This window comes from Mobula hypostoma, chromosome 28 (assembly GCF_963921235.1).
Source record: "Mobula hypostoma chromosome 28, sMobHyp1.1, whole genome shotgun sequence".
Lineage (NCBI taxonomy): Eukaryota > Metazoa > Chordata > Chondrichthyes > Myliobatiformes > Myliobatidae > Mobula > Mobula hypostoma.
Window position 1 is genome coordinate 7,874,227 of NC_086124.1, and position 144,179 is coordinate 8,018,405.

Here is a 144,179-nt window from a genome sequence, read left to right on the forward strand (position 1 = left end):
AAGTGCTGCACTGAAACAGGCCCTTTGGCCCATCTAGTCTGTGCTGAACCATTTAAACTGCCTACTCCCATTGACCTGCACTGGGACTATAGCCCTCCATCCATGGACCTAACCAAACTTTTCTTAAATGTTGTAATTAAGTTCTCGTACACTACATTTTCTGGCAGCTCATTCCATACTCTCACTACCCTCTGAGTGAAGAAGTTTTCCCTCATGTCCCCCTTAAACTTTTCACCTTTCACCCTTAACCCATGACCTCTGGTTGCAGCTTCCCCCCACCCCCCCGACCTGAGAGGGTGGGATTCTGTAACAACAATTATAACCTGTACACAATTACACTTAGTGGCCACTTGTTAGATATAGGAGACACCTAATAAAATGGCCACTGAGTGTAGCGGTGCATCTCTGATTTTTGGGTGTACCGTAGTCTAGAGGAACGTTGTTTCACTTAGTTACTCCTTCTCACTGCTGCCATCAGGTAGAAGATACAAGAGCCTCAGGACTTGCACCACCAGGTTCAAAAACAGTTACTATCCCTCAACCATCAGGCTCTTGAATAAAAGGGGATAGCTTCTCTCAATTTCACTTGCCCCATCCTTGAAATGTTAACATAGAAATCTACAGCACATTACAGGCCCTTCGGCCCACAATGTTGGGCCAATCATGTAACCTACTCGAGAAACTGCCTAGATTTTCCCTACCGCATGGCTCTCTATTTTTCTAAGCTCCATGCACCTATCTAAGAGTCTCTTAAAAGACCCTATTGTATCCGCCTCTATTCTAAAAATAGAAGTTACACGTTCTAACTATGTATTCAAATCCATAATTCTATTGGACTTTCATATTTTACTCCCACAACCAGAGATCTTACTGTAAGGACTCTTTATCTCACTATCTCATGTTCTCGTTATTTATTGCTATTTATTTATACTTGCATTTGCACAGTTTGTTGTCTTCTGCACTCTGGCTGATCTTTCATTGATCCTGTTATAGTTACTATTCTATAGATTTGCTGAGTCTGCCCACAGGAAAATGAATCTCGGGGTTGGATGTGGCGACGTGAATGTACTTTGGTAATAACGTTTTACTTTGAACTTTGAACTTTGTGTGTATGTACTGTCAGATGACAATAACCTTGAACTTGAACTCAGTCAGTGGTGTCAAGTGGGCTCATTATTCTGTGTCTCCTGCCGATAATAGCTGATTGAACATCCCTCGGCCCTCCTCTCTGACATTTCACAGAGGGCCGACAGTAAGTGAATCAAATGATTTTAGTTCTCGGCGACTACACTTCAATAGTCAAACTGTAAAAGGAAGACGCAGACTGCAAAATGAGGTGCATGGACGCTCTGTTAGATATCTCGTAAATCCCAGATCTCCTTCAGTGTTCAGTCACAGAGTAAAACAGCCATTCCCCGGGGGACCATTTGTGTTTTGTCGGCAATCCTTCCTTACTTTAGAGCAGAATCCGTCGCACCACTAACACTGTAAACGCTCGGTACCTGCGTGAGGACTTAAGACCGATGCAATCCAACGAAGAGTGACAGTTCGCAAATTTGAATCAAGAAGCAAGCGCAGTAACACTTAGAGTGAGTTTATTACACTCAGCTTGTTTGACATGCCTGTTAGATCATAATTAAGGTATTTGGAAGTGTAGCCAACATTTTGTACTTGACAGATAAAGGTTGATAGCTGATGCCTGTTGACTGCTGCACTTAGTGAAGCTGTCTGCGGAATCAGAATCAGGTTTATGACACACAGTGCTGTTCGAACGTCTCAGGCACATATATATAGCTAGGGTGCCTGAGACGAACAAACTGCAAATGCAAATATAAATAAATAGCAATAATTAACGAGAACGGGAGATGAGGAGTCATTGAAAGTGAGTCTACTTTCAGGAAGGATGCCGTGCACAATCCTGATTTGATGGAGACGGACGTGAGAAGCATGAAGGAACACCTGGAGAAACTACTGAAATGCCCGCTTCGCTGCCGCTGCTACTGTGCGATCGAGAATCTCCAGAGGGGAAGGCCCCAAATCCTCGGCTTTGCCTGTTGCCGTGGCCGGGGTCAAAGCGCTCAGCAGAGATGGTGCTCGGTGCTCGGTGTCGGATGCTCGAAGTTTTCGGACGGACTCGGAGTCGGACTGTGGTCGGGTGCTTCCAGGAAGCTGCATCGGCAAGTTTGTGGCGCTGGAAGCTCATGGCAGGAAGAGTTTTCTTCCTTCAACCGTCTGCATGAGATGATGGGACTTCTGAGAGACTTTGAGACATTTTTAACGTGTCCATAATCTGTTCTTCTATCAAATTACGGTATTGCTTTGCACTGTTGTAACTATATGTTATAATTATGTGGTCTTTGTCAGTTTTTTTAGTCTCGGTTTGTCTTGTGTTTCTGTGATATCATTCTGGAGGAACAAGTTGTATCATTTCTTAATGCATGCATTACTAAATGACAATAAAGGAGGACTGCGTGTCCTCATAATCTAATCTAATCCAATCTAAATCTAATCTAGTTGTGGGATCAGTTCAATGATGGGGCAACCGTAGTAGAGTGACATTATCCTCTTTGGTTCAGGATCCTGATGGTTGAGGGGTAGTAACAGCTCCTGAACCTTGTGAGTTCTGAGGCTCCTGTACCATTTTCCCAATGGCAGCAGCGAGAAGAGTGCATGGCCTGGGTGATGATGGGAGTCCCTGATGATGGATGCTGCTTTACTGCAACAGCGTTCTTGTGTAAATGTGCTCAATACTGGAGAGGGCTTTTCTCAGGGTGGACTGGGCTGTATCCGCTACCTTTTGTGATTTTCCATTCAAAGGCTTTGCTGTTTCCATACCAGGCTGTGATGCAACCAGTCAATATACACATCTGTAGTAGTGTGCCATAGTTTTAGATGTCATGCCAAATCTTTGCAAATTCCTACGAAAGGTCTACATCGTTCTGCTATTGTGTACTGAAATACGGAACAAGTCGAATGGAAGCAGATTCCTCTCGGAGTTCAACTACTTCAACGACTTCAACTACTGCACAGAGTCTTGTCATCTTCAGAAGTTTTCTGATGACTCTGCCATAGTTGGATGTATCAGCAAGGGAGATGAGGCTGAGTACAGGGCAATGGTGGGAAACTTTCTCACGTGGTGTGAGCAGAATTTTCTGCAGCTTAATGTGAAAAAGACTTAGGACTGGTGGTGGACCCGAGGAGAGCTAAGGTACTGGCAACCTCTGTTTCCATCCAGGGGGTCAGTGTGGACATAGTGGAGGTTTACAAATATCTGGGGATACGAATTGACAATAAACTGGACTGGTCAAAGAACACTGAGGCTGTCTACAAGAAGGGTCAGAGCCGTCTCTATTTCCTGAAGAGACTGAGGTCCTTTAACATCTACCGGACGATGCTGAGGATGTTCTACGAGTCTGTGGTGGCCAGTGAAATCATGTTTGCTGTTGTGTGCTGGGGCAGCAGGCTGAGGGTAGCAGACACCAACAGAATCAACAAACTCATTCGTAAGGCCAGTGATGTTGTGGGGATGGAACTGGACTCTCTCACGGTGATGTCTGAAAAGAGGATGCTGTCCAAGTTGCATGCCATCTTGGACAATGTCTCCCATCCACTACATAATGTACTGGTTGGGCACAGGAGTACATTCAGCCAGAGACTCATTCCGCCGAGATGCAACACAGAGCGTCATAGGAAGTCATTCCTGCCTGTGGCCATCAAACTTTACAACTCCTCCCTTGGAGGGTCAGACACCCTGAGCCAATAGGCTGGTCCTGGACTTATTTCCTGGCATAATTTACATATTACTATTTAACTGTTTATGGTTCTATTACTATTTATTATTTATGGTGCAACTGTAACGAAAACCAATTTCCCTCGGGATCAATAAAGTATGACTATGACTATGACTATGAGTTATGCAGCACTCTGTTTCAGAGAACTGTTTGTAACCCGAACAGTTCACAAGTGAAAAACGCAGCAACTAGCCGAGTTTACACAGGTCAGAGCTAGGTGCAGCACAGGGGCGTGATGGTATTACAGTGCCAGTGACCCGGGTTCAATTCGGGCCACCATCTGTAAGGAATTTGTATAACCTCCCTGTGACCGTGAGCGTTTCCTCTGGATGCTCCGGATTCCTCTCACAAAGATATACGAGTGCCACACTGGTGTAATGGGGCAGCATGGACTCGTTGGGCTGAAGGGCTTGATACCATACTGTATCTCTGAAAGAAAAAGAAGATGCCTACAGAGGTGCATTGTCCCATGGGAAGAGATGGTCTGGCAAGGCACGTTAAATCTTAATTTCCATTCTTAATAACAAAAATTTTTTTACAAAGTCCTAATAATGCCTGCATTTGACTGGTCTTTCTTCTCCCTTTTACACCTGCTGCCGGAAGGTACCTGCGTTTGACTGGTCTCTCTCAAAACTTAATTGACTCAGTTTGTAGATTGGACTCTGCAGTTCATGTGATGATGCGTTCCTGGTTTCTATATGCTCTTTCTATTGCAATTTTGTGTGACTTTAATCAGAGCAGACTGGTTCTGCAGTCTGCAATTAACGAACGACACAGTGCTAAATTGAACTAAACTGAGCATTCCTAGACTGTTTCAAGCACTCTGTAGTTTGAACTTTCATATTCTGTGTGTTTTCAGCTCATTTTTCGCCACTTGTGCAATTTAATCTTGTTTTTTTGCTCTTTGGGTGTTCGATGTTTTCTTTGAACGGGTTCCATGGTGTTTCTATGTTTCATGGCTGTTCGTGGGAAGACGAATCTCAGGGTTGTATACTGCACACGTACTTTGAATCTCTGAATATTTGATATACTATTAGAATATTTTGTTGTAGATGTGGTTTTGGGTTTGTAAAGATCACTGCCGCTGGCTGGCAAGGCATGAAGCTGGATAGGATTCACAAAATGGCCAATGACATCTTAACTAGAGTGAATTCTTTGTGGCTTCTGTGTTGCAAGTTTCTAGCTGGTGTCAAGATCAATCCCCTGCAGTGCCTCAGCAGCAGACAATATCCAACCAGCCGCTCTCCCGAGGACCTCGGTCAGATGCGTGGCCTGTACATAAGTCAGGTGTTGATAGAGCTGTTATATAAAATGGATTACCAGACAATGTCATTGCGTAATCCTTCAAAAAACATCTAATCTTTGTCCACTTTTACCAGGACCTCCAGCATTTGGACTGCATTTATATTCTTCCGGCTGCAGGGTAAATTCTGACATATTCTTTTTCCCTTGCTGTGGATGAAAGATAAGGGAATGCAATTAAAAACACAGGCTTATCTCAAAATCCTAACTCAAAGTAAAAATGTTCCATGATGTAATTTATAGTTTTAATAAGAGAATCTGTATTAAGGTAGAAGGAGTTAGCTTGTATATCCGAGTCTCTCATTCTGTCAGGATCATAATAAGCTGCAGAGAGTTGTAAACTTAGACAGCTCCAACATGGACACTAGCCTTCCCGGCATCCGGGACATCTTCAAGAAGCAGTGCTTCAAAAAGGCGGCGTCCATCATTAAGGACTCGCATCACCCAGGACTTCTCATCGCTGCCGTCGGGGAGGAGATACAGAAGCCTGAAGGCACACACTCTGCGATTCAGGAACAGCTTCTTCCCCTCTGCCATCCGATTTCCGAACGGACACCGAACCCATAATCACCACCTCATTACTTTTTGTTTCTTTCTTTTTGCATTATTTATTTAATTGAACTTTTAAAAATATGTATATACTTCTAAATATAATTTACAGATTTTATTATTATATATTGCATTGTACTGCTGCTACATAACAACAAATTTCATGACATATGCCGGTGACATTAACCCTGATTCTGATTCTGATTATGTTACAGTGCACAGAAAAAAATCTGAAGGCAAATGGAAAAAGGATGAAGCAGAAAATGTCAGGATGAGAGGGTGGGTGACGGAAAGGGGCTTGTTTCGCAGTCGCAATGTCAGATTTGGAATGTGTGACACTTGCAGACTACCCCCGGCACAAACTTTAGCACTGCTGGTTGTTAACAAAAGCGGGCGGCTGTGGAGGCCAAGTCTTTGGGTATATTTAAGGCAGAGGTTGATTAGTCAGGGCATGAAGGGATATGGGGAGAAGGCGGGAGATTGGGGCTGAGAGGGAAAATGGATCAGCCATGATGAAATGGCAGAACAAACTCAATGGGCCAAATGGCCTAATTCTGCTCCTACATCTTATGTTATTATGGTCAAAACATTCCATTCTATGTTTTGATGTACACATGATAACCAAATGAGATGAAAATAAGGAGGAGAAGACAGTTGTGAACCCTTGGAGTGGTGAGGAAGAGGAGTGGTGAGGAAGAGGAGTGGTGTGGCCTAGTCTTCTTGTGAAGCATGCTATATGGTGGTTATATTCCTGAACTAGAGATAATACATTGAAATCACTGAGCCATAGAGTCAAACAGCATGGAGATTGACCCTTCTGCTCATCAGATCCATACCAGCCGAGCTAGTCCCATTGCCCACATTTGGCTCATGTTCTTCTAACCTTTCCTATCCATCCCTATCCTATTGTTTTTTTAAAGTTGTTAATGCACTTGTCTTAATGACTTCCTCTGCCAGCTCATTCCACATAGGAACCACCCTCTGTGTACAAAAAGTTGTCCCTCAAGTTCTTATTAAATCTGCCTCTTCTCTCCCTCAATGCTGTCGGAGGATAGTACTGGAGTTCTGAGTCAGTGGTTTGTGGATTGGACTGTACTTCGATAGGATTCTTTTGATTTTGTGTTTTGTATTTTTTTTTAATCCCTTGCTCTTTCTTGTTGCCATTTGCATGATTTGGTTTTTTTTGCACATGGGGGAAGGGTTGATGTTTTCCTTTGAAGGGGGGATCAATGGTTTTCTTTGTTTCGTGGCTGTCTGGAGAAGGTGAATCTCAGGGTTGTATGCTGCTTACATACTTTGATATTAATTGTACATTGAGTTTTGAAATTTTGATCTGAGGTCCTCTAGTTCCTAGTGCCCCAACTCTGGGAAAAACGTCGCCGTGAAGCAGTCACTGGGACACTTCACAGTAATGACTTGGTTGACCTCCCCCAGCGCCGATAATTCGTTACAAGAGAAAATCTGCAGATGCTGGAACTCTGAGCAACACATACACAGTGCTGGAGGAACTCAGCAGGCCAGGCAGTATCTAGGAAAAGAGTACAGTCGAAGTTTCAGGCCAAAACCCTCCGGCGGGACTGGAGGAAAAAAGCTGAGGAGTAGATTTAAAAGGTGGGTAAGGGGAGAGAGAAGCATCGGGCGATAGGTGGAACCTGAAGGGGGAGGGGATGAAGTAACGAGCTGGGAAGTAAATTGGTAAACCAGGCAGACGGCCATGGAAGAAAGAAAAGAGGGAAGGAGCACCAGAGGGAGGTGATGGGTGGGCAATTTTGAGTTCACCTTATCCATTCTGGCTAACCTGTGACTCCAGGCCTAAGTCAATGTGGTTGTCTTTTAAATATGTTCTGAACCATTCCCCTGAACCACTCAATTCAGCAGCAAATGGCTGTGGACAATTGCAGCCTGTCTAAACAGCAGTGCCTACACCCTGTAACTACAAGACATCCACAGATCTTCAAACATTAACCCTCAATTCTCCTCTCAACCATTCTCACTGTTCTGTTCCTATTCCAATAATGAAAATTATTGTTCTGACACTGTTGCATTAGGTTACTGAATGCAATCAGACAGCAAGCATCATTACATAGGAAACATTTCACAATAAGTAATAGTCCTGGAAAATTTGATAGCAACCAGGTCATTAGATCGCAGTTTATTTTGCACTAAATGTGTGTTAAAGGGATTGAAGTATTTAGTGGACAACAGCAGACAAAGGTTGGTCAGACACTGCAAAGTGTTTTGGGTTAATCTAGTTGCAGGAAGCTGTGCTGAAGGCCATTAGAGGGAGTGTCCCTCCTGTTGATGAAAGGCGTGCACCGAAGTTAATATTCATATAATGTCGGCCAATTATATTGAGATCAGAATTAAATTAACCTTTCTGTTCCTCTTGGCTGCACTGGAAAGATATAACAAAAATAAGAATGAGATTCTTATGCCAATGTCTGCAAGGCACATGTCCTGAATACAGTCGGATAACAGAATTCCAACGATGCTCCAGGATAAAGCCGACTATTTGGTTAACTCTCCACCCACTGCACAAAAATAATGACTCCCTGCACCAGAAGAAAAGGTGAGTCGGTTACGAAATGCATCGCAGCAGCTCCCCTGGGTTCCGTCACCAGCTGCTTCCAGTCTATTCTGCCTGTAAGGACTAGGGATGAAGATTATGGGGAGTGCACAGTAAGCTTATTGGTTACGGCATCTTTTTACAGCACCCGCGATCAGGGTTCGATTCCCACCGCTGTCCGTTGGGTCTGTATGTTCTCGCCGTGGTCACATGGGTTTCCTCCAGCTGCTCCTGTTTCCGCCCACGTCCCAGTGGCGCTGGCCTAGTGGGTTCTGGACGTGCTACGTTGGTGCCGGACGCACACCAACACTTACGAGCCCCAGCGCAGTCCTTGAACCATGTTGGACGTCGACACAAACAATGTACGCTTTGATACACAAGTAATAAATAAAGCCAACCTTTTAATAAAGGTTTGCGAGACTCCGAGAGGGAAGGCAAATTAATATAGACAACCTTCAATCAGAAAGTATCACAACAATTAAAAGGAGATGAGAAAGGAAGTTCTTTTTACGCAATCAATAAAATGTTGACAAATGATTGGACAGGCCCAGCACTCCACTTAACTCAGCCTTACACGTGAAAACCATGATGTTACAAAGCTGGCTTGGAAGGATCAAAGAGCTGACGATACAATCTCCCGAGGCTATTTGTCAGATTGTATGTTTCATGTACGTACTGATATTGCCATTAATATTGACAAGCAGAGATTCCCGAGGTAGAAAAGAAACAAAATACATCATGGTTTGTTTATTGTAATCTTGCAACTATTTTTTGTACGTGGAACCTTTTTCAGATTGAGTTTTCCACGTTGCAGAACAAATCTACTTTATGAAAATAATTTGATCATATAGTTTTTGCCCCATGGTATAGATCGATGAGTCCAGGTGTATTGACCTATATTTATACATGCTGGGAGAAGAATAACTGATCCAGCTAGCTTCTGTTTAGTCTCTGGACATGTATCTTCTCCCAGCTACTGTTGGGCAGGAGGATGGATGCTCAAAGTCCCACACTGCCAAGTTCAACATCATCTACTCTGAAGGAGAGCAGCCAGAACTTCAACCTCCAACTTCCCTTCAACCAGTTGGCCCTTGAGCCAACCATCAAAAACCCTAATCACTTCGGTTCAGCAATGCTATGACCACTTTGTACTAAAATGAACTACTTTCCTTTTCATCAGAGTGCTGATGAAGGCCCTCAGAGTGAAACATCATCTGTTTATTCCCCTCCATAGATGCTGCCTGACCTGCACCGTTCCCTCTAAGCCAGGACGCTCTCAATGGCACTGCTGTAAAATGCAGCTAGGATGGGCAGGAAGTGAGCCTTGTTTGCCTCATTCTCCTTAGGAAGTGGAGGCTTCGTTGGACCTTGTGATAATAAACTTGACTTTGATATTGACGTTGTGTGGAGCTGGTGATGAACTCCCATGGCTCATGACGATTGAGTTCACACGCTTTCTCTTAAGCTACTTGAGATCCAGGGTTGGCATGTGCTTCCATTCGCTTGGTGTTTCTCTCTCTGGTTACCAGACACCACTCCCTCTGCGTGGGAGCTCAGCCTAGTAATGTGGAAAGCGCTATGTCATTTGGAAATACTGGGCATTTCCAAGTGCCCCTGGCCATTCTCTCTTCTTGCAGCTGCCATCAGGAAGGAAGCACACCACCAGATTTAGGAACAATTATTGCCCTACACCTTCAGGCGCCTGAACCAGCATGGATAACTTCACTCACCTCAGCTCCAAACTGATTCCACAACGTATGGACTCACTTTCTCAGCATTATTTTTTACTTGTCTATCTATTTGTTTTTACACCGATTGTCTTCTTTTGCTCATTGGTTGTTTGTTAGTCTTTGTTAGACCCCAGGAACCGAAATTGTCTACAGAACAGATGGCAGACTTTTCAATCTTGCCCGTCTCAAGTCCAAAACGAAGACATCCATGAGTTCCCTCATCGGGTTCCAATACGCAGATGACAACAGTGTTGCAGCTCTTTCAGAAAACCACCTACAACAGATTCTGACTGCCTTCAACTGTGTATACACGAAACTTGGACTTACCATCAATTCCAAGAAGACTCAGATCATCTATCAACCATCACCAACTGAGGCAAATTGGATAGAACCATCAATTCAACTTGGCAAAACAACCCTGGAAAACGTGGACTACTTTCCGTATCTTGGAAGTCATCTGTCCTCCAATGTTGACCTTAATGACGAGATCCAACATCATCTTAAATGCGCTGGAACAGCTTTTGGACATCTCCGAACAAGAGTCTTTCATGATCGTGACATCCGAACAGACACCAAAATGTTAGTGTACAAAGCAGTGGTAATCCTAACGCTCCTGTATGCATCAAAAACCTGGACAACATACCGATGACATCTGAAGGCACTTGAAAAGTTCCATCAATGCTGTCTTTGAAACATCTTAAATATCAGCTGGGAAGATAAAAGAACCAACGACAGTGTGATAAATGAAGCAAAAACAACGAGCATTGAAGCCTACGTCATCAAGAACCAACTAAGATGGAGCGGTCATGTTGCTCCTATGAAAGATGAATGTCTGCCGAAACAAATCTTCTACTCCCAGCTTAAAGAAGGCAAACGTAAAAGAGGCGGACAACAGCAGAGATTCAAAGACGTCTTAACAGCCAACACGAAGAAATGTAACATCGACATCAACAATTGGGAAACCAGGAAACTCTGGCAAGCCATCATCCGAGAAGGAAGAGCGACTTTTGAAGCCAACAGATGTGCAGAATTAGAAGAAAAGAGAAGAAAATGGAAAGAGAGGCAGCAACAGCCAAAGCCTGATCTGCCATCTGGAACTACCTGTCCTGAATGCGGAAGAGCTTTCAAAGCCAAGATTGGACTCATAAGTCACTTGAGAGCCCATAAGTAGATCAACAGAACAAAGACCATCATCCTCGACCTCGAGGGATAGCCACCACAACGACGAGTCTTTGTGTGAAGGTTTTCATTGATTATATTGTATTTGTTTCACTGCAAATGCCCGCAAGAAAAAGAATCGCGAGGTAGTACACAGTGACTTCTATATACTTTGATAAGAAAATTCCTTTGAACTTTAAAGTCAAAAGAAAAATGTCATTTGGAGGAGGACTTGGAGCCAGTGGGGATCATTGATCTTCTGTCTGATGCTTCTAGACATCCAAATTTGCAGGTTTTAGGCATGTAACCATGACACTAAGCAACCAGTTGCTGTGCATTTAGTAAGTGCATCCATTACTAACAGAAATGGATGTTTGGAGTAGTGAGTGGGGCACCATTGACCTCTTTTTCCTGGGTGGTGTTGAGATCCTTGAGTGGTGTCGGAGTTGAGATAGATCCATCACATTCTTGACTTCTCCGTTGACGTAGGAAAGACTTTTAGATGTCGGGAGACGAGTCAATTCTGGAAGGATACCCTGCTTCTCGTCTCCTCTTGCAGCCAAAATAACAGAGCAACATACACACAAAAAGCTGGAGGAACTCAGTAGGCCAGCCAGTATCTAGGAAAATGATGATGTTTCAAGCACTGTATCTCAGTATATATGACAATGATAACACAATACCAATTGTTTAGTGCCATGTTTCAGATGGTAAACATCATTAATTTGTTAGATATATTTATATATGCTTCTTTATTATTTGTTTATTGAGATATGGTGCACAATCGGCCCTTCTGACCCTTTGATCCACACCACCCTGCAATGCCCCAATTTAATTTTAACCTGATCACAGGACAATTTACAATGATCAATTAACCTACCAACAGGTATGTCTTTGGACTGTGGGAGGAAACCGGAACACCTAGAGAAAACCCATGCAGTCACAGGGAGAATGTACAAACTCCTTATGGGCAGTGGTGGGAATTGAACCCACTTCACAGGTACTGTAAAGCATTGTGCTAAACAATGCCCTATATGTTGTCAGGTAATCTATATACTACTAAAACTCTCATGCTCTGTCTGTCTGTTTGTCTGTTTGTGACCTTCAATTAGTGCAAACGGTGCATTACAGCAGCACTTATTTTGCCTAAATCAAATTAAAATGCGCTAACTTACAGAATGCAGGCAAAGTTCAGGGTTATACCAGCGCCTTTATTTCCTGAGAAAACTAAAGAAATTTGGCCTGTCCCCTAAAACCCTCACTAATTTTTATAGGTGCACCGTAGAAAGCATTCTACTAGGGTGCATCACAACCTGGTATGGAATTTGTCCTGTCCAAGACCGGAAGAAGCTGCAGAAGATCACATCACACAAACCAATCTTCCATCCGTGGACTCACTTTACACCGCACGCTGTCGGAGTAGTGCTGCCAGGATAATCAAGGACACGACCCACCCAGGCAACACACTTTTCATCCCTCTTCCCTCTGGGAGAAGACTCAGGAGCTTGAAGACTCGTACGGCCAGATTTGGGAACAGCTTCTTTCCAACTGTGATAAGACTGCTGAACGGATCCTGACCTGGATCTGGGCCGTACCCTCCAAATATCCGGACCTGCCTCTCGGTTTTTTTGCACTACCTTACTTTCCATTTTTCTATTTTCTATTTATGATTTATAACTTAAATTTTTAATGTTTACTAATTTTTACTATTTTTAATATTTAATATTTGTAATCAAGGGAGTGGGAAGCGCAGAATCAAATATCGCTGTGATGATTGTACATTCTAGTACCAATTGTTTGGTGACAATAAAGTATAAAGTAAAGTATATATTCGTATAAAATTGCTCATTCGCCAAAAATCAACAGGCCGAGACCCGATCGGCCATCATGGAAACTGGGACGCCACAGCCCGACGCATGCGCACGGCCAGCCTCAGCGACGCCTTACGATGCTCACAGAGCCGCTTCCACCTTCCATGGAGACCGCGATGCCACAGCCTGACGCATGCTCATGGCCAGCCTCAGCGACGCCTCACGATACTCACAGCAGCCACACCAACCGCAGCAAAAGGGCGGGGCTATCACGTCCATTTAGGAGAGCGCCAACCACGTAATCGAGAAACAAGAGCATCTTGGAGGCTTTGGTGTTACTGCTTCCTATCTTCTATCAAGCATTAGGGTAAAAATATATGTATACCTTAATTATGCCACATGGAAAGAGAAGGGGTACATTATTGTCAAGAGATGACGTCAAACGTCATCGGGAAGTGGCAAGGAGAAGGAGAGAACAACAATCGGATGAGGCCAGGGCCGCACGACTCCAGGATCAGAGAGAAAGAACAAATGGTAGAAGAGACGAAGAGACGAGGGACGAAAGGACTGCACATCTCCAGAATGACAAAAACAGGCAGAGGAGGAGGAGAAAGGGAGAGAAAAAGGAGAAAAGGAAAGATCAACTTGAGAATAATGCGGCACAGAGTAATTATTGCGAGAGTTGCTGAAGATGACAATGGCTGCTTTCGACCACAATACCTCGACAGAGAAAGACCAAGGCAAAACGCACGACTTGTATGCCATCACATTTCTGCTGATGTTGGTTCGATGACCAGAGTATGCCCTCACTGTTGTGCCATCCTATTTACTGGAGAAACCGCACATTTCTGCTGTATGAAGGGAAAGGTCAGGAGAGGCAATTTGCAGCCTCTACCTAATGAACTCCTCAATTTGTACAGCAATGATGAACCTATTGCAAACGAGTTCAGTCATTCCAACTAGGAATTGATGGAATCCTTCTGTGAATATTCATGGCCAAATCCATCATTATATCAGACGTTTAATTCCAGACCCCAACCAGCAAGCCCGATTCCTTCAAATTTACTTCATGGATCCTCAAGACAGTGTAGAATTGAGAACGGGGATACTTCAGAATGATGGAATTCAACGTGAGATTGTTGAATTATTGGAAAACCTACAACAACAACGAAACCCGTACACTGCTTCCCTTCAACTTGCAAAAGAACCAATTCGAGGCGTGCCAGAGGCGTCCATTGTCATTGATCCTGACCGGAGACCGGCATTTGAACATGAGAGAAGATTTAATGCACGAATTGCCAACGAAGTCGCTGTCATTATACCGAACAGCACCGAACCTGAAGTAAGATCACAGCACATTGTGTTGAAAGAACGAGGAGCTGATTTGCAAATAATTTCAGAGTCCCATCGCTCATATGACAGATTTCAATTCGTACATTTCTTTCCACTTGGAGATGATGTCTGGCATCATCAACTCCGAATGACGAACGAGAAGAAACTGACGGCAATGCATTATTATGCGTATTGAATAATGAACCATGAGAATGAATTTAATAACCTCCTCAGAGGAGGACGTCTATTCCAACAATACTTGGTCAATACAGCTGCTAAGATTGAAGACGAGAGGCTGAGCGACATCCAAATGAATTAAGCAACCTTGAGATGAACAACATACAGAGACCTGACTGATGCATCGAATGGTAACAATGATTTCAGAAACATCGGAAGACGCATCATCCTCTCCTCAACATTTGTCGGTGGACCGAGATACATGATGGAATGATGTCAGGACGCCATGATGTATATACGGAAGTATGGTAATGCTTCATTGTTCATTACAATGACATGCAATCCAAACCGGCTCGAAATCCGACAGCATCTATTTTGGTATCAGCCACCAAACGATTGGCCAGATTTAATCTCGAGAGTGTTTGACTTGAAGAGAAAGATGTTTATGAAGTACCTCACTGGAACAGATGGTCTCTTTGGTAGGTTTACACTTACGTTGTAAGTGTCGGATACCAAAAGCGGGGTCTGCCTCATTTGCACTGTCTGCTGTGGCTCGATGAGGCATCCAAGCTGAGACCACAAGATTATGATAAATTTGTTCCAGCAGAAATACCAGACCCAAATGAAGATCCAGAGCTGCATGAATTGGTATTGAAGCACATGATACATGGTCCGTATTGCACCACTAAATCACCGTGTTGGCAAAATGGTACATGCAGTAAGAGGTACCTGAAGCCATTTATTGAGCATACTAGGTTTGGGGATGATTCATATCCTGTGTATAGAAGATGGTCTGTGCAAATGGGAGGATTCGAGTGTCGTCAAGTAGGACGACAGAGTCGAACTATAACTTCTGAATGGGTGGTCCTCTATAAAGCTCAACTATTAAAGCTGTTCAATTGTTATCTAAATGTAGAAATATGCTCATCTGTCAAGTCCATCAAGCACACCATGAAGGAGAGTGATCGAGCAATTTTTGGAGTGAATAAAGAAGACGAAATCACACAGTATTTGACAGGCAGATATATCAGGCCCTCTGAAGCTCTCGGATTGATACTTGGATTTCCAATTCACGAGAGGGAACCAGCTGTTGCTCGCCTTCGAGTGCACGCTCCCCAACAGCATCAAGTATTCTTTCGAGATAATGCTGCTGTACAACTGAATAATGCTATGTCAAGGACCACTTTAATGGAATTCATGGATCTTCACACTCGCGAGCTATTTGCACGAACCCGGTACTATGCAGATATTCCCAGATGCTACACGTGGACTAGTAAGAGATGGGAAAGAAGGAGAATGGGGAAAAGAGTGGAGGAGTACTCCGGGATTTTTGAAGCAAATGTTCTGGGTTGAGTGTATACCATTTCTCCATGAAGTGGTGACCTCTACTATTTGAGACTTCTTCTTCATCACATAAAGGGGCCAGTATCATTCAAATCATTGAAAACACATGATGGAGATAACCTTCCATCATTCAAAGACGTTTGCAGAGAGAGAGGATTGTCACAAGCTGACGATCATTGGCAGCAAACTACGGAAGAAGCAGCGAGAACAAGAATGCCCAGAGCAATGAGAGATTTGTTTGTCGTCTTGCTAACAAACACTGAAATCAACAATCCACAGCAATTATGGAACCGGTTCAAGAATGCAATGTCTGAACATTTCTTACAAATGGAGAGGAGAACTATCAATGATCCTAACATCATGATCGATAAGAGGCATCATGGACAAGCTCTTCTGTATTTCCAAGAGGAACTTGAGAACTTGGGCAAAACACTTAAAGAATATAACTTGCCAACACCAAAACATTGCGCAATTCCTCAAAGTGCTGGCAATCTGGAATTATTGAGTGAACTGCAATAGAACAGAGATGACCAGCAGGAATTTGTTTCACAGAAGGAGCACCTATTGAATAATGAGCAAAGAGAAGTATGTGAATATGTGTGCGACTGCTTGGAAAGGGATCTCTCTTCAATGATTTTCATTGATGCACCAGGAGGAACAGGCAAGACATTTATCATCAACTTGATCCTCGCTAAAGTTAGGGGAGGTGGAGGTGTTGCTATTGCTGTAGCATCATCAGGTATTGCAGCAACATTGATACCTGGTGGTAGGACAGTGCATTCACAATTCAAAATACTCCTCAAAGTCAATGAGGATGCCCTTTGTAACATCGATAAAAACACCAATACTGCAAATTTACTCCGAAATGCGAAGCTTATTGTCTGGGATGAGTGCCCCATGATTAGGAGGGAGAGCTTTGAAGCTGTGGACCACACTCTTCATGATGTATGCAGCAAGAATGAGGCCTTCGGGGGTACTTTAACCATTTGCTGTGGCAATTTCCATCTGCTTCTAGCAGTTGTGAAACACAGAAATGATGCTGATGTGGAGAATTCATGCATTAAAAAATCATACTTATGGAGAAGCTTCATCAAGTTTCAATTGAAGAGAAACATGCAATTGAGTGAGGGAGAAGGACAATATTCTCAGTTCTTATTGGATGTTGGAGAAGACAAGATTGAGAAAAATGAAAACAATGAAATCAAATTACCTGAAGATATGATTCTGCCAGCAACAACTATGGAAGAATGCATTGATTTCATCTACCCGACATTCGACAATTCTGCAGAACTCTTCTCGAGGAATTCTATCTTGGTTCCTCTTAATGGAATGATGCGAAAAATAAACTTCACATGCATTAGACACTTCCCTGGAATCATGAAAGAATACTGCTCCTTCAATGCTGTAAGTGAAGGAGCTCACGCCACTCATTTTCCTACAGAATTCCTTGATTCCGTCGAACTCTCTGGATTGCCACCACATAAACTGGAATTGAAGTGGGGATCTCCCATCATTTCAATGAGGAACTTGGATCCACCAAGGCTTTGCAATGGAACGCGAATGATGGTGGAAGAACTGCACCACAATCTCATCGTAGCAAAGGTAAACATTGGTGCATTCAAAAATGACATTGTCATGATCCCAAGAATTACTCTCAGTTTATCAGAAGGGGAAGATGTCCCTCTTCAGCGGAGCCAGTTCCTGATGCAGTCATGCTTTGCTATGACTATACATAAGGCACAAGGCCAAACGATGGAGAATATGTTGATTTATCTGGAGAAACCGGTATTCCAGCATGGTCAGCTGTATGTGGCTTTAAGCCAGGGTGAAAGAAATGCAAACGTTAGAGTATTCCTGAAGGGTGGCAGATCAACAGGAAATGTGGTCATAAAAAGTGTCCTTCGTTAAACGAGGAGGAGCAATATTTGTCTTGCTATGCATCTTTCTTCTTCAATACACTGAGTTCTTCTTTAATTTCCAAAGCACATCACATCACACTGCACTGCCTTTCACTCAAAAGGTGCCCCAACGGGTCACCCGGTTGTCTAGTTCATAATAAAGTAAAGGCATCCGTTAGTCTTGCGAGACCATGGATCTGCACCTGGAAAGTCTTCACTCTCCAGGGCGCAGGCCTGGGCAAGGTTGTATGGAAGACCAGCAGTTTCCCATGCTGCGAGTCTCCCCTCTCCACGACACCAATGTTGTCCAAGAGAAGGGCATTAGGACCCATACAGCTTGGCACCGGTGTCGTCGCAGAGCAACGTGTGGTTAAGTGCCTTGCTCAAGGACACAACACGTTGCCTCGGCTGGGGCTCGAACTCAAGATCTTCAGGTCGCTAGTCCAATGCCTTAACCACTTGGCCACGTGCTCACAGTTCATAAAAAAAGGCATCACAAAGAAACATGTTTCCATGCTTACCCAATCCTCTTTATATCTACTTTCTTATTTTTCCTTTTTAGTTCCCGAGATGTGGAAACTGCTAAATAATTATGACACATACTTTATTCCCTTGAACTGTGGGGGCTGTTAGAGTCAACCATTTTGCCCATCAGCAGTCAAATGTAATATTGTTTGGCAAAATGCTGGGTATGGGCATGATGCAGGGCATTTGCTCGTGAACAAAAGAGGGTAACTTGCCCATCTGTTGAGATGTTCCCACAACTAATGATCTCACTTTCAGGACTCTTTATCTTGTTATTTCATATTCTTGCTATTTATTTATATTTTCATTTGCACAGTTTGTTATCTTCTGCACTCTGGTTGATCTTTCATTGATCCTGTTTACAGTTACTATTTGCTGAATATGCCCACAGAAAAATTAATCTCAAGGTTGTATATGGTGACATATATGTACTTTGATAATAAAATTTACTTTGACAGAAAAGCAAGAGAATCTACAGATGCTGGAAATGTTGGTGAAGGGTCTCAGCCCAAAACATCGACTGTTTATTCCTCTTCATAGGTGCTGCCTGACTTGCTGAGTTCCTCCAGCATTTAGTACATGTTCTTGTAGCAGGTTATTTTTAATGACACAAATTTTATGAAGAAATATTTTTATTCTTCTTGCTTCCAACAGCAAAAAGTTAAAATCTGGATTCCTTGTGGAATAATCTGGGAATTAAGTTATTGAGTAATTGGTTTGCTAAGAATATTTTCTGATTTATAATCTAATTCTTTGCCTTCTGCTCGTGAACTTACAAAATTGGGGGGGGGGAGGGGCAAGACAATGAGATAATTGAATTTGGGAGACCGCTTCATCAAGCACCTCTGCACAATTCACTATAAGCAGGACTTCTGGTGGTCAAACATTTTAATTTCCATTCACGTCCCCGTTCCAACTTGTTGATCCATGGCCTCCTTTTGTGCCAAGATGAGGGCACCTCAGGGTGGAGGAGCAACACCTTCTATTTCGTCTAAGTAACCTCCAACCTGTTGGCATGAACATTGATTTCTCCTTCTGGTAAACAATTCCCCCCCCCCCACCTCCTCTATTACCCTCTCTGACCCTTTGCTTCTTCTCCCCTGCCATTGATGCCCCTGGGCTCCCTCCTCCTTCCCTTTCTCCTATGATCCACTCTCCTCTCCAATCAGATTCCTTCTTCTCCCGCCCATGACCTTTCCCACCTACCTGGCTTCACCTTTTAAATTCCAGCTAGCCTCCTTCCCCTGCCCCCCACTTTTCATTTTGGCATCTTCCCCCTTCCTTCTCAGTTCTGAAGAAAGGTCTTGGCCTGAAACATTGACTGTTTATTCACTTCCATAGATGCTGCCTGACCTGCTGAGTTCCTCCAGCACTTTGTGTGTGTTGCTCTGCACTTTCTCTTGCTTGTAATGAGGACACACTGCAGTTTCCAAACGTTTTTTTCCAAACTCTTATAATGATATTTAACTGACTGCGTTCTCTGGTAATCACACCGAGAACAGTCAGGACTCTGTGCAAGTACAATTTCCTCAAAGCAGCTCACTGGAAAAACATTTTAAAAAGAATTACATATGGTTATTAACGAAACATAGGGCAGGCTAATTCAGCTCAAGATGATTTCACACCATTTCTTGAACTGCTGCCAAAATGCATATGGCAGGTTCTTTTACAAGCAAACATTGCCAGAAGTAGCAGAGGTCAATTGGATAATTTATATGCATGTTATGTCACTGACCCAAATATCAAATCTATTGGTGCAAGCAACCAAGTTGCACAATAAAGTGTTAAACTTCGCTACATAGTATGTGTCGATCTAGTTCTTGGGAATTAACAAGTCGCCTGCATTGGAAAGCCTCAAAATATCTTTGATTAAAAAAAACACCCTTGACAACAGAACGATAAATGCTATGATATTGGAAGGAATCTCCCTAAACTCTGAAAACCCAAGTGCTTGAAATAGCAGTACCTGCAAAGGTCTGAAGGTTCAAAGGTTCATTTATTATCAAAGTACGTATACAGCATACAACTCTGAGATTTGTCTTCTCCAGGTAGCCACGAAACAATAAAAACCATGGAAGTCAGCAAATATGTTCACCCCCACACAAAATAAACAATGGCAAAGTGAGCATCAACTCCACAAACCCTCCTCCCCATACCAAATGCAACACGAACTTCAGCCCCAAAATCCCCCTCCCCCACACGAAACGCGACAAGAATACCAGCCACCAAATCCTCCCCCCCACTCCCCCCATACAAAAACCTAACAGAAATGCAACAAGAGCATTGGCCCCCAAATCTCCCTTCCCACACCCCCCACCCCTACACATAAAACACAACAAGAAAGAATAGGTGAAAACACAGAATATAAAAACTATAAAGACTGGAAAAAGTCCATAGACAAGATTGAAAAGTTTGTAGAAATTAAAGACGTGCTATTTATATTTTCGGTAAAATTCAATGATAATAATTAAATGGTAATTGCTAGACGGTGCTCTGACCACCCTGTGAAATGATTGCAATTAAATTTGGCATCGACATGGCATTTTACTCAACATTCATTGTCTGCATGCATATATTAAGCTAAGATTAAGGGGATAATATGAGAAAAAGATATTTGATAGGAGAGGTAAATTCACCAAGAAATGAGAATGGATTATATAAATATGCCAAAGAATTGATATGATATTCTTGTACCCTGTATTTTGTTATAAATTCAAAATAATTACTCCAAAAGAAGACACAAAACTCGCGCTGGTTGTCCCTTCTAGTACTAGTTACGTACTGGTCGCTTCCGTAGGAGAGGCTGCTGGGTCCTAATGCTCTCAGAGGGACTACTGAGTCCCAGTGCTCTTGGAGATGGTATTGAAATTCTGAGATTAATGGATTGGATTGTAGTTCATATTGGCCTCTATGGTTTTTTCATGTTCTCACCCATTCTTTCTTGTTGCTGATTGACGGGCTGCAGTTTCGATGATCTGTTTTGTGCCAGGGAGGGGGTGGGGGAATTTAGGGGTTTGTTAGTTTTTGTTTCTTTTTCTTATCATGCACGGGGAAATTGATGTCTTTCTTTCCACTACTTCTATGGTTCTCTGTACTTTATGGCTACCTGGAGAAGACAGATCTCAGGGTTGTATTCTGCATGTATACTTTGATAATAAAATGAACTTTTAAACCTTTTGTTGGATGACAAGGGGAGCCGCAACAACAAATTAGTCTCTTGCTTCATAGAACATAGGGCCCTGGTCCTAATGAGAGGAATGATCTACTGTTTGGACAATTTAAACATCAGCCCAGATAGATTGGAAAAGCAGGGTGTTGGGACCAGAATGGGGGGGGGGGTGGGAGGGAGTGGTCCAATTTTGCGCTGAGGCTGTAAGACTGCCCTGGCTGCTGTGCTTCGTGTCCGCGAGCTTCGTGGTGATTTGACCCATTAATATGATGAACTGAGACCGAGGCTTTGGACCTACCCCAGGGATTTGGATCTCAGGACTTAATTTGGTTTAGAATGCTGCCGCTGGCCTCTATTGTTTGCATGATTTGTTTTTTTTTCTTTCCCTGCACATTGGGTGTTAGTCTTTTTCTTAATGGGATTCTTTCAGGTTTCTTGCTTTGGGGCTGTCCAAACGCAGACGGATCTCAAGGCTGGATAATTTATACACACTTTGATAATAAATGCACTTTGAATCTTTAAATACTCCAGATGTGGCCTAGCCAGAATTTTATAAAGTTGCAACATAACCTCCTAACTTTTGAACTCAGTGCCACAACTAATAAAAGCAAGCATTCCATAAACCTTCTTAAGCATCTTATTGACCTGTGTAGCCACTTTAAAGGAGCTATGGACTTGGATCCCAACATCTCTCTGTTCAGCAACACTGTTATGGATTTTGCCCTTAACAGTGTACTGTCTCCTTGCATTTGCCCTACCAAGGTGCAACATCTTACATTTATCTGGGTTAAACTCCATCTGCCATTTCTCTGTCCAAATCTGCAACAGATCTATATTGTGCTGTAATCTTCCACTGTCTTTTCCACTGTCCACAACTCCACCAATCTTGGTATCGTCCGCAAACTTACTAATCCACTCATCTACATTTTCATTCCGGGAATTTTCTCTGTAGTTGCAGTGATATTGTGGTTATGTTATTGGGTCAATAACTCAGTGGCATGTGTCCATGAAGATACACACACACACAAGATGCTGGAGGAAATCTGCAAGTCAGGCATCGTCCGTGGAAATGAATAAATATTTGATGCTTCGGACCGAGACTCTTCCTCAGGACTGGAAAGGAAGGGGAAAGACACCAGAATGAAAAGGTCGGGGAAGGGGAAGGAGGATGGCTAGAAGGTAGTAGGTGATGCCAGGTGGGTGGGAAAGGTCAGGGGCTGGAGAGGAAGGAATCCGGAGAGGAGAGTGCACCCAAAAGAAGGAGGGGAGGAGGAGGGGATCCAGGAGTAAGTAGTCGGCAGGTGAGAAGAGGTGAGAGGCTAGAGTGGGGAATGGAAGAAGAGGGGTGGGAGAGAGAATTAATTTTTTACCAGGAAGAGAAATTGATCTTCATGCCCTCAGGTTGGAATATAAGTTGTTGCTCCTCCACCTGAAGGTGGCGTCATCTTCAAAGTTCATAGTAAAATTTATTATCAGAGTACATACATGTCACCACCTACAACCCTGAGATTCTTTTTTCTGTGGGCATACTTAACAAATCTATAGAACAGTAACTGTAAACTGTAAACTCTGCAAATGCAGACATAAATACAAGGGGTGATTGATAAGTTCGTGGCCTAAGGTAGAAGGAGATGAGCTATTAACTTCAAATTTTCTGCATTATCACTCAAAGAGTTGAACTACACGTGCATGCAACGAGAGCGTCTTGTTACGGGCACGTGCAGTTCAACTCTTTGAGTGAAAATACAGAAAGTTTGAAGTTATTAACTCAACTCCTTCCACCTTAGGGCACAAACTTATCAATCACCCCTGCTGTGGACCACTACTGGAGATCCAAGACGCCCACCTCTACAAAGAAGGGATCCGTATGCTCCACGACTGCTGGACTAAGTGTGTAAATGTAGGAAAAATAAATGTACTAGGTTTTCTAAAATTGACTCCTTCTACCTTAGGCCACGAACTTATCAATCACCCCTTGTAAATAGCAATAAATAATGAGCATGAAATAACAATCTTTAAATGAGTTTAGCTATCCCCTTTTGCACAAGAGCCTGATAGCTGAGGGGTAGTAACTGTTCTTGAACCTGGTGGCGTGAGTCCTGAGGCTCTTGTACCTTTGACCTGATGGCAGCCGCAAGAGGAGAGCGTGGGCTGGATGGTGAACACACACAAGATGCTGGAGGCAGCTGAGTTCCTCCTGCATTTTGTGTACGTTACTTGGATTTCCAGCATCTGAGTATTTTTCTTTGGTTTGTGGCCTGAGTGTAGAGGATCTTTGATGACGGATGTTACTCTTCTACAGCGATGTTTCATGTAGATGTGCTCTATAGTTGGGAGGGTTCTACTATGATGTACTGGGCTAAATTCATTACCTTTTGTAGGATTTTCTACTCAAAGGCATTAATGTTCCCATAACAGGTCATAATGCACCCAATCAGCACACTTTCCACTTCACATCTATAGAACTCTGCCGAGGTTTTTGATGACGTGGCGAATTTCCGAATTTCCGCAGACTCCTGAGGAAGTAGAGGTGCTGTCGTGCTTTCTTCATAATATTATTTATATGATGGTTCCAGGACAGGTCCTCTGAGATATTGACACCCAGGAGTTTAAAGTTACTGACTCTTGGCACAAGAGGAGGCCATGTCGGAACAGGAATGGGAATTGGAATTGAAATGTCCAGCCACTGGGAAGTTCTGCTTTTGGCAGATGGAGCGGAAGTGCTCAAGGAAGCGGTCCCCCCAATTTACGATGGGTCTCACTAGTGTAGTGGGGGCTGCATCGGGAGCACCAGACTTAAGAAATAACCCCCAGAAGATTCACAGGTGAAATGTTGCCTCACCTGGAAGGACTGTTTGGTCCCCTGAGAGGAGGTGAGGGAGGAGGTGTAACACTTTGGCCACTTGCAGGGTTTATTGCCAGGAGGGAGTTAAGGATATTTCCATAGATGCTGTCTGAGTTCCTCCAGCAGTTTGTGTGTGTTACGTCATGCACCCAACTGTGCAAGCCACCAGGGTTTATTAAATTGAATTGACTTTATTACTTTCATCCTTCATGTACATGTGTAAAAATCTTTACCTTACATCTCCATCTAAATGTGCAATTTATAGTAATTTATAATAAATAGTATGTACAACAAGACAGTCAATATAACATAGAAATACAATTGTATCAGCATGAATTAATCAGTCTGATGGCCTGGTGGAAGAAGCTGTCCCGGAGCCTGTTGGTCCTGGCTTATATGCTGCGGTACCGTTTCCCGGATGGTAGCAGATGGAATAGATTGTGGATGGGGTGACTCAGGTCCCCAATAATCTTTCGGGCCCTTTTTACACACCTGTCTTTGTAAATGCACTGAACAGTGGGAAGATCACATCTACAGATGTGCCGGGCTGTCCGCGCCACTCTCTGCAGGGTCCTATGACTGATGAAAGTACAATTCCCATACCAGGCAGTGATGCAGCCAGTCAGGATGCTCTCAATTGTGCCCTGTAAAAAGTTTTTAGGATCTGGGGGCCCATACCAAACTTTTTTCAACCACTTGAGGTAAAAGAGGTGCTGTTCTGCTTTTTTTTCACCACGCAGCCAGTATGTACAGACCACGTGAGATCCAATTAACTTAAAGCTGTTCAACCTCTCAACCCCAGGTCCATTGATGTCAATAGGGGTCAGCCTCTCTCCATTCCTCCTGTGATCCACAACCAGCTCCTTTGTTTTTGTGACATTGATGGAGAGGTTGCTTTCTTGACAACATTATACCAGATGCTCTAACTCTCCGGAAAATAGCTAGCTGGTGGGGCTCCTTTAAAGACCCTTCAAAGGACAGCCCCACTAACTGGCAGCCACGTTTAGGCACCAGAGCTATAATATTTAAAGAGCACCTGAAGTGAGGTTCGTTGCTCAGTCATCAGCTCAACTTTGGATTCTTACTTAGCGTTTAGTTTAGAACCCGGTCTTCGTTTCAGTCTCGTATCGTGTCTCCATTCTAGTCTCAAATACTCCAGCACTTAGGCCCTCATCATCCTCGTCTAGATCTCTCATCACAGTGTGTGCTGGCATCTGCAAAGTTCCTCATGTTTATGTCTATAAGGTTGCTGGATGGAGCTGGTTCACATCATCATGATACTTGCCCTTGGTTAAATGATTCCGGCCTCACATGCATGAGGTTGATGAGTAACAGCTTTCCATAATGTCTAGAAGGCCAGAGGATGGACAATTGGAGATGAGGTTGCCAGAATGAATCCTGGGAAAGGGATGTGTCATCCCAAGACTCTTCCCTGATGAGGGAACTCATTTTATTTAGAGTATTTTTTGTTAAAGTCACAATCCACAGATAACATTCAATAACCCAAAATCATTAACATTCTCACGAAATCCAGAGAGTGGAGCGTCGGTTGATGGCGCCTAACGGTGACTCCTCTGCTTGCATCTTTGGAAACAGCTCTATTTTTATCTTTGATATATCTTTTTTCCCCTTTCAGGGTTCTTTTGAAAACCCTGACCTGGAGTTACATGCTGACTTCGGTTCTTCGCGGAAATGGGGACCCACTCTCAGGGTCTCACGACTGGCCGTTTTTTGAGATGACAAGGATGCGGCCTAGAAGTCTAGCGTGCCTTCAGGGTGCCAGATTTTTGTGGCTCTGGAAGTGGGCAGATTCGAGGTTTGGTGCCGCTGCAGAAAGCTGGCATGTTGTGGGAGACAGAAGATGGAAAACAGCAAGCTGGCTGCATGCCCAGAGAACATAGAATAGTACAGCATATTACAGGCCCTTCAGCCCACGATGTTGTGCCAACCCTGAAACCCTGCCTCCCATATAACCCCCCCATCTTAAATTCCTCCATCTACTTGTCTAGTAGTCTCTTAAACTTCACTAGTGTATCTGACTCCACCACTGACTCAGGCAGTGCATTCCACGCACCAACCACTGAGTAAAAAACCTTCCTCTAATATCCCCCTTGAACTTCCCACCCCTTACCTTAAAGCTATGTCCTCTTGTATTGAGCAGTGGTGCCCTGGGGAAGAGGTGCTGGCTATCCACTCTATCTATTCCTCATTATCTTGTACACCTCTATCATATCTCCTCTCATCCTCCTTCTCTCCAAAGAGTAAAGCCCCAGCTTCCTTAATCTCTGATCATAATGCATACTCTCTAAACCAGGCAGCATCCTGCTAATTCTCCTCTGTACCCTTTGTAATGCTTCCACATCCTTCCTATAGTGAGGTGACCAGAACTGGACACAGTACTCCAAGTGTGGCCTAACCAGAGTTTTATAGAGCTGCATCATTACATCACGACTCCTAACTCTATCCCTCGACTAAAAAAGCTAACACCCCATAAGCTTTCTTAACTACCCTATGCACCTGTGAGGTGTTTGGGCACAGAGCTCAGAAAAAAGTGACACAGCAGACTTTTAACACCATAAATCAGTGAGTTGTTTTGTTATGTCTCCCCTCTCGCTAGGAAACAGAGACACCATTTTTTTCCCCTGAGAGAGGGCCTGTGGCATGTCGAATTACCGGGTGAACGAGTAGTCTTTGTGGTACTGCAAGTATATCTTTATTGATGCTTTGCTGCATGCTTGGTGGAAGGAGCAGATGCTTTTTTGCTGTTGGGGGTGGGATCATCGCTTTGCTGCTGCTTGTGTGTGGGAGGAGAGTTGGGGGAGGCTTCAGGGTTTTAACATTTAACTGTCATTCACTTTTTGGGGCACTGTTTTTGTGGATGCTTGCAAAGAAAAAGAATTTCAGGATGTGTATCGTATACATTTCTGACATTAAATTGAACCTATTGAAATCCAATCCATTTGCAGGACTTCCAAGTGTTGGAACTCTTCACGGTTCCAGATCCAACCTCGTTTTAGGCACTTCAAGAAACCAGCCATGGCTTCACTAATTACTGTCTGGATTAACCATTTTTCCTTACTTCAGCTAGAGTCCCCTGCAACTCAATTGTGTCTCTGTTTGCACTGTTTCCATTAACACAGCAATTTTGACTGCTCTGTGAAACATAAGTTGTGATTCACTTACAAGCTATTTTTGAATGTTTTCTTACAATATTCCACAACTAAATGATCACTGAGCACATCAATAAGCTCATTACTGAACTGGCAATGCACAGAAAATTTTGTTCAATTGAAAAAAGACTCCCCTGCCTATTGATTCCACTTATGAAACCCAAAGCATTCTGCAATCAACAATGGCTTGTGTTCTGAATATTCCTGCATTATGTTCACGATATCAGCAAAGCTCATTTCTGCTGGTTTTGTTGGAGCAGTCAAACTTCTAAGCAAACTGTATACTCTTCCAACAATTACACTCAGCAAAACTGGAACTCATTTCTAATTGACTATTCCATTTGCCTTAAAATATGGCTCAATTTGTTTAGTGTACATAACTCAGTTGTCTGCTGTGCAATTGCACATGTCAATCCTTCTGATATAGCCAGCCATTTCTGCATTATGATAATCATCTGGTACTCACTGTTTATGAACCTGTGAACTTTTTTTTTTAATATATATATATATATATATATATATATATATATAAACTCAACCAGTTCTTTCTCATTACAAAGAAAAAACATGCTGCAAATTTTTTTTCAACTCAAATATCTTTCTCTCCCCTTTCTGAAGAGAATGGGCTGTGTGTTTTTTTATATATAAAAAGAAAACTAACGTCCCTCTATGCTTTGACAAGTAGGTAGCTGTCTCAGGTTTGTTCTGTTTTGTAACTCTGAAAACTAATCTAAAGAAAAACCACGGTAACCCAGAAGAATGTGTATGCTTAGCTTTACGTTACTGAAATGACCACGTAAGATACAGTGGTGTGGTGACATATGCCATTCATATACTTTTACATACAACCTATTATGAATTATGTGAACAAAGGATACTTAAGCAATATACTTACAATATTACTCAAATCTTACTGAAAAATTAAATGCACTACAAAAAGCACACATTTAAAGAGGTGCCCACTACACACATTTTCTTCCAATTAAATTCCTTTAGCATTAATTAGATCATCTCCAATTCACCATGAACAAGGCATGAACGATACGTTGACCTGAAACTATTTATTGACATAGGTCTACAAATGTTTCCCACTTATGTGAAAATGTTTAGTTAAAGCTCCTTAACCATGTGGACATGCTGACCTCCCAAACAAGAGCACAGGACTGAGTTTTCCAGTGGTTGTGTTTGGGGGAAATTTGCTCCTGAACTTTGTAAAGCCAGGTAAAGATTCCGTGACTTCATTCTTTTGAAAAGAGAAGTGGAGTGGGAGAGAGAAATTTTAGATAGTTTCTTTCATTCAGGGGCAGTATGGAACAGTAGTTATTAGTGTAACACTTCAGTGCAGCTGTAAGATTGTGATTAATTCCTAATGCTGTCTACAAGGAGATTGTAGGTTCTCACTGTAACCATGTGAGTTCCATCTGGGTGCCCTGATTTTCTTGCACATTATAAATATGTACTATGGACTAGTAATTTGAGGGTATACTATGTTGGTGCCAAAAATGTAGTTACACTTGCAGGTTGCCCCATCACATCCTCAGACTGTTTTAGTCATTGATGCAAATACCTCTTTACACTATGCATTTCAATATTTCAATGTACACAAGTAAAGCTAATCATTGAATTTTTTTGATCTTTTTTTCACGATTTGAATTTTGTGAAGTTTTCATTTTGTACATTCGAGTAATTTAAAAAATATTTTAACTTTGAGTGTTTGAGAATTTCCTCCTTTTGGAAACCTTGGCAGCCATTTGAGGCTGCAGATTGTGGTTATTAGAGCATCCTGGTGCTTATAAATTAAATGGAGTATTTGTGCCCAGTGTGGGCACCACATTTTGGAAGACACATGAAGGAATTGGCGAGGATAGAGAAGAGATCTAGCCAAAACAATTCCAGGAATAAGGGACTTGTAGTCAGAATCTGAATCAGGTTTATTATCACCAACATACGTTGTGAAATCTGCTCTATTTCAGTAGCAGTACATTGGAATACATTTAAAATTACAAGTTACAATAATAAATATAAAAATAAATTTTAAAAAATTGTGAAAAGAACAAAGTTCTCACCAACTCAAATGTTCAAAACTGGCTTTAACTCTGAAATGATTCTACAGCCTATGGACTCACCTTCAAGAACTCTGAGCCTCATGTTCATATTAATTTACTCATTTGTATTTGTACAGGTTGTCTTCTTTTGCACATTGATTATTTCCTCGGTCTTTGTGTAGTTTTTCATTAGTTCTATTGTATTTCTTTGTTCTACCACAGATGTTTGAAGAAAATGGACTGCAGGGTAATGTGTTTGTGTCATGGTGTGCTCTTGGAGGACTGGAGCCAGGTGCAGAGGTATGGCAGGCTCTCAGTCGCGGAGAGCACTGACAATGACTCCAGCTCAGGAGCTGAGGACAGCAGGCTCCTGACTCGACCCAGGAGCAGAGGGCAGCAGCCTCCCCATGAAGTGACAGAAACAAGAGATTAGACAGAGGAATACCAACAGAGCCTTGGGGATGTGACTGAGCGACATCGTGAGACAAATCATTCTCCACAACACAATGATCCCGGTAAGGCACTGAACAAGAGTCCTCTAACTAATCAGAATATGGGAAACCCATGCCAGTCACAATGAATTTAAGATTAAACCAGTGACCCACTCTAAATACTTTGTGACAAATGCAGCCATTTATTGGGTGTGGGACAGTACTTAGTTTCCTGCAGCAGGTGCCAGGCAACTTGAAGCTGGAGACTTAATAGATTAATTGTAATCACTGGAATTGGTGGATATCTCCACTTGGAGTACGAGACAAATGAATACCTTTTCTTTTGTCTTTTCTTTGTTTTCACAGCCCCCTTGTTCATTGTCCGCTCTTTTAACGCTTGAGAAAACAATCCAAAGCAACAAATTCAATGTCTCATTCTGGACTTCTGAAGAACCTTTTGATCTTTTGATTGCAAAAGCATTAGAATCCAACAGGGGCATAGATTATGAGAATCTGCTCAGTCTTCTTCCCCAGTGTTGGGGAAATCCACAAAAGCACAAATGTCTTACACACACACATACATGCATGTATATATATTATATATATTATAGCATGTCTGCATTCTTTTATGCATTAAATTGCTGCCATGCGATTGGCTGATTAGATATTGATAGCTAGTCACTAGAATACTACAGCACAGTACAGGCCCTTCAGCCCTCAATGTTGTGCCAACCCATATATTCCTTAAAATAAAAGTACTAAACCCACACTACCCCATAACCCTCTATTTTTCTTTCATCCATATGCCTGTCCAAGAGGATCTTAAATACCCATAATGTTTTAGCTCCACCACCATCCCTGGCAAGTCATTCTAGGCACCCACAACCCTCTGTAAAAAAAATTTACCCCTGATGTCTCCCCCAAACTTCCCTTCCTTAACTTTGTACATATGCCCTCTAGTCCTCTATTCATGCCCTGGGAAACAGGTACTGGCTATCCACCCTATCTATGCCTCAATCTTGTAGACCTCTATCAAGTCCCCTCTCATCCTCCTATGCTCCAAAGAGGAAAGTCCCAGCTCTGCTAACCTTGCTTCAAGATTTGTTTTCCAATCCCAGCAACATCCTGGTGAATCTCCTCTGCACCCTCCCCATAGCTTCCACATCCTTCCTATGATGAGGTGACCAGAACTGAACGCGATACTCTAAGTGTGGTCTCACCAGAGATTTGTAGAGTTACAACATGACCTCTCTACTCTTGAACTCAATCCCCCTATTAATGAAGCCTAGCATCCCATGGGCCTTAACTATCCTATCAACCTGTACAGCGACCTTGAGGGATGTATGGATTTGAACCCCAAGGTCCCTCTGTTCATCCACACTCTTAAGTAACCCACCATTAACCCTGTACTCAGCCTTCTGGTTTGTCCTTCTAAAATGCATCACTGGCTCGAACTCCATCTGCCACTTTTCTGTCCAACTCTGCATCCTGTCTATATACTCTTATAACCTTTGACAACCTACAGTTCCATCCACAACTCCTCCAATCTTTGTGTTGTCCACAAACTTACTCACCCACCCTTCTGCCTCTTCATCCAGGTCATTTATAAATAAATAAATCAAAGAACAGGGGTCCCAGGACAGATCCTTGCGGCACTCCACTAGTCACCACCCTCCAGGCAGAATACTTTCATTCCACTACTTTCTTCCTTTAAGCCAATTTTTTATCCAAACAGCCAAGGTTCCACTGATCCCATGCCTCATGACTTTCTGGATGAGTCTCTCATGGGGGACCTTGTCAAATGCCTTGCTAAAATCCATGTAGACCACATCCACTGCACTACCCTCATCTACATATGCCTAGTCATCTCCTTAAAGAACTATCAGGCTTGTTAGACATGATTTGCCCTTCACAAAGCCATGCTGACTGTCCCTGATCAGACCATGATTCTCTAAATGCCCATAGATCCTATCTAAAAATCTTTTCCAACAGCTTTCCCAACACAAACGCAAGGCTCACTGGTCTATAGTTACCCAGACTATCCCCATTACCTTTTTTGAACAAAGGGACAACATTCACCTCCCTCCAGTCCCCCAGTACCATTTCCATGGACAACAAGGACATAAAGATCCTAGACAAAGGCTCAGCATTCTCGTCCCTCGCCTTGTGGAGCAGCCTGGGGAATATTCTGTCAGGCCCTAGGGACTTATCCGTCCTAATGTATTTTAACAACTCCAACACCTCCTTTCCCCTAATATCAACATGCTCCAGAACATCAACCTCATTCATTGTCCTCACCATCATCAAGTTCCCTCTCATTGGTGAATACCAAAGAGAAGTATTCATTGAGGACCTCGCTCATTTCCACAGCCTCCAGGCACATCTTCCCACCTTTATCTCTAATCAGTCCTACCTTCACTCCTGTCATCTTTTTTTCTTCACATAATTGAAGAATGCCTTGGGGTTTTCCTTTACCCTACTCACCAAGGCCTTCTCATGCCCCCTTCTTGCTCTTCTCAGCCCCTTGAGCTCCTTTCTTGCTACCCTATATTCCTCAATAGACCCATCTGATCCTTGCTTCGTAAACCTCCTGTATGCTGCCTTCTTCCACCTGACTAGATTTTCCACCTCACTTGTCACCCATGGTTCCTTCACCCTACCATTCTTTATCTTCCTCACTGGGACAAATTTATCCCTAACATCCTGCAAGAGATCCCTAAACATTGACCACATGTCCATAGTACACTTCCCTGCAAAAACACCATCCCAATTCACATCTGCAAATTCTAGCCTTAGCCTCAATTTGCCCTTCCCCAATTAAAAATTTTCCTGTCCTCTGATTCTATCCTTTTCCATGATAATGCTAAAGGCCAGAGAGCAGTGGTCACTGCCCCCAGATGCTCACCCATTGAGAGATCTGTGAACTGATCCGGTTTGTTACCAAATACTAGATCTAGTATGCTTCCTTTTCCCTCTTGACGAGAGGCCTGATGTGTTTTGTCATCCATGGTTCCCCTTTCCTACCAATTTTTTTCCTTGTCTCAGTGGGAGAAACCTATCCTGAGCCCAGCACAAGTGGTTCCTGAACTTTCTCCACATCACTTCTGTGCTTTCACCTTTGAAAATCTGTTTCCAATTTACTCTATTTCCTGCCTCATCCCTTCATAGTGAGCCCTTACCCAGTTAAGCACTTTCCCATTTTGTCTGTTTTCATCCTTTTCCATAGCTATGCTGAAGCCAAGGGAGTTGTGGTCACTCTCACCAAAATGCTCCCCCACCAAGAGGTCTGCCACCTGATCAGGTTCATTACCCAGAACTAGATCCAGTATGGCCTCTCCTCTCATCGGCCAGTCCACATACTGTCAGGAATCCTTCCTGAACACACCTGACAAATTCAGCCCCATCTGTCCCCCTTGCAGTCAGGAAGTGCCAGGCAATGAGGGAAGTGAAAAAATCACCCATAACTACAATCCTGTATTTCCTGCACCATTCTAAAATCTGCCTGCTTATCTGCTCCTCAGTGTCCCACGGGCTATTTGGGGGCCTATAGACTACTCCCAGCAGTGACTGATCCCTTCCCATTTCTGACTTTCACCCACATCAACTCAGTGGACACTCCCTCTGCAGCCTCCTCCCTTTCTATAGCCGTGATACTATCCTTGACCAGTAAAGCTACTCCCCCCCACCTTTTCTACCTCCCATGCTATTCCTTTTAAAACACCTAAACCCCAGTACCTGCATCAGCCAATCCCACCCTTCCACCAGCCAAGTTTCAGTAATAGCGACAACATCATAGTTCCACGTACTGATCCATGCTCCAAGTTCACTCCCTTTATTCCTAATACTCCTAGCATTGAAATAGACACATTTCAACCCCTCTAACTAGCTGCATTTATGTTTTGTCCCCTGCCTGTCCTTCACCAACTCAGAACCCATAGCATCATGGCCTTGTCCTCCTACTCTAACCTCTGCACTCACATTCAGATTCCCACCCCCCCCTGCCAAACTAGTTTAAGCCCTCCCCAACAGCTCTAGCAAACCTGCCCGCCAAGATATTGTTCCCTTTCTAGTTCAGGTGCAGCCCATCCTTTTTGTACAGGTCAGACCTTCCTAAGAAGAGATCCCAATGATCCAGAAATCTGAACTCCTGCCCCCCTGCACCAACTCTTGGTAATCCCAAGATTACCACCCTCATGGTCCTGCTTTTAACTTCTTTCCTAACTCCCTATATTCCTTCTTCAGGACCTCATCCCTACTCCTATCTATGTCATTGGTCCCCACATGGACCACAACATCTGGCCACTCACTCTCTCTCCTGAAAATACCAAGAACTCAATCCAAGATATCACAGACCCTAGAACCAAAGAGGCATCAGACCATCCAGGATTCTCAATCTCTCCCACAGAACCTCTTATCTATCCCCCCCAACTATCAAATCCCCTATCACTACTGCTCTCCTCTTTTCCCTCCTTCCTCTGAGCTGAGGGTCCAGTCTAAGTGCCAGAGATGCAAACACTACAACTTGTCCCTGGTAGGTCATCCCCACCAACAATATCCAAAATAGTATACTTATTGTTGATGGGAACAGCCACAGGGGTGCTCTGCTCTTTCTGTCTATTCCCCTTCCCTCTCCTGGCAGTCACCTAGTTACCCATCTCCTGACTTTTGTGGGTGACTGTTTCCCTGAAACTCTGATCTATTACTGCCACCCAAGTGATCCAAAGTTCATCCAGCTCCAGTTCCCTAACTCAGTCTGACAGGAGCTGCAGCTGGATGCACCTTTTGCAGGGGTAGTCATCAGAGACAACTGTGCTGTCCCTGACTCCAGAGCACTGGACTGCCCTATCTACTGCCTCCATGACAAACTCCTAAGTTAATTAAATTAATTAAAGAAATTTACCCAGCCTTACCTCTCTGGGAGCAAGCTCATCCTTAATCTTAATCTCAATCCTCAAATCTCAAAGCTCCACTCCTACAACAGCCCCTCTACTTGAGCTAGCCCTCTTTTTATTTGTTTGAGATTTTCAATTTTCGATTGCCCAATCAAACTGCTTGGTCACCTGACCTCGATTGCCCAATCAGCTGCTTTCTGCTGAGTCTGAGCTATTCAAATCTTGATTGCCCAATTCCACTTTTATCAGGTGTACTTAATAAAGTAGGCACTGAGTGCACTTCTGTAGTTGTTCAGTGGATTTTCCAGTAATTACAGGGCAATTGCTTTGGTATTTTTTTAGAAACCTCAACTTTCAGTAGCAGGTGTCATGCCTCTTGAATCTGGCTCCGCGTCTTTTACTCTGCTCTGAGCTTGAGGCTGTGGGCCTGTGCCGGCTGTTCCAGACTTCGTGTCTGAGGACTCACCTTCGTTCTGAATGCTGCTTGCTTGCTTTTATTGTTTCCAAAATTTGTTTTTTTCTCTCTCTCACTGCAGATTGTTTTTTTTTAAATGGGATCTTTCGGGTTTCTTGTTTTGTGGCTGCCTCTAAGGAGATAAATCTCAAGGTTGATAACAAATGCACTTTGAACTTTGAACTATATTATAGGTTAAATGTTATCAGTGGAATTTTGTTAGCTCTAATCTGACTGGACCCAGCTGGTGGCGTAGTTGCATCAGCGTGGGACTTTGAGACGAAAGGTCCCGAGTTCAAATCCAGCCAGCTCCCCTGCACGCTTTCCATCCGTGCTGGGTTACAAGCTGGTGATCTCATTGGAAACTCGCCCGGCAGAGGGAAATGGCAAACCACTGCTATAACTTGACTTGTACGTGATTCCCTTGCCTCGTACATGATTCCCCACTACGTCAGAGAGGCGTGGAGGGAAATCGTCCACTAACCAGAAAAACTCCGGATGTGATGTACCTTTCCTTCCTAATCTGACTATAATGCAATATGGCTGTTTATTCGAGAAGTACAGAACAGAAACAGGCTTTTCAGCCCATCTAGTTTATTCTTTCGTCTTTTTCTTTCTACTGTCGATTTCTGTTTTTTGTTCTTGTGACACTTAGTAGAATGACCATAAGCAACAAGTTTTATGCCTCATTCTTGACTTCCGAAGAACATTTGGATCACAAAAGCATCAGGATCCAACAGGATTGAAATAAGCTGCAGAGAGTTGTAGACGAGGTGAGCTCCATCATGGGCACTAGCCTTCATAGTACCCAGGGCACCTTCAAGGAACGATACCTCAAGAAGGCAGTGCTCGTCACTAAGGACCCACCCCGCCCCCCCCCCCATCATCCAGGACATAAAAAAAGGAAGAGAAAATTGCCTTTTAAACTCACGAGAGAGCACAGGCCATCAACTTTTTGCTGTTGATGTATCTGTAGCAGGTAATTTCTTTTTTACGAGGTCGAGTTGCTAGCTCGACGCTCAACCCAGCACGATTGGAAAGCGTGCAAGGGAGCCAGCTGGATTCGAACTCAGGAGCCTTTGCTCCAAAGTCTGGCGCTGATGCCACTACGCCACCAGCCGGCTTATCATCCACGACATGCTCCCTTCTAATTGCTACCATCGGGGCAGAGGTACAGGAGCCTGAAGGGACACACTTGATGATTCAGGAACAGCTTCTTCCCCTCTGATTTCTGATTGGACATTGAACCCATGAATACTACCTCACTATTTTTTATTTCCTGTTTTTGCACTACTTATTTAATTTTACTATTTAATATATATACTTATTGTAATTCAGTTTCCTTTTTCTCTCTATTTGAGTCCGGTCCAGCATTGCATCATGGCTGATTTATTACCCATCTCAACCATATTCTCCTGCCTTCTCCCCATAACCTTTGACACCTTCACTTGGCCTCCCCAGCCGAATGTGGAAATAAAATGCACTAATGCACCACCCTCTGTCTGAAACCCTTGTCATCTCTATTCTAAAGGGTCGTCTTTACTTGGAGTACTGTGTTCAGTTCTGGTCACCTCACTACAGGACAGATATGGATACTATAGAAAGAGTGCAAAGGAGATATACAAGGACGTTGCCTGGATTGGAGAGCGTGCCTTATGAGAATAGTCGGAGTGAACTTGGCCTTTTCTCCTTGGAGCGACGGAGGACGAGAGGTGACCTGATGAAGATATTGAGGATGATAGGAGGCATTGATCGTGTGGATAGCCAGAGGTTTTTTCCCAGGGCGGAACTGGCTAACACGAGAGGGCATAATTTAAAGATGTTTGGAAGTAGGTACCGAGGGGATGTCAGGGGTAAGTTTTCACACAGAGAGTGTTAGGTGTGTGGAATGCACTACTGGCAACAGTAGTTGTAGGAGGATACCATAGGATCTTTTAAGAGACTCTTAGATAAGTACATGGAGCTTAGAAAAATTGAGGGCTATGCGGCAGGGTATCTCTGGGCAGTTTCTAGAATAAGTTACGTGGTTGGCACAACATTGTGGGCCGAAGGGCCTGTAATGTGCTGTAGATTTCTATGTTCTGTTCTATGTTTATTTTCTGAGCACGAAAAAGTCTGCAGATGCTGGAATTCCAAAGCAACATGCACAAAATGCTGGAGAAACTCAGCAGGTCTATGGAAAGGAACAAACAGTCGACATCTCAGAACTGGAGAAGCATCTTGAGTTGAAACGTTATTGTATATTCATTTCCGAAGATGCTGCCTGACCTGCTGAGTTCCTCCAGCATTTTCTATTCTGAGGCTGTGCCTTATGGTCCTTAGACTCTTCGCTATGGGAAGCATCCTCTCTACGCTCACTCCCTCTAGGCCTCGGGGGAAATGAGGGATGGGGCGCAGGGAAACATCAGCCAAGGCTGTTCTCTCCAGTCCGGAGTTGCCAATTGAAAAGTCTGTGGCCATTATGAGCTTCAGAGAAAGGCAGGTTCATAATTCAATCACCTAAAGCTGCAGGGATGATATCACTGTCTTTGATGTCCAATGAGGAGAAGACCTATTGACCGCAATATCTTTTAATCAACCAGCAGAAGACTGAAGTAGCATTTTTATTCCTTTTGTATAACTTCTGGCATACATCTACATTTTGCCCAAGGGCCTCCACACCAAATTCCTGACTCCAATCCAAAATTCACTCAGCCTCCTAAAGATGTTTCTTGACTTGAATATTTTCTGGCCGTGGAATGCAATACAAAGTCCATTTATGCAGAAATTAGACTCTGTATGTCAAAGAACAGTAACAGAAACTGCAGCTACTACTCTCAGTAAGGGAAAAGCTGCGAGTGGAAGATTCATCATTATTATAATGTGCCACATCGTATAGCATGGACGATCATGGACTTCCATGACCGTGATTGTTCTAGAAGGGCTGTAACTTGATCAATCAATAATATTTCTTATTGTAACTTAAAGTATCTTTTATGTTTTACTCCATATAGCTGCTGCAAAACAAAAGATTTTGTGACATACCCCTGTATGTCAGTGATAATAAACCTGATTCAGATTATGAATCATAAAGCAAGATTAGAAAAAGCAGGAAGCACTCAGCAGGTCAGGCAAATGAGATTTTCCAAGTCACTGTCCTTTTATCAGAATGAACTTTGTTTTATTTGAGCGGTGGGGAATCCAAGTTTCAATGCATGGTTTGAATATTCTGTGGTGATTTTATATTTTCCATCCTGCTACTCAAAAAGTCTGCATTCAAAGGTTGCCCAGTGTGCAACTTTGAGATTTTCATTTGCCTCTGAACTCATTGCTGTATCGCTTGCTTCCAAGGCTGCTTTCTTCCAGAAATAGCCCGTTTTCATTACTCCTCCACGGGTTTCACTGTCAAAGGCCTTATTCTCCATCAAGGCAAGACTTTTCAGAACCTCGCCTTGAAATATTTCACAGCCACTTCTTCAGTAACAGCTGCAAATCCAATTTCTCTTCCCCTCACTGGGTTCAAAGGGTTGAATTTAATATACAACTGTATACAACCTGAAATTCTTACTCTGCACAGACATCGACAAAACAAGAAACCACATCAAGTGAATGATTGAAACATCAGAAACCCAAAGCTTCCCTCCCCCTCTCATCGGACAAGCAGCAGCAGAGGTTTCGAGCCTCTCTCTCCCCCCATTTGCACCAGAAGAAGCACCGATCTCCCCCCCCCAACACCATGTAAGCAAAAGCCCCCCAAAGAGACCATGATCCAGACTCCATCAAAAACTACAGTACAATGCATAAGTCACACTTGCTCTCCCCACAAACCCAACAAAAACAATCTGGAGATGTTTGTCCTTATTTTCAAAAGTTAAAAGATGCTCTGTCTTGCAAGACCAGTGTTTATCAATGATATGTTGTCGCTAGATCCTGCCAGTCACAAGATCACTGAGACATGACTGACACATTACTGAACCTAATCACAACAGCAATGGATTTAATATCTTTAGAAACAGACTCGACTTCCCCTGTGTGCAATATGTTGAAAATTTGAAAGGGAACTATATTTCAAATTGCTTGCAATGTGCAAACTCTGTCTTGGGGCCATTTTGTGGTCTGCTCAAAGAAAGAATGAGGAGAATTCTACCAGGAAAATAATGTGAAATAGAACAATAGTGAATGCAAGTTTATCATTCTTAAATACAGTAATAGCCTATTATCAACATTCTTAGATATTGTTTATCTGGAATCTAACCATTACTTCTTGGTGGGGCGTCTCTACCAAAGGCATATCTTCACTCTGCTAGCCTGTTGGTGAAGCACCAATTTAGCCCCCACCCCCCCCCCAGGGTCAGGGTCATGTGAAGCCATGAAAGCAGGTAATGGATGTCAGTAGAAACAATTCTGCTGGGCTTAGAAGCTAAGCCATGCGTGAAGGCCAGGAGCTGGACTTGAGGTGCACGCAATTGGGAGCACTTAAGAAATAGTGGGAGTTTATACCCATTATCGCTCCCGGCTATAACGACCTCAAGGGTTGTATGTTACCAGCAATATACACTCAGTGGCCATTTTATTAGGAACAGGAGTGGAACCCAGAATCATCTTCTGCTGCTGTAACCCATCCATTTCAAGGTCCAATGTGCTGTGTGGACAGAGAAGCTCTTCTGCATGCCACCATTGTAACATCACCTTCCTGTCAGCTTGAAATTGTCTTGATCCCGTTCATTAACAAAGTATTTTTGCCCACAAAGCTGCCACTCATTGGATTTTTTTTAGTTTTTTACATCACTCTCTGTAAACTCTAGAGAGAGTTGTGCATGAAACTCCCTGGAGATCAGCAGTTTTTGAGATACTCAGACCACCCCATCTGGCACCAATAATCATTTGACGGTCAAAGGGACATAGATCACATTTTCCCCCCATTCTGATGCTTGGTCTGAGCAAGAACTGACCATGTCTGCATGTTTCTATGCATTGAGGTGCTGCCACAAGATTGGCTGATTAGATATTTGCATTAATGAGCAGATGCACACTTGTACCCAATAAAGTGGCCATTGAGTGTGTATTAATATATGGCATCTTTTACCTCCTACACAGAGCTTCCCAAAGGGATCACTGGCAATTTTGAAGTGTTGGAATGTTTACTCGAACAAACACAGCAGTGCAAGTGTGTACAGCAAGCTCCAGAAGCAACATTGTCATAATAACCAGATAGCCCAACATGATGTCATGACAACAGTATTTCCCTCGACATCAAAAAAAAACTAAAGAGCGGGACATTGATTTCAGGAAGGGGAGTGCTAGACACATTCCTGTTTACAACAGAAGTGCTGAGATTGAAAGGGTTCCTTGGAGCGAACGTCACCAATTTCCTGTACTGGTCGAACCACATAGATGCCAAGACCAAAGAAAGTACACCAACACCTCTAATTCCTCAGGAGGCTAATGAACTTTGGCCTGTCACCTTCTACCCTCACCAATTTTTATTGATCCTATACAGAAGCATCACGGCTTGGTGCGGCAGCTGCACTGTCCAAGGCTGCAAGAAACTGCAGAGTCTTGTGGACACAGCATTGTACAGCATGGAAACCAACCTCTCCCATATAGTCTCTGCCTATACCCTTCTCATTGCTTCAGTAAAGCAGCCAGCATAATCAAAGGTTTCACCGTACATTTATTATCAAAGTACGTATGCAGAATACAACCCTGAATACATCTTCCCAGAAACAGTAACAAAACAAAGCAACACCACAGAATCTCTTCAAGAAAACATCAAACATCCAAAACACGAAAAAAAGAACTAATTGTGTAAATGGCAAAAAGCGAGGTACAACACAGAATATCGAACATCAAAGCAGGAGTCCAGGAGTATTCAGTTCAGTTCAGTTCAGCGCTACGGTGCTAGCCCTCTGCAGGCTATAGGGCCATTCTTCACCAGTCCCTCAATCCACAACAATCACCCTGATCAAGCTGCTCAAAAACAGCAAATAAAAAAAGATTAACCAGGATCCAGGAACACATGCAACATGAACCTGAAAGTCCCCCAAAATGAATCCACAGCGTTGCCGATCAATCCTGACAATGTGGATCCCAAGACTCCTACACTTTCTTCCGACAGCAGCTAGCAAGAGGGGGAGGAAGACCGGACAAATGCAGGTAGGTGGTGCCGAACACCCTCCCGTCCTCTATGACTTCAACCTTGCTCAACGGCTCAATGGGAGAGAAGCAATGGAGTCGATCTTGGGCTCACGCCCTCGACGCCCCAATCGGAGAGAAACAATGGGGTTGATCATGAGCTTTCACCATCAACGCCTCAATTGGAGAGAAGCAATGGAGTCGATCATGGGCTCGTGTCCTCCACGCTTCAATCAGAGAGAAGCAATGGAGTTGATCATGGGCTTGCGGCCTGCCTCCAGGCTGCACACTTAGCTCCAAACTTCAATAGTCTCCCTCAGGGACAGCAAAGCTCAGTCAGCCAAAAACGCACAGTCAGAACGTAAATTACAGATTCTAATTGCAAATGATCTGGTAGTAGAATCAAAGTTCAAAGTATATTTATTATTAAAGTATGTATATTTTATATAATCTTGTAATTTGTCTTCTTGCAGGCAGCCACAAAACCAAGAACCCCAAAAGAACCCATTAAAAACAAAAGACTGTCCCAACACCCAGTGTGCAGAGGGAGAAAAAAACACAAATCGTGCAAAAAACAAACCAAGCAAACAGTATTCAGAACTGAAGTTCACAAAGCCAGGCATCGCAGCAGTTGATCCAGAAGTCTACTCATTGCAGGCCACAGCCTCAGTCCAGCAGAGAGACGAGCAAACCCTGCGGAGGGGCAAGCTCTCACCTCCAACTCCGACACCCTAACCATTTCAATCATATTTGAAAGAAGAAGTAGTTTTGTAAACTGTCTGCAGGACGACACCGTTGGTCGCGTTGTTTGCTGGCGCCATGTTGAACATTCTCTCTTCTATCTACTCCAGAAGACACAAAAGCCTGAAAGCACAAGGCACCAGGCTCAAGGGAAGCTTCTATCCCACTACTATCAGACTATTGAATGGTTCCCTAGTGTGATAAGATGGCCCACAACAATAGTTAAGAAAGCACAACAACGCTTGTTTTTCCTCAGGACGCTGAAGAAAGCTGGTCTACCTGAACAGATGCTGGTGACCTTTTACCGCTGCACCATAGAGAGCACCTTAACATACTGCATCTCTGTGTGGTATCTCAGATGTACAGCAGCTGATAGGAAAGCACTTCAGCGGGTCGTCTCTAGCGCACAGAAGATCATCGGGACACAGCTCCCAGCCCTGGAGGACACCCACAGCTCTCGCTGCCTAAGGAAAGCTACAAGCATCTGTAAGGACAATACACACCCACGCAATCATCTGTTTGAACTTCTTCCATCTGGCAGACGTTATAAGATTTTCTACGCCTGCACTTCCAGACTGAAAAATAGTTTTTTCCCCAGAGCTATAATTGCTCTGAACCAATTGATCATGCATCATCTATAAATTTGTTATATTACTACTTTTAATACTGGTTTTATGGCTGTTATGCATCTGAGTTGTGCTTTTGTACTGCTGGACATTGCTCGTACTGGCTGGTTACTTGATTTATTTATTGTTTATTTATTTTATTTATTGTTTTATAGCATTGAGTACGAGAGTTGCAAACTCATTTTTGCTGTATTGGTGCATGACAAATTGTACTATGCAATGACAATAAAGATATTTCATTTCATTTCTTGACCTCACAATCTACCTCTACGCCACACTTTCACTATAACTGTAGCACTTTACTTTATGCTCAGTTTATTGCCTCTGTTATTGTTATACTACATTAATGCACTGCTGCAATCAAATATTCCCACTGCTGCCTGTAAAGAGCGTGTATGTTCTCCCTGTGACTGCGTGGGATCTCTCCGGATGCTCTGGTTTCCTCCCACAGTCCAAAGATATGCCAGTTGGTAGATAAATTAGTTATTGTAAATTGGTCTGTGATTAGGCTAGGATCAAACCAGGGGATTGCTAGGCAGTACGGCTCGAAGCACTGAAAGGGCTATTCTGCGTTGGATCTTAATCAATCAATCAACAAACAAATAAATAAATAAATAAATATGTAGATAGATAGACAGATATTTAGATAAATAGATACAGACATCAATAGATGAATAGATAGATAGACTGATAAATAGACGAATGAATGGATAAGTGATCCATATGGGTCGCATGTGAAGCCAGCTTTGTACCTATACCTCGGTATATGTGTTATTAATAAATGAATTTAGCATTTTACCTATTCTTCACAAATCCTGGTGGAGTTCAGTGCCGGTCAGGGCTTTAGGAAGACCTTTTCTCCTCTATATCAAAGATTTATTAAGTCCACCTGAGAGTGCTGACAGGGCTTCAAGTTCAATGTTACATTCTAAGATTACCTATCTTGAAAGAGCATAGTAATGTCAGCCTTGGATTTGAGCTCAAGCTTCAGGACTGGGATTTTATCACAGAACTTTCTGATTCATCATCATCATCTTCAGGATGATGATAATGATGATGATAATGATGAGCTGCATCGTATGTCTTGACCATGATTGTTCTTGGCAAATTTTTCTACAGAAGTGGTTTGCCATTGCCTTCTACTGGGCGGTGTCTTTACAAGACAAATGACCCCAGCCATTATCGATACCCTTCAGAGATTGTCTGCCTGGCGTCAGCGGTCGCATAACCAGGACTTGTGATGTGCACCAGCTGCTCATACGACCATCCACCACCTGCCCCCATGGTTTCACGTGACCCTGATCGAGAGGGGTTAAGCAGGTGCTACATCTTACCCAGGTATGACCTACAAACTAGCAGAGGGAAGAAGCACCTTACACCTCCTTTGGTAGAAACGTACCTCCACCTCACCGGTCTGATTCAGAGTGGCACAGATTTACTGTACCCCCACCAATAAATCCTTTTGGTTAAGACTGAACTTGCATCTCACCCTGTAAACATTTATTTATTGAGATACAGCACGGAATAGGCTCTTCTGGCCCTTTGAGCCACGCCACCCAGCAATCTTTCGATTTAATCCTAGCCTAGTCACAGGACAATTTACAATGACCAATTAACCTACCAACCAGTATGTCTTTAGACTAGGAGGAAACCGGACTACCCAGAGGAAACCCACACAGTCATGGGGAAAACGTGTACGTTCCTTACAGGCAGTGGCAGGAATTGAGTCTGGGTTGCCTGTACTATAAAGCGTTGTGCTAACCACCACACTACTGTGCTGCCATAAATGGTGATTGTCCGTTGGCCTCCTCTTCTAATTTATACAGATCAATCTGATTACAAAGGGAAGGACCACGGTTTAGGGTTCTTCTCCCGCGGGAGTGGGAGGGGTCGGGTGGCGGGGGAGTATACCCCTCAACAATGGTGTGGAAAGGTGAAACAACAGAGTGCCACTAAAAGTGTAGAAATGTATAGACCGTAATGGAAACATCTGTAAAGGATTGAGAGTCATTGAATAGTTTATTGTACATAATTTTATTTTTGAATAAAGTATATATTGAAATTTTTTTAAAATTGATTACAAAGGCAAATACTGAGTGCACTGTAAACCTGAAGTTAAAACTAAATTTGAGAAATAATCAGCATGTCACATAATATTATTGAAGAAAAAAAGTTGCTGTTTCATGTGGGTTGTCTTTTTGGCTCCCAGTATTTCCAGCAGTAATTAGACGCAGACTCAGAGTTCCAGGGATAGGAACAGGGAAAAATGAAATAAAAGTCACCTTGAGAAGTTGGCAAAACCATTCCGCTCATTTTCGCCGTGTGGGGTCTGGCCTCCATTGAAGTTTTGACAGGGTTTGAGGGATGGCCGCCGTCGGTTGCCTGGTATTTGTCTTTCCCATAATTCCATGCTGCATCCATAACCACCTGTCAGACATTACATTGGCTGCTGCATTTCCTTCATTCAGGTCTGACGCCTCCAGCCAGCTGTCCAAAGCCAAAGCAACAACTTGCTTTTGATTTTTGTCCCCTCATTCCACAGCCAGCTGTCCAGAGCTACAGCAGCTGACGTGAGTCTTGCTTGACTTTACAAAGTTAAAAGGATTCTTTCTCCCGACTGGTTAAACAGCAGTTTGTGGCTCTCACACTCCTCACCAAAGAGCTCCTGACCAGTCTGGCTTCCACCAAAACTCACGTATTGGATTGCAGCCAATTAAAACTTCTTTCGACTATGCTGCAGAGGTTTAAATTTTCTCTTGGACAGGAGTTCAGTGAGATCCTCTCTCGCTGCTCCCCTTCTGTGATCTTTGCTGTCCTCCAACTTTTTGACCATATGCTCACCCAGACACCTTACCATCCAGCTGGCCTCCTTCCCTCCCCACAACTTCTTATTCTGGCATCATACCCCTACCTACCCTGTCTCGGCCCAAAACGTCCACTATATATTTGATGCTGCCTGACTTGTTGAGTTCCTCCAGCATTTTGTGTATATTGCTCAGGATTTCCAGCACCTGCAGAATACCTTGTGTTCATGATTTTGATATAGCCCTTTTCACTTTTGAACCACCCTTGGAGCCATATGACAAAATTTAAACCTGATGCAATGGGTTTATGGGATACGTTGAGCAAGTTATGCAGAAGTTCATTAAAGTGCCTGGCAGCGGAGGTTCCAGGGTTCGAAACCAGTCAGGTCCACTCCCGAGTATGCTTTCCATCCTTGCCGGGTTGAGTGTCGAGATCGCAACACGACCTCGTAAAATAAAGGGAAAAATACTGCGAAAGTGTCCGCGTGGGGAGTGGCGCGCCACACAGTCTCTCTCTCTTGCTCAGCGCCTTGTAAAAGCCTTGAAAAAGACATCATCACAGACACACGCCAAAAAAAAAAGAAAGAAAGAAATTCATTAAAGTGTTCGGTAACATGCCAAACATAGAACATAGAGCAGTACAGCAGAGGGAGACAGGCCCTTCGGCCCACAATGTTGTGCCGATCCAATCACAGTGCCTGTAAAAAGTATTCACCCGCTCCCTCCACCCGGCTGTTTTCATGTTTTATTGTTTTACAACACTGAATCACAATGGATTAAATTTGGCTTTTGTTGACACTAGTCAACAGAAAAAGAGTCTTTCATGTCAAAGGGAAAACAGATCTCTACAAAGTATTCTAAATTAATTACAAAAATAATTGATTGCAGAAGTATTCAGTGCTTTCAAGTCAGTATTTAGTAGATGCACCTTTGGCAGCAATTACAGCCTTGAGTCTGTGTGGATAGATCTCTATCAGCTTTGCATATCTGGACACTGCAATTTTTCCCCATTCTTCTTTATAAAACAGCTCAAGCTCTGTCAGATTGCATGGGGGTTGTGCGTGAACAGGCTTTTTCAAGTCCAGCCACAAATTCTCAATTGGATTGAGGTCCGGACTTTGACTTTGCCACTCCAGGATATCAACTTTGTTGTTTTTGAGCCATTCCTGTGTAGCTTTAGCTTTACGCTTGGGGTCATTGTCTTGCTGGAAAACAAATCTTCTCCAAGTCACAGTTCTCTTGCAGACTACACCAGGATTTCCTCCAGGACTTCCCTGTATTTTGCTGCATTCATTTTACCCTCTACCTTCACAAGCCTTCCAGGGTCTGCTGCAGTGACGCATCCCCACAGCATGATGCAGCCACCACCATGCCTCACGGTAGAGATGATGTGCATAGCATTTAGACTGATGGCCAAAAAGCTCTACTTTGGTTTCATCAGACCATAGAAAGTTCTTCCAGCTGAGTTCAGAGTCTCTCTCATCTAGTTGAGATTTCATGTGAGATTTTTTCAATAGTGGCTTTCCCTTTTCCACTCTCCCATAAAGCTGCAACTGTTGAAGCACCTGGTCAATAGTTGTACGTGCAGTGTCTCCCATTGCAGCTACAGAAGCTTATAACTCCTCCAGAGTTTCATAGGTTTCTTGGCGGCCTCCCTCACTAGCCCCCTTCTTGCACGGTCACTCAGTTTTTGAGGACAGCCTGTTCTAGACAGACTTACAGCAAAGCAATATTCTTTCTATTTCTTGATGATTGACTTAACCCTACTCCAAGGGATATTCAGTGACTCGAAAATTTTCTTGTATCCATCTCCTGACTTGTGGTTTTCAATAACCTTTTCACAGAGTTGCTTGGAGTGTTCTTTTATCTTCATAGTGTAGCTCTTGCCAGGATACAGAATCACCAGCAGTTGGACCTTCCAGATACAGGTATATTTTTACTACAGTCAATTGAAACACCTTGACTGCACACAGGTCAGATCTCCATTTAACTAATTACGTGACTTCTAAAATCAACTGGCTGCACCAGTGATGATTTGGTGTGTCATATTAAAGGGGATGAATACTTATGCAATCAATTATTTTGTGTTTTATATTTGTAATTAATTTAGATTACTTTGTACATGTTTTCACCTTGACATGAAAGAGTATTTTGCTGCTGATCAGTGTCAAAAAAAAACAAATTAAATCCACATTGATTCAATGTTGTAAAACAATAAAACATGAAAACATCCGAGGGAAGGGGTAATACTTTTCATGGGCACTGTAAATTAGTAATCCAACAGGCAACCTAAATAATCCCCTCTGCCTACACAATGTCCATATCCTTCCATTTTCCTCACATTCATGTGGCTATCTAAACATCTCTTAAAAGCCTATCTAATATATCTGCCTCTACCAGCACCCAGGCAATGCATTCCAGACACCCACCACTCTCTGTATAAAAAAACATGCCCCTCACATCTAGTTTGAAATTAACCTCTCTCACCATAAATGCATGTCCTCTGGTATTGAACATTTCAACCCTGTGAAAAAGATATCATCTGTCTACTCTACTTAATCCTCTCATAATGTTGTAAACCTCAGCCTCCGCCGCTCCAGGGAAAACAAGTTTGTCCAGCCTCTCGTGATAGCACGTGCCCTCTAAACCAGGCAGCGTTGTGGTAAACCTCTTCTGCACCCTCTCCAAAGCCTCAACATCCTTCCTATAGTGGGGCAATCAGAAATGTACACATTACTCCCAATGTGCCCAACTAGAGTTTTGTAAAGCGCAACATAACTTTCTGACTTGTGAATTCAAAACTTCAACTAATAAAGGCAAGGTTGCCATCTGCTTTCCTCACTGCCCTATCAAACTGTGTAGCCACTTTCAGGGAACTATGAATTTGGACTCCGAGCTTCCGCTGCTCATCAACTCAGACTCCAAGATCCCTCTATATAATGCTGTATTCTTTGCCAGTCTTCTATGCTATCCACACCACCACCAATCTTCATTTCATTTGCAAATCTCATCCAGGTCATTTATATATATTACTGTGTAAAAGCCTTAGGCACACACACACACACACACACACACACACACACACACACACACACACACACTCACGTGTATATATAGCTAAAGTGCCAAAGCCTCTTGCATGGTACTGTGTTTGTCAACATGGAGAAGGGAAAGAGTTTATAAATCTGGCAGGAGCAGAGGATGTTGGGAATGGCGAGGGTGGCGTGCTGCAGGAGTGGTGTGGGACTGCTGGTAGTGCCTGGGTGGGGGAGGAGTTTGGGGTGGAGACTCACACAGCCCCGAGACACCAGACGAGGTCACTTGATTCCAAACATTTGATTTATTGATCTTTACAAAAATGACTCTCTGGTGCTTTCTACTCCCTTCCCTCTTCCCAACCATGATTCCCCTCTCCCTGCCTCCTTCCCGCTCTCTGTCCACAATAGAAACCCATATCAGAATCAGGTTTATCATCACTCACATATGTCATGAAATGTACTTATTTTTTGCTGCAACCATACAGCGCACTATATAAAATTACTACAGTACTGTGCAAAGGTTTTAGGCACATATACACGACTTCTGCACAGTACTGCACATCAGAAAGAGCAGGTGTCCCAGTACAGATCCCTGTGGAACACCCATAATCACAGATCTCCAGCTAGAATAAGTCCAGACTTAACCTTCCAAGAAAGTAAAATTTCTGGTATGCCTTCTTTGTGATGACATTTGTTGTGACTGTGAACAAAGTCGCCAGGAGACACAGAGGTCTTTATTCAGCCCAACAAGCAGCCCCCTTACTGGACACACGCTTGGAAGAAGAAGGCTACCTGACCCAATATTACATGGTGCTGCTGGCAGATCATCAATTCGGTGAAAGACACTCTTTGGTCTGCTCGAAACCTGGTGGTCTACCAGCACGTGGAGATGTCCATGGCTGAAAGCTGCCGGCTGGCACATTCTCGCCTGCAGGAATACGTGCTGAGGGACGCACTCAAGCTTCGTGCAGCCACCGCGAAGGCCTGTTGGGGAAGGACCACAATTTAAAGTCCGTCACCCGCACGAGTGGGAGGGGTCGGGTGGGGAGGAGAATATCACCTCATCAGTGGTGTGGATAGATGAATCAACTTGGTGCCCCGGGAGTGGCTGGGAATGTATAGACCATAAAAAGAACTTTGGTAAAGGAATTAGAGTCAACGCCTCTATTTTATTGTTAATATTTTTTATTGTAAATAAGTCTTAATTCTTGACTAAGGTTTGAGAGTCAACGAACAATTTATTGTAAACATCTTTAATTTGAATATGGACTGAGAGTCAACGCATAATTGTATTGTAAATAACTTTAATTATTGAAAAAGGACTCAGGGTCAATGAATGTTTTTTTTCTATGTAAATAACTTTATTTTGTAATATTTCTGAATAAAGTATATTTTTGAGAAAAAAAATTACATGACATTTGTTTATGCTAAAGATTAAAGTTAATAGCCGGACAATTCTAGAGTTACAAATTATCTATAATGCTTCCTTTGAATTACATGTAGTTTTCAAGCACCTCGATCTTCACATCCAAGCTCCGGACACCGAAAATGAATGTTAAACCCCATTGACTCTCGAGGTGTATTCATGTATACGCAGACATCTCAGCTCAATGGGTATTTCTTGGTTTGCGATGAACCCCAATCTGCAGCTCCTGGAAAATCATTATTCAGAGCTGCATTTTAACCTCAATCTGCAATCCAAAGTCAGGTCTGAAGATTAGGTGCTGTCAAAATTAGTATTTGCTATTTGACATAACTCCAGAATACACCCTAACATCTACACTCAGGGGCCATTTTATTGGGAAGGGGAAGAGGAAAAAATATTTGAGCAGAGTTTAAATTTAGGGCATTGGTGGATTGGGAGCCAATATAGGTCAGCAAGCATAGGGATTAACAAAAGGACCAAAATAAATCGAGTATTCCCTAATATCAGCCAGAGTGCATTCCCATCGAAAAGAATAATGGCAAATTATTAGAAAGCTTGCAAACAGTGCTTATTCTCCTTTGTACAAAGTTTGTCCTACAGCAGATTCAAACCTATTCTTAGATTTAAACGAAGTGTGCTACAAGTGTCATTAACCTATATTCTCTTGTTCCCCATACAGGGCGTAACAATTAATTATGTTCCATACGATATACATCATTCAGATGCAGACCAAGCAGAATTTTAACTAAGGAGGGGGAAAATACAGTCATTAATAGAAAATAAAGCTGAAGATCCACACAAAAGCAGGGATTTAGTGTCAGAGTGAGATTATCAAAACCAACGTGTTATATCTGAGCATTCAAAATGAATGTCAATTATGCTCATGATTACACTGTGGAATTAATGCTGAAAGATTACCTCTACTTGTTGTAGTTAAATATTGCATAATATTGGATTAAAGTTGTTTCCAGGACTTTTTGCCTCTATTGCTGTTGGAAATAATTCAGAAGATGGGTCAGATCAGGTGGCTGATAGTTGGGTTGAGTTGTTCTTCAATCTTGGCAATTTACACGCAAAAGTTTTGGCATTAAATAAGGAGACATCGTGACATCGAGACATTGACTGTGGTGTGTCATCTGAATGCTTGGCCTTTATATAATTATCAATACGCTGATTGGTCATCATTATGGAAACTCAATTGTGACGTGGGGAGGAAACCTTGTCGTTGATTAGCTGTGTGGAGAACATCATGCGTTGTGATCTGCAATTTTACCCACATTGGCTCATCAACAGAATCCAGGCCAAAATGTCTGTTTACAGAATTGTCCATGGAAAACCACGCTTCTAGGAATTATTTTGCATGCTACATGTTGCTTGAGCCATGACTTTCACTGATACCCAGTCAAATTTGTGCCCCTGTTGATCTTAGATACTATTTATGAACCAATGCGGACAAAATTCCCAACTACAATGCATCTAACAATAATAAAACAATACCAATAATAAAAGTTGCTCAACATTGTTATGTGCCATGCCCTATGACATCACCATTATGTGCCATGTCATATGACATCATCATTATGTGCCACATCGTATGATGTAGGTGATCATGGTCTCATGACCATGATTGTTCTTGAAAATTGTTCTACCAAAGTGATTTGCCATTGCCTCCTTCTAGGCAATGTCCTTACAAGATAGGTGACCTCCAGCCATTATCAATACCCTTCAGAGACTCTCTTCCTGGCATCAGCGGTTACATAACCAGGACTTGTGACATGCACCAGCTGCTCATACGACCATCCACCACCTGCTCCCATAGTTTCACGTGACTCTGATCAATGGGGCTAAGCAGCTGCCACACCTTGCCCAAGAGTGACTTGCAGGCTAGCGGAAGGAAGGAGCACTTTACACCTTCTTTGGTAGAGACGCATCTCCATCCCACCACACTGTACTTGAATTATCAAGGCATAAAAGTCTTTAGGCCAAACTCAGATCAATGGAATTGATATAGGTGGGAACTTGATAGTCATTCAAGATTCTAGATTGTTTAATGTCATTTCCTGTACATAAGTGTAAAGGAGAACAACATAATTGTTATTCTGGATCTGATGCAGCACTAGAAAATGTAACAGGTAAAGAATACAATAATAATAAAAGACACAATATATATAAATACCAAAAATAGCTTGTATCTATAAAGTGACACTAAGCACATTTGTGTCCATACATAAGGCGATTGACAGGAAATGATAAGGTAGTGGTGGTGGGGGGCTGTGGAGGGATGGGTTAGTGGGTGGAGGTGCTGATCAGCCTTACTGCTTGGGGAAGGTAACCGTTTTTTGAGGCTGGTGGCCCTGTCGTTGATGCTATGTAGCTTCTTCCCTGATGGGATTGGGATAAACTGTCCATGAAAAGCATGGGTGGGGTCCTTCATGACGTTGCTAGACTTTTTCCGGCACTTTTCTGTACAATGGTCCTTGATGGCGGGCAGGTGGGTGCTGCTGATGCGTCAAGGGCGTGGTGGTCTGTAGGACCCACCTCTGTGCTATACAAGTCTCTCATTCTAAGGTTCTGTAAGTCCAGACCAGTGGAGAGGCAGGGTAAATTTAAAGCAACTGTCTTGTTTAGCTATATACCTGTGTTTGCTTGAATGGCAATAAAGTTTAACTAGATATATCTGAAAGAAACTTTTTGTATCTTCTTTAATATTATTGGCTAGCTTAACTTTGGTTGCCATGGTAGTGAACAAAGCGACCCGAGTACATTTCCTGCCACTGTCTGTAAGGAGTCTGTATGTTCTCTTGGGAGCTCCAAGCTTTAAAGAGAGTGAACCCTCAGATGGTGACGAGAGGGCATACAGGAGAGAGATATGCCAACTAGTGGAGTGGTGCCGCAGCAACAACCTGGCACTCAACGTCAGTAAGACGATGCACTGATTGTGGACTTCAGGAAGGGTAAGACAAAATAACACAAAACAATCTTCATAGAGGGATCAGCTTCAAGTTCCTCGGTGTCAAGATCTCTGAGGATCTAACCTGGTCCCAACATATTGATGTAGTTACAAAGAAGGCAAGACAGCGGCTATACTTTATTAGGAGTTTGAAGAGATTTGGCATGTCAACAAATACACTCAAAAACTTCTATAGTTGCACCATGGAGAGCGTTCTGACAGGCTGCCTCGCTGTCTGGTATGGAGGGGCTACTGCACAGGATCGAAAGTAAATCTAGTCAGCTCCATCTTGGGCACTAGCCTTCAAAGTACCCAGGACATCTTTAGGGAGTGGTGTCTCAGAAAGGCAGCGTCCATTATTAAGGACCGCCAGCACCCAGGGCATGCCCTTCTCTTGCTGTTACCATCCGGTAGGAGATACAGAAGCCTGAAGGCACACACTCAGCGATTCAGGAACAGCTTCTTCCCCTCTGCCATCCGATTCCTAAATGGACATTGAAGCTTTGGACACTACCTCACTTTATTTTAATATACAGTATTTCTATTTTTGCATGCTTTTTTAAAAATCTATTCAACATATGTAATTGATTTACTTGTTTATTATTATTTTTTAAATTTTATTAATTATTTTTCTCTCTGTTAGATTATGGATTGCATTGAACTGCTGCTGCTCCATATTCTGAGTGGACATTAAACCCATGAACTCCACTCCTACATTTTTAAAAAAATTTTGTACTACTTATTTAATTTAACTATTTATTACATATACGTATAATTTCTGTAATTCAGTTTTTTTCTCTCTTATTATGTACTGTTGCCCCGAAGACTACAAATTTCACGACTTATGCCAGTGATATTAAACCTAATTCTGAAAGTGGATCCACTGCTTTCCCAGCGTAGATGATGAATAAACTCTTTACGATGACAAACTTCGTCATCTTCATCATTTTCCCTACGAAGCTGGCAGAGTTTGTCATCGAAATGTCTGTAATAATCAATACCTGTACCTGACTGGAAGCCTGAGAAGAGTTTATTTGCAAGCTTGATACTGATTCATTCCTGTATCGTGCACACACACCTTACAAATCCAATTAGGATCACAGCACTATAATCCCCAAAATGCAAGGGAAATCACACAAAGGACTCCCTGAATTAAGGCTCTGACTTTCCATTGCACCATGCGAGTTCTTTATTTTATCTCTGCCCAGTATTACCGATGGTGTGCTGGCTCCCTCTCACTCCTAACCACAAATCACAGGAATGCCTCCATTTCGTATCCAGCTGTTCCAGCTAGAAAACACATCCCCATCCCAAATGGTCAAAAGCAGCTGTGAATTCCAGTGTAACTCGATCGGAATTCCAGGGCTTGGTGGAGGGAAAGAGGCTTTAAATGGTAAAAGCTCGCTTTGTTTGCAGTTCGACGTCAGAGCACAGCCAAGATTAATTAAAACAATAAGGAGTACTTTTTTTTTAAAATTCTCACTTAGAGATGATCAGGAGCCGCTATCAAATGCAGATTTATACACATTTTTTACCACTTTTAGAAAAGGTGGAAAGTTTGCCTGGAACAGATGGTTCTCATATTACTGGAAAAGTCCTACATTATTTCTGGGTAATTTTTATTATTTCAGCCTTCCTAGTACAGTACTGTGCAAAATTCTGAAGGATGTGTGTGTGTATATATATATATAAAGCTTAGGGAGCATAAGACTTTTGCACAGTACTGCAGTAATTTTATGTATTGCTTTACACTGCTGCAAAAAAAAACAAATTCATCAGATACAGTACTGTGCAAAAGTCTTGGGCACAAATTTCCTTGCCTGGTGTCTCAGGGCTGGGTGTGCCTGCATCTACACCAGCCCCCAACGTCCCCGGCACTCCTTCTCTGCCAACTGTTCCACACCCCTCCCGCGGCGCTCCACCCTCGCCATTCCCAACGTCCTTCGCTCCCGCCAGATTTACAAACAAATACAGTACTATGCAAAAGTCTTAGGTGCCCTAGCTATATATATATGTCCAGGATGTTGGCTCAGTTCTGTACATATATTCAATATCCTACATTAAGGCAGTCGTAACTAATGAAAGACAATCTTCATTTTGTATACAAGTTAAACTCAAACTCCTTGTCCAAGCTATTGGTAACATGGCTTTATATTTCTTTACTAATGATCTTGTCTTTCTGAGCAGCAGACAGCAAACTGTAACGACAGGCAGCAACTTCTTAAGAATCAGGTATATTATCACCGGCATGTGTCGTGAAATTTATTAACTTAGCAGCAACAGTTCAATGCAATACATAATATAGAAGAAAAAATAAAATAATAATAATAAATAAGTAAATCAATTACAGGATATGTTTATTGAACAGATTAAAAATTTTAAAAGTGAGGTAGTGTTCATGGGTTCAATGTCCATTTAGGAATCAGATGGAAGAAGGGAAGAAGCTGTTCCTGAATCGCTGAGTGTGTGCCTTTAGGCTTTTGTACCTCCTATCTGATGGTAACAGTGAGAAAAGGGCATGCCCTGGGTGCTGGAGGTCCTTAATAATGGACGCTGCCTTTCTGATACACCACACCTTGAAGATGTCCTGGGTTCTTTGTAGGCTAGTACCCAAGAGGGAGCCGACTAAATTTACAACACACTGCAGCTTTTTTCAGTGCAGTAGCCACATACCAGACAGTGATGCAGCCTGTCAGAACGCTTTCCCACAGTACATCTATAGAAGTTTTTCTAAACACTGGTGCACCCCAAGGTTGTGCCTCAGCTCTCTACTCAGCTCCCTGTGCACTTATGACTGGGTGGCCAGACTCCATTCCCAAGTCTGCAGATGATGCCACCATCACGGACAATATCTTTAATAGCACTGAGTTGCTGTACAGGAAAGAGATACTGAGTTGGGCAACATGGTGTCATGACAACAACTTTTCCCTCAATGTCAACAAAACAAAATAGCTGGTCATTGACTTTGTGTGGGTGGGGTGGGGATGGGGGTGGTGGTGCTGCACACGATCCTGTCTTCATCAAACGTATTGAGGTTGAGAGCTTCAAGTTCCGAGGACCGAACGAGTAATCACCAGTAATCAGAATCAGGTTTGAGAGCACCAGAATATGTCATGAGATTTGTTGTCTTTGCAGCAGCAGTCCATTGTAATGCATAAAAGTAAAAAAAACTATAAATTACAGTAAGTCCATACAGATTTAAGAAGTTAAATTAAATCAGTGCAAAAAGAGAAAAAAATAAGTAGTGTTCATGGGTTCAATGCCCATTCAGATATCAGATAGCAGAGTGGAAGAAGCTATTCCTGAATCGTTGAGTGCGTGTCTTCAGGCTCCCACATCTCCTCCCTGATGGTACCAATGAGATGAGGGCATGTCCTGGGTGTACTTAATGATGGATGCCGCCTTGAAGATTTCCTGGATGCTTGGAAGGCCGGTGCCCATGATGAAGGTGACTGAGTTTACAACTTTCTGCAGCTTGTTTCGATCCTGTGCAGTAGCCTACCTCCCCACCCGTATACCAGATGGTGATGCAGCCAGTTAGAATGCTCTCCACAGTACATCTGTAGAAATTTGCGAATGTCTTTTGTGACATACTCCTTAGAGCAAATATCTAATCAGCCAATCATATGGCAGCAACTCAATGCATAAAAGCGTGCAGACATGGTCGAGGGTTTCAGTTGTTGTACAGAGCAAGCATCAGAATGGAGGAAGAAATGTGATTTAAGTGACTTTGGCCGTGGAATGATTGTTGGTGCCAGATGGGGTGGTTTGAGTATCTCAAAAAATGCTGATCTCCTGGAATTTTCATACACAACAGTCTCTGGTGCTTACAGAGGATGGTGCGAAAGATAGAAAACATCCAGTGAGCAGTTCTGAGGGTGAAAACGTCTTGATAATGAATGTCAGAGGAGAATGGCCTCTCTCCTCCAGCCACCTACCATCCCCTTCACCTAGCTTCACCTATCACCTTCCAGACTGTACTCCTGCCCCTCCCCCAATTCTTATTCTGGATTCTTCCCACTTCCTTTCCAGTCCTCATGAAGGATCTCAGCCCAAAATGTCAACTCTTTGTTGCTCTCTATAGTTGCTGCCTGACCTACTAAGTTCCTGTAACATTTTGTGTGCATTGCTCTGAATTTCCAGCATCTGCAGACTCTCTTGAGTTCGTTATATGCAATGTTCCTTATACAATGCCACCACGTGATACATGCAGCCACCTCACTTAAAAGTAAAGATCAAGTTATATACGTATTCCCAACTCTCTTGTTTTCCTTTCAATTAGTCTTTATGTTTTCAAGTTACAAAACATGACAGAGTTGGTCTGCGAGGATGCGCGCTCAGTCCCCTATTCTGCTCCGTGTACACTACAACTGTATGGCCAAATTCTACCCCGACTCCATCTACAAGTTTGCAATGGAGATTTATGTCAAGTCAAGTCAAGTCACTTTTTATTGTCATTTCAACCATAACTGCTGGTACAGAACATAGTAAAAATGAGACAAAATTTTCCAGGACCATGGTGCTGTGCCTATGGTCTGTTCTCTATCAAATTATGGTATTGCTTTGCACTGCTGTAACTATATGTTATAATTATGTGGTCTTGTCAGGGTTCGTCTTTGGTCTGTCTTGTTTTCTGTGATATCACTCCGGAGAAACATTGTATCATTTCCTAGTGCATGTATGCATTTCTAAATGACAATAAAAGAGGACTGAGTGTCCTCATAATCTAATCTATATGAAACAATACAAAAAACTGGACTGTATTTTATATTGGTTTCCTTCAATTTGTTGGCTTTTCTTTCTTGTGGCTGATCTGTTAGCTTCTTGTGTGTGAGATGGGGGTGGGGTTGAGGGTTTAGATGTTACTGTCATTGTTCTTTTGGTGAGTGAGGGGGTCAGGGATTGTTATTGTCACTGTTTTTTTGCAGAAGAGGGGTCGTGGACTTGTTGCTGCTGTCGCTGCTTTTTTTGCGAGCGAGGGAGTTGGGGATTGTTATTGTCATTGGAGCAGTTGGGGATTTGTTGCTATTGTTGCTGTTTCTTTCTGCGAGGGAGGGGGGTCAGAGGGAGATTGTTATTGTCACTGTTTTTTTTCTGCGCAGAAGGGGTTAGGGATTTGTTGCTGTTGTTGCTGTTCTTTTTCCTTTCGGGAAGGGATGGGGGATTTAATGCTATTGTCACTGTTTTTCTGTGAGGGAAGGGGTGGGGGATTTTTGAGGTTTGCAAGCTTTGTTTCTTTTTCTTTTTCATGCCAGGGGAGTGGATTTGATGTCCTTTCTTTCAACAACTCCCATTGTCTTTCTGTATTTCAGGGCTATCTGTAGAAGACACATATCAGACTTGTATTGTACATGCATCCTTTGACAATAAAATGAACATTTGAATCTTTGAACCTTAGATACCACCATATTGGACCATATCTCAAATAACCATGAACTGCAGTACAGGAAGGAGAGAGACGGCTTAGTAACATGGTGCCATGAAAACAATCTTTCCCCAATGTCTGCTCTGTCTATGCCTCTTATCATCTTGTAGACCTCTATCAAGTCACCTCACATTCTCCTTCACTCCAAAGAGACAAGCACTGGCTTGTTCAACTTATCTTCATAAGACATGCTCTCTAATCCAGGCAGCATCCTAGTTCAAAGTTCAAAGTTGAAAGTACATTTATTATCAAAGTATGTATACTATATACAACCTTGAGATTTGTCTCCTTACAGGCAGCCACAAAACAAAGAAACACAATAGAACCCATTTAAAAAACAAACAACAAAGACTGCCAAATACTCAATGTGCGAGAAATGTACCAATAGTGCAAACAATTAAAAAAAGTAAATAACTAACGCAAAGAACACGAACTGCAGAGTCTCCGAAAATGAATCCACAGCCATGGAACCAGTTCTACGCTGCAGCCAGTCCGGGAGTCCATTGGCTGCGGGACACAGTCGCTGAGCCAGTTCACTGTTGAGGTGAGTAAAGATTCTCAGAGTAGTGTGCTGAACACCAGCTCTTCCTTCACCCCTCAGCCTCAATGTCTTGATCTTTTTAATCCGGCTTGGCACTTAAATCGACTAAATAACAGTTATTTTTTCACTCATGGGCCGGGCCCCAACACTTTGATACGTCCTGAGATTCCAATCCAGGCAAGTCCTCTCCTCCAATGGCCACTGCACTATACCTGTATTCTCGAGAGTTCAGCTTGCCGAATCTCTCAGGGTACCACAAAAACACTAAGTCATTTGGACAGTTCAAAAGCACATCTCCCAAAGGGAAATTACTGACTGTGGATTGCAGTGATTGTAGTCCAGAAAAAAATAGAATGAATAGAATAGTAGTTTTGTTTCTGCCTGCAAATTGTTGCCGTGTCTCGCCCAGTGCCTTCTTCGATCATCTTGGTAAATCTCCTCTGCAGCCTCTCTAAAGCAGTTGTCCATATCTCAAATAACAATGCATTGCGGTACAGGAAGGAGATGGAGGGCTAAGAAACATGGTGTCATAACAATAACCTCTCCCCCAATGTCCACTTTATGCCTCTTATCATCTTGTCAAAGTCAAAATAAGTTTATGATCAAAATACATATACATATGTCATCATGTAAAAGAGTTATAAAAAAAGTTCAGCAAAGAAACAGATCCTTTGGCCCAACTAGTCTGAAAATAAATTGCCTACTCACATCACATAATGGAGTCATAGAAAAGTACAGCACAGAAACTGGCCCTTCAGCCCACATAGTACGTGCTGAACCAACTCAAACTGCCTACTCCTATTGACCTGCACCAGGTCCATATCCCTCCCATCCATGTACCCATCCGAACTTCTCTTAAACCTGCTCTGGCAGCTCGCACCACACTCTCATGACCCTCTGAGTGAAGAAATTTCACCTTTCACCCTCAACCCCTGACCCCTGGTTGTAGTCTCAGTAGAATACCTTGAGATTCGTTTTCTTGCAGGCACTTACATGCTGACTCTGGTTCTTTGCGGGAATGGGAACCGCTCTCAGGGTTTCACGACTGGCTGTTATTCGACATGCCAAGGCTGCGGCCTGAGAGCTCAGTTCGCCTTCGGCGGTCCGGGATCTCGTGGCTCTGGAGATGGGTGGATCGAAGGTCGGTGTCCCAGCAGGAAATCGGTGTGTCGTGGGAGTCAGCAGATCTCTGGCTGTGTGCCCAGAGATCCAAGATCTTTGGGCACAAAGCTCAGGAAGAGCAACGCAACGGGCTTTTAACATCATAAACCAGTGAGTTATTTGTTATGTCTCCCCTCTCATTGTGAAACAGAGACACCCCTTTCTCCCCTATTAGGGAGATAGAGAGAGAGAGCCTGTGGTATGTTGAATACCGGGTGAACAAGTAGTCTTCGGGGTACTGCAAGTTTGTGTCTTTGCTGTTGCTTTGCTGCACGCTTCAGTGCTCGTGGTGGGTGCTGAAGGTTTATTTTTGCTAGTGGGGGAAGGGGATTCGTTGCTTTGCTGTTGCTTACACGCGGGAAGGAGGGGAGCTGGGAGGGGACTTTGGGGTTCTAACATTTTTTTTAGATTATGAGAACACTCAGTCCTCTTTTATTGTCATTTAGAAGTGCAAACATGCATTAAGAAATGATACAATGTTTCTCCGGAGTGATATCACAGAAAACAGTACAGATCAAAGACTAACACCAACAAAACCACATAATTATAACATATAGTTACAACAGTGCAAAGCAATACCATAATTTGATAAAGAACAGACCACAGGCGCAGTAAAAAAAATCTCAAAGTCACGAGTCGATTGACTCCCGAGTCCCCGATAGCAGGCGGCAAAAGGGAGAAACTCCCTGCCATAAACCTCCGGGCACTGTCAACTTGCCGATACCTCAGAAACAGCCAGCCCCAGCTGACCCTGAGTCCATCCGTCCGAAAACTCCGAGCTTCCGAGCAGCCTCTCCGATACAGCCTCCCGAGCGCCATCCTCTGCTGAGCCCCTTCGACCTCTCCCCAGCTGCTGAAACACACAAAGCCGAGGATTTCGGGGTCTTCATCTCCAGAGATTCCGGTTACCACACAGTAGCAGCGGTAGCAAAGCAGGCATTTCAGAAGTTTTCCAGATGTTCCGCTGTGCTCTCACGTCTGTCTCCAGCAAATCAGGATTGTGCACGGTCCCCTACATGACAAAGAACAGATATTCATCACCGAAGTGGCTACACGCACTGTCGTCGCACCGCCATCTTCTCCCCTCTCCCAAATGAATGTCATTCATTCTTAGGGGGGCACTCCTCTGTTTTCATGGATGGTTGCAAAGAAAAAGAATTTCAGGATGTACACTGTACACATTTCTCTGACATTAAATGTACCTTTGAAACTTTTGAAAATAAAGAAATACATCCAGTCATTTTTCATCCTCCTTCGCTCCAGAGAGAAAAGCACCAGCTTATTCAACCTCTCCTCATAAGACATACTCTCTAATCCAGGTAGCATCCACTGCACCCTCTTTAAAGCAGCCCTCTCCTAATGATACACTTAACCAACCATTTCAAACAGCATTGCAGAGGGCGGGGTACCTGTTGAGCTCACTGTTGGCACTCTACTTAATTACTTTAATATGAAGATCACACGTTTAAAATTCTTGGAGTAAAAAAAATGTTATTGCAAGTTGTATTTTCACTGCCATCTTTAGCATCTCCCCAATTAACACTTCGATATACCACGTAGTTTTCCTGAGAAAAAAAATGACAAAGATCTTTAGATTCACAATCGCAATAAAATGCTTGAAAGGCAGTGACTCTCCCTCTCCCCCAAGTTGCCGACGGAGATACGGTGCAGGGTACAATCCAACAAATTACTTTCGCTGCATCTTTGCGCATATTTAACACATTCGCCGGCACAAGCCAAAACAGAGGTTGCAAGACAAACAGAAAACAGAAACTCCTAAACAGGAGCAACATATGTTCTGATTTGCAATATGTTATTTCAGCGCTGTGATCTGAATGAAAGCTTGGGAAGATGCTGGAACATCAAGCAAAGGTTCCTTCAAAATACTGACAGTTCCTTCTTTCGTGACGAAAGGAGGAAAATGCACTCTTCACAATCAGAATCAGAATCAGATTTAATGGCACTGGCATATGTCATGAAATTTGTTGACTGTATAGCAGCAGTACAATGCAATGCATAATAATAGAGAAAAAACTGTGGATTACAGTAAATATATGCATAACATTTTTTAAAAACTAGTGAGGTGTTATTCGTGGGTTCAATGTCCATTCAGAAATATGATGGCAAAGTGGAAGAAAGTGTTCCTGAATCATTGAGTGTGTGTCTTCAGACTCCTCTACCTCCCTCCCAATGGAAACAATGAGAAGAGGGCGTATTGTAAGTGTTGTAGGTCTTTAGTGATGGATGCCTCCTTTTTGAGGCATCGCTCCTTGAAGGTGTCCCAGATGCTATGAAGGCTGGTGCTCGTGATAGAGCTGACTAATTTTACAACTTTCTGTAGTTTCTTTCAATCCTATGTAGTAGCTCTCCCCGCACCCCACCTCCCCATACGAGACGATGATGCAGCCAGTTAGAATGCCCTCCACGGTACCTCTGTAGAGATTTGTGAATGGAACACTCGAGCTCTGCTCCAGCTATTGAGACATGTTTGGAGTAAGATTCGATGGTCATCTGATGAATGAATTGAATTAAATGGCCCTTCGATTTTAACTCCCCTTTCCCACACTACCTCCCCAGTCACCCTCCATCCATCTTCGCACTCTTGCCCCTCCTGGTTCCATCCACCCACTTCACTCATATGTTCCCCTACTCAATATCTGGTCCTCACTGTCATGTACCTCTCCCGTAATAGTCCCCAGCTCTCACCTCCTTCACCTACCTGAATTCAAACGCTGGGCTGGATGAATTGAAAAGGCAGGGTATAGGGACGAGTGGCGATGGTCAGGCTGTTTCTGCTTGCTGTTCCGTGACGTTTAGTCAGCTCTGTGCTGAACTGAGGCTGAGGCAGTGGCCTGCTCCATCTGCTCTGATCTTCGTGTCTATGGACTCACTTTCATTCTGAATATTGTTGCACAATTTTTTTTCTTTCTGCAAATTGGGTATTTGTGGATCTTTCTTAATGGCTTCTTGTGGGTTTCTTTGTTTTGTGGCTGTAAGGAGACGAATCTTAATACTGTATAATGTAGACATACTTCGATAATATATGTAGTTTGAACTTTGAACTTTGCTTATCTTCCTTCATCGGCTGTCTCCCATCATCATACTCACCTCCTCTCATCCTACTGTGCTCCAACTCTCTCCCTTTTTATCTGACTCCATATGTCATTCACCTGTCACTGTCTTGTAACGCCATCCCTGCTCATGTGTCCTGCCTGCCACTACCTGTACGTTATCTTACACCACTCCACAGTCCATCAACCAATCTGAAAACCTTCCTCACCACTCCCCTTCTCCAGAAGACATTGGAACAGAATTAGGCCACTCAACTCATCAGTTGTGTTCACCACTCGGTCATAGATGATTTCATTTCCCTCTCACCTGTATTCTCCCTTTATATATATATATACATGTGTGTGTGTGTGTGTGTGTGTGAGTGTGTATTTATTTATTTATATTCTGAGACCCTGTTGTCTGGTCCTGAACTCACCCACTATTGGAAGTAATACACACAAAATGCTGGAGGAACTCAGCAGGCCAGGCAGCAGCTATGGAAAAGAGTAAACAGTCGATGTTTCGGGCCAAGACCCTTCATCAGGACTGGAAACAAGGAGAAGAAGTCAGCTGTGCACATACATCTACTGATGCTTCTGGACACATCTTCAGTGATGTTCCTGGAATCATCGGGTGTTTCGGGTCTTTCAACATCATACAACCTCCTCCAGGTGACCCAGCCGGGGCTGATCAGACCCCAGCTTGTGTCCAGATGACTAGCTACTTACGACTCCATGGCTCCCCTCTTTTGAGCCACAGTCATCTTGAGGCCCTCTCTGCCACATAGGTGGTACTGCGGATGGCTCTCCTCTTCCTCTCTCCCTCGATGCCCAAATTGCTGAAGGCTCTAACTAAGGAACGGGCTGCGAATCCCCTACAACCACCCTCCACTGGGAGACACCTTGTTCTCCATCCAGCCTGCTGACAGTTGCTGACCAGTCGTGCGTACTTGGAGAGCTTCCTTTCAAAGGCCTCTTCCAAGCGATCTTCCCATGGAACTCTCAGCTCCAGCAGCACCACTTGCTTGGTAGACTCAGACACTAGGACAATGTCTGGTCGCAGGGTGGTGGCTGCGATATGGTTGGGGAACTTCAGCTGCCCTTCGAGGTCCACCAACAGCTGCCAGTCCCTTGCAGAGGTCAGGATGCCTGCAGATGTTCTTTTGGCAGGTATTGGCTGCTCCCCAGCTCTGACAAAGGCAATGGTCTGCTTGGAGGGTCGGGACCACTTCGCGCACTCAACTCCTGCGCTGACGGCTTCAGCGATGGTCTTCAGAGTAAGAAGGTAGAGGGACAGGGAGGAAGTACAAGGTGGCAGGTGATAGGTGAAACCAGGAGGAGGAAGGGGTGAAGTGAAAAGCTGGGAAGTTGATTGGTGGAAGAGATAAAGGGCTGGAGAAAGGGGGAATCTGATAGGAGAGGACGGAAAACCATGGAAGAAAGGGAAGGGAGAAAAGCACCAGAGGGCGGTGATGGACAAGTAAGAAGAGAAGGTGTGAGAGGGAAACACAAATGGGGAATGGAAGCATTTTGGAAGGGTCCTCTCCACATCTTCTCTGTCTAGCCCTTTCAATATTCAGTAGGTTTGAATGAGATCCTCCCTCATTCTTCTAAATTCCAGTGAGTGCAGGCCCAGAGGCCATCCATTTATTCCAGAAGTTCTTAACCAGGGGTCTGTCTGTGGATTGATTCCAGGGGGTCCTTGAACTTGGATGGGAAAAAATTTACATCATTATTTTCAATAGCCTGTAACTGAAATGTAGCATTTCCCTCAATTATGAACGTAGGCAACAAACTACAGCAATATTAGCAGTTCCTGTGACTTTGTCACCAATAGAAATGACAAATATTTTCATTTCACATTACAACTGTTACAAATATCTCAAATTACCACTACTTTGAAATTATGGTAGTTATTAGACCTGTGGCTAGATCGAACATGATCACAGTCTTCCGGTCCGCAGATGCTTGTGCGATGTAGCTGTCCAACTATCGATGCCCTACGCCTAAGTAAATCGTTCGGCAACCAAACGGTGACATTCCGTGCTCTCACATTTGTGTCCCAGATATCTCCGTGGCCCTCCATTATTCTCTATCTACAATTGCTTGTTGATCGATGCGTAGAAGGAGGTGACACAAGCACAAGAAAATCTGCAGAGGCTGGAAATCAGAAGGAAAACCCCAAAGAATGAATGACAGAAAAAAAGATACAGCCTCAGAGGCCCCCTCCCCCTCCCACGCACAAACAGCAGCAAAGCAGCAACCTCCCCCACCTGACTCAGCAAAAAGCACCAGCCCCTCGTCGCCTGCCAAGCAAGCCCCCAAACAGACCATAATCTAGATTCCTTCAAAAACAACTGTTCATCTCAACAGTTGAGCATCTCACAGGCTCCCTCTGTCTCACTAGCCAGGGAGAGAGTGGTATCTCTCCTGCCACAGAAAGAGGGGAGACCAACAGCGCGCTGTTTCAATGTTACGGTCTTCAGTGTGACTTTAATTCATGTTCCCCGAAACTCAAGATCAGCAGCAAGCTCTCGCTCATCATCGAGAGTGAGAGAGAGCAATTGCTCGAGTGCGGAAGCCTCCAACAGCCGCACCCGCTGTCTCGATGTTCCGATCTCCCGTGATACTTCAGTCAGCAAGACCGGCAAGGAAATGTACAAAAAAATTGGCTATTTCTAGGGTGGGTTGGAATGCAACAGCTTGTGGTCCAATTTCAACACCTCAGAAATACAACCAGCAATTCCAGTCGAGAATTGTGCTTGTATCGGTGATGTAATTTCTGAGTAATTGTGATGTAATGATGATGTAAAGTAATGTGAAATGATGTAATTGTGATGATGATGTAATTCATTGTGATGTAATGGTGATGTAATTGTGCTTTAATAGTGATGTAATTTCTGAGTTATTTCTGAGCATGTTATAATGTACGTACTACTGCTACATTGACAGGCCTAGGGGGCCGGCGTCGGGCATGATGATGGACTCTCCACTTCTCCCTCTCCCTTGTCAGTGTGTTCAGTTCATCTACATTAGCCGCACTGCTGTCTTCTAGGAGCGTGTTGACCATAGTTTCGGGAGGGCGCCCAGGGTTCATCCTTCCATGCTTGGGCTCCCATATGATGACTAGGCTGCCAGGTAGCTCGGGGTGGTGCAGACAGTGCCCTGCTAGTTGCAGTCTTCTTGCCTTGATTTTAATGATATAATGTATGTAACTCCCCTGCAACATTCATTTAGAGAGTAGAGTACTGTACAAAAGTCAGGCATATATTATATATATATGTAACATGCTGTAAGGTTTCACTGCTAACGTAACGGCCTCTCTATAATGTTTCACTGCTTATATATCAATGACTTGGATGAGGGAATTAAATGCAGCATCTCCAAGTTTGCGGATGACACGAAGCTGGGCGGTAGTGTTAGCTGTGAGGAGGATGCTAAGAGGATGCAGGGTGACTTGGATAGGTTGGGTGAGTGGGCAAATTCATGGCAGATGCAATTTAATGTGGATAAATGTGAAGTTATCCACTTTGGTGGCAAAAATAGGAAAACAGATTATTATCTGAATGGTGGCCGATTAGGAAAAGGGGAGGTGCAACGAGACCTGGGTGTCATCACACACCAGTCATTGAAAGTGGGCATGCAGGTACAGCAGGCAGTGAAAAAGGCAAATGGTATGCTGGCATTTATAGCAAGAGGATTCGAGTACAGGAGCAGGGAGGTACTACTGCAGTTGTACAAGGCCTTGGTGAGACCACACCTGGAGTATTGTGTGCAGTTTTGGTCCCCTAATCTGAGGAAAGACATCCTTGCCATAGAGGGAGTACAAAGAAGATTCACCAGATTGATTCCTGGGATGGCAGGACTTTCATATGAAGAAAGACTGGATGAACTAGGCTTGTACTCATTGGAATTTAGAAGATTGAGGGGGGATCTGATTGAAACGTATAAAATCCTAAAGGGATTGGACAGGCTAGATGCAGGAAGATTGTTCCCGATGTTGGGGAAGTCCAGAACGAGGGGTCACAGTTTGAGGATAAAGGCGAAGCCTTTTAGTACTGAGATTAGGAAAAACTTCTTCACACAGAGAGTGGTGAATCTGTGGAATTCTCTGCCACAGGAAACAGTTGAGGCCAGTTCATTGGCTATATTTAAGAGGGAGTTAGATATGGCCCTTGTGGCTAGGGGGATCAGAGGGTATGGAGGGAAGGCTGGTGCAGGGTTCTGAGTTGGACGATCAACCATGATCATAATAAATGGCGGTGCAGGCTCGAAGGGCCGAATGGCCTACTCCTGCACCTATTTTCTATGTTTTCTATGTTTTCTAAGGTAATGGTTTCTTTGTAGCAGCAATGTTTGGGTTATGACTAGAGATAACGGGGCCTTTCGAATGTGTGTTATTCAATGAGAGGCATGTTGCTTTTCCTTGTGGGTCTGGGAGCAGGGATTATGCAGTCTTTTGCCAGGGAGAGATGAAGAGAGAAGACGTGAATGGAACGAGTTGGTAGACCGCGGACGGGGTGGACTCGGAGCGAAGATTCAAAGGTCAGTGACATTCGGAGGAGGTTGACAGGGGACAAATGGGTGAATCTGTGAACTCCAACGTGCACATTAGACTGTTCCATTAAAATGGGCCCTTCTTCTTTTTACTTCCGTTACTAACCGTACATCAGATTAAGATTTACAAAGTTCTTTCATTTAATTGCATATGGTGTACTGTCTGACATTTTGCGGTGAGGATTTGTAACTGGGCATCACATCAAGCACCATCCGCACAAATGAGATTTCTCAGTTTGGCGTGGCCAGAGGCTGTCTTCCCCTAGACAAGCACGTGCCGGCCGAACCTGAGGGTTACATATAGTTAGGGTGCCTAAGACTTTTGCACAGAACTGTTGTAATTTTTTGTATTGCTGTGTGCTGCTGGAACAAATGTGAGTGATGATATACCTGATTCTGATATGGGTTTCTAGTGTGGACTGAGAGTGGGAAGGGAAAGAAGGGAATCATGATTGGGTAAAGAGGAAGGGAGAAAGGATGGAGCAGGAAGCACGAAAGAGACATTCTGAAATGATCAATAAAATAATTGTTTGGAACCATATGCCCTTGCCTTGTGTCTTAGGGCTGGGTGAGCCTACACTTGTGACACCCCGCACCCTGGCTCTCCTCCTCTGCCATTTGTCCCACTCTCCTCTCGTGGCGCTCCACCCTCACCATCCCCAACATCTTTTGCTCCCACCAGATTTACAAACTCTCTCTCCGCTCCATGTTCAGAAATACAGTACTGTGAACAGAGTTTAGGCACCCTTGTTATATATATATATTATGCGCCTAAGACTTCTGCACGGTCCAGAAGGCTGTGGAGGCCAAGTCTCTGGATGCTTTCAAGAAAGAGATGGATAGAACTCTTAAAGATAGCGGAATCAAAGGTTATGGGGATAAGGCAGGAACTGGATACTGATTGTGGATGATCAGCCATGATCACAGTGAATGGCCGTGCTGGCTTGAAGGGCCGGATGGCCTACTCCCGCACCTATTGTCTATTGTCTATTGTCCATACCATGAAATGCACTCTTTGTGTCAACAAATAACACAGTCGAAGATGTGCTGGCACAGCCCACAAGTGTCACCATGATTCCCGCACCAGCGTAACATGTCCACAATTGACTAACTCTAACCTGTAACCTGTGTGTCTTCGGAATGTGTGAGGAAACCGGAGCACCTAGAGAAAACCCACTTGGTTGAGAGAAGGACATCCAGACTCCTTACAAACAGCGGTGGGAATTGAAGCCCAGTCGTAAAACGCCACACTAACCACTGCACCACCGTGACAGGAAGTAATGTTGCCAAGCATCATGAGGTTTCGTTGGTTGGAGGCCATTCCAAGCAGAGTCCCCATTCCAGAAAGGTTTGCCTTAATATAAAGATGAGAAAGTTTGCTGATGCTGGAAACCCAGAGCAAAACGCACAAAATGCTGGAGGAATTCAGCAGGTCAGGCAACATCTACGGAAATGAATAGACAGTCGATGTTTTGTGCCGATACCCTTCTTCAGCACTGAGCTTTAGGGTAGGCATCCCTCGAAAAGGCTTTGCAGTGGATGTCCCTATTTCCCGCAGGAGCTATTGCTTGGAATTCCATACATTTTTGCTGCTTTGGATGAAATGGAATTCAAAATTGGATCCATTTCAGTGCTTGTGAGCTCCGCTGGAAGCTGGACAAGCTACAGAACCAGAATCAGGTTTAATATCACGGGCATATGTTGTGAAATTTGTTGTTGTGCAGTTGCACTACGTTGCAATATATAAAAATTAAAACTAAATTACAGTAAGTACATATATGTTAAAAAGTTAAATTAACTAAGAAGTATAAAAAGCAAAAAATATAATGAGGTAGTGTTCATGGGTTCAATGTCCATTCAGAAATCTGATGGCAGAGGGGAAGAAGCTGTTGCTAAATCACTGAGTGTGTGCTTTCAGGCTTCTGTACCTCCTTCCTGATGGTAGCAATGAGAACAGAACATGACCTGCTTGCTGGGGGTCCTTCATGATGGACGCCGCCTTTTTGAGGCATCGCTCCCTGAAGATGTCCTGGATGCTGTGGAGATTAGTGCCCTTGATGGAGCTCAATGAGTTCACAACATTCTGCAGCTTTTCTGATCCTGTGCAGTAGTCCCCCTCCCTGCCGTTCCAGACAGTGATGCAGCCATTTGTCCAATGTAGGAATGTGTGTCAGCCAACCGGGTTTGTTTTGGCAACTTTCTGCCCACGGGGATGCGATGGAAGATTCAAGAGAGCTGGGGAAGATCAGATTTCTGAAGGACAGTAGCCTGGTTTGGGGTCTTTTGGCAGGGGCTGCAGAGTGGAGGACAAGGGAAGATGCTCATCAAATGCCACTCAAAGGAGAGACCCCTTTGTAAGAGGTGCTATGTGCAGCTGAATGGCTCCAAGGAGGAAGTGCTGAGATAGCCAGTTCATTTGAGTTGATCTTCGAGGGAAGTATGAACTGTGCCTGGTGTTTTCATGCCGAACGTGGCTTCAGCGTGTGAGTAAAGCAATGCATCAGACTACTCAGAAACGAGCTCCAACACTTATGTGCACATTTAGACTGGTTTGCTTGTAATGGGCCCTTTTATTTTTCATTTCTCTTTCTGTTAACTGTTTGTTAAAGTTGAAATATTGGTAAATATATTTCTTCTGTAATTTTATCTATTGTATGATCTGTCATTTCCTGGCGAACGATAACTGTGTATTTACATGGCATTCGCTACAATCAATGTCCCTTAATGGGAACATCCCCAACTTTCCTGTATGGTTGAACCCAAATCATACCGACCCTAGATGTGTTTTGCTTACAGAAAGTAGCCTTCTCACCACTGAGTCACATAGCTGTTAGCAGCCTCACCGTGTATATGAGCCCAGGTGACTGAGTTACATTTATGGGGGCTCAACCAGGATCAAATGCTGCATGAGTGCTGTGTAAGGATAGATTAAGCAGTTTATTTGTGTATTTAAGGCAGTGTTTATACTAGTGTTTGTGGAAGGTAAGGTATGTCATAATTACGGTACTTTACAAGGGGTGATTAATTAGTTTGTGGCCTAGGGTAGAAGGAGATGAGTTATTAATTTTGAACTTTCTGCATTAACACTCAAGGAGCTGAACTGCACGTGCATGTGACGATAGTGTCTTGGACCTCCAGGTGGTCCACAGCAGGGGTGATTGTTAAGTTCGTGGCCTATGGTAGAAGGAAATGAGTTATACAGCTTTTGTTACATGCACGTGCAGTTCAACTCTGTGTGAAAATGCAGAAAGTTTGAAGTTTCTCCTGATCTCCTTCTACCTTAGGCCACAAACTTATCAATCACTCCTGCTGTGGACCACTTTCTGGAGGTCCAAGACACTGAGTTCTACAAAGAAGGGATCCGTATGCTCCACGACCGCTGGACTAAGTGTGCAAATGTAGGAAAATAAATGTGCTGCTAGGTTTTCTAAAATTGACTCCTTCTACGCTAGGCCACGAACTTATCAATCACCCCCTGTGTAATGGATGCCATGGGAATTAAGGTCTGGTGCGATATGAAGAAGGTATCCATATGTAGTGCTTGTGTCCTGAGCAGGGTAGCTGTGTAAATTCCCAACGAACTGCTACTTAGAGTGCTGAGTTCTGGAAAGTTAGACCAAATGAGCAGCATTTTAGCCAATCAGCTGTTAAGAATGTTGTGTTAGTCCAGAGCACCAGTGACGTGACTGAGGTCATGCTGCATGATAAGATAGGGGCACCTGGAGAGGCGGGGCCATATCCAGTCCATATCTTTAGAGAAGGTGGGAATGCAGCTGAGGGTGAAGATTTTAAAGACAAGTTGTTTTCTTTTCTGTGGAGTGAGGTGAAGACGTTGTCTGATGTGAGATCTAATAAGTTCTTCAGCTGGTGATTTAAATTCTAAGCTGGTTTCAGCTATACATCACTCGTTGATAAATGCCAAAGTGTACCTGCGGAGGGCTAAAGTTATCGTAGGCTGAGGATGTTCTCTGAAGTCAAGCCCACACCGAGTGTGAGGCTTGGGCTGAGCAGACATCTCGGATACTGGGTGAATGTCAGTGCTCAGATAATATGAAAAACAGAGGCTGGTAAGGAGTTTAAAGGCTGGTGGATGATATATAGAGGTTCCTAAACTCAGGAAACCCATTAGCCACGTCAGTTAACTATATATGTACAAGCTCTGGGACAGATTTATACTGCTTCCCCTACCTTCCCCCTTACTTGGCTTCACCAGCCAGCTTTTACTCCTTCCCCACCCTCCAACCTTTTTATTCTAGCTTCTGGCCCCTCCCTTTCCAGTCCTGAAGAAGGGTCTCAGCCTGAATCGTCGACTGCTTGTTCATATCCATAGATGTTGCTTGACCTGCTGAGCTCCTCCATCATTTTATGTGTGTTAAATGCATCTAATGTCCATAATTGACAAACAGCATTTTAATTCCTCAACTGCATGTTACTTTAATAGGCAGGAAACTGTAATAGAGTTTGTTAATGGCATTGATTGAAACATCTATGAAGTTTCTCATATAAGTATAGCTTAAGGCTTCAACAGATCATTAGTGAAGAGTATCATATGCTTATTAAGCAATAGAGATGAATTAACCCCAGGCAAGTTTGTATTATATGAAACAAACTTAAATGTATTCTATTAGAAGCCCAAGATTTGCATTTAATTTCTTGATGTCATAATCAAACAGTATGCAGATCCCAAAATTTATAAAGCGAGACATTGTGCTGGAATCATGGATGGAAAATCCAACAAAATGTCGTGGATAAGGCCCAATCCGAAATGAGTGAATCTCTCCTCACCACCGAGCAGATCTGAACGAAATGTTGTCGCAGAAAGGCAGCATCGGTCATCAGGGCCTCCCACCACCTAGACCATGCTCTCTTCTTGCTGCTGCCATCAGGAAGAAGGTACAGGGGCCTCGGGACTCACGCCACCAGGTTCAGGAACAGTTATTACCCCTCAAAAATCAACCTCTTGAACCAAAGGGGATAACTTCATTCAATTTCACTTGCCCCATCATTGAAATGTTCCCACAACTAAAGGACTCACCTCCAAGGACTCGTTGTCTCTTTTTCTTGATATTTATTGCTTAATAGGAGAAGATGGCGCAGCGACGTATTGCGCGCGGACGTTCCAAATTGATATCGATATGTGTTAATTAGGGGGCCGTGCACAATCCTGATTTGATGGAGACAGCCGTGAGAAGCACGGAGGAACACCTGGAGAGACTTCTGAAATGCCCACTTCGCTGCCGCTGCTACTGTGCGATCGAGAATCTCCAGAGGGGAAGACACCAGATCCTCGGCTTTGCCTATTGCCTGTTGCTGGGGCCGGGGTCGAAGCGCTCTGCAGAGGTGGTGCTCGGTGCTTGGTATCAGAGAGCTGGTCGGAGGCTCGGAGTCAGACTGTGGTCGGATGCTTCCGGGATGCTGCATCGGCAAGTTTGCAGCGCTGGAGGTTCACCGTCTGCGTGAGATGATGGGACTTTCGAGAGACTTCGAGACTTTTACCGTGCCCATGGTCTGTTCTTATCAAATTACAGTACTGCTTTGCACTGTTGTAACTATATGTTATAATTATGTGGTTTTTGTCAGTTTTTAAGTTGGTTTGTCATGTGTTTCAGTGATATTATTCTGGAAAAACATTGTATCATTTCTTAATGCATGCATTACTAAATGACGATAAAAGAGGACTGTGTGTCCTCATAACCATAATCATAATATTTATTTATTATTATTATTTATTTCTGTTCGTATTTTCACAGTTTTTTTTCTTCTGTACACTGGTTGAATGCTCAGGTTGCTGCAGTCTTTCAATGGTTCAATGATGGTTATTATTCTGTGGTGAATTTATTGAGTATGCCCACAAGAAAATGAATCTCGGGGTTGCATATGGTGACATATATGTACTTTGATAATAAATTTACTTTGAACTTTGAACTTTGGACAAAATGATTACAGCTCAGGGTGTTGGAGTTAAGAGTTTAATTCTGACACCATCTATAAGGAGTTTGAATGTTCTCCTTTCGACCACGTGTGTTTCCTCTGGGTGCTCTGGTTTCTTCCCACTGTCCAAAAATGTACCAGTTATTAGGTTATTTGGTCATTATAAGTTGTCCTGTGATTAGATTAGAGTTGAATAACGGGTTTTCTGAGCTATCCAGCTTGTTGGCCAGAAGGTCCTATCCCATGCCCTATCTCTAAATAAATAAGTTCTTCATCATCATCATGTGCCGTGTCATATGACATCATCATTACGTGCCGTGTCGTCTGATGAAGGTGATCAGGGTCTCATGACCATGATTGTTTTTGGCGAACGTTTCTACAGAAGTGGTTTGACATTGCCTTCTTCTGAGCAGTGTCTTTACAAGACGGGTGATCCCAGCCATTATCAATACTCTTCAGAGGTTGTCTGCCTGGCGCCAGTGGTCGCATAAGGAGGACTTGTAATATGCACTAGCTGCTCGTACGACCGTCCACCACCTGCTCCCATGGTTTCATGTGACCCTGATCGTGGGTGGCCCAAGCAGGTGTTATACTTTGCTCAAAGTTGACCTGCATGCTCGTGGAGGGAAGGAGTGACTTTATACCTCCTTTGGTAGAGATATATCTCCACTCCCTCATCCTAAAGATAATTGAAGCAGAACAGAAATACTGGTTGGACAAAGGCAGGTCAACAGACTGTGAAACATTTCAAGTGTGATGTGTCACGATGATGCCGTTCCAAACCGTAAATCATTTTTTGAAAACCTTGCAAATACGTTTGAAATGCATGGCAGTTTTTTATTCCGAGAATTTTGACAAACAAAGCATAGGGTTTTAAAATGTAGCAGGCAGGAGCCTAGGAACCACATCCATGCAGAAGAGATTAAAATGTTCAAGTGCTTTACATATTAATGAAATGGTTGCTTCATTCCTCCTGCTTATCTGCTGGGGCTGAACCTTTTCAATGTGCAGGCCACCTCTTTTTGCGGTGCATCATTAGCATTAATGACAGATACCCTATGAATATGCCTCCTGCATTCAGTGAAGATGGGACAGCTGGATGGGTCTGAAACCAACTTAACATGCATCCAGTTCTTTTTTTTTCTAAATATTGATTTGCCTGATGTTATATTTCCATGTCTGTGATGTTGATTCATGCAAACAAAAAATCAATTTTCTTATTGGGAATTATGTAAGAATAATCAAGGTAGCATCAGCAGAGCCAGGAACTGAGTGAAATGTTCAAGTGGATGACGTAAGAAAGTTTCATAAGAACATAAGGAATAGGAGCAGGAGTCGGCTATCTGACCCATCGAGCCTGCTCCGCCGTTCAATAAGATCGTGGCTGATCTGGCCATGGACTCATCTCTACCTAGCTGCCTTTTCCCCATAACCCTTAATTCCTCTGCTATGCAAAAATCTATCCAATCTTGTCTTAAATATATTTACTGAGTAGCCTCCACTGCTTCATTGGGCAGAGAATTCCACAGATTCACCACTCTAGGAAAAGCAGTTCCTCCTCATCTCCATCCTAAATCTACTCCCCCAAATCTTGAGGCTATGTCCCCTTGTTCTAGTCTCACCTACCAGTGAAAGCAACTTTCCTGCCTCTATCTTATCTGTCCCTTTCATAATTTTATATGTTTCTATAAGATCTCCTCTCATTCTTCTGAATTCCGCTGAGTACTGTCCCAGGCAACTTAATCTCTCCTCATAGTCTAACCCCTTCATCTCTGGAATCAACATGGTGAACCTCTTCTGCACTGCCTCCAAAGCCAGTATATCCTTCCTCGAGTAAGGAGACCTGAACTTCATGTAGTACTCCTGTTAGAGTTTCAGATTGATGACCTTTTGAACAGGAAAGGTCATCAGCTTGAAGCATTACTTCATTCTCTCTCCATAGATGCCGCTTGACCTTCCGGGTATTAGCAACATTTTCAGATTTGGTCCTGACATCTGCAGTTTTGTTTTAGTTTCAGAAAAAATGTATGCCCTTAAATTCACTTGACACATCTCTGACACCTCCCTCCCCTTTCTCAATCTCCCTGCCTCCACCTCTGAAGACAAACTGTCAATCGACACCTTTTATAAAGCTACAGATTCCCACGGTTATCTTGACTATACATCTTCCCATGTTATCGCCTGTAAAAATGCTATTCCCTTTTCTCTGTTCCTATGCTCTGCTGCATCTGATCCCAGGACGCGGATTTCCACTCCAAGACATCAGAGATGTCCTCCTTCTTCAAAGCACAGGGTTTCCCTCCAGTACTGATGCTGCCCTCACCCGCATCTCCTCCATTTCATGAACATCTGTGCTCACCCCTTCTTCCTGCTGCCTTAACAGTGATTAGGGTTCCTCTTGTCCTTACCTACCACCCCATCAGCCTCTGCATCCATCTGATCATTCTCCACAGCTTCCACCATCTCCAAAAGGATTCTACCACTAAACATAATTTCACCTATCACCAAACCCCCCTTCAATTTCCACAGGGATCACTCCCTGTGCGATTTGTTGTCCACTCATCCCTCCCGCTAATCTCCCTCCTGCTGCTTATCCCTGTAAGCAGCCTATGTGCTGCACCTGCCCCTACACCTCCTCCCTCACCTCCATTCAGGGCCCCAAACAGTCCTTCCAGGTGAGCCAATACTTCACCTGTGAACCTGCTGGGGTTGCCTATTGTATCTAGCGCTCCCAATGCGGCCTCCTCTACATTGGTGAGCTCCACCGTAAATTGGGGGATCACTTCGTCAAGCACCTCCACTCCATCGCCAAAAGCGGAACCTCCCTGTGGCCAGGCATTTTAATTCCCATTCCCATTCCCGTTCCGACATGCCAGTTCACGGCCTTGTGCCAAGATGTAGCTACCCTTAGAGTGGAGAAGCAACACCTTATTTTCCAACTGGGTAGCCTCCAACCTGATGGCTTGAATATCAATTTCTCCTTCAAGTAAAAAAATTGTGTGCCTTGCTCTAGCGATTCCCTAATACTTCCTTGCGGTTAGCAATAATTTCATTGTAGACATTTGTGTAAAGTGCATTGGGATGTTTTTGTTACCTTTAGAAGTTGCTGCATAAATAGTTCATAAACAAAAAAAGAGTCTGCAGTTGCTGGAAATCCAAAGCAACAGCAGGTCAGACAGCATCTACAGAATTGAATAAACAGTCGACACTTCTTCAGGGCTGGACTGGAAAGGACAGGGGAAGACACCAGAGTGGAAAGTTGAGGGTAGGGAAAGGAGGATAGTTAGAAGGTGACAGGTGAATCCAAGCTGGTGGGAAAGGTAAAGGGCTGGAGAGAAAGGAATCTGTTGGGAGAGGAGAGTGGACCATGAGAGACAGGGATACTGCTGCTGTTGTGGAAGTTCTATGGAAAGACAGGTAGCAATCCAAAGATATTCATTTTTCATTGATATGAAGTTCTGTATACCAGCTAAGGATGCTGGAATAATCGTGCAAAGCATTTTGAAATACAATACCTAATTTCTCCTGTTCAACATTAATCACACACCGATTAAATCTTACCGTTTGCAAATGAATACGGAATATAAATCAAATTTGAATATCCTTTTAATAAAGCTAATCACTTCATGTGGCTGCTTTGATCTTTTTTTGTGAGATTTAAGCAAAGCTGGCAAGTGATACTTTCCTGCTTCACCAAACTGTGATTACATTGCTTTAACAAAAACTACAACTTTTTTCTAATTTTCCTCGAACAAATAAGGACATCGAAGCACATTGAAAGGCTGAGAAATCATGCTTTATGTATGTAAAACATTTAACGAACCAGAGGTGAATCAGAATCATACTTTTTCTCACAGACTTACCAACACCATTATGTGCTTTGTTGTATGGCGTGGGAGATCACAGTCTTCAAACATCCATGCCAAGAACAATCATGTCGAGACTATAATCTCCCACGTCATAACACGCGTTGTATACTTTGTTGTATGGCGTGGATGCTCACGGTCATCAAACAACCATGCCAAGAACAATCGTTGTTGAGACTACAATCGCCCGCATCATAGCACGCGGAACATAATGATGATGTTGACTGAAAGCATGTTCGTGGCCTTCTGCTGCTGTAGCTCATCCACTTCAAGGTTTGACATGTTGTGCATTTAGAGATGCTCTTGTGCACACAATTGTTGTAGCACATGGTTATTTTGAGTTTCTGTTGCCTTCCTGTCAGCTTGAATCAGTATGGCCATTCTCCCCTGACCTCTCTTATTAACAAGACATCTTGACTCACAGAACTGCTAATAAAGTGGCCACTGTGTGTCCATTATAGCAGTAATTACACTTTAAGTATTCCATCCCCCCCATTCCACTATGAAACGGTTCAAATCTTTAAGCCCAGCATTCTCAATGGAACATAAACCTTTATGAATGTGCAGATTGCATTGAGTAAAAGGTAATGTGGAACGATTTAATAATAACTAAGGATGCTGACATACAACCCAAGATGCACTGGGACACATCAGCAGTGATGTAACCTGGGGTCATCAGCTGTTTCAGGTGACACCCTCGCCCAGATGACCCCGCCAGGGTTGTTCAGACCCTGGCTTGTACCCCGGGGTCACACCTCTTGATACAAAGTGGGAGGAGAGAGAGCAGCGCACCGCGCGTGCGCAGCCCTCCGGTGAAAAATGATATCGTATCCGTTAAATAGGGGCCGTGGACAATTCTGATTTGATGAAGACAGACGCGAAAGCACAGAGGAACATCTGGAGAAATTTCTAAAACGCCAGTTCGCTGCGGTTGTTACTGAGCAATTGGGAATCTTTCAGAGGGAAGGCCTCAAAATCCCCAGCTTTGCCTGCTGTTGGCGACCGAGATTGAGGTCAAATCGTTCGGATAGAGATGGCACTCAGTACTCGGTGTCAGAGAGCTGATCGGAGGCTCGAAGTTTTCAGATGACTCAGAGTCGGACTGTGGTCGGCATGGCAGGGAGAGTTTTAATTCCTTCTCCCGTCTGCGTGAGATGTGGGACATTTGAGAGACTTTGAACTTTTACTGTGCTCATGGACTTCATCAAGTTATGGTATTGTTGCACTGTTGTAACTATATGTTATAATTATGTGGTTTTGTTAGTATTCTCAGTCTTGGTCTGTCCTGTGTTTTGTGATATCACACCGGAGGAAATATTGTGTCATTTCTTAATGCATGCATTACTAAATGACAATAAAAGAGGACTGCGTGTCTTCATAATCTAAAGCTATCTGGAGGTTTGTTCAGTAGCCTCTGTGGTGGTTCAGGTGGCTTCTTTCTTTGCAGGCCCCATAATGCCAAGAAGAGAGTAGCCAGCAAATCCTCTACACCTCACCTGTATAGGGTCACATCGTGCCCTCCACCCCTGACTCCGGCACTGGCTTTTTTACACTCCCCAATCTGGTCTTCCCAAGGAACTGTCAGTTCTACCAAGACCACCTGCTTCGAAGTTTCTGTCAGAATGACCAAGTCTGCCCTCAGGGACAACGATGCGATGAAGTCAGGGACTTTAATTGCTTGCCAAGATCGACTTTGATTTGCCAGTCAAATGCCGTGGCGAGCAACAATGAAAGATGAGGGATGTTTTTAAAAATTGTTAAATCCGGGAAGAGGAGCTAAAGGTGGCACCAGAGGGCGACTTCATCTGTGAAATAGTTTAAATTCTTCTCCCTTTATTGTCTCTTCTTTCCTTTTCAAGGTGGCTGGGGGTCCTGTCGGGTTCCATGATATACAGCTGCCCTCAAACTGCGGTTCATCACGGTGGTTTCCCTCTCTGAGAGCTCGTCAAGTGGCCTGGAAGTCGTGTGCCTTCAGTGTGCGGCCCTGTAACTCTGCGGACGGCTCGATTCCTCGGCGACATTGCTGACTGTAGCGTCGCAGGGGATTGGAACATCAAGACAACAGTGTACGACACTGTCGAAATAAGCGATGCTACAGATTTTAACATTGCAACAATGAACTGTTGGCCTCCCCTCTCGCTGTAGAAGGAGTGATACATCTCACTCCCTCTTTAGTGAGAGAGAAAGAGAGAGAGCCTGTGGCATGTCCAAGCGTTGGGATGAACAGTATTTCCTTTTTGATGGATTTTAGATCATGGTCTCTTTGGGGGTTTTGCTTTTGATTGCATGGTGGGGGCTGATGCATTTGCTGAGGCAGGTGAGGAGAGGAGGAGGGAGAGTCGTTGCTTTGCTGCTGCTCGTGTGTGGTGGGGGCGGGGCTTTGGGACGCTGCCATTTCTGGTCACTCATTCTTTGGGTCTTTTCTTCTGTTTCGAGGATGTCTGTGAAGAGTAAGAATTTCAGGTCAAGGGAGAAACTTTCCCGGGAGGGGGGAGAAGATGGCGGCGCGACGACAGCGCGTGCGGCCACTTCAGTGATGAATATCTGTTATTTGTCAAGTAGGGGACCGTGCACAATCCTGATTTGATGGAGACAGACGTGACAGCACAGCGGAACATCTGGAAAACTTCTGAAATGCCTGCTTTGCTACCACTGCTACTGCGTGGTAACCGGAATCTCCGGAGCTGAAGGCCCTGAATCCTCGGCTTTGCTTGTTTCCGCGGCCGGGGCGAGGTCAAAGGCGCTTGGCAGAGGATGGCGCTTGGGAGGCTGGTCGGAAGCTCGGAGTTTTCCGGCGGGTGGGCTCAGTGTCGGCTGTGGTCGGCTGCTTCCAAGGCATTGGCAAGTTGGCGGTGCCTGGAGGTTTATTGCAGGGAGTTTCTCCCTTTTGCCGCCTGCTATCGGGGACTCGGGAGTCGATCGACTCGGGACTTTGAGATTTTTTTTACTGTGCCTATGGTCTGTTCTTTATCAAATTATGGTATTGCTTTGCACTGCTGTACCTATATGTTATAATTATGTGGTTCTGTCAGTGTTAGTCTTTGGTCTGTCCCGTTTTCTGTGATATCAATCCGGAGAAACATTGTATCATTTCTTAATGCATGTATGCATTCCTAAATGACAATAAAAGAGGACTGAGTGTTCTCATAATCTAAAAAAAATTCTCCTATATTAAACGGAATCAACCATTGATCCGTGCAGCCTTTAGCTGGGAATTCTGTAGTGAACCTTAGCTCACCAGTTGACACCAGGAGGCTGCAGTATGATCTTGAGGAAAACATAATACATTACTTTCAACAGTTAAGTCAAATATTAAGCAAATGTCATCCTGCAGATGCTGATGTCCTTGAGCCAAACCAATAAAATAATCACAAATGACAGTGAACTGGAGCTGAGGCGCAAGATTGATAAAATTATTAATTATGCAAACCATTGGTTCATATGCTTAATAATTTTAATTAATAAATTATGAAGGCACATTGGCCATAAATTAAAGTATTGAAGTGCTGCAAGGATCAGTGCTGGGTCTGTTCTGGAACTAGAATGCAGAGAAAATTTACAAGATTTTGGAGGATCAGAGTTATAAAGAAAGATCGAATATATTAGGAGTTTATTCCTTAGAATGTTGAAGATTGAGGGTAGATTTGGTAAAGGTATACAAAAATATGATGGGTATAGAAAGGGTAAATTTACTTTGAACTTTGGAACCTCTCTCACTGTTTCTCCTCTGTGATCTCTGCTGCCCTCCAACTCTTTGTCCATGTCACATTCTAGTTATCCTCCGTCCGCACCCATCCATCTTTTTATTCTGGCATCTTCCCCCTTTCCTTTCCAGTCCTGAAGAAGAATCTCGGCCCGAAACATCAACTGCTGGCTCATTTCCATGGATGCTGGCCTGACCTGCCGAGTTCCTCCAGCACCTTGCGTCGGGTTTCCAGCGTCTGCAGAATCTTTCATGTTTATGATTATGCTGCCCGTCATCCTCCACTGCTCCTCAATCCACCAATCACCTGCTGGCCCCTGTTTAATCCCTCCCCTTCCCCTCTGTATACTTGCTATTATCCTGCTCTACTCTCAGTCCTGATGCAGGGTTACGACCCTAAACACTGGCAAATCCTCCCCCCACCCCACCCACAGATGCTACCTAACCCACTGCTCTCCCCCTGCAGCCTGTTGCTCGAGTGTAGCGGTTAGCGTAACACTACTGCAGCACTAGTAACCTGGCAACCTGGGTTCAATTCCCACCACGTCAGTAAGGAGTTTGTACATTCTCCTTGTGAGCACATGGGTTTCCTCCCTTAGCAGTCCGAGGTCATACGGGTTAGTAGGTTAATTGGTCACATAGGTGTAAAATTGGGAGGCAGGCTCATTGGGCCAGAAGGGCCTTGTACCATGCTGTAATAAGAATAGGCATCCGTTAGTCTCGTGAGACCATGGATTTGCGACTTGAGAAGGTTTCCAGGACACAGGCCTGGGCAAGGTTGTACGGAAGACCGGCAGTTGCCCATGCTGCAAGTCTCCCCTCTCCACGCCACCAATGTTGTCCAAGGGAAGGGCATTAGGACTGATTCAGCTTGGCACTGGTGTCGTCGCAGAGCAATGTGTGGTTAAGTGCCTTGCTCAAGGACACAACACGCTGCCTCGGCTGAGGCTCGAACTAGCGACCTTCAAATCACTAGACCAACGCCTTAACCACTTGGCCACGCGCCAACACTACCACGCTGTATCTCTAAGTAAATAGAAAATAAATACAAATTCCAGTATCTGCAGTCTCTTGTGTTTCTATCCTAATTTCCACCGGCTTCAGTGAACCAAATTCCAAAGTCAACATTGATGCTAACCAACTACTACATCTCACTTTTACATTTTAAGAACAGAAAAGCACTAATTATGAATGTCACATAGCAACACTTTTGGATTGCACAAGCTATTTAGAGTTTGTAGAATTGAGATCCAAAATATATTATCAAATGCAAATAATTTGGCACAATAGGGGTTCACATTTCCTCTGGTTATTTTGAGCTTTTGAGAGGTCAAAGTTCAAAGTGGATTTATTATCAAAGTACATATATGTCATATATTCATTTTCTTGCGGGCCTTCTCGGTACATCAAAGAATCATGGCATTCAAATAAGAAAGTTCAACTAATAACTGAAAAAATAATGAAGTAATTCAGTTTTGACGATGACGTGCTCGTTTGCAATTTTCTTCCTGTTATCAATCTCTGTCTCTTATCGGCAATCTCATTCCACTTCCTAAACCGATATTCCTAAAAGAACCGACTTCCAAATTAAGTCATGTTCTAGGCATTCCTTCAGCCTGAATTAATGAGTATCATCAAAGTGGATTTAATCTCATTTGAAGACCTTTAACTCTTACAAATCTCATTAATGTCTCCTCAGATCGACACTGATTACGGATTACAATGAAATGACTCAAATAGTTAAAATACTTTCCCCTCAGAGGGGTTGAACTAAGTACGGATCTGCTTTTCTTGTGAACCCAGGTGGTATGGAATCCTGATTTGGCAAGAATTACTCTGAAACCTCTTTTTTATTAGGGATAATATGCGGAATGCAAAGCAAATTTCAGACATTATTTCTTCATTATAAGAAAATCAATTTTTACCTTCTAACTTTAACAATTATTAGTGGTGTTGATATCATTTCCCACCTCTCCATAAGTGCCTTGACTTTTCCCTCTTCCTTATCAAGTTTAAGTTCATTGTCATCTGATTGTATATATATATATGCAACCAAATGAAAAAATATTCCTCTGGACCACAATGCACCAACAATGCATATTTCACACACAGCATCTAAAACAAGATAGGTCTGTGAAACAGGGACATCTCTTTTTCCCTTATTAGGGAGAAAGAGAGAGCCTGTGGTATGTCGAATTACTGGGTGAATGAGTAGTCTTTGGGGTACTGCAAGTCAGTGTCTTTATTGATGCTTTGCTGCACGCTTGAGTGCTTGGTAAAGGGTGCAGATGCTGTTTTTGCTGGTGGGGGAGGGAGGATCAATTGCTTTGCTGCTGCTTGTGTGTGGGAGAGGGAGCTGGGGGGACTTTGGGGTTCTAACATTTAACTGTCATTCATTCTTTGAGACACTCCTCTGTTTTTGTGGATGTTTACGAAGAAAAACAATTTCAGGATGCATGTTGTATACATTTCTCTGACGTTAAATGTACCTTTGAAACCTTTGAAATGACTCACTGAAGTATAATGTTATTTTATTTTATGATTTTGTCATCACATTTCTAAATGAACATTGAGCCCATGAACACTACCTCACTTTTTATTATTTCTGTTTTTGCACTACTTTTAAATTATCAATTTAATATACATATACAGTGTAGACTTCCTGCATCTTTCTATATTTGTCATGTATTACATTGTACTGCTGCTGCTAAGTTAAGAAATTTCATGGCATATGCCAATGATATCAAACCTGATTCTGATTCTTCAAAAAGCATGTTGTAAAACACAGCACAGTGAACAATAGAGTAAACTGCTTGCTATCCTAGTGACCAGACCTTGGTTCAAGGTTCAAAGTTCAAAGTAAATTTATTATCGAAATACAAATATGTCCATATACTACCCTGAGATTCATTTTCCTGCGGGCATACTCAATAAATCCACGATAGAATAGTAACTATAGTAGAACCAATATAAGACCGTACCAACATGGGCATTCAAACAATGTGAAAAAGTTGCGAGAACATTTCAATGATGGGGCAGCTGAAGTTGATGGTTGACAGGAAATAACTATTCCTGAACCCAATGATGTGAATTCTGAGTTCCTGTACCTTCTTCCTGATGGCAGCAGCAAGAAGGGAACATGTCCTGAGTGGTGGGGGTCACTGAAGATGGATGCTGCTTTCCTGCAACAATGCTTTGGGTAGATTTGCTCAATGGTGGGGAGGGCTTTACCGGTGATGTTCTGAGCCGTATCCACTACTTTTTGTAGGATTTTCTGTTCAAGGGCATTGGTGTTTCCATACCAGGCTGTGATTCAGCCAGTCAGTATACTCTCCACTACACAGCTATAGAAGTCTGTCAAAATTTTAGATGTCATGCCAAATCTTCACAAACTCCAAAGGAAGTAGAGGAGCTTCGTTATTGTATCTACAGACTGGGCCCAGGACAGGTCACCTGAAATTATAACACCTAGGAATTTTAAACTGTTAACTTTCTGCCCTCTGAATCTCCGATGAGGTGGAGATTCATATGCAGCTGATTTGCATGGGCTTGACACAAAAACTTCGAGCCTCCGACCAGCCTCTCCGATACAGCCTCCTGAGCGCCATCCTCTGCCGAGCGCCTTCGACCTCGCCCCGGCCGCTGAAACAAGCAAAGCCAAGGATTTCGGGGCCTTCTGCTCCGGAGATTCCGGTTACCACACAGTAGCAGCGGCAGCGAAGCGGGCATTTCAGAAGTTTTCCAGATGTTCCTCCATACTCTCACGTCTGTCTCCATCAAATCAGAATTGTGCATGGTACCCTACTTGACAGATAACAGATATTCAGCACCAGAGAGGCCGCGCACGCTGCCGTCGTGCCGCCATCTTCTCCTCTTTGTGAGCTTGTCGTGTCCATTCCGGGGCAGCTCACTCACTTTTAGTCCCCACTGGACACTCAGCTCTCCCCGTGGCTCCAAGTAGCTGTTTGCATGTGACTGTGCCCTCAATCCAGTACACAGCTCCGACGGGCAGGCTAAACTAGCTGAGGGTAGCCGGTGGCCTCGTACCCACCCCGGTGAGGTAGGGACATGCCTGTCTGAGCATGCGAAGTCAGCTCTGGCAGACTGGGCGGATAAGGTCTACAGTGAGATCCAACAGCCCGGAAGGCAGGTACTGCAGAGCGAAAGTGCGACAAGGCACGGAAGACATCATGGTCATCCACTGCAGCTAAGGAAGACCCCAGTTTGTGATGCTTGTTCGTACCACTGGACCTGTACTTCTGAGGCCCAGAGAGTGGAACTGCCCCACAGTTAAAAACCCTCCCACACAGGTTTCCTGTCACTGTCGGACACGATGGACAAGCACCATATGGGCTGAAGGTCCTGTTTCGGTGATCTAGTGCTCTATGACTCCAAGAGAAAGACGGATAAAGAACCATCGCTTCACCCTCTAGGCAGTACATTAGCAAGAAATCCAGAATTTTGTTTAAATTTTGAACCCACATTTCCCTAAATCAGAAGGGAAGAGAAAATTACCCAGAGAGAGACAGCTAGACTTCATTCCTCAATACAACCGTTATTCCACATTTAATGTGAATTTCTTTCAGAAAGGAACACTAACAAATGACTGTCATTCTGACTGATACACGATGAGAGCAAGCTGACACCGATATCAATAAAAATAATGGAATCAATTGCACTTCAGTTCAGACTTGATAACTGAATTTAACAGCAGTGAAGATATCCTCCCCGGCCACGGGTAATGGATTTTTGCTGGGTTCTCAACAGGGTGCTCTCCAAGGCATAGCTGACCACCTCGGGATAATGGTAACATTTAATCTCGCGCTGAGGCAATCAGTCCTCCTGACAGCTGAGGATATTGGTGTCAGAGGTTATAAAGGAGTTGTACCCACCATGTCTGCCAAAGGCATCTACTTGGAAGTGAGTAATTATGCTTAGGGGGTAACTGAAAGAAACAAACAAGGTTAAAAATAATTGTTCCAAAGACAGAGTGTGCGGCTGACTCACTCACAGTCTGGCAGCAGACACATTTCATTTCAAACAAGCGATAGCCTACAGTAGTGCATACGAACTGCTGGAGAAACTTCTGCAGGTCAGGCAGCATCTGCGGAGAGGAATAAGGAGCCGACATTTTGGGTCAGGACCTGATGAAGGGTCTCGGCCTGAAACACACAAGCTCTTCACTCCTCTCCATTAATGCTGCCTGACGTGCAGAGTTCCTCCAGCATTGTGTGTGTGTGTGTGTGTAAGTCTGAATTTGCAACATCTGCAGAATCTTTTGCATTAAACAATAAAGTATTTCTTGTCACAGACGACTGGAAGGTGCATGTAACTGGAATAGTTAGCGGTTACTGCCTGGCACACCGCTGGTGTTTAGGGAAGCAATGAAGGTCCTCCATCTCTGTCTGTCCTTGGCCATCTTCTCTATTGCACCCCAGGTGTCATTTGGAGTCTTCATTTCTGTCTCTATGTTACGGCGCCAAGTTGGTTTTAGTCTCCCACTTTTCCTCCACCCTTCAGGAATCCAGTGAAGTGTTGTCTTGATGATAGAGTTGACTTCTCTTCTCATCCCGTGCCCAATCCGTCCCCAATCTTTCCTCACGATGATTGTGGCCATGTCTTCCTGGTGACACTGAAGGAGCAGGGTGTGGTTGGAGATCTTCTTTGGCCAGAAAATACAGAGGATCTTCCGGCGGCTCACGGTGTGGAATGACGACAGTTCGATGAGCAGTATGGTACTCTGACCCATACAAGAACACAGCTCTGGTACTGCTTCACCTTGGTATGGACGCTGCACTTGGTAGGTCCCCCACATGTTGCATTATTGATCTGAAGATGCTTCTAGCTTTACTGAGTTTGCACAGGCTGTCGTCCTTGGGTCCCACCGTCCTGCCAAATGATGCTGCTGAGTTAGGTGAATCTGCCAGTGCTGGGTCAGTCAACGCCATATACCTTAGCGGGAGGAGGAATGGGTAAGGTTAATTTCTATTTTGCTAGCTTAACCACTTGCACTACCTCCTTGTCTGTTTTCAGTGACTGGTATAGAAGGATAGCCAGATTCCCCTGGACATTGTCCTGGAGCCATAAAGCAAGGAAATAGGCCCTTTGGTCAAACTAGTCAATGAAGGACCAAGATGTCCATCCAAGCTAGTCCTATTTGCCAATGTTTGGCTCATAATCTTCTCAACCGTTCTGTCCACATCTTATGTTCAAATCTGTCATTACTTAACTTATACTCTGCCTTTCTATTTTGCATACCAAAGTGGATAAGATGAAGGATCTCAACCCAAAATGTTGACCATATATTTCCCTCCACAGAAGCTGCCTGACCTGAGTTGGAATGAAGGGTTAAATAGGTTAGGACTTTATTCCCTGGAGTGTAGGAAAAATGAGTGGAGATTTGATAGAGGTTTACAGAATGAGTGCTTAATTTTCCACACTGTGGACCATAAACCACTCTACAGCAGTAGGGTAGCACGGTAGCATAGGGGTTAGCACAACACTTTACAGTACAGGCAACCCAGGTTCAATTCCCACCACTGCCTGTATGTTCTCCCTATGACCGCTTGAGTTTCCTCCGGATACTCTGGTTTCATTCCACAGTCCAAAGACGTACCAGTTGATAGGGTAATTGGTCATTATAAATTATTCCATGATTAAATTGGTTGTGCCACTCGAAGGGCCTGAAGGGCCTACCCTGCATTTTATCTCAGTAAAATTGTTAAAAATAAAATTAAAAATGATGAAGGTAAATGCAATCAGGCTTTTCCCACTGAGGTTAGGTGAGACTACAACTAGAGGTCATGGGTTAAGGGTAAAAGGTGAAATGTTTCAGTGGAACTTCTTCACTCAGAGGGTGGTGAGTGCTGCCAGAAGAAGTGGTGGATGTGGGTTCATTTTCAACATTGAAGAGAAATTTAGACAGGTACATGTTTGGGAGAAGTGTGGAGGGTAACGGTCCAGGTGCAGGTTTATGGGGCTTGGTAAAATAATAGCTTGACATGGACTAGATGGGCCAAAGGGGCTGTTTCTGCAATGTGGTTGTCTTTGCCTCTATGACTTTTCTTGTTACTCTGAACAAAGCTACTGGAGAGACAATGAAGCTGGTGGATATAGAAGTCTTTATTCAGCCAGGCAAGCAAGAAACATACTGGAGATACTCTGGGAAGAAGAGGCTCATAAACTCAAAGTACATCACATTTTTATACCCTTAAGATCAATAGTAACTCAATACAGTTTCAATGGTTACAATGACATTGTTTAGTTCCATACTTTGGGTTGACAATGCTTCCTTTGAGTTACATATAAGTTTCAAACACCTACATCTCCACACCAGCACTCCAGGTACCCTAGACTGAATGCTGATTACCATTGTCTCTCTAACTGCATTTAGGCATATGCAAACATCTCAAGTGAATAGGTGTTTTCTGTGAAATGCCCTGGCTAAGAACATGTTTTATTGTATTTTTACTGCTATGCCCTGAGGTATTTTTATTTTAGCGTTTTTTTCTCTCTCTGTAAACACAATGTGTCCTGGTATTTAAGCTTCATTGACCAGTGTTTTGGCTTCAGCTGAGATAAGGACTGTTTGCTCAGCCTAGGAATGTTCTGTCAGCCAATCGGGTTTGTCTGTTTTTTGCTGAAACACTCTGTCCAACGATGATGCCATGATGCCATGAAACATACGAGAGACCTGGGGGGGGGGGGGGTGGTGTCAGATTTCCAAAGGACAGTAGTCTGGTTTGAGGTCTTTTGGTGGGAGCTGCGGAGCGGGGCACAAGGGAAGATGCTTGCAGAATCCCGCCCGAAGGAGAGACACCATTGCGAAAGATGCTTTGTGCAGACGAATGGATTCAAGGAGGAACTGCCAATACTCCTGAGCTAACCAGTTCATTCGAAATGGTCTTCGACGGAGGTACGAACTGTGGCTGGTGTCTTTCACACCGAACGTGAGTTCAGAGTGTGAGTAATCACAGTAAAGCACCCGACTACTCCAGAAATGAGCTCAATGTTTATGTACACATTTAGACTGGTTTAACTGTACTGGGCCCTTTTCTCCCCACCCCACCCCTTTTAACTGTTAAAGTTGAAATATCTGTAAAAATACTTCCACTTCAAGTTTAAGACAGTTTAAGGTCTGTTATTTCCTGGCAAACGATAACTTTGCATGGGACAGCACTTACACAGCATTCACCACAATTGTTGTCCCCTTTCGGAACATTCTAATTTTTCTATCTGGTGGAACCTGAATCATACCTAGACCTGTGTTGCTTATTGAAGGTGGCTGTCTTACCATTACCCATGCTGCGCCGAGTCACGTGGCTGTTAGCCAGAGTTAGCCGTGAGGGTTACATCTGGTTTGCGATCAACCTCAGTCTGCAGCTCTAGGAAGACCATTGTTCCGAGCTGCATTTTGAATTCAATCTACAATCCACATTCAGATCTGAAGTCTGCTTTCTGTTGAAATTAATATTTGCCATATTCCATAACTTCGCCATATGCCCTGTCAATTTAATGAGCTGTTGAATTCCTCCAACATCTGCAATCACTTCTGTCTCCTCTCAACTTCTATTGTCCATTTTATAGTGTATCAGCTAAGTTACTTGCATAGTCACTTGTTTTATCTAAATCACGTTGAAGCCTCAATGCATCCTCATAATTCAAAACCATACTTAACCCCGCATCATTGATATCAATTCAATTTCTTCATCCAAATAATTTACACACATTGTTCAACTGATACAGCCAAGCTCCAGTCCTTACATTATTTCCCATCTTAAATAAGATCCATTTATTCCTGCTTGCTGTTCCCTGTTCGTCAGTCAATTTTCAGTATAATATTCCCAATGAATATTTCAGTATAATATTCCCATGTGTTTAACTGTTACTGCTTAAACTCTTTTGTGTGACTTTACCTATGGAAAATCCACATAGACTGGGTAAATATGCCAGGTTTCCTTTTCTAAACAAGAAGTAGAAATTTTCAACAATCCAGATTATTTAATTGACTTGAATTGATGTTTTTCGGTTTAGCGTGTCACGATGTGTGTCAGCAATATCAGAATCCTAGTGCGGAGTGAAGACAGATTCCAACGTAGAGGCTGTGACCAGAGTTTATTCCATTGGTGGCTCGGCCGAGTAACAACGCGAGAAGTAACATTCTGAAAACCAGGACCCCGCGATTAGCACTAATCGGGCGTCCACTGAAATAATACAAGGAACATTGAATCTCCAATCCTATCAAAATAAACTTAACAAGTTTAAACAGGAAGCACCAGGAGACCACATTACAAAGAGCGAGTCGCTCAAGATAAACACAAGGAAGTTTAAACAATTAACGACTGTCATTAAACAACAATTAATCATTCAGGTGCTCTAAAACCCTTGGAGCCCAATGCTGTCCGGCACCTCACACAGGCCCGAAGAGCTCATTACGTAGAGTCAGACTCATAGAATTAAAAGATAAAGCTTCAGAACAAACCAAGAATAGATTTCAGAAGCCCACTAATGCCACACCCTGAACTTGTCTAGGTTTAAATGGTTTAGCATGGACTAGATGGGCTGAAGGGCCTGTCTCTGTGCTGTGCTTTTCTATAACTCTATGTCTGTAAGATAAGTTCTTGATTCATAAGGGTGTCCAAGGTTAGGGGAAGAAGGCAGGGGAATGGAGTTGAGAGGGATAATTAATCAGCCACGATGCAATGGCGAAGTAGGCGCGATGGGCTGAATGGCCTAATTCTGCTCCTATGTCTTATGGTCTAAGACCACATGCAAACATCACCTCTAGGAGTTGGTGACTGGACAGCAGCTAGTAACACCCGTCCTGTGGAAAAGGTTGACCATTGATGCTTCCTGCCAGACACTCACAGACAAGAATGGCTTAGCGCAGCAGTAGAAGAGTTGACTATTCTCTATGCAACAGAGCAATTTTAACAAGGTTTCAAAGGCCAGTTTTATTATAGTAATAATGTCTGCATCTTTGCCATGCGTTTAGTGGTAATTAGCAGATGAGCAGTGACTTTGCTTCTCCTCAGTATGAATCACCACTTCACCGGGCAGGGAAGTTCTGTTTCACATCCACAGTAAATCCTGTGGTGTGACTCAGTGCCCATATGACAAGTTTTCTTCCTGTTCAATGGACCTGAGTCACATTCAGCATTAAAGTTCACCATTAAACAAAATGAATCAGATAATTGATGAGCTCAACTAGTGACATAGGCATTGCTTTATTGCGGAGAGGAAATATGTAAGGCACTGGTGAGGCCTCAGTTGGAGTATAGAGAGCAGTTTTGGGCCATCTAAGAAAGGATGTGCTGACATTGGAGAGGGTTCAAAGGAGGTTCACGAAAATGATTCCGGGATTGAACTGCTTATCATATGAAGAGTGTTTGATGGCTCTGGGCCTATACTCACTAGAATTCAGAAGAATGAGGGGTGACCCCATTGAAACCTATCGAATGTTGAAACGCCTCGATAGAGTGGATGTTTCCTACAAACAGAGAGTCCAGGACCGGAGGACACAGCCTCAGAATTGATCCTTTTAGAACAGAGATGAGGAGGAATTTCTTTAGCCAGAGAGTGGTAAAGCTGTGGAATCTGTTGTCATAGGTGGCGGTGGAGGTCAGGTCATTACGTATAGTTAAGGCAGAGGTCGATAGATTCTTGATTAGTCAGGGCATGAAGGGATATAGGGAGAAGGCAGGAGATTGGGGCTGAGAAGGAAAATGGATCAGCCATGATGAAATGGTGGAGCAGACTCAATGGGCCAAATGGCCTAATTCTGCTCCTATTTCTGATGGTATGGTCTTATATTAATAGAGAGAGAAATGTTCAGAGCAGCTTCATTGATATTAGAATTATGAAATGCAAATTCCAGATTGCATGAGATATATTGGTTTATTACTGTCACAGGTATTATTGGCCATTGCTGAAGTGGACCTGGAGGTGAGTCAATGTGGCAGAACCAAAGCCAGGCATGCAGAGGTGAGGCAAAGTCTGAGCCCAAGAGCAATGAAAGACCGGAGGTTTTATCGTTTTAAGCACCAGGGCCGAATTTGAAAGGTCAGGTACTGGTTGAACTGAGGAGGTGAGGCCCAGGCCTGAGAACGTATCGAACTGACAGGGCCAGGTCCGAGAGCAAGGAATGATTCGAGACTTGGATGATTTAAACACCAGCCCAATCGAGAAAGGTCAGGGTATCGGGGCTGGAGGTAAGAGGCAGGCTGGTTCAGCCTGCTGCTCCACGAGGTTTACTTGACACCGTGCAGAACGGAGACAGTGGCCTGCAACTTACCTGCATCTGTGAACTTACTCTCATGAACTTCAGTTCTGTACGATGTTCTCTTACTTTTGCTGTTTGCATGATTTGTATTTTTTTTCCTGCACATTGGGTGTTTGACTCTCTTTAAGGAGTATGCACATTCTCCCCATGACCGTGTGGGTGTTCTGGTTTCTTTCTGCATTTCAAAGATGCTCAGTCAGGGTTAGAGAGGTGTGGGCATAATATGTTGGCACCTGAAGCTTGGCACCACTTGCGGGCTGCCCTGCACCATCCTGCTTATTTGATTTGACACAAACTACGCATTTCACTCTAAGTTTCAAAGTTCAGAAAGTTCTAAGTTCAAAGTAAATTTATTATCAAAGTCCATATATATGTCGCCATAAACTACTCTGAGATTCATTTTCTTGTGGGTATACTCAATAAATCCATAATAGAACGATAACTCTAATAGGTTCAATGAACGACCCCACCAAATTCGGTTTTCAACCATTGAGCAAAAGATGACAAACTATGCAAATACAAAAGGAAAGAAATAATCATAATTAATAAATAAGTAAATAAATAAATAAGCAATAAATATTGAGAACATGAGAAATAGAGTTCCTGAAAGTGAGCCCATGGGTTGTGGGAATATTTCAGTGATGGGGCAAGTGAAGTTGTGAGAAATAAAGCTAATCTTAAAATCTTTAAAAAGATGCTGCGTTAGGTTGGAGACCGGAAAGGAAAACTGTTCCGTTTCTGTACCCTAGCCAAGTAGTGGGTTGGGGAAGGTGATCTGATCACTTATTATGATTATTATTATGAGGACACTCAGTCCCCTTTTATTGTCATTTAGTAATGTATGCATTAAGAAATGATAAAAATGTTTTTCCAGAATAATATCACGAAAACACATGACAAACCGACTTAAAAACTGACAACCACATAATTATAACATATAGTTACAGCAGTGCAAAGCAATACCATAATTTGATAAAGAACAGACCATGGCACAGTAAAAATCTCAGAGTCTCTCGAAAGTCCCATCATCTCACACAGACGGTGAACCTCCAGCGCTGCTAACTTGCCGATGCAGCATCCTGGAAGCATCCGACCACAGTGCGACTCCGAGTCCGTCCGAAAAACTCCGAGCCTCCGACCAGCTCTCCGACACTGATGCACCGAGCACCATCTCCGCCGAGCATTTCGATCCCGGCGCCGGCAACAGGCGACAGGCAAGGCCGAGGGTTCGGGGCCTTTGTCTCCGGAGATTCCCGATCGCACAGTAGCAGCGGCAGCGAAGCGGGCATTTCAGAAGTTACTCCAGGTGTTCCTGTGCACTTCACGGCTGTCCCCCATCAAATCCGGATTGTGCACGGCCCCTAGTTACACATATCGATATCAATTCGGAACTGCCGTGCGCGCTGCGTCGGGCCGCCATCTTCTCCTTCCTCCTATTTATTTATTCCACTTTATTTATTTATTGAGATACAGTATGGAGTTGGCCCTTTCAGTCCTATGAACCACCCGACAATCCCCCCAATTTAACCCTAGCCTGACCACTGGACAATTTACAATGACCAATTAACCTACCAACCAGCACTTTGGACTGTGGGAGGAAACTGGAGCATCCAGAGGGAATCCCACACAGCCAAGGGGGGAGCATGCAAATTCCTTACAGGCAGCGGCAGGAATTGAACCTGGGCCGTCTGCACTGTAAAGCGTTGTGCTAACCACTAACCTCTCACCATTAGCTCATTTTTGATCCATTAATTAAATAGCACAAGCATCAATTGAACACGGCTGGTAAAAAATGTAAATTGGAGCAAATGAATCAGTAAATAATTCATAATGGATATGAGTGTCCTGTGCATCAGATGTGTCATTAATACATTATAGCAAGCAGGGTTAATGGACAGAGCCCAACCTTGCCTGGGGTGCTTTCGACTGCATGTTGTTATCAGCACTTGGGACCCGTATGCCATGTGTCAGTGTTCTGATCAACGGCACGAGCAATTGATCACACTAAACACAAGGTGTGAGTAGAATAGGTTCTGTCTCTGCGAAGCCAGCTTGTGAAGAGTGATGAGGAAGGCAGCCAAGTGCCTCATTATTTAGAAAGATGCCAGGATGCCACACACTTGCATGATACTTCAGGATGAATTAATAGATCTGTCAAAACTATCCAGCATTCAGTGAAAAGTATCACATTTTCAACAACAAGTCAATCTTTATAAATGACTGTATTTTTAGACCTCAAGGCCATTTAGGCCATTCAGCCCATCTAGTTTGCTCCCCCATTCCATCATGGCTGATTTATTATCCTTCCCAGCTCCATTCTTATGCCTTCTCCCTGTAACCTTAGGCTCGCTGACTAACCAAGAACCTGCCAACATCTGCTTTAAATATACCCAATGATGTGGCCTCTACAGACATCTGTGGCAATGAATTCCACAGATTCACCACTCTCTGGCTGAAGAAATTCCTTTTCAACACTGTTCTAAAGGGATTTCCTTTAATGTGTGTCCTTTCCCCTTTCCTCTATTCCCCACTCTGACCATTTACCACCATTAATTCTCCCTGGATCCCTTCTTTATTCCCTTTCCCCTGTGGTCCACTCTCCTCTTCTATCAGATTCCTTTCTCTCCAGTTCTTGTCCTTTCCCACCCAAATGGCTTCACCTATCACCTTCCAGCTAGTCTGCTTCCACTCCCCCATCTTTTTATTCTGGCATCTTCCCCCTTCCTTCTCAATCCTGAAGAAGGGTCTTGACCCAAACCGTCGACTATCTATTCATTTCTATAGATGCTGCCTGGCCTGCTGAGTTCCTCCAGCATTTTGTGTGTGTTGCTTTGGATTTCCAGCCTCTATAGACTTTCTCGTGTTTATTCTTTGGGACATCCTCTCAGGCAGAAGTGATCTACTACAAACTATCTCTCTCCTTTCCCAGCCATCAGCTGATAGATACTTAGAGTTATAGAGTACTACAGCACAGAATCAGGCCCTTTGGCCCATCTAGTCCATGCCAAACTATTATTCTGTCTAGTCCCATCAACCTGCACCCGAAGTATAGTCCACCAAACCTCTCCCACCTATGTACTTATCCAAATTCTTTTAAATGTTGCAATAAAACCTGTATCTACCACTTCTGCTGGCAGCTTGTTCCGCACACTCACCATACTCGGTATGAAGAAGCTCTCCCTCAGTTTCCCCAAACTATTTCACCTTTCATCCTTAACCTATGAACTCTAGTTCTACTCTCACCCAACCTCAGTGGAAAATGCCTACTTGTATTTACCCTATCTATACCCCTCATAATTTTGTATACCTCTATCAAATCTCCTTTCAACCTTCTATGCTCCAAGGAATAGAGTCCTAACCTACTTAACCTTTCCTTATAACTCAGGTCCTCCAGACCTAGCAACATCCTTGTAAATTTTCTGTGTACTCTTTCAAGCTTATTCACATCTTTCCTGTAGTTGGGTGACCAAAATTGCACACAATACTTCAAATTAGGCCTCACCAATGTCTTATGCAACTCAACATAAAATCCTACTTCTTGTACACAGTACTGTGATTTATGAAAGTCAATGTACCAAAAGCTTTCTTTACAACCCTATCTACCTGTGACACTACTTTCAATAAATTACGAATCTGTGTTCCCAGATGCCTTTGTTCTACCACACTCCTCAGGGCCCTATCATTCACTGTGTAAGGCCTACCCTGGTCGGTCCAACCAAAGTGAAACACCTCGCACTTGTCTGTGTTAAGTTCCATCTGCCATTTTTTAGCCCATTTTTCCAGCTGGCCCAGATCCTGCTGTAAGCTTCGACAGTCTTCCTCACAGTCCACTACACCTCCAAATTCGGTGTCGTCTGCAAATTTGTTGATCCAGTTAACTATATTATCACCCAGGCTGTTGATATAATGACAAACAACAATGGGCCCGGTACAAATGTCCCTTCATTCTTCTAAATTCCAAGGAAAAATGTCCTACCCTATTCAACCTTTCCCTAACAAAGTAACAAAGCTTTGAGGCTCATGACAAAGACGAAGTGAGTATACTTGTATGCAAAAAAAATGCTCAGTTTGATATTAGCAATGATATTAGTGCATAAAAACTTAATGCATTTGAAATTCCTATGCCAGACAGAGTTATTAGACTATTACAAACAGTCTAATGACCTTTCTTAAACTAAGAAATAATTTATCATCTGATATGTTCAGTGAGCACGTTTATTACAGGTTCTCCATTATTGCCTGCAATTTCCTTTCGGCCAAAATACCCACATTTACATAATGTACACACAGCTCGTTACACCGCTGGCGCTTTGGGCAGTAATGAAGGTCTTCCATCTCCAGTGGTGTTCAGAGCTTCCATCATGGTGTCGATAGCTTCCTCTCGGTTGTCACTACCGTCAGCCATGCAAGTCCTGGGTGGAGTCTCAGGAATACCGTCGCACTCAGATTTAGAAGGATTCTTCATTACTCTTTCTGTAGCAGTTTTGTTTTACCAGTCAGGGTTGTTAGCCCTGAGCTGAACCCCCAAACCCAGAGGACCGGTGGACCACTCTTAGTCTGTCCTCCACCCTTTGACCTGTTTGGCGTGGGTGACCCGACTAGGAGCCAAATCATAAAGCCCTGACTCCGGCCACCATCACTCTCCAGGTCATTGAGGTGTGCAAACCATATGAACCCTGTGCATTTTATTCAATATCAGAGTCATCATTTTGTCATTTGTTTTGATTTCGATTCAGATTCAGATTTCTACTGAACTTTACCTTGTTGATTGAGATTTCCACTAGATCTATTCAGAAACCCCACTGTAGTTTATTGAATGACACTGGCATTAAAATGGGATCTCTGCCTCCTGTAATCTCCTCAGAGACTGCAGAGCTCTGAAACACCCAAACAATCTCCAAAAACAGCGGGAGGAGAAGATGGCAGTGCGACGCAGCGCGTGCAGCTCTCCGGTGAAAAGGTATCGTATCTGTTAACTAAGGGCTGTGGACAATTCTGATTTGATGAAGACAGACGTGAGTAGCTGAGGAACATCTGAAGAAATTTCTGAAATGCCTGGTTTCGCTGCCGTTGTTACTGTGCGATCGAGAATCTCTGGAGGGAAGGCCCCAAAATCCCCGGCTTTACCTGCTGCTGGTGACTGAGGCTGAGGTCGAAGCGTTCGGATAGAGATGGTGCTCGGTACTCGGTGTCGGAGGGCTGATCAGAGCTCGAAGTTTTCGGACGACTCAGAGTCGGACTGTGGTCGGGCATGGCAGGGAGAGTTTTCTTCCTTCTCCCGTCTGCGTGAGATGTGGGACTTTCAAGAGACTTTGAACTTTTTTACTGTGCCATGGCCTGTTCTTCATCAAGTTATGGTATCGTTGCACTGTTGTAACTATATGTTATAATTATGTGGTTTTGTTAGTTTTTCAGCCTTGGTCTGTCCTGTGTTTCTGTGATATCACACCGGAGGAATATTGTATCATTTCTTAATGCATGCATTACTAAATGACAATAAGAGAGGACCGCTTGTCCTCATAATCTAATCTAAAAGGCAAATCACAGGCTCCAACAGTTCCAGAATCACATTCAAGATGAAAGGGAAATGCAAAAGACAAAAAGAAGTGATATATATAGTTTCATGATCTATCCAGAAGATATCGACCAAAGGAGCATTGTACACAGGCGCCATCTTGACTGGAAGCCCCGTGCCCAACCTTTCCAATTCCAGCCGGTGCTTGAATCAACCAGAACTCAGGTCTTCCTCGCTCACGGTAATGGGCCTGTTGTCTAGCTTCAGTTCTGCCACATCGAATTGCCTCCGTCCAAAGGGAAGTAACAGACTATTGCTTGCGATGATTGTTTGCCAGAAAAAGAGTGATTAACAAAGTATTTACTGAAGTTCTTATCCTTGTTTCTTCCGTCACCAACCAGAAGTCGCATGAGATTCACCAGCGCCATCTTAAACCGAAAGCTCGTGAGGCTCCCTGATCTCCTCCTGATCCAGCATTCCCAGAATAGTCCAGTGACAGCAAGAAGGAAATCAGTTATCAGGTAAATGATAAGATGTGAGTCATTTGCACTCTAAACTGGCACAAAGCTCCAGCTCCCTCTCGAAGATGTCGGCTTTATGAATGTCACACATGAGCTTTCACAATACAAACACACAGCAGTACAAAGAATAACTCCCCCAGTATTCTGCAGTGTTACTAGGCAACTTGGGCATGCATGCTTTGAATTCTGTTGCAAATTGCATTACAAGCCATATGACATGGTACATCTGCTTTATGGCACGTTCATGCTAACGGGGCACTACAAGTGCGACGAGAATCGAAAAAGGACATGTCTAATTATTCTCTAAGCAAACGGCTTCTGTCCATCACAGAAATCCAGAAAGCATTTCTACATAGCTAGAATAGAAATCAAACTCTTGAAGGTGGTGAAAATCTAAAATAAAAACAGAAAATGCAGGACGTTCTCAGCAGGTCTGGCAGAAGCAGATCCCTGCTTCTAAGGTACAGATCACTGCTGCCATCAGGTAGAAGGTACAGGAGCCTCAGGACTCGCACCACCAGGTTCAAGAACAGTTACTACCCCAGAACCATCAGGCTCTTGAACAAAAGGGGACAGCTACACTAACTTGCCCCCATCATTAAGATGTTTCCCACAGCCAATGATCTCACCGTAAAGACTCTTTATCTCATGTTCCCATTATTTATTGCTATTTATTTATATTTATATTTGTGCAGTTTGTTGTCTTCTGCACTCTGGTTGATCTTTCATTGATCCTGTTTACAGTTACTATCCAGTAGATTTGCTGAGTATGCCCACAGGAAAATGAATCTCAGGGTTGTATATGGTGACATACATGTACTTTGATAATAAAAATTTACTTTGAACTTTGAACTTTGACATGCATTTACATGTATTAGGAAAGTGCAGAGTGTACATGCAACAAAAACAGCAACATTCAACAATCACACAGAATAAAGAATTATATAGAAATACAGTTATGAAATAAATGTGTATAAATGTATTGTACTACAGTGACAGAGATAATAGATAGAGGGAGTTGGGGAGGCTAACTAGAATGGTTAAGCAGATTAACTCCCTGGAGGGAAGAAACATTGAAGGTGGCATGATTTTTTTTTTGTTCTTGAACCAGGTTCGAGAACAGTTACAACCCCTCAACCATCAGCCTTTTGAATAAAAGGGGATAACGACACTCACTAAACCCATCATTGAAATCTTCCCACAACCAATGATCTCAATTTAAGCAACACACATCAAAGTTGTTGGTGAACGCAGCAGGCCAGGCAGCATCTATAGGAAGAGGCGCAGTCGACGTTTCAGGCCGAGACCCTTCGTCAGGACTAACTGAAGGAAGAGTGAGTAAGGGATTTGAAAGCTGGAGGGGGAGGGGGAGATGCAAAATGATAGGAGAAGACAGGAGGGGGAGGGATGGAGCCGAGAGCTGGACAGGTGATAGGCAGAAGGGGATACGAGAGGATCATGGGACAGGAGGTCCGGGAAGAAAGACGGGGGGGGGTGACCCAGAGGATGGGCAAGAGGTATATTCAGAGGGACAGAGGGAGAAAAAGGAGAGTGAGAGAAAGAATGTGTGCATCTTTGACTTTGTCTTTGACTTTGTCATGTTAGGCAAAGATCGCAAGATCTTACATCTACGGACTGCAGAGCCTGCCGGCCCCGACGCTAGCAGGCATGAACTTTCGGTTGCAGCCTTTGCCGTTGGTCTCGGCGGCTCCAACACCTCAGGACATATTCAAAACCCGGACTCCAGCAACGACCATGGAGACATTCAAAGCGATCGCGCAACCACCAACTGCGACTCCAGCCTTGAACTCCAGGCCGGGTCTTTATGTGCTGCTGTTGTGACTCCCGTCTCCCCTTCCCCCACCACCACTCCGCAGCCCCGTCTTCCTCAGATCCCACCGTCAGCTCCTGGGCCCTCAGAGGCTCCATCTTCCTCTCACCCCAACCCTCCCCTCTCCACTGACACCCCCAGCCTCCCCCCTCCCCCCTCTGATCCCAGCTCTCATCCGTGCCGGGTCTTTACCATCCCCTCCGACCTTCAACTGTCGGAGGCAGAACGCTCTGTTCTCAGTAAGGGCCTCACGTTTGTCCCCCTTCGCCCACACCTCAGCGAGTTCCGTGTTCGCCATGATGCGGAACTTTTCTTCCGCCGTCTCCGTCTCCGAGCCTACTTCTTCGGCAAGGACTCTTCCACCCCCACCGATGTCCCCTTCTCCCGTCTTCATCCCTCCTCTTCTTCATGGACACCCCGCTCTGGTCTTCTGCCTGCTCTGGATCTCTTTATTGCCAACTGCCGACGGGACATCAACCGTCTCGACTTCACCGCACCTTGTCCCCATTCCAACCTCACTCCTTCGGAACGCTCTGCTCTCCGCTCCCTCCGCACTAATCCTAACATTATTATTAAACCCGCTGATAAGGGGGGTGCTGTTGTAGTCTGGCGTACTGACCTCTACCTTGCCGAGGCACAGCGACAACTCGCGGATACCTCCTCTTATTTACCCCTCGATCGTGACCCCACTAAGGAGCACCAGGCCATTGTCTCCCACACTATCAACGACTTTATCCGCTCAGGGGATCTCCCATCCACTGCTACCAACCTTATAGTTCCCACACCCCGCACTTCCCGTTTCTACCTCCTACCCAAGATCCACAAACCTGCCTGTCCTGGCCGACCTATTGTCTCAGCTTGCTCCTGCCCCACCGAACTCGTTTCTGCATACCTCGACACTGTTTTATCACCCCTTGTTCAATCCCTTCCGACCTATGTTCGTGACACTTCTCACGCTCTTAAACTTTTCGATGATTTTAAGTTCCCTGGCCCCCACCGCTTTATTTTCACCTTGGATGTCCAGTCCCTATATACTTCCATCCCCCATCAGGAAGGTCTCAAAGCTCTACGCTTCTTTTTGGATTCCAGACCTAATCAGTTCCCCTCTACCACCACTCTGCTCTGTCTAGCAGAATTAGTCCTTACTCTTAATAATTTCTCCTTTTGCTCCTCCCATTTCCTCCAAACTAAAGGTGTAGCTATGGGCACCCGTATGGGTCCTAGCTATGCCTGCCTTTTTGTTGGGTTTGTGGAACAATCTATGTTCCGTGCCTATTCTGGTATCTGTCCCCCACTTTTCCTTCGCTACATCGACGACTGCATTGGCGCTGCTTCCTGCACGCATGCAGAACTCGTTAACTTTATTAACTTTGCCTCCAACTTTCACCCTGCCCTCAAGTTTACCTGGTCCATTTCTGACACCTCCCTCCCCTTTCTAGATCTTTCTGTCTCTGTCTCTGGAGACAGCTTATCCACTGATGTCTACTATAAGCCTACTGACTCTCACAACTATCTGGACTATTCCTCTTCTCACCCTGTCTCTTGCAAAAACGCCATCCCCTTCTCGCAATTCCTCCGTCTCCGCCGCATCTGCTCTCAGGATGAGGCTTTTCATTCTAGGACGAGGGAGATGTCTTCATTTTTTAAAGAAAGGGGCTTCCCTTCCTCCACTATCAACTCTGCTCTTAAACGCATCTCCCCCATTTCACGTACATCTGCTCTCACTCCATCCTCCCACCACCCCACTAGGAATAGGGTTCCCCTGGTCCTCACCTACCACCCCACCAGCCTCCGGGTCCAACATATTATTCTCCGTAACTTCCGCCACCTCCAACGGGATCCCACCACTAAGCATATCTTTCCCTCCCCGCCTCTCTCTGCATTCCGCAGGGATCGCTCCCTACACAACTCCCTTGTCCATTCGTCCCCCCCATCCCTCCCCACTGATCTCCCTCCTGGCACTTATCCGTGTAAGCGGAACAAGTGCTACACATGCCCTTACACTTCCTCCCTTACCACCATTCAGGGCCCCAAACAGTCCTTCCAGGTGAGGCATCACTTCACCTGTGAGTCGACTGGGGTGATATACTGCGTCCGGTGCTCCCGATGTGGCCTTTTATATATTGGTGAGACCCGACGCAGACTGGGAGACCGCTTTGCTGAACATCTACGCTCTGTCCGCCAGAGAAAGCAGGATCTCCCAGTGGCCACACATTTTAATTCCACATCCCATTCCCATTCTGACATGTCTATCCACGGCCTCCTCTACTGTAAAGATGAAGCCACACTCAGGTTGGAGGAACAACACCTTATATTCCGTCTGGGTAGCCTCCAACCTGATGGCATGAACATTGACTTCTCTAACTTCCGCTAGGCCCCACCTCCCCCTCGTACCCCATCTGTTACTCTTTTTAATGCACACATTCTTTCTCTCACTCTCCTTTTTCTCCCTCTGTCCCTCTGAATATACCTCTTGCCCATCCTCTGGGTCACCCCCCCCCCCGTCTTTCTTCCCGGACCTCCTGTCCCATGATCCTCTCGTATCCCCTTCTGCCTATCACCTGTCCAGCTCACGGCTCCATCCCTCCCCCTCCTGTCTTCTCCTATCATTTTGCATCTCCCCCTCCCCCTCCAGCTTTCAAATCCCTTACTCACTCTTCCTTCAGTTAGTCCTGACGAAGGGTCTCGGCCTGAAACGTCGACTGCGCCTCTTCCTATAGATGCTGCCTGGCCTGCTGCGTTCACCAGCAACTTTGATGTGTGTTGCTTGAATTTCCAGCATCTGCAGAATTCCTGTTGTTTGCATCTCAATTTAAGGACTCTTTATCTCATTATCTCATGTCAATGTTATTTATTGCTATTTAATTATATTTGCATTTATACAGCTTGTTGTCTTCTGCATCCTGGTTGATCTTTCATTGATCCTGTTATAGTTACTATTCTATAGATTTGCTGACTATGCCCACAGGAAAATGAATCTCAGGGTTGTATATGGTGATATATATGTACTCATAATAAAATTTACTTTGAACTTTGAGCAACACACACCAAAGTTGCTGGTAAACACAGCAGGCCAGGCAGCATCTATTGGAAGAGTTTCAGTCGACGTTTCAGGCCGAGACCCTTCATCAGGACTAACTGAAGGAAGAGTTAGTAAGAGATTTGAAAGTGAGAGGAGAACTTGAGATATTGTTTAGGGTCAAAGAATCTTCATCAGAAACAAGAGAGAGAAAAAAGTTAATTTTGAAGGTTCAGAGAGGGGCAGAACATTGGGGATTACTCTGATAGGGTGAGGCCGTTGTTACCATGACGATAAGTCTAGATGATATGCCATTTTGTTGATGGATGCAGGAAAACAACAAAGGGACTTGTAAAAGCTGTGAAATACAGGTCGGATCTATTGAAAGTGTGGTTGAGACAGTGTCAGTAAAGGGACAAACCCAGAATAAATGATGCAGTTTAAATTGGCATCACAGTCAGAAACAGAAGGGCTTGTTTCTATTCTATACTGTTCTATGATCTATGAGGTACCAGAATGCGACAAACACCCTTTTCTCAGCTCCCAGCTCTTCTCTGCTGCTGCTTGTCAATCTGTTTTCTATATTCTAACTACAAGCATTTGACCATAAGACCTGCCGTACTGTATAAACGTCTTAGGCACCATATACAGTGTTTAGCTCGGGTGCCTAAGACTTTAGCACAGTACTGTATTTGTCAACACGGCGCAGAGAGAAAGTCTGTAAATCTGGTGAGAGCGTAGGATGTTGGGAATAGTGAGGGAGGGAGATGTGTGGGACAGGTGGCGGAGAAGGAGGTCCAGGGCAGGGAGTGAGACGGGTGCAGACCCACCCGGCCCTGAAACACGAGGTAAGGTCATTTGATTCCAGACAATTGATTTATTGATCCTTACAGAATGTCTCTCGTGCTTCCCACTCTCTTCCCCTTTTCCCAACTATGATTCCCCTTTCCCTGCCTCTTCCCACTCTCAGTCCACAATAGAGACCCATATCAGAATCAGATTTATCATCACTCACAGATGTCATGAAATCTGTCTTTTTTTTTGTAGCAGCAGTACAGTGCAATACATAAAATTACTACAGTACTCTAGCTATATGAGGGGTGATTGATAAGTTTGTGGCCTAAGGTAGAAGGAGTCAATTATAGAAAACCTAGTACCTTTATTTTTCAACAAAGTCCCTTCCTACATTTACACACTTAGTCCAGTGGTCGTGGAACATATGGATCTTGGACCTCCAGAAAGTGTCCACAGCAGGGGTGATTGATAAGTTCGTGGCCTAAAGTAGAAGGAGATGAGTTATTAACTTCAAACTTTCAGCATAATCACTCTAAGAGTTGAACTGTACGTGCATGTAACGAGAGCTGTATAACTCATCTCCTTCTACCCTAGGCCACAAAACTATCAATCACCTCCCCGCTGTTGACACTTTCTGGAGGTCCAAGATCCGTATGCTCCACAACCGCTGGACTAAGTGTGTAAGTGTAGGAGGGGACTATGTTGAAAAATAAATGTGCTAGGTTTTCGAAAATTGACTCCTTTTTCCTTAGGCCACAAACTTATCAATCACCCCTTTTGTGTGTGTGTGTGTGTGTGTGTGTGTATATGGGCCTAAGACTTTTGCGCTATACTGTTGGAGCAGTACTAGATCATTCATCCCATCGAGTCTACTCAGCCATTCCATCATGACTGGTTTATTATCCCTCTCAATCCTATTCTTCTGCTTTCACCCCATAACCTTTGATGTTTTTACTTACCAAGAATCTATCAACTTCCGCTTTAAATATACCCAATGATTTGGCCTCCATAACCGTCTGTGGCAATGAATTGTGGGACATTGAGACAAAGGACAAAGGAGCTTGAGTAATTCAAGTTCAAAACTTCAAAGTTCAAAGTACATTTATTATCAAAGTATGTGTACTATATACAACCTTGAGATTTGTCTCCTTACCGGCAGCCATGAAACAAAGAAACCCAAAAGGACACTCATGCATTCTGTGTGGTAATTCACCTTGTGTTTAGAAATAATCTGACCTGATGGGAGAATTTAGGCTGAGAACAACAATGGGCCAAGAATTAAACTTTGCGACTGACCAAACACAATATCATGAATTTTGGATGCACAATCACCACAGCTAACAAAGATTTTTCTTCCTCTTGCATAAGATTAAAACCAGTTTAAGGCAGTACCAGAAAGACCTACCCATTGACTAAGACAGTTTGTTAGAATGCTGTGATCAGCAGTCCTGTGCAGAAGTCTTAGGCACATATATATAGCTAGGGTGCCTGAGACGTTTGCACAGTACTGTATTTGTCAACGTGGACGGGAGAGCAAGTTTGTTAATCTTGTGTTGACCACCTGGTCTTGGGTTGTTGCAAGGAACCCTGCTGTTTCTGGGATGAGGTCTCCAACTCTGAGCCAGGCATTTGACGTTTCCTTGTCGACGTCTAGTCTGCTCAGATCATGGGGAATATCTTCCATGGAGGGTCATGCTCTTCCATTGGTTAAGGTTTTCTTCTACAGTGATAAGTTCTTCATTTTTCTGGGCTCTGCTCTCATTTAAGTTTAGTGGTATGCATCATTATCAGAATTGCAAATGCTCACGTGGAGTGTTGATTCCTTTTTTCACTGATGAAAGTATATCTTTAGAAGTTTTCTCTGACTGTTGTGTAAATATTTTATGTCTGTTATTTCTCTTCATCCTTCTGTCCTTGGTAGTGTTAATCTAAGTGTATTTGAGAGTACATTATCCTTTCTAAAATTTGTCATTTCAATGCTTGCTTTCTGATGGAAATTCTCCAGATCGGCTTCAGATCAAGATATTATGCCAAAACAATATGTTAATATCGATATAGCAGAATTGTTTATTGGCTTTGTTATATTTTGACTATTGGACTCTGTTTGGCAGATTTTCTTAAGCCCTGAAATAAATTCTGTCGGAAGTTTTCCCTTTATCACATTCTGATCTATTTGCTTGTTGATATCCCAGATACGTATATGTTTCATATTCACCCATCGGTTGTATTGTATTCCGTTGCTCTGTTTTGTATTCTACTAGCTCTATGACACCTTTGTTATCTGGTCCAAAGTTCATCCTTATATCTTTTGAAAATAGTTCTACTATTTGAATTAATTGCTTTAGCTTTACTGATGAAGGAGCATATAATTTCAAATCATCCGTATATAGAAAGTGTGACAAGATATAATTAATTTTGTTGCTTCTGATTTGATACTCAATTTTCATCCAATTCAGTAAATTAGGAAGTGGGTTTAATGCTAGAGAGATCCATAGTGACTTGTAGAGTGCCCCGGAAAATGTTTCGGTTTATTTCGATAATGGTGGCGTTTCTTTCTTTTGGTTGTTAATAGTGTGATTATAGCACGACAATGCTTCATCAGATGTTGAAGGAATTTCACAAGTATTGGGTGTAGTTTATATATATTGAGAACTTCTATGAACAATGAGTGTGGGACAGAGTCAAAAGCTGATTATATTTTATTATTATTATTGGGTGTAATTGGGTGGTACATGCTTGTGGAGCCAGAAGGGCTCGTTACTGCTCTGTATCTCTAGATGAAATAAAATAAGTAACTACTAGTGCAAATCACCTGAAGGTCTCAGCCAGAAAATCTAAATCCTTTGCACCTATTTTAGCAGGTCAGGAGCAGCCATATGTTAATGCCCAGAGGGGAAGAAATTGTAGTCAAGCGGCTCAAAGAGACCTTTGAGAAGTAAAACTTTTAAAAACTTGGCAATCACTGTCAGCATGGGAAACTGTCCTTCACTGGATCAGGGCGGGAAATGGACAGGGATCATCAAGGAAGAAATCAAAGAGGAAGGCATGAAGCCGATTTTGAGAGAGATGTTGCAAGGAAAGATTAGATTAGATTAGATTAGATTATGAGGACACGCAGTCCTCTTCTATTGTCATTTAATAATGCATGCATTAAGAAATGATACAATATTCCTCCGGTGTGATATCACAGAAACACAGGACAGAACAAGACTGAAAAATTAATAAAAACCACATAATTATAACATATGGTTACAACAGTGCAACAATACCATAACTTGATGAAGAACAGGCCATGGCACAGTAAAAAAGTTCAAAGTCTCTCGAAAGTCCCACATCTCACGCAGACGGGAGAAGGAAGAAAACTCTCCCTGCCATGCCCGACCACAGTCCGACACAGATGATTAAAGAAGACAGAATTTCAAGCTGCAGAATATGGCTGAGGAGTCTGTCCTGAATGACACTCTTCGGCGAATAAGAGAGGAGGAATCTCCAATGCAAGGGACCTGATATGATTACAGAGATTGGAAAGAGGACCGTGGCTCAGAAATTCTCTGCAGTCCCTCTGAAAAATTCAAATATCAGAGCAGGCTACTATGAATTTTTGGTAATTCAGAATCAGGTTTAATATCATTAGCATGCATTGTGAAATATATTGCAATACTTTATAATAAAAACTATGAATTAGAGTAAGTATATTAAAGTTAGATTGGTAAATTGGTTTATTATTGTCACATGTGCTGAGGTACAGTTCTGTGCAGAGCTCCGAGGCACATATACTGTATCGAGCTAGGATGCCCAAGACTTTTGCACAGTGCTATATTTGTCAATGTGGAGCAGAGAGCGAGTTTGTAAATCTGGCGGGAGGAAATGGTGTTGGGAATGGCGAGGATGGGAGCAAAGGGTGTCGGGAATGGGAGGGACGTTGGGCAGGTATCAGAGAAGGAGTGCTAGCGGCTGGGCGTGGCACAGGGGCAGGCACATCCAGCCCTGAGACAACGGGCAAGGTTATTTTGAATCCAAACAACTGGCTTATTGATCGTTATGGAATGTCTCTCTGGTGCTTCCTGCTCCCTCCCCTCTCCCTTCCCCCTTTCCCAACCATGATTCCCCTCTCCCTGCCCCCTTCCCACTCTCAGTCCACAATAAAGACCCATATCAGAATCAGGTTTATCATCGCTCACATATGTCATGAAATTTGTTTTTTTTTGCAGTAGCTGTAGTACAGTGTAATATATAAAATTGCTACAGTACTGTGCAAAAATCTGAGGCATCTTAGCTATATATATATGAGCCTAAGACTTCTGCACAGTCCTGTAGAGTGAAAAACTTCTTTTTCCATATCGTCCATACAGTTTATTTCATCACATCAGTGCAATAAGACAAGACCATAAGACCATAAGACAAAGGAGCAGAAGTTGGCCATTCGGCCCATCCAGTCAGCTCCGCCATTTTATCATGAGCTGATCCATTCTCCCATTTAGTCCCACTCCCCCGCCTTCTCACCATGACCTTTGATGCCCTGGCTATTCAGATACCTATCAATCTCTGCCTTAAATACACCCAATCACTTGGCCTCCACTGCCGCCCGTGGCAATAAATTCCATAGATTCACCACACTCTGGCTAAAAAAATTTCTTTGCATCTCTGTTCTGAATGGGCGCCCTTCAATCCTTAAGTCATGCCCTCTCGTACTAAACTCCCCCATCATGGGAAACAACTTTGCCACATCCACCCTATCTGTGCCTTTCAATATTCAAAACATTTCTATGAGGTCTCCCCTCATTCTTCTAAACTCCAAGGAATACAGTCCAAGAGCAGACAAACGTTCCTCATATGTTAACCCTCTCATTCCTGGAATCATTCTAGTGAATCTTCTCTGTACCCTCTCCAACGTCAGCACATCCTTTCTTAAATAAGGAGACCAAAACTGCCCACAGTACTCCAAGTGAGGTCTCACCAGCGCCTTATAGAGCCTCAACATCACATCCCTGCTCCTATTCTCTATTCCTCTGGAAATAGAGGAATAGAATTCCTCCAGCTTGTGCAAGGGAAAAACAATAACAATGCAGAATAAAGTGTTAACTTAGAAAGTGTGGTGCAGGCAGACAGTAAGATGCAGGGTCATGACAAGGTTAGTTCTGAAGTTAAGACTTCATCCTGTTGTACTGAGGAACCATTCAGTAGTCTTACAACAGAGGATAGAAGCTGTCCTCTGGCCTGGTGGTATATGATGTTGGACTTCCATTTCTTTCGCCTGATGGGAGGGGATAGAAGAGAGACTATCCAGGGTAGGTGAGATCTTTGATGATGTTGGGTGCTTTACCAAGGCAGAGGTGAATATAGACAGAGTCCGTGGAGGGGAGGCTGGCTTCTGTGATGTGCTGAGCTGTGTCCACAACTCTCTGAGCTTTCTTGAGGTCGCATGCCGAGCAGTTGACGCACCAGGCCGTGATGCATCCAGATAGGATTCTTTCTATGGTGAAGGTCAACAAAATCTCCATGTCATTAGGAGTTTGAGGAGATTTGGTATATCACCCAAGACGCTTGCAAATTTCGACAGATGTACCACGGAGAGCATTCTAGCTGGCTATATCACCGTCCGGTACGGGAGGGCCAGTGCACAGGATCAAAATCATCTGCAGAAAGTTGTAAACTCATTCAACTCCATCAAGGACACTAGCATCCAGGACATCTTCAAGGAGTGATGCCTCAATAAGGTGGCATCCATCATCAAGGACCCCCACTACCCAGGACATACCCTCTTCTCATTGCTACCATCAGGAATGAGGTACAGAAGCCTGAAGGCACACACTCAACGATTCAGGAACAGCTTCTTCCCCTCTGCCATCCGATTTCTGAATGGACATTGAACCCATGAACCCTACCTCATTACTTTTTGCACTACTTGTTAAAATTACCTTTTTTAATATATTCCATGACTACAGGCCCAGAGCCATCAAACGCTCCTCATATGACAAGCCTTTCAATCCCAGAATCATTTCTTAGGAACCTCTTTTGAACCCTGTCTAGTGTCAGTACATTCTTTCAAAGGGGCCCAAAACTGCTCACAATTCTCCAAGTGAGGTCTCCCCAGTGCCTTATAAAGCCTCAACGTTACATCCTTGCTTTTACACTCTAGTCCTCTCGAAATGAATGCTAACATTTCATTTGCGTTCCTCGCCACCAACTGCAAATGTAGATGGCATTTTTTTTAATATAGGCATCCGTTAGTCTCGTGAGACCATGGATTTGCGCCTTGGAAGGTTTCCAGGGCGCAGGCCTGGGCAAGGTTGTATGGAAGACCGGCAGTTGCCCATGCTGTAGGTCTCCCCTCTCCATGCCACCGATGTTGTCCAAGGGAAGAGCATTAGGACCCATACAGCTTGGCACCGGTGTTGTCGCAGAGCAATGTGTGGTTAAGTGCCTTGCTCAAGGACACAACACGCTGCCTCAGCTGGGGATCGAACTAGCGACCTTCAGATCACTAGACGAACGCCTTAACCACTTGGTCACGTGCCAACACAAGATGGCATTACCACACAATTATGGGATAGGGAGTTAGGATTCTTTAATGTTCCTTAGTGGTGGGATAATTTTAGAGACTTAGTGGCCTTTTCCATGTCCTGTGTTTCAAATGTGCATCGTCGGTCTTCTACCAGAACAGAGTTTGTTCCCTGGCTTCAGCGAACTCGTGAGCAGGTGAGGGAGGCAACTGTCAGAGAGTTTGACCGGGAGTTACTTTGGGCTTCAGAGGCCCAGTGAGACACTACACCATCCCACTGTGAGTGACGGCAATCTGGCCGATGACAGCGGCAAGATCACTGTCACAGAGGAGAGAGTAAGTGCACAAAAGCTGCTCCCTGAAAGAAGGGCTTTCACAATCGGAATGAAGTTCAGGTTTACTGTCACGGCCAGTATCCATGCATCCAGCCGAGCCCAGACCACTTGTCAGCTCCAAGTCATGATCAAACAAATACACATCCCCTGCCTATTGACCACAGTTGGGTTGGGTTTTCATTTGACACATGATCCTGCACTTGCTGTAAGCAGGAGTCCAGTTCTTTCCCTGTGCTGGAAGTTCTTGATCATTTCAACAGGCACATCACCAATGAGGGATTCAGGAACACTTACCTCCCAAGGGTTTCTAATCTCATGAGGGGTATCGATAGGGTGAGAGTCCAGTGCTGCTTTCCCAGGGTGGGGGAGTCTGAAATGAGAGGTCAAGGGTCAAGGGAAAGGACTTAAAGAGGGAGTGGATGGACTGACGAGGAAAGGAGAAGGGGTAAGATGGGAACCAGAATCACCTGTCAGATTCTTTCTTCAGCCCTTTCATCTAGACACATATACTCAATGGCCACTTTACTAGGTGCACCTGTACATCCACTTGCTAATGCAAATATCTAATCAGCCAATCATGTGGCAGTGACTCAATGCCTACAGCACACGGACATGGTCAAGAGGTTCAGTTGTTGTTCAGATCAGACTTCAGAATGTGGAAGAATCGCGACCTAAGTGACTTTGTCTGTGGAATGATTGTTGGTGCCAGATGGGGTGGCCTGAGTATCACAGAAACTGCTGATCTCCTGGGGTTTTCATCCATAACGGTCTCTAGTGTTTACAGAGAATGGAGTGAAAAACAAAAAAAAAAATCCATTGAGCAGTAGTTCTGTGTGTAAAAATACCTTGCTAGTGAGGGAGATCAAAGAAGAATGGCTACAGACCATTCAGGTTAAAGGAAGGTGAGATTAACTCAAATAACCACGGATTACAACAGAGCAGAAGAGCACATCTGAAAGCACAACACGTTGAACTTTGAAGTGGATGAGCTGCAGCAACAGAAGACCACAAACATACACTGAGTGGCTATTTTATTAGGTACATAAAGTGGCCACTGAGTGAACAATAATTGGTGAGAATCAACAGGGACATACTGAATTTCTTTAGTATAGTATAGAAAGTGATAGATAGGATAGAAGTAGGAAAGTTGTTTCCATTGGAAGGTGAGACTAGAACTAGGGGACTTTGCCTCAAGATTCAGGGGAGAAGATTTAGGATGGAGATGAGGAGAAATTGTTTTTCCAAGAGAGTGGTGAATCTGTGGAATTCTCTGCCCAGGGAAGTAGCTGAGGCTTCTTCACTAAATATATTTAAGATACAGTTAGATAGATTTTTACATAGTAAGGGAATTAAAGGTTATGGGGAAAAGGCAGGTAGATGGAGCTGAGTTTACGGACAGATCAGCCACGATCTTATTGAATGGCGGGGCAGGCTTGATGGGCTGGATGGACTACTCCTGCTCCTACTTCTTATGTTCTTATGTTCTTATGTAGCCTCCTGAGGAAGTAGAGGCACTGGTGCTCTTTCTCAGCCACAGCATCCAAGTTATTGAATCAGGACAAGCGATTGCTAATGTTTACTCCTGGGAATTTGGACGGATGAACTTGATCTCAGCTTCCTAAAGTCAACACACACAAAATCCTGGTGAAACTCAGCAGATCAGGCAGCAGCAATGGAAAGGAATAAGCAGTCGACATTTTGGGAAAAGATCCTTCTTCCGTCGTTGTTGTATTCGATATTGAGGGAGAGTGCAGAGCACACCAGGACGTCAGTATGCAGGATATTCAACTGAACTTTATTGACAACACTGCTTGTACAATTTGAGAACTCCTCCCATGTGGGTGTGACTAACTGAGTGGCGTAAGAATAACGCTATTAACTACCACTACAGTCATGAGAGTAACAGGGGAGTTCAGATTCCTTCTCCTGCAGCCCTTTAATCGAGACACATAGATCCCCTTGTGATCTTTACAAATAAAAAATCTCTGGCGAGCAACATGCCAGTTGTTTTTGTGAAATATCCACAGTTCACACTCTCTATATCCCATACAGTGAGCGCTCAGATTAGTACATTGCGACTATCAGCTCTCCCACATTCGAAAGGCTGCTAGAACAACCCGCAGGAAGCCACAGCTCTGTAATTAAAGATGGATAGGAACCCGTCAAAAAGCAGCTTATCTTTTGTGGCAACAGCTATCAGAACACATCCTCCCACCTGTTAGTCGAGTCCTAATCCCAGAGAATGAATTGCACTGCATCGGTAATGATGTGGGCTCTTAAGTCTATTTGCCTAAATCTATTGTAGTTCCGACCGAACTATGATGCACGTGCAAGTGATGCAGCTATGCTCTCAGCCACGTGAAGCAATCAGCAATAAGCAGAGACGCCAAGGCAGTCAGACAAACTCGATGCAGTATGCACTTCTTAATGCATAGCCGGGGAACTGATTAAATGAGATACTTCTCGCTCCGCCCCCCCCCCTCACGCCCCCACCGCTGGGCAGGCTGGTATTCCTTGCAGATTGAATGCGCTCGTTTCCCACTGAAGTCAGGATGCTTGTCTGTATTTTTCCAGGCAGAGGTAGACCAGTGTTAGTGAGGGGAGCACAGAAAACCTCTCATTTCTAATCCAGTGCTGGTTACAGGCCAGTCTGCTGAAAGGAGTGCGCTAAACCGAGAGATTGCCCAACACTCGAGCCAATTGACAGCACCTGCTCAAGTTGCACACAAGGGGGTTTGTGAATGATCTACTGCCCCTATTTCCATCGGGCATGTGGGGAGGGGGGAGGGGGAGCCTTATTGATAGTTGCACCGTGGGGAGTATATCCGGAATGTAGGCATCATGGCCGGGTGTGGAAATACAGGAATGGAAAAGACTACAGAAGCTGGTGGATACAATCCACTCCATTGCAGGCAAAGCCCTCCCCATCACTGAGCACAACTACATGGAGTGCTGCCACAAGATCACGGGTGGCGGGGTGGAGATACGTCTCTACCAAAGGAGGTGTAAAGAGCTCCTTCCTTCCTGCAGGTCACCCTTGGGAAAGGTGTAGCACCTGCTTAGCACCCCCCCCCCCAATTGGGGTCATATGCAGGTGGTGGATGGTCGTACAAGCAGCTGGTGCATATCACAAGTCCTAATGATGCGACCACTGACGCCAGGTAGACAATCTCTGAAGAGAATTGATAATGGCTAGGGTCACCCATCTTGTAAAGGCATTGCCCAGAATAGCTCACCACTTGTGTGGAAAACCTTATCAAGAACAATCATGGTCAAAAGACTATGATGGCCCATGTCATGGGTAATCCTGATGGTGGAGAAGTCAATGTTCATACCATCAGGTTGGAGGCTACCCAGATGGAATACGAAGTGTTGCTCCTCCAACCTGACTGTGGACTTATTGTGGCAGCAGAGGGGTCCAAGGACAGACATGTTGGCTTGGGAAAGGGAGTGGAATTAAAAGGGCTGGCCAAAAGGGACATTCTCCTTGGGGTGGATGCAGTGAATATGCGTGACAAGGTGCTTCCCTAATCCACGGTGGGTCTGATCTGTAAGTTTTTCACGAAAGCCATTCTGTCATGAACTATGATTTCTCCCTCCCTCCCCCCTCTACCCTTTCTCTTCTTTTGGCTCTTTTCTTACCCCTTCTCTTCTCCTCACTTGCCCATCACCACCCTTTAGTGCCCTTCCTCCTTCCCTTTCTCCCCTCGTATCAGATTCTTTCTTCTTCAGTCCCTTTACCTTTCCCACCTTTCACCTCCCAGGTTCTCATCCCCTCCCCCACCCACCTACCTTCCCTCTCACCTGGTTTCATCTATCCCCTTCCAGATTGTACTCCTTCCCTCCACCCACATCTTCTTATTTTTGAGCCTTCCCCCTTCCTTTCTAGTCCTGATGAAGCATTTCAGCCCGAAATGTTAACTGTTTACACTTCGCCAAAAATGCCGCCTGACCTGCTGAGTTCCTCCATCGGTGTGCACTACAGACAACTGAACCCAGGTATGGAGTAACAATGGACTCCCACATGAAGACAGAAACAAGAGTTTATTCATAGGAATTCCAGCTGAGCGTCGGAGGCTTGATCGAGCAACAACGCGAGATGATTCATTCCCGAAACACAAACAAGGACCCCGCAATCAGCGCTAATGGGGATTCCACTTTAAATAATCACAGTACACAGAAAACTCGTGCCAGTCAAAATAAACTTGACAAGATTAAACAGAAGGCACAGGGGCTTAGCAATTCTACAGAAGACAAAAAATAACAAATACAGGTGCAGAACCTGCAGGGCTCATAACACCAGCATTTTGTGTGTGCGTTACTCTGGATTTCCAGCATCTGCAGAATCTCTTCTGTTTATGAGACCATAAGACATAGAAGCAGAATTAGGCCATTTAGCCCATCGAGTCTGCTCCGTTATTCAATCATGGCTGATCCTATTTTCTCCTCCTCGGCCCCATATCCCAGCCTCCTCCCCATAACTTTTAGATTAGATTAGATTATGAGGACACGCAGTCCTCTTTTATTGTCATTTAGTAATGCATGCATTAAGAAATGATACAATATTCCTCCGGTGTGATATCACAGAAACACAGGACAGACCAAGACTGAAAAACTGACAAAAACCACATAATTATAACATATAGTTACAACAGTGCGAGCAATACCGTAACTTGATGAAGAACAGAACATAGGCATGGTAAAAAAAAAGTTCAAAGTCTCTCGAAAGTCCCACATCTCACGCAGACGGGAGAAGGAAGAAAACTCTCCCTGCCATGCCCGACCACAGTCCGACTCTGAGTCGTCCGAAAACTTCGAGCCTCTGACCAGCCCTCTGACACCGAGCACCGAGCACCATCTCTGCCGAGCACTTCGACCCCGGCCCCAGTCGCCAGCAACAGGCAAAGCCGAGGATTTTGGGGCCTTCCCTCCAGAGATTCTCGATCACACAGTAGCAGCGGCAGCGAACCGGGCATTTCAGAAATTTCTCCAGGTGTTCCTCCATGCTTCTCACGGCTGTCTCCATCAAATTAGAATTGTGCACAGTACCCTATTTAACAAATATGATATCATTTCACCCGAGAGGCTGCACGCGCTGCGTCACGCTGCCATCTTCTCCTCCCTCCAACTTTTGATGCTGTTTCCAATCAAGAACCTATCAAGTTCTGCCTTAAATATATCCAGTGGCCTGGATCATAATCAGAATCAGGTTTATTATCACGAACTATTATCACGAATTATTATCAGGTTTATTAACACTGGGAAATTCATTTGTGATAGCAATTCAAGATAGGAACTATAAGTCACAAATAGTTTTTTTTTAAATGCAAAAGAGTAACTCAAGGATTCAAAGACCACTGAGAAATCTGATGGCAGAGGGGAAGTAGCTGTTACTACAGGGAGGTGGCATCTACTACCAAGGATCCTCACGATGTGTGACATGCCCTCTCCTTGTTATTACCAGAGGGAAAGCGATATAGGAGCGTGAAGACCTACACTCAACAGTCAGGAACAAAGCTCAAAGTAAATTATTATCAAACTACATATATGCAACTAAACAAAACTATGTTCCTCTGGACCATGGTGCAGCCACTCAACATATATTACCACACAAATATCGATTTTGCCTTCCCCCTCCCCACTTCTATTCCCCACTCTGGCCTTTTTCCTCTTCTTACCTGCCAACCACCCTCTTCCTTCCCTTTTTCCTATGGTCCACTCTCCTCTCCTATCAGATTCCTTTTTCTCTAACCCTTTACCTTTCTCCACCACTTGGCTTCTCCTATCACGTTCTAGCTCTCCTGCTTCCGCTCTCCGTACCTTTTGCTTATTCCGTCATCGTCCCCCCTCCTTTCCAGTCCCGATGAAGGGTCTCAGCCTGAAATGTTTCTTCATTTCCATAGAGGCTACCTAACCTGCGGAGTTTCCCCTCCAGTATTTTGTGTGTGTTACTTGGTGATGTAGATCAGTGCAGACAGTGATGAAGTAACGAGGGAGCTGTGGTGTGCGTTAGAACATCAGAATTTTGTTTGAATTGAAGTCCAGACAGGAAAGGGTGGGAATAAAATTCAGCATGCTCATGCTAATGTGCCCAATTCAAAATGTTTCTTTGTAGTGTGAAATTCAACATTATAAACTGGGTTGTGAAGGAGGCAGCTGGATCCGTGAAAATCCTGCTGCATTCTTGAACAGAATGTAATGACAACGTAAATCACTTTTGGCTTATTCTCTGCAGCTGACATCATTAACAGAATTTTCTGCAGACTGACAAGTCATAACTAAAGAGAAGCAAAAGTGGAAGACTTGACTGGTGTGAAAATTTACATTAAACTCAAGGACAATATATCAAAGTTAGAAGTTCAGTGTTCAAAGTAAAATTTATCATCACAACCCTGAGATTCTTTTACTTGTGGGCATACTTAGCAAATCTATAGAACAGTAACTGTAAACAGGATCAATGAACAATAAACTGTGCAAATGTAAATATAAATAAATAGCAATAAATAACAAGATGAAGAGCCCTTAAAGTGAGACCATCAATTGTGGGAACACCAGAAGTAGAATGAGTGTTGTTATATATCTTTGTCAAATTCAACTTCCTCCATAGTATCTAGGACATCTTCAAGGAACAATGCCTCAGAGTGGCGACATTCAACAAATAGTTCAATGGTTCCATTTAATATCAGAGAATGTATACACTAAACAACCTGAAATTCTTGTTCTTCGCAGACATCCATGAAAAACAGAAGGGTATCCCAAAGAATGAGGAACTGTAAAAAACTCCAGAATCTCTAAACCCCCCTTGTCCCCCTTCCCACGGACAAGCAGCAGCAAAGCATCATCCCTCCCCATTCCCCAGTTACTTCAGCAAAAAGCATTATCACACACCACCCACAAAGCAAGCGATAGCAAAGCCCCCAATGAAGGACGCCTATCACCCAGGACATGCCCTCTTCTCATTGCTGCCACTAGGAAAGAGGCCTAAAAGCACACACTCGGCAATTCAGGATCAGCTTGTTCTTCTCTGACATCCAACAATATTGAATCCATGAATACTACCTGAGTAGTTTTTTTTATATCTGTTCTTCTCTACTATTGCGTATTGCAACGTTACAAATTTCATGACATATGTTTGTGATACTAAACCTGATTCTGATTCTCTCTGTCTGTCTCCCAGAAAGTCGTAAACTCGATCAGCTCCATCATGGACACTAGCCTCCGTAGTATCTGGGACATCTTTAAGGAGCGATGCTCAAAATGGCGGCGTCCATCACTAAGAACCTCCATCACCCAGAACATGCCCTCTTCTAATTGCTACCGTCAGGAAGGAGGTACAGGAGCCTGAAGACACACACTCAACGATTCAGGAACAGCTTCTTCCCCTCTGAATGGACATTGAACCCATAAACTATCTCACTACTTTATTTTTTGCGCAACATACTTAATTTAACTATTTTATATATATATTTAAAGTAATTCATGATCTTTTCTTTAATATTATGTACTGATTCTGCAACGACAACAAATTTCACAGTATCTGCCGGTGATATTGAATTTGACTCTGATTAAACAAAGAGTTGCCATTCTTTAACGCTTTCTAGTTCATCCGATAATCCCAAGATAATTTAAAGCCATCTGAGTACTTCCGAACTGCCACTTTACATCTACACTCCACAGTCACTGACCTACTGTGTTTTCAGATGTCCTACTGTTACCTGGAAGAGTTCCTTTTGCCAGGAGACACTTTGTCACTTTCTCATTTCCTGTCAGAGTCTCCCTATGTTCAGATACTCCTGCGTCTCAGCCGACCTCATGCCCCCAGTCATTTTGGATGTGCAACAAGATCTCCTCCATAGTCTCCATCAGCACAGCAGGACCACAAGGCTGTGTACCTAGCCCGTTGCTCTACTTGTTTTACACTTATGACTGTGTGGCTAAGCACAGCTCCAATGCCATATTCAAGTTTGCTGATGACACCACTGTTGTAGGCCACATCAAAGGTGGTGATGAATCAGCACACAGGAGAGAGATTGAAAATCCCGGCTGAGTGGTGCCTTAACAACTCAATGTCGGCAAGACCGGGAACTGATTATAGACTTCAGGAGAGTGAAGCCACTGATTATAGACTTCAGGAGAGTGATGAGGCTCAGAGGTGGAGAGGTTGAGCAACTTTAAATTCTTGGGTATTATTATTTCAGAGGACTTGTCCTGGACCCAGCACGTAAGTGCAATTACAAAGAACCCATGACAGTGCCTCTATTCCCTCAGATTCGGCATGACTTCTAAAACTTTGACAAACTCCTATAGCCTCTAGTTGGTCTCCCCACCCCCGTCTACCTATTATCTCAGTCATTGTAGTACAGTAAAATTATATACATTTAATTCCATATCTGTACTTCAAACTTTATTTTTATATATTCTTTAGTCTGTGTAACTGTTGAATGCTGTTTTTGTTGCATGAAGACAATTTCCTAATACATGTAAATGTATATCAAAGTTCAAAGTAAATTTTATTATCAGAGTACATATATGTCACCACATTCAACCCTGAGATTCATTTTCCTGTGGGCGTACTCAGCAAATGTATAGAATAGTAACTGTAAACAGGATCAATGAAAGATCAACCAGAGTGCAGAAGACAACAAACTGTGCAAATGCAAATATAAATAAATAGCAATAGGTAGTAAGAACGAGAGTTAAAAGAGTCCTTGAAAGTGTGATCATTGGTTGCGGGAACATCTCAATGGATGGGCAAATGAGTGTATTTATCCCCTTTTGTTCAAGAGCCTGATGGTTGAGGGGTAGTAACTGTTCCTGAACCTGGTGGTGCGAGTCCTGAGGCTCTTGTACCTTCTATCTGATGACAGCAGTAAGAGAGCATGGTCTGTTTGGTGAGGATCTCTGACGATAGATGCTGCTTTCCTACAACAGCATTTCATGAAGAGATGAATAATGGTTGGGAGAGCCTTACGCATGATGTACCAGGCCGAATCCACTACCTTTTGTATGATTTTCCATTCAAAGGCATTGGTGTGTCCATACCAAACTGTGATGCAGCCCGTCAATACACTCTCCACTGCACATCTATAGAAGTTTGTTAAAATTTAAGCTCAGAATCAGATTCAGGTTTAATATTACTGGCATATCACCTGAGCCTTGGGGCCGACTCTCTGGGCGCAGAGCTCAGAAAGTTGTGATTCTGTGGAATGCTCTGCCTCAGAAGGCAGTGGAGGCCAATTCTCTGGATTCTTTCAAAAAAAGAGTTAGATAAAGCTCTTAAAGATAGCGGAGTGAGGGGATATGGGGAGAAAGCAGGAAAAGGGTACTGATTGTGGATGATCAGCCAGGATCACAGTGAATGGTGCTGCTGGCTCGAAGGGCTGAATGACCTACTCCTGCACCTATTGTCTATTGTCTAAAAAGCAACGCAACAGACTTTTAACATCATAAGTCAGTGAGTTGATTGTTATGTCTCCCTTCTTGCTGAGAGAGAGAGAGAGACTGTGGTATGTCAAATAATTACTGGGTGAATGAGTAGTCTTTGCTAGTCTGTGGCTTTTTTGATGCTTTGGCATGCCTGAGTGCTCCGGGTGGGGCTCCGATGCTTTTTGCTGGTGGGGAGTGGAGAGGGGGGGTCGTTGCCTTGCTGCTGCTTGTGCGTGGCAGGGGGAGCTGGGGGGCTTTCTAACATTTAACTGTCATTCATTCTTTGGGGCACTCCTCTGTTTTCCTGGATGTTTGCGAGGAAAAAGAATTTCAGGATGTATATCGTATACATTTCTCTGACATTAAATGTACCTATTGAAACCTATGTGCCTTGAAATTTGTTGTCTATGTGGCAGCAGTCCAATGTAATACATAAAAATAAAGAAAAAAATCTGTGACTTATAGTTAGTACATATATTAGATAGTTAAATTAAATAAGTTGTGGAAAAATGAAAATAAGACAAATGCCAATGTCATGCCAAGTGTCTGTAAGTTCCTAAGGAAGTAAATTTGCTGTCACACATTTTTCGAAATTGCAGTTTATGCGATTGGTGCCTTGGCAGCAGGAAGCAGGTCCCCTGTCTAAGCCCTTCATAATTTTATACATGGTTACAACTGGTAGTTACTGGATGGTTAACAGAGACTGTTGGAATAAAACCTCATAGTTATCATAGGAACACACACAAAATGCTGGAGGAACTCAGCAGGCCAGGCAGGATCTATGGAAAAGACTACAGTCGACATTTCGGGCCAAGGTCTTTCATCATTACCAAAACACTTCAGCCCAAAATGTCAACTGTTTACTCTTTTCCATTGATGCTGCCTGGCCTGCTGAGTTCCTCCAGCATTTTGTGTGCGTTGCGTTGGATTTCCAGCGTCTACAGACTTTTTCTTGTTTGTCGGTCATCGTGCTTTTCGTCTCTTTATGGAGTTGGTTAATACTGTAAAGTCCAATATGAAGCACGTAAAAAGAGGTAAATATTATTAAGAAAATGATAAATAACAGAAAATGTTCATTCAGAATCAGTATCAGGTTTAATATCACCGGCGTATATTGTGAAATTTATTAGCTTAGTGGAAGCAGTACAATGTAATACCTGATAATATAGAAAAAGTTAATTACAGTAAGTATATTGAATTGAATTGACTTTATTACTTACATCCTTTACGTTACACCTCCATCAGAATGTGCAATTTATAGGAATTTGTAATAAATAGTATTTACTGTAAGATATACAACAGAACAGTCAACATAGCTTAGAAATCCAGTTGTGTCAACGTGAATTAATCAGTCTGATGGTTTGGTGGAAGAAGCTGTCCTGGAGCCTGTTGGTCCTGGCTTTAATGCTGTGGTACTGTGTCCCGGTTGGTAGCAGCTGGAACAGTTTATGGTTGGGGTGACTCAGGTCCCCAAAGATCTTTTGGGCCCTTTTTACGCATCTGTAGCTGTAAATGTTGCCAGGACTTGAGAAACTCAGTTACAGAGAAAGGTTGAATAGGTTAGGACTTTATTCCCTGGAGCGTAGAAGAATGAAGGGAGATTTGATAGAGGTATATAAAATTATGATAGGTATAGATAGAGTGAATGCAAGCAGGCTTTTTCCACTGAGGCAAGGGGAGAAAAAAACCAGAGGACATGGGTTAAGGGTGAGGAAGGAAAAGTTTAAAGGGAACATTAGGGGGGGCTTCTTCACACAGAGAGTGGTGGGAGTGTGGAATGAGCTGCCAGATGAGGTGGTAAATGCGGGTTCTTTTTTAACATTTAAGAATAAATTGGACAGATACATGGATGGGAGGTGTATGGAGGGATATGGTCCGTGTGCAGGTCAGTGGGACTAGGCAGAAAATGGTTCGGCACAGCCAAGAAGGGCCAAAAGGCCTGTTTCAGTGCTGTAGTTTCTATGGTTTCTATGTCCTGAATAGTGGGAAGTTCACGTCCACAGATGCGCGAGGCCGTCTGCGCCACTCTCAGCAGAGCCCTGTTACAGAGGGAAGTACGGTTCCCATACCAGGCAGTGATACAGCCAGTCTCAATTGTGCCCCTGTAGAAAGTCCTTAGGATTTGGGGACTCATGCCAAACTTCTTCAACCGTCTGAGGTGAAAGAGGCACTGTTGTGCTTTTTCCACCATACAGCCGGTATGTAAAGACCAAGTGAGACGTGTATACTGAGGAACTTGAGACTGTTCACCCTCTCAACCCCAGATCCATTGATGTCAAGAAGGGTGAGCCTATCTCTGTTCCTCCTGTAATCCTCAACCAGCTCCTTTGTTTTTGTGACATTGAAGGAGAGGTTGTTTTCTTGACACTACTGTGTCAGGGTGATGACTCCCTCTCTGTAGGCTGCCTCGCTATTATTTGAGATTAGGCCAATCAATGTAGTATCATCTGCAAATTTAATCAACAGATTGGAGCTGTGGATGGTGACACAGTCATGGGCATACAGAGAGTAAAGGAGGGGGTTTAGGACACAGCATTGGGGGTTTCCTGTGTTGAGGATCAGAGAGGCAGAGGTGAGGGGGCCCATTCTTACCACCTGTCAGCAATCTGACAGGAAGTCCAGGATCCAGCTGCACAAGGCAGGGTGAAGGCCGAGGTCTCTGAGCTTCTTGTCGAGCCTGGAGGGAATTATGATGCTGAATGCTGAACTGTTGTCCAAGGATAGCATGCTCGCATAAGCATCCTTCTTCTCCAGATGTGTAAGGACGTTATGTAGAGCTGTAGCTATTATGTCATCCGTCAATCGGTTGTGTTGGTAGGTGGATTGTCGAGGGTCCAATGTGGGTGGTAGCTGCAGATATATGTGTGTGTGTGTGTGTGTGTGTGTGTGTGTAACTATTATATATATATATATATATATATATATATATATAATTTTTAAAGTGAGGTAGTGTTCATGGCTTCAATGCCCATTTAGGAATCGGATGGCAGAAGGGAAGAAGCTGTTCCTGAATCACTGAGAATGTGCCTTCAGGCTCCTGTACCTCCTTTCTGGTGGGAACAGTGAGAAGAGAGCATTTCCTGGGTGGGGGGGGGCGTCCTTCATGATGTCCACCACCTTTCTGAGGCATCACTCCTTGAGGATGTCTTCAATATTACAGAGGCTAGTACCCAAGATGGAATGAACTAATTTTACAACTCTCTAGCTCCTTTTGATCCTGTGCACTAGACCTACCACCCCTCCCATACCAGACGGTGATGTAGCCTGTCAGAATGTTCTCCACGGTACACCTGTCGAAGTTTTTGAGTGTTTTAGGTGACAAACCAAAGCTCTCAAACTCCAAATGAAAGATAGCCACTATCTTGCCTTCTTGATAGCAGCACTGGTTTGTTGGGACCAGGTTAGATCCTTGGGGACCTTGACACCCGGGAACTTGAACTAGCTCACTCTCTCCACTTCTGATCGCTCTATGAAGAATGGTTTGCGTTCTCTCATCCTACCCTTCCTGAAGTCCACAATCAGCTCTTTGGTCTTACTGACGTTGAGTGCAAGGTTATTGTTGTGACACCACTCAACTGGTTTTATTCCTTTCTTAAAGAAATACAACGGAAAGGAAATTGTTTCTGATCCTGCCACTGAGGTTTAGTATTATTAATTGGACAGCCCACAAGCTTACAGAGAACAGCAAATGTGACTGACAAATTTTGAGTATATTCCATTCACCTCCCTCCGGTTCCCCTCCTCCTTCCCTTTCTCCAATGGCCCACTCTCCTCTCTATTCTGATTGCTTCTTCTTCATCCCTTTGTCCCTTCCACCTATCAGCTCCCAGCTTCTCACTTCATCACCCCCTCTCCCCCCCCCCGCCTGGTCTCACACCTATCACCTCCCAGTTTGTACTCCTTCCCCTCCCACCCCCAACCTTAATCTAGCTTCTTCCCTCTCCCTTTCCAGTCCCAATGAAGGAGTCTCAGTCTGAAATGTCGAGTGTTTACTCCTCTCCATAGCTCCCGCTTGACCTGCTGAGATCCTCCAGCATTTTGGGCTTTATTGCTCTGCATTTCCAGCATCTGCAGAATCTCCTGCTTTTTTGAGTATAGTTTTGAAAGGGCATACCAATTTAATTATCAAGTGAAAAACACACGGCCATAGTTAGGATTTTGAATATTGATATTAAATAATATTTACTGTTAAGTCCTTAAGAGGCTTGTTGATATTATGCCTTTTATTTCAACTTCCTTTCCGAGGGCTCCATGGTAGTGTAGCGGTTAGCAAGATGCTTCTGGGGCTCAGGGTGTTCTGGAGTTTGGAGTTCAGTTCTGTAGGGACTTTGCATGTTCTCTCCATGAACATTGTGGGTTTCCTCCCAGACGTTCCAGGTTCCTCCCATATTCCAAACATGTACCGTTTGGGAGGTTGATTAGCCCTTGGAAATAGGCTAGGATTAAGTAGATGGGTTGCTGGCTCATTGGGCTGGAAGGGCCTGTTCTGTGCTGTATCTCCAAATCTAAATGGACTCTGTAATGAAATGATATTTTCAACTCAAATGCCTTTACTTACAGATTGCTATTTCTTACTTCGTTGGCTGCTCTGACTGCGTACACAATTTTCAAGGTTGAATCAGTCCACTGCTGATTCTATTTTCCAAATCAGCCAAAATCAAAAAGAGACTTATCCAGGAAAACCACAGAAAGACATAAATTTATAGTCAGACTATTTCCACATTAATAAAGCTATTTAATTTCCCAATAGGTTCATTGGAAGATTATGAAGGAGTCCAAAGAAGCTTTTAAACAGGATGTCTCTCAGTGCTTCCTGCTCCCCCCACACTTTTCCCAACCATGATTCCCCTTCTCCCTGCCCCCTTCCCACTCTCAGTCCACAATAGAGACCCATATCAGAATCAAGTTCATCATCAAAGTTCAAAGTTCAAAGTACATACATGTCGCCACATACAAGCCTGGCAGGAGCAATGCATGTTGGGAATGGTGAGGGCGGAGCACCGTGAGGCAGATGACAGGGAAGGAGTGCCAAGGGCAGAGGGATGCACGGGTGCAAACGCACTAAACCCTGAGACACCAAGCAAGTACACTTGACTCCAAACAATTGGTTTATTGATCATTACAGAATATCTCTCTGGTGCTTCCTATCCTTCCCCTCCCCCTTCCCCTTTTCACAATAGTGATTCCTCTCTCCCTGCCCCTTTCCTACTCTCAGTCCACAATAGCTGAACGAGTTGTTAGCGGACGCGGTGGGTGCCGGTTCGATTCCATCATTTAAGAGAGGTTTGGATAGTACTCGGATGGAATGGCTATGGAGGCTATGGTTTCCCACTCTTTTATTCCTCTTGTAAGCTGTCCATTAGAGTCTATGGCCAATTGCCTAATCTCTACTTCAAGAAAATAGCAAAGTTTAATAATATTCCTGTGTGCATTCTAAAATGTCTTAGTATACCACGTTAAATAGAGTGCAAAGTTATTGTTGAATCAGAATCAGGCTTAATATCATTGGCATCTGTGGTGAAGATATATAACATCTTGTCAATATAAATCAGCGAGCTATGAAAAGATTTATTCCACACTCTCACCAGCCTTTCACATGATTTGTTTTTTTATCTTTTTCTCTGTGGGTACTGGGGTTGGTCTTATTTTTTTTAATTGGGTTCTTTCGGGTTCCTTGCTTTGCGACTGCCTATAAGCAAACAAATCTATAATTTATACATTCTTTGATGATAAATGCACTTTGAATATTTGAATCTTTTGACCAACCTTTCAGTGAAGAAATTCCCCGCACACTTTCCACCACACATCTATAGAAGTTTGTCAAAGTTTTTGATGACATGCCAAATCTCTGCAGACTCCTAAGGAAGTAGAGGTACTGTCATACTTTGTTTGCAACCAGGACAGGTCCTCTGAGGTTGCGAATTACTGAGCCTCTCTATCTCTGATCCTCTGATGAAGACTGGCTCATGGACCTCTGGTTTCCTTCTCTTGAAGACTACAGTCAGTTCCATGGCCTTGCTGACATTGAGTGAGAGGTTGTTTGTTATGACACCACTCAGCCAAATTTTCAATCTCCCTCCATTATAGTCACAGTCATAGTCATACTTTATTGATCCTGGGGAAATTGGTTTTCGTTACAGTTGCACCATAAATAATTAAATAGTAATATGTAAATTATGCCAGAAAATAAGTCCAGGACCAGCCTATTGGTTCAGGGTGTCCGACCCTCCAAGGGTGGAGTTGTAAACTTTGATGGCCACAGGCAGAAATGACTTCCTATGACGCTCTGTGTTGCATCTTGGTGGAATGAGTCTCTGGCTGAATGTATTCCTGTGCCCAACCAGTACATTATGTAGTGGATGGGAGACATTGTCCAAGATGGCATGCAACTTAGACAGCATCCTCTTTTCAGACACCACCGTCAGAGATTCCAGTTCCATCCCCACAACATCACTGGCCTTACGAATGAGTTTGTTGATTCTGTTGGTGTCTGGTGTATGCTGATTTATCACCACCTTTGATATATCTCCCTCTATGACATCGTCCTTCACAGACATCTTTCCTCCACTAATACCTGCCTCTTATACATCCTTACTTCCACTGCTTCACAATTGGTGGTCATGCTGCCAGGGTCCAAGGTTCCGGAATCACTTCTCTCTGTCTCTTTCTTCTTGTTCAGCCCATGCTAAACTGATCTCCTGCCCAGTCTCATCTACTGTGGAGGCCAAATCCTTGGGCATACTGAAAGCGGAACTTGATAGGTTCTTGAATAGCAAAGGACATCAAAGGTTTCCAGCAGGGCTTGAGAGGGATAATAAATCAGCCATGATGGAATGGTGGAGCAGAATCAATGAGCCAAATGGCCTAATTGTGCTCCTACATCTCGTGGTCTGGTGGTCTTATAGATAATTTTCTTTTCTCTGTCTCAGGTTTTTAAGCCATATGGTATTAGCTGATCATCATCGAGTCATAGAGCACTGCAGCAGAGGAAAAGGCCATTCAGCCCATCTTGTCTGCCAAACTGTTATTCTGCCTAGTCACATTGACCTGCACTTTGTCCATAGCCCTCCGTATCCTTCCCATCCAGGTACCTCTCCAACACTTCTCTTAAAAGTTACAATTAAACCCACATCTACCAGTTCTACTGGTCGCTTGATCTACACTCGCACCATCCTCAGAGTAAAGAAATTTCCCCTCAAATGCCCCTTGAAAATCCCATCTTTGACCCTAAGCCAATGACCTCTAAATCTAGTCTCATCCAATCTGAAGGGGATTCCGTGATACAGAAACATAGAAACATAGAAATCCTACAGCACAATACATGCCCTTTGGCCCACAATGCTGTGCCAAGCATGTACTTACTTTAGAAATTACCTAGGGTTACCCATAGCCTTCTATTTTTCTAAGTTCCGTGTACCTATCCAGGAGTCTCTTAAAAGACCCTATCCTATCCCCCTCCACTGCCGTCGCCGGCAGCCCATTCCACGCACTCACCACTTTCTGCGTAAAAAACTTACCCCTGACATCTCCTCTGTATCTGCTTCCAAGCACCTAAAACTGTGCCCTCTCGTGTTAGCCATTTCAGCCCTGGGAAAAAGCCTCTGACCATCCACACGATCAGTGCCTCAAAGCAATGATGAGGAGTGGGGGATTGCTGCACGACATGTATCGTACAGCCTATTCCATGCCATATCTCAATAAATAAATTTTAAAAAAGTAACGTCCATCTTGGAGTTAAAATAAGGTGACCAGTTCTGTTCAAGCCCAATGTCTTCAAAAATTGATTGAGATAGAGCGCGGAATAGGCCCTCCTGGCCGTTCGAGCCACGCCACCCAGCGACCCCAGACTTAACCTTTGGTTAATTACGGGACAATTTACAATGACAAATTAATCTGCCAACTGGTACATCTTTGGATTGTGGGAGGAAACCGAAGCACCCGGAGGAAACCCACGCGGTCAAGGGGAGAATGTACAAACCCCTTACGGGAAGGGAGTGAGTTTGTGGTGAGGACGAAATCCCAAAAGAGACAGAGGAGAATTGTACTCATCTGGTATGATATGTTAATCAAACAATCGTACCGTCTAGGCACAACGATTAAAAGTTGAAGGAATGAAATTTTGCACTTGCAGCAATTAATTTTCAGACTCAGAAAGGTTTAAAAGGAAAAAAATAGCTTTCGAAACATACAGGGAAATGAGTCACTTCCATCAAATCTAATCTGCGAGATTTGTGCTGGGTAGCCTGCAAGTGTCATCATAATTCTCGTGCCAACATCACATGGCCAGACACATAAAAGTTGCTGGTGAACGCAGCAGGCCAGGCAGCATCTCTAGGAAGAGGTACAGTCGACGTTTCGGGCCGAGACCTTTCGTCAAGACTAACTGAAAGAAGAGCTAGTAAGAGAAATGAAAGTGGGAGGGGGAGGGGGAGATCGGAAATGATAGAAGACAGGAGGGGGAGGGATGGCGCCAAGAGCTGGACAGGTGATTGCCAAAAGGGATATGAGAGGATCATGGAACAGGAGGCCTAGGGAGAAACAAAAGGGGGAAGGGGGAGAAAAGCCCAGAGGATGGGCAATGGGTATAGTGAGAGGGACAGAGGGTGAAAAAGGAGAGAGAGAGAAAGAATGTGTGTATATAAATAAATAACGGATGGGGTACGGGGGGGGGGGGAGGTGGGGCATTAGCAGAAGTTTGAGGAGTCAATGTTCATGCCATCAGGTTGGAGGCTACCCAGACAGAATATAAGGTGTTGTTCCTCCAACCTGAGTGTGGCTTCATCTTTACGGTAGAGGAGGCCGTGGATAGACATATCAGAATGGGAATAGGACGTGGAATTAAAATGTGTGGCCACTGGGAGATCCTGCTTTCTCTGGCGGACAGAGCGTAGGTGTTCAGCAAAATGATCTCCCAGTCTGCGTCGGGTCTCGCCAATATATAGAAGGGCACATCGGGAGCACGGGACGCAGTATATCACCCCAGCCAACTCACGGATGAAGTGTCGCCTCACCTGGAAGGACTGTCTGGGGCCCTGAATGGTAGTGAGCTCATTAACCCTAACCTATATGTCTTTGGAATGAGGGAGGAAACTGGAGCTCCCAGAGGAAGTCCACATGAAGAACATACAAACTCCTTACAGACAGTGGCAGGAATTGAACCCCTGTTAGTAATCACTGGTGGTATAACCGGTACACTACGGTGCCAACACAGTATAGAGGTCGCTAAACTGCAGTTAAATGCTTTATATTACAATTGTCAAGTCCAAAACATTTCCTGAAATCTTACTGTGTCCATTAAAGACTCTTCCCTCACACCATGCCACATATTGCAATTTTCACAGCTAGGGAGCAAGCTCTCAGGAAAGGACGCATCGAGCAGAATGTTCCTGTTTAATTGTGCAGTCAGTAGTGTTTGCTCGCAAAATTGACTCCTGTAAATGTGACTGTTAATAGCTTCACCAACATTAATAGCAAATGTCCACAGCATTCTCTCTGTGTGTCTCCTAAACTAAGAACCATGTCCTGAGAGATAATAAGCTGAAATACTGATTGTGAAAGCGTCAATAGAACACGAAGCCTCCTAAATCAAAATGGCAGCTTCTTCAGAGTCATTGCCAGCAACCGGTCTCGTCCAGCTGCTTCTCAGTAATTGTAATGCTTCGCATTGTTATTGTTCAGTTGATCAACTGCTGAGTTCAGTAAAACTCTTTGAGACACGGAAGTTACGGTACAGTGGTCAAAACCTTGGCAAAGTCAGAAAATAAATCGAGACCGAGCCTCAGAATTGGGACCAGATTTATTGTCACTGGCTTCATAACATGAAATGTGCTGCTTTGCGACAGCAGTACAGTGCAAAGGCAGGAAGTTATACAAATAGATGGTGCAAAGAAAGATATTTCTTTCACCATTCCCCATTCCTGTTATCTCCTTATCTGCCCATTACCTCCCTCTGGTGCGTCTACCTCTTCCCTTTCTTCCCTGGTCTTCTGCCCTCTCCTATCAGATTTCCCCCTTCTCCAGCCCTTTATCTCTTTCACCTATCAACTTCCCAGCTCTTTACATTGCCCCCTCTCCCTCTCCCAGTTCCACCTATCACCTACCACTTTGTACTTCTTTCTTCTCTCCCCCCGCCCCAGCTCCTTACTCTGACTTCTCCCCTACCCTTCTAGTCCTGTTGACGGGTCTCAGCCCGAAACATCGACTTTTTAGTCTTTTCCATAGATGCTGCCTGGACTGCTGGGTTAATCCACCATTTTGTGTGTGCTGCTAAGGAATAATAAGGTAGTGTTTGTGGACGGTTCATAAATATTGTGACGCTCTGGGGGGGTGGGTTGTGCGTGGTCGATAGCCCGCCCCGTATTTCTAATGACCAGCCCGGTTCATTGTTCTTGCGTTAAAATGCGTTTGTGGGATTGTGGTGGGAAGTTCCAGTTCATTTATTGTTCCATTTTGGCTTGGGTTATACAGTTATTCACTCGTGCAGTTGTGGGTCACCCTGACTGTAACCGGGGCGTGTGATGGTCACCTCCCCCACCGGTGTGAGACTGGTTGGGTTCTCTCTCCCGGTCATGATGCACGATCTGTTTTGCGCTTATCACAATAAAAAAAGTTGTTGAGTTTAACAAGCTTCCTCATCTGTCATAATGGACCAAATACTTGCCACAATATGATGGCAGACGGGAGGAAACTGCTTTTGAATCATTGAGTGTGGGTCATCAGCCTCCTCGCGCTCCGTGCTGATGGGAGTAACCAGATGGTGAGGGACTATACTGAGTGATGGTGGAGACTATATTCACTGGCTACGTCACAGCCACCAATACCCTTGAACGTAAAACCCTACAAAAAGTAATAGATATAACCCAGTACATCACCAGTAAAGCCTTCCCCACCATTGAACACATCTGCATGAAATGTTGTTGCAGAAAAACAGCATCCAACATCGGGAACCCGCACCACCCAGGACATGCTCTCTTCTCACTGCTGCCACCAGGAAGAAGGTACAGGAATCTCCGGACTCACACCACCAGGTTCAGGAACATTTACTACCCCTCAACCATCAGGCTCTTGAACCAGAGGAGATAACTTCACTCAACTTCACTTGCCCCATCATTGAAGTATTCCCACAACCAATGAACTCAGTTTCAAGGAGTCTTCAATCTCATGTTCTCGATATTTATTTCTTATTTATTTATTTTTATTATTTCTTTCATTTTGTACGTGCACAATTTGTTGTCTTTTGCACACTGGTTGAATACCCTTGTCGGTGTGGTCTTTCATTGATTCCATTATGGATATTATTCTGTAGATTTATTGAGTATGCCTGCAAGAAAATGTATCACAGGGTTGTATATGGTGAAGTATATGTACTTTGATAAGAAATGTACTTTGAACTTTTAACTTTGACTTAGTGAGATATACCACCTTCTTCAGACACCACCCCTTGAAGATGTCCTCAATGGTGGGGAGGGAGGGTTGTGCCCATGAAGGAACTGGCTGAGTTTACAACCCTCTTCAGTTTTTGCAGTCCTGAGCCTCCATATCAGGCTGAGGTCCAACCAGTCAGCATGATCTCCACCATACATCTATAGGAACTTGTAAGAGTCTTGTAAGAGAAAGGCAGTCCATTGATTCATCAATGGCAGAATTCATACGGGCTGATGTGGCTCGTTAGCCGTAGTTGGTAGCTCATGTTGGAGAAGGAAAACTCTGATCTCAAATCTCTGCTGCCTTGCAACTACGCCCACTCATGGGTAAAACTTCTGGAGTAAACTCCGAGCGAAAAATCTGGAGCTGGGGTCCCCACGGTAGTTCTACGTTGAGTTCAATGATGACTGGCAACTCCCGCAATTCTACAAGTGCCAAACAGTATCAGTCCCTGCTGTTCCATTGGATTCATCAACGGCATGGAGAGGAAGAGATTGCTGCATGGACAACAGCTTGCTCCCTGTAAGGTGGGGTCCTGGCTTGCTTGCATTCTGGCTGCATATCACGTAGATAGCTGGCATGCAACTTCCATGGTCAACTCCGACTAACCAAGGGCCTCAGAGGGTTTATACAAATAGAACTTCAATTAGTTTCCATTGATGTGATGGGCAAAGTGTTGTCACCATAATTATTATTGATAACACCGGACAACAAAGATATTGCTTTGGGTGTATCTCCCGGATTTTGTGCTACTGATCATGAAAGTCGCCATGAAATTTCTGTTTCACGCACCATTTTTTAAAATTGCCTGTATTTGATTTCTCAATTCAAAATTCCAGTCAGAATAACTGATGCCAAGATTAAGGAAGGCATTTTTGTTGGTCCACAAATCAAACAGGTCATCAATGGCGGGCAATTAGAAGAACTTCTTGTGGGACTGGAGAAAATCGCAAGGCCATTCAAGGATGTGGTGCAAGTTTTTTTGGCAACTGCAGAGCACCAAACTACATTCAGCTTGTTGACAACATGCTTCTAGTATACAAAACCATGAAGTGCAACATGTTACAAAAGATTAATTTCCTGCATTCCCCCTTAATCAAGGATAAACGGTATCAGGGCAACTGGAATCCATCAATGCTGGCTGATTATTGTTGGACATTAAAGCAAGAAGCCTCAGACACTGAGTACAAATGAAAATCATCAATAAAACATTTTTAGCTTAGTTGAACTATTGCAAATAGTCGGCATTGTTATTCAATTAAATGCATTATATTCAATAAAAGTTAATTTGTTTCTTCAAAATTCCTACTTGATACAAGTAATCTGAAATTATATTTGTGTCCAGCTTCAAATGGTCTACTACAAAAGAAAATCTGAGAAAACAACACTTTCGAAAAAAAATTGTTGCAACTGTAATTGTCGAAGTGATCTGCAGGGAGTAGTAAAATTAGTCAACTCCAGCATGAGCACTAGCCTCTGTTGTATCCAAGACAGCTTCAAGGAGCGGTGTCTCAAACAGGCGAGTCCAACATTAGGGATGCCCATCACCCAGGACACACTCTCTTCTCATTGCTACCGTCAGGAAGGAGGTACAGAAGCCTGAAGACACACACTCAGCAATTCAGGAACAGCTTCTTCCCCTCTGCCATCCGATTTCTGAATGGACATTGAACCCATGAACACTACCTCACTACATTTTTATTTCTGTTTTTGCACTCCTTGTTTAATTTAACTATTTGAAATACATATATATACTTAATGTAATTCATAGTTTTTTTTCCTTATATTATTATGTATTGTATTGTAGTGCTGCCACAAAGACAACAAATTTCACAACATTTGCCAGTAATATTAAACCTGATTCTGTTTTTGATGAGGCTACTGTTATTGCCAATTTTCCGTAGTGTATTGTGTGTTAGTATCTCTGTCGTGCAACACCACATCTCATCCTCAGTGGACCTGGATGAAGATCTCAAGTTCCCTCCTGTGATTTTTTAAATGGTTTCCATGTCTTTATTACCAAATTGTAGTTTATAAGGATTTGGTTTACACATAACTTCCTTCCAGCATGGAAATTAGATCTGGCCAAAATTTACTTCCATCTTGTTCCATCCTTTTCTGTCTGTCTATAAAATTTGACCTGTAGGAATATGTTTCATGACCATTTTCAACAGATGAAATTGGTTCCACTACAGTTAAGATACAGTTTTTCTTCTTCCCACATTCTAAGCTCTCCATACAGTATTCCTCCCAGCTGCAGGCATCACTGAACCAGAAAAGAGAAATTGTGTCTAAAATTTGACTATCAGAGATGCTCTTTTTTTTTAATCGTCTTCATAATTGAACACCTGCGACAAAACGTGCAAAAGAACTCTACAACTCATGTTCTTAGTATTATTTACGTTTTGGTTTGCAACTTCAAAATATTGAACTAATCAAAAGGAAGACAGGAAGATATGGAGTTTGGGTATGCGCCCGTGGACCATGTGGTAGTGGGATAATATTTGCAATTAACAGGTTTTTATATATAACCCGAAATTAATTGTTTAAGTGAACAAGAATACTTGATCAAACTATATATATTTATACAAGATTATTCAAATATAAATGAAATTTTATATACTCAATTCTGGCATAGCAGAATTACACAGAATGTACAATACTTTGCAAAAGTCTTTGGCATGTATACAGTATATATAGCTATGGTGCCTAACACTTTTACACAGTACTGTTATAATTTTATGTATTATATTGTACTGCTACCACAAAACAAATAATTTCATGACGTACGTGAGTGATGATAAACCTGATTCGGATATGGGTCTCTATTGTGGACTGAGAGTGGGAAGGGGGCAGGAAGAGGGTAATCATGGTTGGGAAAAGGGGAAGAGAGAGGGGAGGGAGTGGGAAGCACCAGAGAGACATTCTGTAATGATCAATAAACCGATTGTTTGGAATCAAATGACCTATCCTGGTGTCTCAGAGCTGGGTGTGTCTGAATCTGTCCCTGGCACTCCTTCTCTGCCATTTGTCCCACACCCCTCCCACTGCACTCCACCCTCACCATTCCCAACATACTTTGCTCCCGCCAGATTTACAACCTCGCTCTCCGCGCCACATTGACAAGTACACTACTGTGCAAAGGCCTTAGGCTATAGCTATACAGCATATATGTGCCTAAGGCTTTTTCATGGTACCTTACATCAGATAAACAGCAATTCAGTTTAACTGCTGTGTGTGGGTGTCTGTACTCCCAACAACTCTCCTCCCATTCTCTTTCACTTTATCTCCTTACCTGCCCATCAATCACCTCCCTCTAATGCTCTTCCCCCTTCTCTTTCTTCCATGGTATTCTGTCTTCTCCCATCAGATTCCCCCTTCTCCAGCCCTTTATCCCTTTCACCAATCAACTTCCCAGCTCTTTACTTCAGCCCCTCCTCCTCTTCCAGTTTCACCGATCACTTACCATCTCGTACTTCTTCATTCCCCCCCCCCCCCCACCATTGTGGCCTAACACCTTCCCCTTTCCTTGCCAGTCCTGAAGAAGGGTGTCGGTCCAAAACGTCAGCTGCTTACTCTTTTCCATGGATTCTGTCTGGCCCGCTGAGTTCCTCCAGCACTTTGTGGGCATTGTCATAATTTTAGAAAAAACACTGAGATCATGAGTTGTAGAGTCTTTGAAACTGAGTCCATAAGTTGTGGAATCAATTCGGTGTTGTGGTGAGTGAAGTTATCCATGCTGGTTCACTAGGTGACTCATTGAAGGGTGATAACTCTTCCTGAACTTGGTGGTGTGGAACCTCCTCCTTGTCGGAATATGTAAGTCCTATTGTAACAGCGCCTCTATTTTCATAGAAGATTACGGAGATTTGAAATGTCACCAAATATTCCAACAAAACTTTTCAAATGCATTGTAGCATATAACCTAACTGGTTCCATCATGGCCCAATATGTCAATTCCAACACAGGGGCCCAATGCATAAGATCATTAAACATTGGAGAAGAATTAGGCTTCTTAACTCATCGAGTCTGTTGTGTATTTAATATTTCAGTAATATTTGAGTAATATTGTAAGTATATTGTCTGATTGAGCATTCTTGTTTGTTTAAATAATTAATTATGAGTTACATGTAAAAAGATGTTAATTGCATACCGCGTGATACATGGCACTTCGGGTAAAGTAAACCCAAAGTTAGATCTGCATTTCGGACTCCCACGTCTTCTTTTGAATGAGTTTAATGTTTTTAAAGTTACAAAACATATCAGAATCTGCTCTGCCATTTCATCATGGCTGATCCATTTTCCCTCTCAGCCCCAATCTCCTGTCTTCTCCCCGTATCCCTTCATGCCCTGACTAATCAAGAATCTATTGACCTCTGCCTTATGTATATCCAATGACTAGGCCTCCACAGCCACCTGTGGCAACGAATTCCACAGATTCACCACTCTCTGGCTAAAGAAATTCCTCCTCATCTCCTTTCTAAATGGACATTCCTCTATTTTGAGGCTGTGTCATCCGGTTCTAACATGTCAAAGTAGTCACAGGCATAGTCCCCCCCTCACTGCTGACTACATCTACAGGGGGCACTGGCTCAAGATGGTGGCATCTATCACTGAGAAGCCACACCATCCTACTGTTGCCATGCAGGACATACGGAAGTCTGAAGTCCTACACCACCAGCGAGAAGAGGGCAGGGCCTGGTCACAGATCTAAATAAAACTGTACATCGGTATCACCAGTAAAATCAGTAGTATAGAGTCATTGATCCATGCAGTACACAAACAGATCCTTTGTCCCAACCCAGCCATGCAATACATATAACAGGCTGTTTGGCCCAATCCATTCATGACAACCAAAATATCCTCAAGTCGAAATAGCCACAGAGGTTGCCTGCATTAGGACCTGATCAAGTTAAACATTTCCAATCCATGAACCTGTCTAAATGTCTTCTAAAGTGTAAATCTCCCCACCTCTACCATTCGACAGCTTATACTTTATACTTTTTTTATACTTTATACCTTATTGTCGCCAAACAATTGATACTAGAACGTACAATCATCATAGCGATATTTGATTCTGTGCTTCCCGCTCCCCGGATTACAAATCGATAATAAATATTAAAAATTTAAATTGTAGATCATAAATAGAAAATATAAAAATGGAAAGTAAGGTAGTGCAAAAAAAAACCCGAGAGGCAGGTCCGGATATTTGGAGGGTACGGCCCAGATCCAGGTCAGGATCCATTCAGCAGTCTTATCACAGTTGGAAAGAAGCTGTTCCCAAATCTGGCCGTACGAGTCTTCAAGCTCCTGAGCCTTCTCCCGGAGGGAAGAGGGACAAAAAGTGTGTTGGCTGGGTGGGTCGTGTCCTTGAAACTATTCCATGAAACTACCAGAAGACCTGTCTCACAAGTCCCTTTTCAATCTCTGACCTCTTAGTTTTAACTCCTTCTACCCTGGGAAAATGTCTGAACATTCACTTTATTCATGCCCCTCATAATCACTCCCCTATCTGTCTATCAGCTGGATCCTGTTATTGCATGTCAGCTCTTTCCTATCCCTTCTATTCACCTTTATACTGGTAACCTTCCCTCTACCTTTTCAGTCCAGGAACTGGAAGACGTATACCTTCAGGGATCGGACCCGTGGATGACCTGTTTCCTCGCTGATTTCACCAACTGAAGCGTCGTGGGAGACTGAAGCTTTGATACGACTGTGGGTGTGTTTGCTAACCACAGCTGCGGTTGGAAGAAGATACCTGTACTCGAGTGATTCCTCTCTTTCTCTCTCTCTCCCTCTTTTGATGGTGAGCGAGTATGCCAGTCCTTGAGTTAGGGTGGGCGGGGGGCTTGGAGAAGTGCCGCAGAATGTGGTAACTTTGGAGCAGTGAGCTGCTGGTCTCTTCTCTCGTTGTTGCAGGAGTGGCCTTTCTCTCCCTCACTGGTGAAAGAGAGCCTGTCTGAGATACTGAGGTGCTGGGTTATGGGCTGTAGTTTCGATGGACTCTGGATCAAGGTCTCTTTGGGGACTTTTGCTGTGGCGTGCATGTTGGGGTAGATGCTTCTACTGGACGAGTGGGGGAGGTGCATGGGGAGGTGTCTTTGCTGCTGCTTGTGTAGAAGGTGGTGGGAAGGAGGACATCAGGGTTTCAATGTTCTATTATTCATTCTTGTTTTGCGGATGTCTGTGAAGAGTAAGAATTTCAGGTTGTATACTCTATACATACTCTGATATTAAAGGAATCAAAATAAATTATATGAAAATGAACCTCAGGGTTGTAAATGGTGACATATGTGTCCTTTGATAATAAAATTACTTTGAAGAGAAAAAAATATTTGAAAGAAATTCAGTCTTTATGGAATGATGGAGCAGACTCAATGGGCTGAATGGCCTAAGTCTACTATATGAATGAGAGTGATGGATCTTTAGACCCTTGTAGGATTAAGGATTAGATTAGATTATGAAGACACGTAGTCCTCTTTTATTGTCATTTAGTAATGCATGCATTAAGAAATGATACAATATTTCCTCCGGTGTGATATCACAAAACACAGGACAGACCAAGACTGAAAAAACTAACAAAACCACATAATTATAACATATAGTTACAACAGTGCAACAATACCATAACTTGATGAAGAAGTCCATGAGCACAGTAAAAGTTCAAAGTCTCTCAAATGTCCCATATCTCACGCAGACGGGAGAAGGAAGAAAACTCTCCCTGCCATGCCCGACCACAGTCCGACTCTGAGTCATCCAAAAACTTCGAGCTCTGATCAGCTCTCCGACACCGAGTACTGAGCGCCATCTCTGTCCAAACGATTCGACCTCAACCTCGGTCGCCAACAGCAGGCAAAGCCGGGGATTTTGAGGCCTACCCTCTAAAAGATTCAAGACCACGCGGTAACGACAGCAGCGAACAAGCATTACGGAAATTTCTCCAGATGTTCCTTTGTGCTTTCACGTCCCTCTCCATCAAATCAGAATTGTCCACGGCACCTATTTAGCAGATACGATATCATTTTTCACCGGAGGGCTGCGCACGCGCAGGCGCGCTGCTCTCTCTCCTCTCGCATATATTTTTAAATTTAGGGGTATTTTATCTCTTTGTCTTATCGTGCAGAAACAGATTCACAGGTTTGCCAAGTGAAATGGTGGACACCAATTGTGGGTAAGTACAGCAACTGTTTATTCACAAGCAAGGAATGAAACATTTGTTTGCACATAAGACCCTGACCTGGAGTTACACGCGGACTTCAGTTCTTTGCAGTAATAGGACCCGTTCTCGAGGTTTCAGGAGCAGCTGATGTTCAGCACGCCAAGGGTTCAGCCTGAGAGGCGGCCTAGTGTTTGGAAGCCTAAGATCTCGGGGCTCTGGAGACGGGCGGATTGAGGGTCGGTGTCACGGCAGGAGGCTCATGTGTCATCGGGGAGGCCGGAAAATCTTTCTCTGTGGGCCCGAAGACCCGAGATCTTTGCGATCTTTGGGCACAGAGCTCGTAAAAAGCGCTCAAAACGGACTTTTTAACATTGTAAACCAGCGGATTGTTGTTATGTCTCCCGCTCGCTGTGAAAATGGGGGACACCTCCCTCTCCCTTATTAGGGAGAGAGAGAACTTGTGGGTTGCCGAATGCCGGATGAAATGCGATAGTCTTTGGGGTAACTGCAAGGTCTGTGTCTTTGCTATCGCCTAGCTCACGCTTGTGCTTGGTAGCGGGTGTGCTTTTTTTTGCAGGGGGGAGGGGGTATCATTGCCTTGCTGCCACTTACGCGCAGGAAGGGGAGCTGGGGGGTTATTTTGGGGTTCTCATGTTTAACTGTCGTTTATTCGTTGGAGAACTTCTCTGTTTTGTGGATGTTTTGCAAAGAGAAAGCATTTCGGGATGTATATTGTATATATTGCTCTGACATTAAATTGAACTTTCGAACGCTGCTGTAAGGAAGAGGCGTCAAACATCAGAGATCCCCACCACCCAGGTCATGCACCATTATCTTGCTGCTGCCATCAGATAGAAGGTGCAAGAGCCTCAGGACTTGAACCACCAGGCTCAAGAACCATTACTATCCCTCAACTGCCAGGCTCTTGAACAAAAGGGGATAACGACACTCACTTGCCCGTTCATTGAGATACTCACACAACTAATGATCTCTTTAAAGACTCTTTATCTCATTATCTCATGTTCTCGTTATTTATTGCTATTTATTTGTATTTGCATTTGCACAGTTTGTTGTCTTCTGCACTCTGGTTGATCTTTCATTGATCCTGTTATAGTTACTATTCTATAGATTTGCTAAGTATGCCAACAAGAAAATGAACCTCAGGGTTGTATATGGTGACCTACATGTCCTTATATTCCATCTGGGTAGTCTCCAACCTGATGGCATGAACACTGATTTCTTGAATTTCCGGTAATTGCCCCCTGCCTTCTCCTTCACCATTCCCCATTCCCATTTGCCTCTCTCACCTTATCTCCTGACCTGCCCATCAGCTTCCCCTTCCCTTTCTTCTATGGCCTTCTGTCCTCTCCAATCCGATTTCCCCTTCTCCAGTCCTTTAGCTCTATCACTAATCAATTTCCCACCCCCTTCCCCTCTCCCAGTTTCACCTGTCACCTACACCTCTTCCTCTCCTCCCTTCCCCCACCTTCTTACTCTGACTTCTAATCTCTTTTTTTCCAGTCCTGTTGGTGGGTCTCAGCCGAAAACATAGATTGCTTACTCTTTTCCATAGATGCTGCGTCATCTGCTGAATTCCTCCAGCAATCTGCGTGTGTTAGTCTGCTGATTTTCTCTTGCTTGTGACCTATATGTATTTTGATAATAAAATTTATTTTGAACTCCTAAACTTTGGTAAATCTTTCTTGCATCTCTTACTGCAAAATAATACACTGGGTGCATTTCTTCCTAGCAATGTTAAACTTCCTCAAGTGAACTGGTCAGTAATACTGAATGAAGAGCAAATTGAAATACAAAGCTACCTGCATTCTGCACTCTCTGGGGAGACAGATAGCTCCTTGGCTGAGACGTTTATATACCATCCTGATACCGAACACTTTCTTCTCAGGTTTGCTTTCATATTTCTCTGCAAATTCAGTAAAGTTACAGTAATTTAACTGTAATGCACCAAAAGCATTAGGATATTGGGAAGCATGTAGGTTTTTTTTTGGGGTCACTCCGGATGCAATCGCACAAACTAAATTAAACTTGTAACGATGATTATACCACAGACTCTAAGGTGGCACACAATATAATCTGTGCCTGTGAATATTATTAAATCGCTTTTAATGCCAATGATTTAAAACTGCTTGCGCCATATGGGCAATAAGTTCTTGTGGAGAAACACACACAAAACGCTGGAGGAACTCAGCAGGCCAGGCAACATCTATGGAAAAGAGCAAACAGCCATCATTTCGGGCTGAGACCCTTCTTCAAGCCTGGAGAGGACGGAGGAAGAGGTCAGAGTAAGAAGGTGGGGGAAGAAGTACAAGGTGGTGGGTGATAGGTGAAACCAGGATGGGGTGGGGTGGGGGGTGAAGTAAAGAACAGGAACGCTGATTGGTGAAAGGGATAAAGGGCTGGAGAAGGGGAAAATCTGATAGGGGAGGGCAGAAGACCATGGAAGAAAAGGAAGGAGGAGGAAAACCAGAGGGAGCTAATGGGCAGGTAAGGAGGTAAGCTGAGAGTAGGGAACAGGACTGGGATAAAATATGTTCTTGTGATTGAAGTAAGTTAGCCTACATACCAGTGAGATCAAGAAGATGTGTGCCAGCCCTGCTCCCTGTATGCTTAAAGTGGAAGCTGCAAAGGTTTCTGTGCTAAGGGACTGATTGGCCCAATTTTCAGCCGCATGGGATGATGGAAAAAATGCTCAGGAGCCGGAGTGGTGTGATAACTTCGACACCAGATGAACTTTCCAATGTTTATCGTGCTGGGCTTCTCCGCATGCCATTCCACTGACACAATACAACTGCTCACATGCACGGGATTGTGTGTGAAGCTGGATATCCCCTTTGGGAAAAGGGAAGTGATTTTCCTTTAGCCACTCGGAGACTCAGTGGCGCCAAGAGTGGCCAAATTGTTCAAAAGTGTCGGGGAATATATAAAAAAAGGTCCCAATGCCATTTGAGCCCTCTGTTGGCTAACGATAATCAAACATCATCCAAGGAGCAAGCAGACTTTACAACTGCACATCAACACCAACCAGGCAACAGGTGTCAGAGATAGCAACTCAGAGAGTCAGGCAGCACCTGAAGAGGGCGTATTTTCGATCAAGACATTCAACGTAGCTCAAGGTCCAGGGGCCAGCTTAGTAGCTGCATTGCCAAAGATTTTAAGCACAATTGAGGGAGAATAGAATGCAGCCATCAAAAGGCTGGTTAACAGCACTTTAACCAAAGCTCAAAGTAAATTTATTATCAAAGTATATCACACCATATACTACTCTGAGATGCATTTCCTTGCAGGTGTTAACAGTAGAATGGAAAAAAATACAGTATAATCAATAAGAAACTACACACAAAGGCTGACAAACAATCAATGTGCAAAAGAAGACAAACTGCAATACAAAAAAGAAATAATAATAATAAGTGATCTAGGAAATTTGCAAAGAAAAATTAAGAACTGAAATGACTAATTTTAGAAAGCACTATGTACACTCAAACGTGCTTAGATTAACACTACCTATGACAGAACGAGGAAGAGGAATAGCAGACAAAAAATTTACACAACAGTCAGATAAAACTTTCCATCAATGAAAACTGAATACAGAACTTCACGTGAGCATTGCAATTCTGATTAGAAGTGCACATCACTAAACTTAAATGAAAGCACAATGCAGAAAAATTAAGACATTATCACAATAGAAGAAAAAGTTAACCAATAGAAGAGCATAATCTTCCATGAAAGACATCCCCATGATCTGAGCAGACTAGACGTTGACGAGGAAGCAATGAGTGCCTGGCTCAGAGTTCCAGAAACATTGGGGTTCTCTTGTGGCAATATAGGACCAGGTGGTTAACACAAACAATTATCAAAAATAAGACAGAATAAAAGACCAAAAAATTCAAGATGATGAATGCAGAAAATGCCAAGAGAAACCAGAAACTATCCAACACATTACAGGATCCTGCAGCAGTTTAACTCAATCTGATTACTTACACAGGCACAATCAAGTGGTAAATATCATTCACCAAGATCTTGCTTTAAAATACAAACTTATAAAAGAAATCATAGCTTACTATAAATACAAACCTGATTCAGTTTTAGAGTCAGAATCCCACAAATTATATTAGAACCCATCCACTGTTACAGACAGGGCAATCCATAATAACTGTCTGGATATAATAATACAAGATACACAAGCAAGAACAACTTACTTAATAGACGTAGCCATTCCAAACACATATAACATACAGAAATCAATAAGTGAAAAACACTAGAAGTATGCTGAACTAAAAGAAGAAATTGAACAACTTTAGAACACAAACAAGGTATAGATTGTCCTGATAGTAATATCTACAACTGGTGTCATCCCAAAGACTCTGCACAAGAGCATTAAACAATTAGGGTTACACAGTAATATCTACAGAATGAGAATCTCCAGAAAGCCACAATACTAAACACCACTAGAATAGTCCAGAAGTTTCTAGCAATTGAGAAATGAGTGTGCATGTCTATGCCCAAACCTCAGGTTTTACCAAACTGAGCTGAGAAAAAATAAAAATACAATACTAATAATAATAATAATAATAATAAATAAGTAAATAATTAACACTGAGAACTTGAGTTATAGAGCCATTGAAAGTGAATAAAGAGCTTGGGGAATTATTTCAGTGTTGAGGTGAGTGCCGTCATCCACTCTGGTTCAGGAGCCTGATGATTGAAGGGTAATACCTGTTCCTGAACCTGGTGGTGTGGGACCTAAGAACCTAAACACAAGAGCTTCTGCAGATGCCAGAAATCCAGAGCAACAGACAAAAAAAAAAGTTGGAGGAACTCAGCAGGTCAGGCAACACCTATGCTGAGGGATGAACAGTCAGTATTTCAGGCCGAGACCCTTCATCAAGACTGGAAAGGAAAGGGAAGCCAGACATTTGCAACATTTCACGGGCACTACAATGCAGGTGCCATGTGTAACAACATTTTGTGCTTTTCTTTAGCAATGCAGTTTTTGTTGCTGTCTCATTCTTGATTGAGGCTTGGGGCAGTCAGTCGACCACTGATGTTCATACTAGCTTTCCAGGCATTCTAGCCAGGGCAGTTACATTGTGGAGAGCAAGTTATTGCCTATGCAGCAGGCACCCCCTCTCCACGCATCCGATGAACCCAAAGGAATGGCAGAGACTGATGCACCTTGGCACCAGCAGCATTGCATGAGTCCCCAGTCAACATTGAAATCAACGTACGTC